Source organism: Gigantopelta aegis, chromosome 8 (genome assembly GCF_016097555.1).
Source record: "Gigantopelta aegis isolate Gae_Host chromosome 8, Gae_host_genome, whole genome shotgun sequence".
NCBI classification, from domain to species: domain Eukaryota; kingdom Metazoa; phylum Mollusca; class Gastropoda; order Neomphalida; family Peltospiridae; genus Gigantopelta; species Gigantopelta aegis.
Genome location: NC_054706.1, coordinates 11,814,176 through 11,958,354, shown reverse-complemented (window position 1 = coordinate 11,958,354; position 144,179 = coordinate 11,814,176). Strand labels below are relative to the sequence as shown.

Sequence of the window (144,179 nt, the reverse complement as noted above, 5' to 3'; positions counted from 1 at the left end):
GGTGCGAGTCCCAGCAACGGCATGGGACAATCTGTGAGGCCAGAAAGGATTTAATTATCCCCTGCGCCAGTGTGTAATTATACATGTATGTACACATACACGCAACTAAACATATGGATGCACGTTCACAGAAAAACACAACCAACAAGAAAGATCGTCAACAATAAAATTATTTTCCTAACCGAATCAATGTTAACCTTTGATATCTTAATTTGCGCATTCTCTCGTCTTGCACTGGTCAATTTAATTATATATTCAGATGGACCCGAAATTCAATTGTTTTAAGCGTCTGGCGACTTTAATGCCTAACCCTCGAATACTCATGTGTGTCAATTGATTCTAGTATTTCCAGTCCGATTATTAGCTATATTATTTTCATATATAAACAATTAACGTTGCGGTCTCGAGAAATATGTCGTAACCCTTTAACCTGGAAGCCAAAACGTACAAGGCAAATTCAAATTTTATTAAGGCAAACAAAATAATAGTGGATGATGTGTCTGTGTGTGTAGGAGGGAAGGAGGCAACATGAATGATCGGAGACAATGCATTACAGCCTGTGGGATTTTTTTACGCGTTTGTTTCGGTGTATCTTTAACGGGTTTAAGCACGGGCAAAAGTTACATTCATGTCAGTCAATAAATGATGTATGTACCTCTGTTGTGGACGCACGTTTTCATAAGCTGGCTTTTGCCCGAATTAATCAAACATGCCCGAATCTGGATAACAACATTTTATTAATATTAGCGTTAATACCAAACAGCTATATACGGTTGCAAACGAATCACTGCGCATTTTTACATGGATTACAACTAATTTTAAGGGTAGAATGATTTAAATACTTGGTAAAAAGGTCTCAGGTTAGCACATTTTGCCCGAATATCTGCATAATTTTTGCCTGAATTTGAAGTTTTGCTTCAGGACTAGGGGGAGGGGGGCTCGAGAAATATGCCCCCTCTTACCCCCCCCTCCCCCCCGTTTCGTACGTTGATGCACGTTTTCTTGCCTTTGTAAAGTAGACAGATGGACATATTCTTTGACTGTCACTACTTTGTACAGATATCCCTTTTTGCTACATACAGACGTACGCTCTGTGGATACGGTAATGCTTTTGCTTACCTTTATTATCGTAGGCTTACATTTTCGTGATTTTGCTGACAAAACACATTACTTTGGTTACTTAAATTCGTGATTTTGCTGACAAAACACATTACTTTGGTTACTTAAATTCGTGATTTTGCTGACAAAACACATTACTTTGGTTACTTAAATTCGTGAATCGAAAATATACTATCATAGATTTGTAGTGTATGTATTATATTTTCGTTGTGTTCTTAAATTCGTTGACTGCACTAGTAGAACATTGTACCATCTCGAATAAAAGTGATTTTACAGTACTTTGAATTACTTTTATTTCTGAATCGGGATTTACGTCAATATCTTTCTTTCTTTCAGTGCTTTGAAATGTGAGCATGCCCTCGTATGGACAAGGGCGGTACGTAGCGCAGAGGTAAAGAGCTCGGCTGATGCGCAGTCGGTCTAGGATCGATCCCCGTCGGTGGGCCCACTAGGCTATATCTCGCTCCACAAATGGTGTAACACAGACTATGGTATGTACTATCTTATCTGTGAGGTGCAGCATATATAAAAGACCCCTTGCTGTTAATCGGAAAACCGGCCTCGGTAGCGCAGTGGTTAAGCCATCAGACTACAGGCTGGTAGGTACAGGGTTCGCAGCCCGGTACCGGCTCCCACCCAGAGCGAGTTCTTAAGGGCTCAATGGGTAGGCGTAAGGCCACTACGCCCTCTTCTCTCTCACTAACCACTAACCAACTAACAACTAACCCACTGTCCCGGACAAACAGCCCAGATAGCTGAGGTGTGTACCCAGGACAGCGTGCTTGAACCTTAATTGGATATAAGCACGAAAATAAGTTGAAATGAAATGAAATGAATAATGAAATAATAGGAAAGAGTAACCCATTGCGTGGAGGCAGCGTGTTGTTTCTCTCATTATCTGCGTGGTTCTTGTCCACCGTAATTAAAATGCATTGAGTGCGCCGTCAAATAAAACATCCCTTCCTTCCTTCCATCTTATGGTCAACTTCTGAAAAGTCTTAAGGGCAAATTCATATTTTTGGGGCGGGATTTAGCTCAATCGGCGGAGTGCTCGCTTGAGGTGCTTGCGTCACAGGATCGAACCACCTCAGTGTATCTATTCAACTAACTGGAGTGTTTAACGTTCCAACCAGTGCACCACAACTGGTCAAAGGCCGTGGTATGTGCTTTCATGTCTGTGGGATATAAAAGATCCCTTGCTGCATTAGAAAAAATGTAGCGGGTTACCTCTGATGACTACGAGTCAGAATTGCCAAATGTTTGATATCTAATAGCCGATAATTAATTAATCAATGTGCTCTAGTGGTGTTGTTGAACAAAACAAATTTTCATATTTTAAGGAGAACACAATAGTAAATTTTTAAAATACACACCACTAATATCAGTTTTGTGTTTGTTTCACGTTTTGACACTTCAAATGGTCCATAACCTCTAGCGATTCTCTTTTGAGCCGACCTAGATTCAACGTCTCCTTTTTTTTTTTTTTTTTTTTTTTTTTTTTTTTACAGATATGCAATAAAACCTTCTGCACGTCATTCATGTTATTAAAGTTACCAAACACTCAGTCATAAATGACCTGGCTATGTGTATTTTGTGGGATTTTGATGTTTGTACTCTTCTAAAATTCCGTTTGCAGTCAGCAGTCGTCTATGGGCGCGATCTGAAACCGGTGATAGGCCTGTCATCTGGAACACGGCAGCTGGTTGTGGGAGGATCGATCTCACCAGCATTCTTTTCGTTTTTGTCTTCCTTCAATCTACATCATAACTGGTCAAAGACCGTGGTATGTGCTTTCCTGTCTATTGGAAGTGCATATAAAATATCCCTTGCTGCATTAGAACACAATTAGCAAGTTTCGTCTGCAGTCTACGTGTCCGAATTACAAAATATTTGACAACTTTTTAAAATCATTTAATCTAGGAGGGGTAGATGTGAAAATGGGCAGAATTTAGAAAATAGCAATTAGTAAAAATGTGAATAGAATTAAAAAAAGTTACAAGCCAAAATAAAAAGAATTGACTGATCGGCCGAATATTTATATCATTTGGAGCATTTTAGGACAGCGGGGCGGTCAATCTTCCAGTGCTGCTAGGACAGCCTCGGACATGTAGCGACTAAACGCAAACAACCGTGGCGTTCTGCAGAATGGCCGTCATACGAGTCACGGACATAGCCGGAGAAATAACGTGGATATTAGTATTAAGGCCTGCCGGGTGCCATGACCTTGACCTTGGCAGTGATCACGTGACCTTGATAGGAGACAATGGCCTTGGTGCAGGTGTGCGACCTTGGTGGGAGACATTGGCCTTGGTGCAGGTGTGCGACCTTGGTAGGAGACGCATTGGTGCAGATGTGTAACCTTGGTGGGAGACAATGACCTTAGTACAGGTGTAAGTCTGACCTTGCTGTTGGGAGGCAGTGACCTTGGTATCATTGGTGTGCAGGTGTGTGACCTTGGTGTAAACGTTTTTGGCTTTACTGTATAAAGGGGCGGTACAGCGCTCGCTTGATGTGCGGTCGGTGTGAGATCGATCCCCGTCGGTGGCCCCATTGCGCTATTTCTCATTCCAGCCAGTGCACCACGACTGGTATATCAATTGCCATGGTATGTACTAACCTGTCTGTGGGATGGTGCATATAAAAGATCCCTTGCTGCTAATCGAAAAGAGTAGCCCATGAAGTGGCGACAGCGGGTTTCTTCTCTCAATATCTGTATGGTCCTTAACCATATGTCTGACGCCATATAACCGTAAATAAAATGTGTTGAGTGGCGTCGTTAAATAAAAAACATTTCTTTCTTTCACTGTATAAAGTCTATTGTGTTGTTGGTTTTGTATGTTCACAGTGAACACACACGCGGGTGGTTTTTCACAGTGCCTTTTGTTTTTTATTCTAGGTTGACTTCACCACCAGAAATAATCAATAACCATAACAGCCATTTCTCGTAAAAAGAAATAGTACCAGAAAACGCTACAGATGTTTACAGACGGCCATATTTTGTGTGTGCGTGCGCGTGCGTGCGTGCGTGTGTGCTTGCGTACGTGCGTGTGTGTGTGTGTATGTTATTTGTTGTATCTGTAAAAATGCCCTTCACAGGTGAATTTGAAAGGATATTCTGGCAACCTCGAGCGGTACCGCTATTTGTTATACTATACCGAGCCTGGTGATCGTATGCAAATTATTTGCATACTCTGGTATGGTTTGGTTTAAAGTGAGACTTTAATGACGCCAGACAAAATGCGTGTGTGGTGATTTTCATCCATTTGTATTTCTTTGACACATAGTCGACATTTTCTTTGTGCTCGCTTTTGAGCCATTCATTCATTCATTCGTTCTGTAATAAAGGAGTTCAAAGGATGAACGATCAATAGCTTTCTATTCAATCTGTAAACCTTTATTGATAACCATATTACAACTGTCGGACCAGATCCAAAAGCATTTTATTAAGACCACATAGTGTTTATGAAAACACTTAGCCACCAGGTGAACAGAGGTAATAAAATTGCAAAAGAAATACCGACGGGTACCCGTCTTAAGCAGCAGAAGAAATCCTTTATGCTATTCACACTGACTGTCAAAGTTTGTTTTGTTTAGCGACATCACTAGAGCACATTGATTTATTAATCATCGCCTATTGGATGTCAAACATAATTGTGACAGTTTTAGAGGCTCTGTGTCCGATAACTATGTAATATCTAATAAAAATAAATAATTTAGACATGTTATCTAACGAATGTTAAACTGCAGTTCTCTTACTAACACATTTCTTTTTGCAAAAACTTGTCTAAAACCATCTTTACACTCTACTATAAATGTCCTTATTTAGGTAAGGTACCATATACTTAGTAAAATAAGGGGCGGAACGTAGCCCAGTGTTCGCTTGATGCGCTGTCGGTCTGGGATCGAGCCCCGTCTGTGGGCTATATCCAGCCGTGGTATGTGTTATTTGTGGGATGGTGCATATAAAATATCACTTGATGCTAATCGAAATGAGTAGCCCATGAAGTGGCGACAGTGGGTTTCCTCTCTCAGTATCTGTGTGGTCCTTAATCAGCCAGACGTCATATAACCGTAAATAAAATGTTTTGAGTGTGCGTTATTAAATAAAACATTTCCTTCCTTGTAAAATAAAGATTAATTGAATATATATATTTATTTTTAGTATGCCTTTAGTATTTTGTTTTAGTCATAGGGAAAGAAAGACATATTTGTTAATGAGAAGAAAGACATATGCGTTAAGGGGAAGACAGGAATGTTTGTTAAGGAAGAAAGGAATGTTTAACGCGTGACTGCAACTGGTAATAACACTTCAAACTAATCTATGCCCAAGGAAAAGAACTACATTTTAAACAACAACATCGTTCGCCTTATGTTTCCAGGGCCATGTAATATAAATTTACCAAATGGATAAATACAGGGGGCGAGATGTAGACCAGTGGTAAAACGGATGCGCGGTCGGTCTAGGATCGGTCCCCATCGGTGGCCCATTAGGCCATATCCAACTAGTGCAGTGTGACTGGTATATCAAATGATGTGGTATGTGATATCCTGTCTGTGGGATGAATTCCCAAATAAAACCCAGCGCACATAAAAGTATTTAAGCAAACTAAAGACAAAGAAACGTATCGCGAATGGACAATTTTAAAATCGTGTACAGCTAATCGTGATTTGTTTAATATGTAGACAAAGTCTTTTAGCATTATTTGAATAGACACATTTATAGTTTAACTTTGGAAGACTCTAATTGGAGGATTCTAAACATGCACTCGAAGCTTCCGAATTTGCTCGAATACAACAACAACAACAACAGAGTGATGCGGGATGGAAAACCACAAAACGAAAGAGTATAGGCCTAAAAGGTCAGATATAATCATCATTACGAAAAAAATTTCAAGCAACCTCCTTTTGCCCTTGAACAAGCAGTCTATATAACCTGCAGGGTGGGTCATATACTACTCAACCTTTATATATACCAAATATATGTCAGCAATTTGTACACTTCTAAAATTTATGCAACTATGAGACTATGTACATCCCCACAATTATGCATGACTGATATACAATCAATACATTTGCTTGACATGTTTTGCCCAATATCCTTTGCGAAATTTAAAACTTCCAAATCATTGGCAGTATATTGCAGTGAAAAAAACCCACAGTGACTAGATCCATCCGTCCATCATTTCGAGTGGGACTTGTGTGGACTAGCGAAATTTTGGTTTGGTTTTTCATTTATTTCTAAATTACAATCACTATAGACAACCACACACACACACACACACACACACACACACACACACACACACACACACACACACACACATATATATATATATATATATATATATATATATAATGGACACACATTGGGTTACATCGAGAGACCTTAAGGGCGAAATGTGAATATCATTAGTGTTCATTTCTCTTCGTCATCTTCGTCATCATCATCGGTATCATCGTCGTCTACTTCATCCAAACATTCGCTGACCCAGGAATGATACTGATTTAATTTAGAACGAATCAGTGGTATCACTGACTGTAGCATTTCCCTCGTGTTGGGGCCTTTGTGGAAGTAATGCATATACGTGAGAAAGCGGGAGTACGTGTCTTTAAATAACTTCCATTGTAAAGTCTTCATGTTTTTTTTCTATGGCATCTTCATAGAGTTTCCTCTTGCTTTCGAAATAGTCATGACTGATGTAGAATTTTCGTTCCACCATGAGACGTATGCCCTCGTATTCCAGATCGGTCGACGGCTCTTCATTTCCCTCCTCACACGTTTTCACGTGTCGCTGCAAGTCGCTCCCGTCTTTAAAGAGCAGTCCACACGGATCGCAAGACTGCATCCTCTTGATTTTCTTTCAGATAGGGTTCTACCTCATCATCTTCTTCGTCGTCACTTTCGTAGGCGGGTATGCCTGGTAGTTTTCTCTTGAATGCGTCCATTTACATGATTTACATGTAGAGCTCTTTCTCCGACGATGGTTACAGCTCTTCTGAGACATTCGCCGTTGCGTTCGTGCTTTTATACTGTTCAGTCACGCCTGTTTCTAAACCATAGGGTCGAAGGCGCCAATGTTCGGGCGTGGTCGGTTTCAAGTCCACCAAGGATGTCCGTAGGGCCTTTGGGTAGCTTCCTCAAACCGTTGCATCAAATGACGAGTGTTTTCCGGATACATCTGCCGTGCCAACGTCAGAACTTGCTTCTTGTCGTTGGGGTTATTGAACAGCATCAAATAATGGCAGTTTCTTCTCTGTGTCGGATCCTTACTGTAATAGAGGTTCTGATTGATGGCAGTCACCGATAGGTTTCTGTGGTGACTTCCTTCTGTGAACAGGTCGGTGATTCGAGAATCTTTATTAGCCATACACATCAAGTCGTCCAACACGATGAGATTTCGGACTCTGGGATCCAAATAACGATCCTTTTCCATTGTCTCCTACCAAGGTCGCAATCCTGCACTAAGGCCATTGTCTCCTATTAAAGTCAAGTGATCACGGCCAAGGTCAAGGTCATGGCACCCGGTAGGCCCTAATACTACTGTGGAGGCAAGGAATCTCGGTAAAAAAGAATCCAACCTATCCAAACGAGAAGCGTTCCAGCGTTCAATCAGTTCCAATGATCGCATACGTCCCAGTAGAAAACTCCATTTTCCCGACCAAAACAAGAACAAAATGGAGGATTTCCAAGGCGAGCACACGAGAGCACGTGCAGTATGCACAAGCAAAACAAACACGTCTTACCGCGTCGAGCTCCAGACTGGGAGTGGACTATCGACAAAGGATATCGCATCTAAAACGTTTGTTTTATTTAACGATACCACTAAACCTCATTGATTAATTTGTAATCGGCTATACAGGGCCGTACCCTGACCAAAATCCAGGGGGGGGGGGGGCCACTAAATTTTATAAATAATTTTTAACATACTAAGTGCATTTTACTACATGTATTTGCATTTGATTTTTTCATGCTTTTTGGATATCTCGTGCCTCATTTGAAAAGTACGAGTGTTCACTGCAAAACGAGATCAGCGCCATTTGCAGTTGTGAAACGAAATTTCAAATATATTATTGTCAATGTATTTCATTGTTATTGGATGTGTATGCATACAGAGGGTTGGGTGGGGTGGGGTGGGGTGGTGTTGGTGGATCTTGCCCATTGCATATGCCATGCGTACAGGGGGAAGGGGGTACACAATACTGAGTGCGGGATTGTTTTATTTGGTACGTAATACAGATGTATATAGACGAAACCATTTCATCGTTGAACCTCTTTTGATTAATATATAATTGAGAAATATTCCAAAACACAACTTGGTAGGCCCTATGACAGAATGACAGAAACAAAGCTTCGTTACGGCTTCGTACAAAATAAATATTGCATATCTTTTAATTTATTGGATATGTTTCATTTAACAAATAATATAACTTTTTTAATATAGTTTGGTCATTTTGCAATACAACTAAGACCATCTTTCTGTAGAATCTGCTACCAAGAACACGGTCTTTTTTCTCAACATTTATTATTGTGATTTTTGTTAAGTAGAAAAACTAAATTTCGGCCACTTTGCTTTCTAGCGCATTCGTCATCTTTATACAACAACTATTTAAGTCATGTTCTTTTACATATTTCTACAAAAATTAATAAACTCGTCCAAGACATTTCTGCTTTTACCAAGCTGGAAAATCTACAATGTGAGGACTTTTTTTAAAGTTGACATTATTATTACTCGTTTTTTTTTTTTTTAGTATTACAAATGTATTTTATTTTAACAGTTTATAGTGTTGTGTGTTTTTTTTTGTGCGTGTTTTTAAATGTTATATTTTCCTAAAATTAATTTAACATCAAGTTATGGTAAGATATGCAATATTTATTGTGTACCAAGCAAATAAGAAAGTTCACAATCATGTGTCGTCGACTTCAATCAAAGCGCTCGTGAACGTTAGGGACCGTCTCAAAATTTCATCACTTCTCTCTAACCGAATAACCCGCGGAAGGGGAGAGAGGGGAGGAGGGGGGGGGGGGAGGGGAGGAGGGGTAAAACGCCCATGCAAATAAAAAGTCGAAAAAGGAAGTGTCTGAACTGAACTGAACATTTATTTCTCTCAGGCCGTAATCCACGGCATATGAGGAACAATATATAATACAACAATTCACACTTTTTAACAAGATGACAGAGTAAAACTATTCACATAAGTATATCTACATAAAACGAACATGGGAATATAATTATAAATAATTGGTTTGGGTTTGCATACACAATAATAATACAATAAAGCTATGAGCCGGAGGGCTTGAAAGTATTCATAATATGTTTACAAAATATTGCAAGTTTTCGGAGGACACCAGTTTTTTTACAATTAAATAATTCGTGAAATTTATATGTGTTTGGTTTGGATCGATAATATTTCGGTATATATTGAAGTCTGAATTGGTTAAAATATGGGCATGTAAAAATATAATGGAATTCATCTCCGATGTCGTTAGTGTTGCATAAAAAACACAATCTATCATGTAATGGTTTACGTATCCATCTACCTGTCTCTATTGGAAGATTGTGGTTTGATACTCTAAAACGTAACAATGGGCACCAATGGTTTTTTTTCTAATAAATTTAAATAATTTTCGAATGCTATACTGCTTTTAAATATTTTGTAACAAGATGCTTTCGATGAAGTGTCAATATGACTGTACCATGTTTGCAAAAATTGATCTATGAGTTTTGTTGAAATTTATTATTTATTTATAAAGTGAAATTCTAAACCTGTTTTTCTATCTTTTAATATATTTTACTAATGTAAAATACAAGTAAAGCTGCTGTTTTAATAAACGCGTGTGCGTTTTCAATCAACGAATAACGTCCACTGTCAACATACATCGCTCACATTTTGACGCCATTTTCCTATATATTAGTTCTGGAAGCGGTCAGCCAAACGGCAGGTTAACAGAGAAATGGCGTCAAAATCTGAGCCTTGCATGTGGACAGAGGACGATATTCGTTGATAGAACAAAAACTGCACGAACTGCAGTCTTGCTTATATTTTGTTTTAGTAAAACATATTAAAATATAGAAAAACAGACAAAGCACCTTTAACAAACATTTTCACGAACTACACGTAAACTAGTCTCGGCAATTATATGTAAATGTCCTGTTTCCGATTTGTTTCAAGATTTGAAGAGTCTGTCATTTAAGATACACCTTGTCAGTTTCGTCCTACAAGTGTTGTGGCACAAAACATTTCAACACCTGCTTTTTTCCTGACTAAATTAGTTTGGATGGGGCAGGGGGTGTTGAAAAGTATTAGAGGGTTATTCCTTTAAGGAGAAGTGATGACATTTTTAGACAGTCCATTAGCGTTCGTGAACACGTGTCGGTGAACGCAGCTTTGACAACGCATGCCTTGCTGCAACTTAGGTGCACGCATTTTGTTTCTGGAAACGATTCTGTAGGAATACAGCTATATTAACTCACCTCATTAGAACAACAAAAAACCACACAAAAAACCCCAACACTTTTATATTATTTTATAATAGTAGGGACAGTAGTAGTAGGGTCTGTTAAGATGATTAGGCAATATACAATCAGCATTAATTTTATTATTCAACTGAACACATCGTGTCCGTGACATCGATTGTGTCAACATTAATGCAAATGGTAATTTTTCAAGACTTGACAGCAACTTACCTTGTTGATTTGTGAAAGAAAGACGATACACTTTGCTGTGTGTATCTCTTTGCCTTCTTAGCGCTAGGCGCATCAGAAATTGGAGAATTGGACATTGCCATTTTAGATTTTGTATTCTCGAAATATCAAACTATTAGGGTTTCCGTTATGCATTTCCTGTTCTATTTTTAGCGCGTTGGTCTCGATATACAGTATTATTATTTAATATGGACGGTCAGAGACCTGTAGCCGTATAACATATTATAACCTCTAGAATATTACCTGAGCGTATGACATACAAAATACAGGGAATTAAACACTATACAAATTAAACCCTGACATTTCTATGCTATTACTGGAGATATATAAAAAAATAAAAAAAGGACAAGATTCGGGGGGGGGGGGGGGGGGGAGCTGGCCCCCCCCCCCGCCCCCCGGAGGGTACGGCCCTGCTATATGATGTCAAACCTAATCAGAAATCACGTCCGCGGGGGTGGCGAGTGGGTGAATGGGTTCAATTATTCGACGCAAACACCTCGGTATTATTATTAATAATAATAATAATAATAATAATAATAATAATAATACTAATAATAATGATACTAATAATAAATAAGTAAATAAATAAATACATTAATTATTTAATTAATTTTTAAAAAGATGTGGTTGATCTATTCTAAATGAGGAAAATTAATAAAAAAAAATATTCATCTCTAACACTACTTGAACAGAGCACGTAGTAACCTATGTGGCGAAAACGTGTTTCTTCTAACCGACGTATACCCAACTGCCATAGTTTTGTTCGATACTTAATAACCGCTGAATAAACACTCACTTGGAGTTTTCTTAGACATTCATTGCTGTTCTTTTCTCGGCCACCGATAATTAATCGAACGCTCAATTTCGGCGTGGCTAGGAACATGCAATGAAGACAATTTGGCTCAGGCCTGTGTTTGTAGTGCATGTTTGAGCAACGAATTTGAGGATGTTGAACTCCACGGGACCCATAAACTGAGTTAGAAAATATGGGATAAAATTGATCTCCATCTCAAGTCGCACGTAGACGCTAAGCACACGGACGAAACTCGTCTTCAAGAGTGGGGTTGTGTTCGATTCCAATTCTGGTGTATCCTTCAAAGTAAAAGGTCCATTATCGCCCGATGATAACTAAAACAAGTTAAAAACACAATTTCCAGATCTGGTTTTTTAGACCATTGTAAAGAAATTCAATCTGATAGAGAATTCCGCGGGACTTGAGTATCTTGTTTCCTGCAGTGTCTTGTTGGGAATATTAATTGCTGAATATGTGATTGAGTTGCGGTCTTCCTGTTTGAAAAATTTCAAAACTGGAGAAAAAAAGGGAAAACAAATATGAGCATTATCTTGAAATGATGGCTGATGTCAAACTACCAGAACATGATTTGATAGGGAGAATACGAGAACAATTAATTTTTTTTCATTTTTTTTATTATTATCACTATTTGTATTGTTTTTACTTTACTTTACTTTGTTATACCCGTCTGTCTGTCTATATATTTATTTTTTTCATTTATTTATTTTGTTTCTTTAATTGTTCTGAATGCACGTTTTATGCATTTTTGTTTCTTTTCGTTTTATACTACATTTAACTCAATAAAGTTACAGCAAAAAACATTCCAACAGTATTTTTTTCATTCCTTTCAAAAAACTAAATAATAAAAAATTAATTGCATCAAAATAAACAAATAATATTTTCTTTTGTATTTGGACACATAATATGTATAATTGTGTATCTGTAACAAGCCATATGTTATAATATTTGTAGTTAGCAGAGGGCCTCGTAAGTTGAATAATGTGTGCCCAATCCTTTTGTACATTATATACAATAAAATATGTTTCAAACAAATAAGCCACTTTCCGATCGTAATTAAAATAACCTTAGCAGCCCGATGAATCCAGTCGATCAACAAAATAGCCATTACACATGCGTTCGTTGCTAATTACGGGAAACGAAGCAAGTAATCGCCCTGGAACCCGGAGCATTTGATCACGCAAGCTTTATTATAGCACAGACGATCAGTATCACTTGCTCCATTTTATAATTACACGTTCTAGCTTAAGACAGAGCACGCAGTGCTTGCCTCAATTCCATTCGGGGTGCACGACAATGCGCAATAAGTCTAAACCAGACAGATCTCTGATTGGAGGTACTGATAGATCTGAATTTCCTTGTACTAGAATTACGCTTCCAATTAATCGTGGGAGTGTTTAACTATATTTATCCCGCAGTCGTCGTTTGTAACGTAAGAATGCTGCCGGGCATATCAATCAAACCAATATCCTCTCAGTGACAAGATAAAGCCTGTCACATGACTTAACCACATATCACGATTCGCATTATGTTACCCAGTATTAAAGGGACATTCCTGAGTTTGCTGCATTGTAAGATTTTTCCGACTAATAAAATATTTCTACGATTAAACTTACATATTAAATATATTTTCTGGTTTAGAATATCAGTGTCTGTATATTCAATGTGTTTCTGGTCGTCTTAATATTTGTAAGAAGCCCAAACTGAATTTTGTCTTCAAATAATTTCGTACGTACGAAAAAGTTAAATTTTTGGAAATAAAGTGAAATTTAACCTAGTATAAATATTAGAACGATTAGAAACACGTTTAATATACAGCCACTAATATTTTATGCAGAAACATATATTTTATATGTAATTACAATCGTTAAAACGTCTTTGTTAGTCGATAACATCTTAAACAGTGCAGCAAACTCAGGAATGTCCCTTTAATATATTTGAAGTTGCACTGTACTATATTAGAGCGTTTCGTATCGTCGGTCAAGGTACGCCATCATTATTTACGAAGTAACTGTAGCTCTGATTGGGGTAATACATTCCTTTGTGCAAAAATTATTAACTATTAAACAAAGAAAATAATAATAATAATAATAATAATAATAATAATAATAATATATGTATGTATGTATGTATGTATGTATGTATGTATGTATGTATGTATGTAAGTAAGTAAGTAAGTAATATACATACATGTTTTATTTAACGACGCACTCAACACATTTTATTTACGGTTATATGGCGTCAGACATATGGTAAAGGACCACACAGATATTGAGAGAGAAACCCGCTGTTGCTACTTCGTGGGCTACTCTTTTCGATTAGCAGCAAGGGTTCTTTTATATGCACCATCCCACAGACAGAGTAGTACATACCACAACCTTTGATATACCAGACGTGGTGCACTGGCTGGAACGAAAAATAGCCCAATGAGCCCACCGACGGGGATCGATCCCAGACCGACCGTGCATCGAGCGAGCGCTTTACCACTGGGCTACGTCCCGCCCCTGATACAAAACAGGGCCGGACATGATGAAAACAGTCGATTCGGTATTTGGTTAGACTGAATTAGAAACGTAATTGTACAGTGTGTATTATATGTATTCGTGTATTCGGTTCAGCTAGTGACGAATACGAATGCAAGTACGATACATATCGCTGTTCGAGTATATCGATACACCCCTAGACTGACAATTCGTTTGGTCTAACGGAACTTTGAAGTTATAGAGAACAATACATGTGAACTGCATGGCTGTCTGTCCCTCAGTTAACGTCCATCAATTCAAAATAAAATGAAAAAAAGTTTGTTTTTTAACGACTCGACCAGAGGACATTGATTTATTAAACATCGGGTATTGGATGTTAAACATTTGGTAAAATTCTGACATAGTCTTAGAGAGGAAACCCACTACATTTTTTTCCATTAGCAGCAAGGGATCTTTTATATGCACTATCTCACAGACAGAATAGCGCATACCACGGCCTTTGATATACCAGTCGTGGTGCACTGACTGGAACGAGAAATAGCCCAATGGGCCCACCGACGGGGATCGATTCTAGACCGACCGCGCACCAAGCGAGCGCTTTACCACAGGGATATATCCTACCCCTCAAATAAAATGATACATACGACCTACATACCTTATACAAAACAACACCTCGCCTTGGGAGCGGCTGCAGGATGTTCTAGGGAGGGGTGCACCATTCAAAAAGGGTTCTTGCAGTATTCCGAAGTACACATGAATTATATTGTTGATTTCCATGGTACCTGGAAGATCTGAGGGGAGGAACCGCACCCCCGATACCCTCCCTAGATCAGCTCCTGTCTCTATCTCCACCGCAGAAACTCACTATTTGCTCATATTCCTGTTATTACCTTGACAAACGATTTGCACATATATTGTTCGTTTTTTTTTAACTTTTTGTTTTTGTTTTTTAGTCCGTCACATGCAAACACACAGCCCATGTAGAGGCGTAAACATGAGTTGTTCAATACATTATCATAAATACAAGCACAGAGAAAGCTAAATCAAAACACATTAATAAATAAATATAGTAAGTATATACATTTATTTTGTATACTAGTAAATGTATACAAAATAACAGGCCATCGGACAAAAATTCAAAATGCCACCGAACTGTAAAGAACGCATTTAATTGTGACATGTCTACCATTGTTGAGATCTATGAATAAATTTTAGTTTTGTTTAACGACACCACTAGAGCACATTGATCATCGGCTATTGGACATCAAACATTTGGTAAATGCTACACAGTAGCAAGTGATCTTCTATATGAACCATCACACAGGCAGAACAGTACACGCCGCGGCCTTTGATGTATAAGTCTTGGTGCACTGGCCGGAACGAGAAATACAGTCCAATGGGCCCATCGACGGGGGTCGATCCTAGACTGACCGAGCATCAGGCGAACGCTTTACCGTGCTCCTCTCGATTTAAATGTCATGATAAATCTGAATTCGACTTCCTCGTCTCGACATTATTTACCCCGTACTCGTGAAATGACTGCACGCTGATCCTAGTTATCTTTACGTTTCACTGCTTCTCACCAAAATGAGAATTGGTTCACGTATCTTACCACCAGTCCGCCAGCAGACCTGACACGATAATAGGGTTGCACCGATAATACACGAGTTTCTAACATATTTATTTATTAGACTGCGCAAGACATTTATCTTCGGATGTCTCGATCTGTATTTTATTGTTCGCATTTTATCAAGCAGTTGTCTTTTTAATCTAAATTAAGACAGAAAGTTGGTAAAGTACAAACCCATTTTCGTGATGAAAATCGTATCTCTCTACAAGAGTAAGTTCAGAAGACATTAATTTAAAGCAGTGACATATATTAATCATGCTTATAACTCAAAGAAAACACTGGCGAAATATACAACCGAATTCCATTCCATCCATCCTTTGAACACTTTTGCACTAATAACACCTACACAAAACCTGTTTGTGTATATATATATATATATATATATATTCAATACTGGTCATAAATATTTAGTTTTGTTCAACTATTTTAATTCACGACCTACAAAAATAATATAATATTTTCAGTAGCACATTATGTAGTTCCTAAGTGTACACTCCTCCAAAGGATTCGCATAAATTGCCGAAATCAATGAAAGAAAAACAAAACGACTTCATTCCGTTAACACGACCCGTATACAAAGCTTTTGAATTTTAGACGATTACTTTCGTAAGAATTGACTTCAAAATGCGGGTGCATCCCCTGGTGACGCCTAGTGATGCGGCATTCTAGCTGACAACGGCAGGGATTCGAGATCCAGCATTGAATGTGTAAACATCATAAATAGAGGAGAGCGAGCGGAAATCATTTCCAAACATATTATAGTCCTTTTTTTGGCCAAATTAAAACCGCAATTTTGATGTAATTACAAGTTGTCATATTAAAACCCAAGTTCCGAATGTATAAAACCTGTTTATGTCTTACAATACGTGCAAAATATATATATATATATATATATATATATATATATATATATATATATATATATATAAATATAAATAAATAAATAAATTTATTTATTTATTTATAATAAAACAGGCTTCGTAAATTCAGCCCCAATTATCTGTAAATGGCCAGAGTTAAGTATACACTTTAAACGTTGTTTTTTTTATCTATGACATAATCATGATTATAAATTATTGTAAACGTGGTCATCTTTTACTTGTAATGTTGGCTGTCTATTAGGTGTATAATAAGTCAAGAAAGGAATGTTTCATTAAAGTTACTGTAGTACATTGTTAAACTATTAGGGCAGAATTTACGAAGTTTGTTTTCTTAAACTCGGGTGTTTAACAATGTAAATGTAAGAAGCTACACGAGTGTAAGACATAAACATGCTTTGTAAATTCGACCCTTACTGTTTTAGGTCTAATATAATCTAGTTATTCCGACACATGTAATAGATAAAACAGAGAGGAAACCCACGTCCATCAGATAGGGTACTTCTAATAAATAGATATTGTATCTACAGTTTCCACTGACTGGTTCACCAATGGCTTTGTTTGATATGTGCTATCCTGTCTGTGGGACACTGTAGATAAAAGATCCATTGTTGCTAGTTGTTAGAAATAGCCTATGTGGTGGACGAATTTAGAAGATCCCTGGCTACTAATGGAAAAACATAGCGGGTTTTCTTCTTTAGACTATATGTTAAAATTACCAAATGTTTGTCATGCAATAGGCGATGGTAATAAACCAATGTGCTCTAGTGGTGTCGTTAAACAAAACAAAATTCTTCTTCTTCATCGTCTAGTGTATTAAAAACTAGTATGGACTGTTCAAACACTGGAAAAGTCCACACAGCGATTGATATATCTTTATACGTGCCTCTATACCACGAAGGTTTCAGGCACGCCCATCACGAACTTAATCTCTGGCATCGCCAATGACTAAGTTCAGGATGGGAGTGGGGGTGTAAGTTTGAGGTGAGCGGAATTTGGAATACCAATTTAGTAGTTAGGTCCAAGACCTAAAGACAAAAAAGTTAAATCCAAAAATAAACTTTGAGTTACTAAGCCGAAAAGGTTGAAGGTAATTTGAGCGTCGGGCTATTTACAACAAAAAAACCCACCTAATTTTTGGAACAGAAGCCACACAAAAAAACGATGATATAATTAGAAACAGGCATACGCTTGCAGTACCTTTATTTTCTATTTAGATGACATTTCCTATGTTTATTAGCAAGATAAATGTCCATGGTTTTGGTAATTGACAGTGTAACACGTGATATTAACAGTGACGCAAGCAGTTGATACAATTTTCAGCCGCCGTTTCGCACTCGGCTTACGTCATTAATAACAATCTAACTTCTTTTTATGATACTGATATTGTAAAAAAAACAAAGAAGCTATTATTGTTTTGTTTTTATCCTTTTCAAGCTTTAACTGTTTCATGATTGGCTAGTGCAAGAAAAATAATTTGTTTGAAATGTCACCTTTTACTTGACATTTTGACTATTCCTAAAGGCATATTACTAACATAAAAATTGTTAAATATATTATTGCTTCACTACATGTTTTGACTATCTCTTGATTGCCAATTACCACAATACGGATGTTATTCTTTTCTTTCTATTATATTAACACAGTGTAATTTTTCCTCTTCTTAATTTCTGAAGAATGTAAATGAAGGAACAGAAGTCACAAGATTGTGATGTAGTTTCTATTTTCCTTTCCAGCATGAAACATTGTTTACAACGTGGTAATACATACAATGATATGGGTCTCAGCTCTTGGGTGAATGACACACAGGTCTCCCGATAAAGTTGATATTGCAACTGAATACCCCCAGGGAACAAACAGCAGAGTTGCCATCATTGTGTATACTCTTGGGTGAATGACACATAGGTCTCCCGATAGAGTTGATATTGCAACTGAACACCTCCAGGGAACAAACAACAGAGCTGCCATCATTGTGTATACCCTTGGGTGAATGACACACTGGTCTCCCGATAGAGTTGATATTGCAACTGAATACCTCCAGGGAACAAACAACAGAGCTGCCATCATTGTGTATACCCTTGGGTGAATGACACACTGGTCTCCCGATACAGTTGCAATTACAACTGAATACCTCCAGGGAACAAACAACAGAGCTGCCATCATTGTGTATACTCTTGGGTGAATGACACATAGGTCTCCCGATAGAGTTGCTATTACAACTGAAAACCTCCAGGGGACAAACAGCAGAGCTGCTATTATTGTGTATACCCTTGGGTGAATGACACACTGGTCTCCCGATAGAGTTGATATTGCAACTGAATACCTCCAGGGAACAAACAACAGAGCTGCCATCATTGTGTATACCCTTGGGTGAATGACACACTGGTCTCCCGATAGAGTTGATATTGCAACTGAATACCTCCAGGGAACAAACAACAGAGCTGCCATCATTGTGTGTACTCTTGGGTGAATGACACACTGGTCTCCCGATAGAGTTGATATCGCAACTGAATACCTACAGGGAACAAACAGCAGAGCTGCCATCATTGTGTATACCCTTGGGTGAATGACACACTGGTCTCCCGATAGAGTTGATATTGCAACTGAATACCTCCAGGGAACAAACAACAGAGCTGCCATCATTGTGTATACTCTTGGGTGAATGACACACTGGTCTCCCGATAGAGTTGATATTGCAATTGAATACCTACAGGGAACAAACAGCAGAGCTGCCATCATTGTGTATACCCTTGGGTGAATGACACACTGGTCTCCCGATAGAGTTGATATTGCAAGTGAATACCTCCAGGGAACAAACAACAGAGCTGCCATCATTGTGTATACCCTTGGGTGAATGACACACTGGTCTCCCGATAGAGTTGATATTGCAACTGAATACCTCCAGGGAACAAACAACAGAGCTGCCATCATTGTGTATACTCTTGGGTGAATGACACACTGGTCTCCCGATAGAGTTGATATTGCAACTGAATACCTACAGGGAACAAACAGCAGAGCTGCCATCATTGTGTATACCCTTGGGTCTCTCTGGATCTGTCTTTCATGTACATAACAATTAATATTTATAAGATATATACTAAACACATATCCATGTATAAATATATAGTAGTCATGGTGTACTCGTTAAGACGACTGCAATACCCGTGACAACAATTAAACTATATGCATTGTGTCCTTGATTGCTCGTGGGTGGGATTAGCTCAGTCGGTTGAGCGCTACCCTGAAGTGCTTGCGTCGCAGGATCGAATCAACACAGTGGATCCTTTCAAATATTTGTTCTTGTTCCAACAAGTGCATCACAACTGGTCAAAGGCTGTGGTATGTGCATTCTTGTATGAGGGAAAGTGCACATAAAATATCCCTTGCTGCATTAGGGAAAATGTAGCGGGTTTCCTCTGATAGCTACGAGTCAGAATTACTAAATGTTTGACATCCAATAGCCAATGATTTATTAATCAATGTGCTCTAGTGGTGTCTTTAAACAAACCAAACTGTTTTTTGTTGCTCGTAAGAATTCTATTGTTTCAATTACATGTTTGGATGTCTATTATTTAGTAACTGCCTAACTAGTACCAGACTATCAATATTCTAAGAATCCTATAACTTCGTTTACATGTTTAACTGCCACCAGGATAACACTAGTCTAAGAATTCTATTGTTTCGTTTACATGTTGGGACTGTCTGTTATTTAGTAAATGCCTAACTAATACCAGAATACCAACATTCTTAAAATTCTATTGAATCGTTTACATGTTTGGACTGTCTATTATTTAGCAACTGCGTAACTGGTACCAGCATACCAATATTCTAAGAATTCTATTGTTTCGTTTACATGTTTACTAGTACCTGCATAACATATTTTCTAAGAATGTTATTGTGCAGTCATACTCATTCGGACATTCGACCGTTTACAAGTAGCCATATCTGAATAATGTCATTGTAACAAAGGATTGTTTCTTTTATATCTTGTTTTCGCTTTCTCCTGATGGCCTAGTGCCAGGCTCCGTCGCGTGCAGTCACTGGATGGTGTGCTTTGGGCGTCTGTCTTGTTGTATCACCCGACGTCAGAAGTTAATTCCGAGACAACAGTATGAGCAACCTTTCCGCCGATGACATGCAAATTTGTAAAATTGATAATAATACGATATTTTAGCACACATTACCGACACCGTCGAGGAAGAGGGCAGAGTCTGCTAGCACTAATCCCCGTCACGTGATTGACAAATTTGACCTTAATGAAATCTCCATTCTTGACGGGTTTTCGCTGGATACCGGATTTCGACACGAATATGACTTCTATATACCGTTGACGGATAGAGCGGCGATTGGTTAACATTTTCTATTAGATCTCGAACCGGTGCGCCCGAAAACAGGCTTAACAGCGTGGGTTTGATCCGCGCCTAACTCGATTCCCTGGTCCCGCTGAAGTGTTATGAATAATTTTACAACAGCCAGTGCATATCTATCTGTCTGTATGCCTGTCTTTCAATCTATCCGTGTTTGGACGTATGTATGTATGTATGTGTTTATGCATGCATGCATGTATGTATGTATGTATTGATGTATGAATATCTGTATATTGTATGTATGTCGAGGTGGACTGTTACATACATAGATATTAACGCACTGGCGCAGGGGATAATTAAATCCTTTCTGGCCTCACAAATTGTCCCATGCCATTGCTCGGACTCGAACCTGTGGCACCAAGTCGCCCGCAAATTGCAAAACTAACCACGATGCGCTCTGAGCTATTGAGGCATCCATGAAAGGATGCTCTTTAACTCAACTACATGTATGTATGTATGTATGTATATATGTGTGTTTATGTGTGTGTATGTACGTATGTGCACGTGTGTGTGTGTGCGCGTGTGTGCATGTATCTTTGTATGTATGCATGTATGCATGAATATATATTGAATGTGTGTATATGTGTGTCTATTTGTGCATTCGTTCTAGTAACACTGTACAGTTATTTTATAAGCGTCACATACTTATATACGCATTAACACAGACATACACAAACGCCCCCCCCCCCCCCCGCCATACACACAGACACATACACACACAGACACGCACACACGCACGCGCACACACACACACACACACAAACATGTACACACACAAACACACACATATAGTCTGAGACTCACACGCACACACAAACACACACATACACACATATACACACACGCATACACACAAACACACACAGTCTGAGACTCACACACACAGACAAACACACACACACGCACACACACAGATACACACACATACACACAAACACACATACACACATTCTGAGACTCACACTCACACAAACACGCACACACGCACACGCACAAACACACACACACACAGAGACACACACATTCATATATATATATATATATATATATATATATATATATATATATATATACATACATGTAGCCACACAAACAGGACAACTACATAATCTTCGTAGCCCTAGTGAAAAGGTCAATGGTTAATTGCTATTGGTTAGTTATGGGAAAATGTCTAGTCGGCTTACACCTCCACACTGATCCATCAAATCTCAATCTGGTGGAAGGAAAAACCAGCACGGGGATACGAACCTCGCACATTCCAGCCTTTAAGGACACAGTTTAAGCTTGGCACACAGCTTTACGTTTATATCCTACGACAAATCGCAGATGTTGGTGCCGGTAAATCGGAATCCTTCAAGGACAGTTCTCGTTTCTGACGATTGTGCTCATATCTCTGTGGACTCTGTTTTCTCGGACGACATTTTGGTGTTAGCCACACATTTGGTGGGCCCATTTGGTTATTTCTCGCTCCAGCCAGTGCACCACGACTGGTATGTGTTATCCTGTCGGTGGGATGGTGCATATAAAAGATCCCTTGCTGCTAATCGAAAATAGTAGCCCTTGGACTGGCGACATCGGGTTTCCACTCTGTCTATATATATGTGTGTGGTCCTAACCATATGTCCGACGACATATAAACGTAATTAAAATGTGTTGAGTGCGTCGTTAAATGAAACATTTCCTTCCTTCGCCACACATTTGTATTCTGTATTACTTTTCGGCGAGACCAATGTCTGTCCCGGTATCGTGATAATCACTTGGACGCTGATTTCATCGTGCGACGCCTGGTAGCTGAAGGAGGAAACTTTTCACACGCCAGACTTTCTCCCGACGCCGATTCCGTAGTACGACAGCCCCTACTCCGACGAAAATCGGATCGTAATGTTAGGCTCAGACTATCAACTGTCAACATGGCGACGTTGGCCAACTGGAGGGTTGCGTTGTAATTTTTATCACTCCCAACTTACGATGGGTGCGTTCAGATTAACAGCTGATCGGTCGTAGGAGTTATATACAAAGATATACAGTCGTAAAACTCGTGAGATTGGCGAGTTGGCCAACTTCGTTCTGACAGTTGGTAGGCTACGATTAGCATAAGGTATATCACACAATTGCGACTTCCGCTGGTTTAATCCTATTTCATCGTATGACGGAATCGCAGAGATATATATGTGCCCGGCTTTAGTTTTCCCATACACTCTTTTTTCTTCTTTTTGTTTAACAACATCACTAGAGCGCATTAATGTATTAATCATCGGCTATTGGACGTCAAATATTTGATACTTTTAAAATATATAGTCTTAGGAATCCAACTATATTTTTCCATTAGTAGCAAGGAAACTTTTATATGCACCATTCCACAGACAGGAGGATAGCACATACCAGGGCCTTTGACATACCAGTTGTGGTTTACTGGCTGGAAGGAGAAGTAGCCCAAATGAACCGACTGACGGGGATCGATCCTAGACTGACCGCGAATCAGGCGAGCGCTTTATCACTTTCTATATAAGGTGTCCTTTAAAGCAAGTTCGACTGTTGCAGGACACCGTGGTCAGCAGATGGTCACGGACAGTGTAGTCCGATATCCGAACACGGACCCCCTAGCTATTGCAATAATTGCAGCATTACCCACATAATTGCAATCGGTGATGTCATTACGTTTTGTGTGTGTACAGCAAGTTCACGCACAGGACACCAGCATTGAAATCAATGGAGGGTTCCAGCTACTGAACAGGCTACGTTTATGTTAGGGTCGTATCTAGTGGAGGATTGGCAGGGGCAAGTCCACCCCTACAAAAATGCAAAAATGCTACCACCTTTATTTCTGTGGTGGGATAATTTTTCGCTTTTACTGTCAGCTAATTATTTGAGGCTAGTTCCGGGCCAATGTATGACTGAAATATCTTACACACCCAGGAGTAAACATCGTGTGCGATTTGTCGTAACATAAATTGAAATCACACATGTGAACATTCCATTTAAAGACATCTGATTGACTGCTTCACGGTGATGGTCCGGATGGCTACGCCATATAATCCAATGAAACGTGCTCTGCGACACATAAGTTAACATGAAAATGCTAAAATGTGCCATTTTTTATACTTACAAAGTTACTGTTTTCGCAACTTGACAGCTGTTTTTCCTCAAATAACATAGTAAACTATTACTGTCTATCTTTTTAACCGACGCCATATAACCGTAAATGAAATGTGTTGAGTGCGTCGTTAAATAAAATATTTCCTTCCTTCTATATTTTAAAAAGAACACCAATAACTATGCTTGTTGAGAAATGGAGGACATTCAAACTGAACATGGCACCCCTCTCCTGCATGGTACATGTCAGCTATACACGGGTTCTGACATACTGTACAATATCTTTCAAAACAAGAAAGATAAACAATCAAACACAAAACAAGAAATGCAACAATGAACGAATGAATGAATGAATGAATGAATGAATGAATGATTAATGGATGAATGAATGATTAAATGAATGAATGGATGAATGTATGTTCAATGACACCCTGGCACGAGTAATACATCGGCCAGTGAGTGTTAAAAATGCAACAAGTGCTACAACAAAACCAAAACCAATAATAAAAATTCCTAACAAAACACCACAAACAAACAACAACAAGAACAACAAAGCAGCAGCAGCAACAAAAACAACAGCAACAACTAACAAAACCAATAACATCAACCCCAAAAGTAAAAACAACAGCAACAACAACAGCACCACCAATAACATCAACAGCAGAAGTGACAACAGAATTCTAGAACAACGGGAGAAAGCTCAACAAAATACAACAAATACAAAACCACCACCACCAACAACAACAACAGCCACAACAACAACAACAACAACACAACAATAAAAGCCACAACAACAACAACAACAGCCACAACAACAACAACAGCCACAACAACAACAACCACCACAACAACAACAGCCACAACAACAATAAAAGCCACAACAACAACAATGAAGCCACAACAACAGCCACAACAACAACAGCCACAACAACAGCCACAACAACAACAGCCACGATAACAACAACAATAGCCACAACAACAACAATAAAAGCCACAACAGCAGATACTAAAATACCAACCAAAAACGAACGCGTTAACGATGATCCAGTCTAATCAGGTAATGGCAAATGAAAGCCATAATGTGAACCTGGAACAACAGTGGAATCCAAGACGCAGGTAATAAAAAAAAGCTGTACGGTTCGTGGATCCATTGTCGCTGAGGTTCATTGGCCAAGACGACATTGGCTTAACAAACCATCGGAGAAAATACAAGCATGCATGCCTGTTGCAATTCCTAAATTAACATTATAGACACGGCTTGCTAAGTAGTCTCAGTTCGTATTGCATTACTGGCTTCAACTCAAGCCCAAGGTCGGGATATAGCTCAATGGTATCTAGCTTTCGCTTGAGGTATGATATGTCGCAGGATCACCCCCTGTCTGTCACCGTCCCAAGTCAGTGCATCATGACTAACGGGCAAATTCCATTACGTATATATAATCCATAATGCTGTAGAATGATCTGATACGCACACGCAAAATGGAATTAACCCAAGTAGTTTAAAGTGACTGTTACGGTTAAAGTTTGTTTTGTTTAACGACACCACTAGATCATGTTGATTTATAAATCATCGGCTATTGGATGTGAAACGTTTGGTAATTTTGACATATAGTTTTAGAGAGAAAACCCGCTACATGTTTTCCATTAGTGGCAAGGGATATTTTATATGCACCATCAGATAGACAGGATAAAACATACAACGGGAAATAGCTCAATGGGCCCACTGATGGGGATCGATCCGAAACCGACCGCGCATCAGGCAGACGCTTTACCACTGGGCTATGTCCCGCCCCGCCCCCCCCCCCCCCCCCGATTGTTACGGATTACATATAGGTATACGCATGCGCATTACGCACAAATGGAATTTGCGCCTAACCCATCGAAGGTCATGATTTGTACAGTTCTGTCTTTAGGAAAGTGAAGATAACTATCCCATGCTGCTTTATCGGTAAAGTGGCGTTAGTGCGGTAAAGTGGCGTTAGTGCGGTAAAGTGGCGTTAGTGGGGTTCGCCTATCTCTTCTTTCGAAAGTGTCGAAATAATGATGTTGGACACCAAAATTCAGACATTCAAAAACTGTTCAGTTGTTGTTAGTCAAATGTTTCAACCCAGGGTATGACGTAAACTCTATTTTCTCGCAGTCTATATACGTAGACGTACTCCACAATGATTAGATTCAATCTATACAATGTTTAGAGTGATCAGGTACGCACATGTGTACGGACGAAAGATAATGAACCGCAGTTAATAATGAATTATCAGTGATTAGTGAGGGAGAAGTCGGTGCAATGACATTACACCTCTCCACTGTTTGTTTAACGACACCAACGGACGCCTGTCTCCAGACGTTGTAACAGCGAAGGTGGTGAATTACTAAGAAAATATATATAATATGGTTCGACGAGCCCCCAGTCTGCAGAAATGGCAGACGATTAAACTAATACTTCAGTTTATAATGAATGATCACTTCTGACTTTCTCTAAACAACAAAACCAACACAAATCAACATGTAATCATTTAATACATAAACAGCTAACTGTCACCAAGGTGACTTACACTGAATACAACAATCTGTTGTACTGACCACTGCTCAAACTACGACACTCACTTTATATGTTCTCTATACAAATGTTCAATGATATCATCATGTAGATTCATTCGGCTGATAGGACGGTTCCCTCAGTTCAGCTCTGCGGCACTTCAAACGACAGGTAGATAACTGGACTTCAATAAGCTTCAGTTCTGCGACTCTTCAATAATATGTTACTCCAACAATATTGTCCTCTGTGGACATCAGGTACGTGGTTGTACACTCCGACCCTTTCTTCAGTCAAACAGCCGTAACGTCGCTTGGCACGGAGCTTCTATGGAACTGCTACACCAAACCTCAGACAAGACTTTTATGCACCAGGCATGGTCCTTGGAGATATGAGGTAATCTCACGTAACATTATATAGTTCACATTGGATTCACAAGCACCAACCGTTTTATGTTGGCAGTAAATACATTATACGCTTGTGAATGACACATGATAGTTTCTTTGACTTCCACAACAAATTAAGCTCTCATCAGTAGCAGATAAATAGATAGGCCGCGTTGTTTCCACAGCTTTGTAATGAGTGTTCGTAGTGAGTGTTCCAACGTTTAATTATTGTTAGTTGCACACATATGGTGGTTAGTGAGTTTAGCGTCGTTGGGATGTTTAAACAGATGGCCTTACACATGATGTCTGTCTGCTATACATCTGACATCATGACACCCTCCCCCATAACGTAATGATATCATATAACGAAGTTATGATATCATTAAAAGTAAATTATACATATTATGTCCATTTGACAATAAAAATACATTTTGATAAATGTCGCAATAAAGTCATACAATATACATGATTGATCACTGAGGTAAAATGTACATACTTACTTATTAATGAACTAAAAGTGAGTTAAGCTTTTATCTAACTGGAGCAGGCAATTACTGACCTCCATCATTCTAGACCTAACTTGTAAACTACTAACTATGCAATAATACCATTACAATGACACTAGCTACACAATTCAAACAATTTAAACTTTTCATCACTAGTCCTTTGTGTATCACTTAACTACGCGTGAGAGCGTTTGGGATAATATTATCCTTTCCTTTTACATACTCAATCTTTAGATTATATTCCTGTAATTGAAGACTCCAACGCATCAACCTCTGGTTTTTGTTTTGCATTCTATTAACAAACACTAAAGGGTTATGATCTGTCAGCACCACAATCTGATAATTAGCTTGACTCAGATAGATTTCAAAGTGTTGTAGAGCTAAAATTAATGCTAAAGCTTCTTTCTCAATGGTAGAATAATTTCGCTGATGGGGATTCAATTTTTTGGAATAATAACAGATAGGATGTTCAATCCCCTGGGTGTCTTCTTGCAACAAAACAGCACCCGTACCAACGTCACTAGCGTCAACGGCTAGTTTGAATGGCTTTTCGAAGTTTGGAGCCATAAGCACAGGGGAATTAGTCAATAAACCCTTTACATTTTTGAAAGCCCGTTCACAATCATTAGTCCAAACATATTTTGTGTTTTTGCGAAGTAGGTTGGTAAGAGGAGATACAACATCCGCGAAATTTCTACAATACTTGCGATAGTACCCGACGGTACCTAAGAACCGCATAAGACTGCGTTTACCATCTGGTCGCGCGAACTCACCAATAGCTTGCACTTTGGCATCAACAGGACGAACTTTACCCTGACCGACAACATGTCCTAAAAATGTGACTGTGGCACGAGCAAATTCTGTTTTAACCAGATTAATGGTGAGATGCGCTTCTCCCACCCGGTTTAGAAATATGCGATTTCGTTCCATGTGTTCCTTCCATGTGTTACTGAAAATCACTACGTCGTCTATATAAGCCCTGCATCCGTCTAAACCTTGGATAACAGTGTTTATCATACGTTGAAATGTAGCGGGTGCATTTCGCATGCCGAATGGAGTTACGGTATACTCGTACAGACCATCGGGTGTGGCAAACGCGGAGATCTCACGAGCTCTAGTTGTTAGAGGGATTTGATAATACCCTTTCAGTAAATCGTAACGGCTCACAAATTTTGCTTCTCCGATTTCATCAATACAATCCTCAATTCGTGGTAATGGATAACAATCACTCTTTGTTACCGCATTTACGCGACGGTAATCGGTACATAAACGAACACCTCCGTCCGGTTTAGGAACTAAAATGCATGGGGAACTCCACGCACTGACACTAGGCACAACAATTCCCATATCCAGCATACTTTGAATTTCGGCTTTCATGACTGCACGTTTAGCAGGGTTTAATCTATAAGGATTCTGTTTTATCGGCACAGTGTCACCTATATCTACATCATGTTCAACAGTATTGGTACATGTGGGTACGTCCCCAAACACGCTGATGTGTTCTTGAATTAATCCGCGAATATCCCGCTGTTGCTCCACAGTAAGGTGGCGTACTTTGTCGGAAAGATTGTTTATGACCTGAGAGTTACGTAACCGCGGTTCGGCTGCATGTAGGTGTGAATCGTTTTCACTGATCGGTCTGTCGACAGGATTTACAGAGCATACGGGCTCTCTCGCAGGATTTATGACCATATCATCATTTTCCCGAGGATAGTACTTCTTTAACAAATTTATGTGACACACCTGGTGCGTCTTTCTCTGGTCGGGAGTTCGGATCAAATAGTTCACATCATTTAATCTCTTTTCAACTGTATATGGACCTTGGTATTTTGCTTGTAAAGAATTTCCTACTAACGGAAACAGAACCAAAACTTCATCACCCGCGTCTAACTGTCTGGCCGAAGCGGGTTTATCATACCAAGTTTTCATCTTGGCTTGAGCTGTCGTAATAGCGGCACTGGCAGCCTTAGTAGCCTCATACAAACGCGTTTTAAAATCCATGACATACGTTAGCAGATCTTTTGGTTGGGATTCTGAGGTCCATGCCTCATAAACCAATTTTAGAGGCCCTCGCACCGCGTGGCCATACACTAACTCAAATGGGGTGTATCCCAATGAGTCCTGCACTGTGTCACGAGCAGCAAACATTACCATGAGCAGTCCGATATCCCAACTAGTTTGATGGCCTAAACAATATGTACGCAGCATCGACTTAAGCGTTTGATGAAAACGTTCAATACAGCCTTGGCTTTGCGCGTGGTATGCAGTCGAGGTATATTGTTTTACACCTAATTCACGTAACACTTGTCGAAACAAATTGGAGGTGAAATTTGATCCCTGATCGCTTTGCAATGTCTGCGGCAGTCCTGTTAATGCGAAGTACTCAGAAAGTGCTTTAACTATTGAGGATGCGTTTATATTGCGTAACGCAATCGCGTGCGGAAATCTGGTATCTCTACACATGACGGTAAGTATATATTCATAGCCTGATTTGGTACGAGGTAATGGCCCCACACAGTCAATCACTACGTGGCTGAACGCTTCATTCAGCACTGGTATAGGTAGCAAGGGTACTTTAATTGGAGTTTGATTAGGCTTTCCTGCTAACTGACAGGTCTTACAGGTGCGACAGAATTCCTTCACATCTGCCCGAATTCCCGGCCAATAAAATAGTTTTGTCACCCTATCACAAGTTTTGGAGACGCCCGAGTGTCCAGCCATAGGTCCGTCATGACTTAGTTTCAGAATACCCATTCTGCAGGTATGCGGGATGACCACACAGGTCCGTTCTTGCCAATCATGGCCAGCAGGCACATCGCTTGGTCGGTGTTTGTGCATCAGCAAACCGTTGTCGTAATAATAACCAACAGGCACTTTACTAATTTCATCTCCTGATAATGCCTTTCCTCTCTCAGCTATCAATGTACAGTCTGCTGTTTGTAGTTCAATCAGCTCTCCTCGGGTGATATTCAGGTGAGCCAATGCATCAGGTATGCGCTCGCCATTCACCTGCGTGACAGGTGCCCTGCGTACAACCTCCCTGGGTCGAACAACTTCGCCGTCAGCAATAAATGTTTCACCCAAGTTGATGGTAGGCATTTCACACATCTCTTTCTGTGCATACTGAGTTTTCAGTTTTGCTTGGGACCGAGTTACCACACAGGACTCAAACATTCTCGGATTTTCTTGATTCAACTTCTCCGTCTGGGAGTTTGCTGTTGGACATTCTGTAACACGTGGCAGAGCTGTACCCGCATCTGTCATTCGCATGACATCATTCCCTAGCAAAACGCTTACTCCGGGGACGGGTAATTCCTCCACTATCCCCACGGTGAGATACCTTTCTACCTTAGCTGTAGAAATAAATACGCGATACAGTGGAACTGTTAAAGCAGACCCGGTCACGCCCTTCACAACCAGGCCTTGATCATTCTCGGCTTCCGCCGCTGCAGGTAATGCACTTCGCACAACCAAAGTTTGAGCTGACCCGGTGTCTCTTAACACGATAATGGGCTCCCTCAATGGGTCATGTTCATGACACTTGACATGTCCTTTCAATAGAAAATGGCCAAAATGTTCGTAGTTTCGCTGAGAAATTTCTGGAAATGGTCGTCCACATTCCACTTCGTTGTCCGTTGGTGCGGCAGTGATGGTGTTTACTAGGCCAGTCGGAACATTGCCATTACTTTGGCCTGACACTCTCCTGGTTTCATTAAACCTTGGGGGGTATCCTATACGTTGATAACAACGGGCAGCAGTGTGACCAAGCTTACCACAAATCGTACATTTTGTTACAGGCCTCCTATCTCTGTTTTCATTAGTCGCACCATTATTCCCAGGGCCATACCTATCGTGACTGTTCCATACTGGTGGCGGAGTATTACGACTACCTGTTTGAGTATTGCGGTTTTGTCTATCCCTATCGCTATCAGTAGTAGTCCTAATACTAGGAGGGTGCTGGTTACGACCTGGATGTTTTTCGCGACCATGCACAAGACAGTATTCGTCAGCCAGTCTAGCAGCGTCATTTAGAGTAGAAACCTGCCTATCTTCTAAATATAATCGCACTGCGGGAGATACCCCTTCCTTAAAACTCTCAAGCAAAATTAACTCTCTTAGCTTGTCAAAATTATCCTTGCATTCGCTAGAATTAATCCATTTTCCAAATAGCATTTCGTGTTCACGCGAAAATTCAATGTATGTTTGTGCTTCACGTTTAAAATGCCGACGGAATTTTTGTCGGTAAGCCTCCGGAATCAAAGCGTAACCAGATAACACTGCAGCTTTCAAAATATCATAATCTGAACTATCTTCTACAGTCAAAGAAGCAAAAATGCGTTGTGCTTTTCCCTTTAACGTGGAATAAAGTAAGACTGTCCACTTATCTCTCGGCCACTCAGCTTTAATAGCTATATTTTCAAACAATGAAAAAAATTCGTCAACCTGGCTTTCATTAAATGGTGGGACCATACGTAGGTAACGACTAGCATCAAATGGGGGATGGTTATAATAACTGTCAGGTGAATCTCGGTCACGCGATCTATTTCTAATATCATTTCTGCCGCGCTCTGAATTCATCTGCTCTCTACGAAATGCTAATTCGCGTTCATCTTTCTCTCTTTCATATTCTCTATCGCGTTCCTCTTTCTGTCTATCGCGTTCCTCTTTCTGTCTATCTTTCTCTCTTTCATAATCTCTATCACGTTCCTCTTTCTGTCTATCGCGTTCCTCCTCTTTCTGTCTATCGCGTTCATCTTTTTCTCTTTGATAGTCTAGTCTAAGTTTTAACATTGCTAGTGTATCTCCCTGGACACTATCCCCAGTTGACCAATCAGATGGTGCCTTTTCACACGCATTCTGATCATCGAAAGAAATTATTCCACGTTCAAGTAAAACTCCAGCTAATTTTTCCCTTATATAACTTACTTTAGCCTTTTCATCAATTTCTACTTCGTAATGGTTGGCTATTTCTAACAAATCTGATTTCCTTAAATCATTTAACATACTGCTATCATTTTCAGTGATCAATCGTGCAATAATATCACTTACATGCGTTTGCTCTTTAGAGGAAGTCATTTTGTGATCATATGTAATTTAAATGGTTCTTATCCCGGACGAGCCCCCAATTCTGTTACGGACGCCTGTCTCCAGACGTTGTAACAGCGAAGGTGGTGAATTACTAAGAAAATATATATAATATGGTTCGACGAGCCCCCAGTCTGCAGAAATGGCAGACGATTAAACTAATACTTCAGTTTATAATGAATGATCACTTCTGACTTTCTCTAAACAACAAAACCAACACAAATCAACATGTAATCATTTAATACATAAACAGCTAACTGTCACCAAGGTGACTTACACTGAATACAACAATCTGTTGTACTGACCACTGCTCAAACTACGACACTCACTTTATATGTTCTCTATACAAATGTTCAATGATATCATCATGTAGATTCATTCGGCTGATAGGACGGTTCCCTCAGTTCAGCTCTGCGGCACTTCAAACGACAGGTAGATAACTGGACTTCAATAAGCTTCAGTTCTGCGACTCTTCAATAATATGTTAATCCAACAATATTGTCCTCTGTGGACATCAGGTACGTGGTTGTACACTCCGACCCTTTCTTCAGTCAAACAGCCGTAACGTCGCTTGGCACGGAGCTTCTATGGAACTGCTACACCAAACCTCAGACAAGACTTTTATGCACCAGGCATGGTCCTTGGAGATATGAGGTAATCTCACGTAACATTATATAGTTCACATTGGATTCACAAGCACCAACCGTTTTATGTTGGCAGTAAATACATTATACGCTTGTGAATGACACATGATAGTTTCTTTGACTTCCACAACAAATTAAGCTCTCATCAGTAGCAGATAAATAGATAGGCCGCGTTGTTTCCACAGCTTTGTAATGAGTGTTCGTAGTGAGTGTTCCAACGTTTAATTATTGTTAGTTGCACACATATGGTGGTTAGTGAGTTTAGTGTCGTTGGGATGTTTAAACAGATGGCCTTACACATGATGTCTGTCTGCTATACATCTGACATCATACGTACGTATTGATAGATCGATCGATGGTTTCAAGTTTGGTTTGTTTACCGACACCACTAGAACACATTAATTTATTTATTAATCACTGGCTATTGCTTTAAGAGGAAACCCGTAATATTTTTCCATTAGTAGCAAGCGATCTTTTATATGCACCACCCCACAGACAGGATAGCACATACCACGGCCTTTGATATACCAGTCGTGGTGCACTGACTGGAACGATAAATAGCCCAATACGGGAATCGATTCTAGACCGACAGCGCATCAGGCGAGCCATTGGACTGTGCAGAAGGCAGATTTATATTTTTATTTACACAGGACAAAAAACCCCCACCCCAAAACAAAGACCAACAAAACAAACAAACATACCCCCCCCCCCCCCCCCCGCAACACACACACACACACTCACACACACAACCACCACAACCACCACCAGAATTGCCAATTCCTACGCGCATGCATGTATTTGTTCATATGAGTAATAGACCGAAACACCACACAAGCTCGACACTTATTACGAGAAATACTATACAGTACGATATTTTATGAAGGAAGGGAAACAACTCTGTATGACCCGTGAAAAGCGAAAATGGCATACAAATCCAAGAAAAAAGAGTTTGTTTTATTTAACGACGCCACTAGAGCACATTGATTTTTTTTATCTTATCATCGGCTATTGGACGTTAAACATATAGTCATTCTGACACTGTTTTTTTTTTAGAGGAAACCCGCTGTCGCCACATAGGCTACTCTTTTACGACAGGCAGCAGGGGATCTTTTATTTGCGCTTCCCACAGGCAGGATAGCACAAACTATGGCCTTTGTTGAACCAGTTATGGATCATTGGTCGGTGCATGTGGTTTACACCTACCCATTGAGCCTTGCGGAGCACTCACTCAGGGTTTGGAGTCGGTATCTGGATTAAAAAATCCCATGCCTCGACTGGGATCCGAACCCAGTACCTACCAGCCTGTAGACCGATGGCCTAACCACGACGCCACCGAAGCCGGTAAACAAAAAAAAATCCAACAAAATGTCTAACCTTTGTTAGGAAATAATATCTATCAAAAATAAGTACAGACTCTTACACATGTGCTGAACCTTGTGAAAACGTATCTAAGGAAATAACAAGTTCAAAGGACGCTTACAGCTGAGCTAATACGAGTATGTTCCAGTAGACTCGGGGGAGGGAGGAGGAGGGAGGTAGGGTAGCCATAACAATGTATCAAAGTGTCCAACATTTGTTTGTGAACTCGTTTTAGTATCTCTAGGCCATGTGTGTCTATATTTTCGCTTTCTTTTTTTATGCGTGGCAAGTTCCTGTCTACTGGACAGTTTCATGGGCGTACATAGGATTTTGAAAAGGGGGGTTCCAAAATAGATTGCAGAGATATTGGGCATATATTTCTATGTTGAGTAAATATAATAATGTCAGATATATTAAATTATATAAAAAAAAAAGCGATTTGGGGGGGGGGGTTCGGTCGAACCCATCGAACCCCCCCCCCCCATGTACGCCCATGAGTTTGGCAAACGTAACACTTATTGAGTTCCAATACTAAAGTATTGCATGGGAGATAATATGTGTAAAACAGAAACCATTAATGATAGTATCAGTTACCTCCCTTAGTTAAAAACGACCTATTGGATTCGAAGATACCTGCCTCGGTGGTGTCTTGGTTAAGCCATTGGACATAGGTCTGGTAGGTACAGGGTTCGCAGCCCGATACCGGCTCCCACCCAGAGCGAATTTTAACGACTCAATGGGTAGGTGTAAGACCACTACACCCTCTTCTCTGTCACTGGCCACTAACAACTACTAGCAGACAGCCCATAAATGATTCAAAGATTTTATATTTTTGTTAAACAAAAACATTTTCCGCCGTTCCAACCAGTGCCCTATAATCGGTATAGAAAAAATCTTGTCTGTGGAAAAGTGCGTTTTAAACGGCCACTGCTGCAAATTGTTTGAAGTAGTTTATTTGACAGCAGTCTCTCATTCGGTATATCAAGTGTTGCGATCACCGTATAATCCCAATAGCCACCGTTTACAACGTACTGGTGGTTTTGTTAAACAAGGGTTTGTTTTCTTTATAAAAGGGACGGGACGTAGCCCAGTGGTAAAGCGCTCGTTTGATGCGCGGTCGGTCTGGGATCGATCCCCATTGATGGGCCCATTGGGCTATCTCTCGTTCCAGCCAGTGCATCACGACTGGTGTATCAAAGGCCGTGGTATGTGGTATCCTGTCCGTGGGTTGGTGCATAAATAATAGCCCTTGCTACACATGGTAAAGACTATATGTTCAACATTACCAAATGTTTGACAGCCAATAGCCGATGGTTAGTATAAAATGAATGAATGAATGAATGAATGAATGATGAATGAATGAATGAATGGATGAATGAATGTTTAACGACACCCCAACACGACAAATACATCGGCTATTGGGTGTCAAACTATGGTAAAGTCAAAACATGAAGTGATGGTCAACATCAATATAAAAATGCAAGAGTCAAAAGAAGAAGAAGGAAATGTTTTATTTAATGACGCACTCAACACATTTTATTTATGGTTATATGGCGTCAGACATATGGTTAAGGACCACACAGATATTGAGAGAGGAAACCCGCTGTCGCCACTTCATGGGCTACTCTTTTCGATTAGCAGCAAGGGATCTTTTATATGCACCATCCCACAGACAGGATAACGCATACCACGGCCTTTTATATACCAGTCGTAGTGCACTGGCTAGAACGAAAAATGGCCCAATGGGCCCACCGACGGGAATCGATCCCAAACCGACCGCACATCAAGCTCAAGAATCAAATAAAAACACCCGATGGTTAGTAAGTCAATGTGCTCTAGTGGTGTCGTTAAGCAAAGTAAACTTTAACCTTTGTAACAAATTACACTTAGAAGGATCATTATTTCCGAACGTATTTGGCTTAAGTAACGAATATCTAGTCTGTCTAATTAATGACTTCCGCTATTTTTAGTACCTGGTAAGTGATTAATGGCCAAACCTTCCGTTACACCGGGATAATCTGTATTTTATATTACTTCACCTGACTTTTGTTCCATCCAACATTATTGTCTTGTTTGGTAGTTGCTAAGGACACGCGAGTGCATATATCTGTCTATATCCTCTGTGTTGGCATTCATAAGTACATGTAGTTCCAGAATGGAAATAATTACATTATAAAAACATGATCAGGATTCTGGCAATTGTATTCGATTGGATAAGATATTAACGTGCCTATATCTAATTAAGGTTCAAGCACAATCTCTGACTTCGCCAGTGACTGGGTACGGGACAAAAGGGGGTGGGGTTGGGGTGGGGTTGGGTTAGGGTTGGGATGGGGTAGAGTTGGATATGCGCAAAATAGTTTAAATAACATTTAGTGAAGAAGTTAATAGAATTTTAAAAATAAAATACAAAGTCAAAAATAAAAAAAAGGAATTAACTGCTCGGCCGAATATTAATATAATTTGGAGCATTTTAGAAGGACAATCCAAAAATAAATAAAGAGAACGAAGATAGGATCGGATTATTTAATAATATTAATTTAAGAAAAAGTAATTTAAATTCCGATCTATATGTCCACGTGTGTGGCCTTGTTAAGGCCGTTAAGGCTTGTAGGAACGAGATGGGTTTCTGGGGCGTATTCAGAAAGGAAAAAACGCCGAGGAAAACCTAGACCTGTAAAATAAATAGCAGTGTCATGGGAAAAATAAAATAAATGTGGGGAAATTCCAGACGAGGCAAGCGCTTCGACTGCCTCATGCTGGCTACGCCATTGGGTTGCATTCCGTCAAGAAAACCCCTAGAGTGACGGTCATTAGATGTGGAATGTGTAGTGATGTGCTGAACTGAGAATAAGGGAGCTAGAGTGACGGCCATTAGATGTGGAATGTGTAGTGATGTGCTGAACTGAGAATAAGGGAGCTAGAGTGACGGCCATTAGATGTCGAATGTGTAGTGATGTGCTGAACTGAGAATAAGGGAGCTAGAGTGACGGCCATTAGATGTGGAATGTGTAGTGATGTGCTGAACTAAGAATAAGGGAGCTAGAGTGACGGCCATTAGATGTGGAATGTGTAGTGATGTGCTGAACTGAGAATAAGGGAGCTAGAGTGACGGCCATTAGATGTGGAATGTGTAGTGATGTGTTTAACTGAAAATAAGGGAGATAGAGTGACGGTCATTAGATGTGGAATGTGTAGTGATGTGTTTAACTGAAAATAAGGGAGATAGAGTGACGGTCATTAGATGTGGAATGTGTAGTGATGTGTTTAACTGAAAATAAGGGAGATAGAAAAGTAAAGTTTGTTTTATTTAACGACGCCGCTAGAGCACATTGATTTTTAATCTTATCATCGGCTATTGGACGTCAAACATATGGTCATTCTGACACTGTTTTTAGAGGAAACCCGCTGTCGCCACATAGGCTACTCTTTTTTACGACAGGCAGCAAGGGATCTTTTATTTGCGCTTCCCACAGGCAGGATAGCACAAACCATGGCCTTTGTTGAACCAGTTATGGATCACTGGTCGGTGCAAGTGGTTTACACCTACCCATTGAGCCTTGCGGAGCACTCACTCAGGGTTTGGAGTCGGTATCTCGATTAAAAATCCCATGCCTCGACTGGGATCCGAACCCAGTACCTACCAGCCTGTAGACCGATGGCCTGCCACGACGCCACCGAGGCCGGTAAGGGAGATAGAGTGACCATTAAATGTGGAATGTGTAGTGATGTGCTGAACTGAGAATAAGGGAGCTAATAACATAACCCCTCAAACTGGCAACTAAAAGATCTAACATGGGACACAGGTCAAACGTTGTTTTGTTTAACACCTAGAGCACGTTGGTTTATCAATCATCGGCTATTGGGTCTCAGACATTTGGTAATTCTGTCATATAGTCCTTAGAGGAAACCCGCTTACTGTTTTCATTAGTAGAAGGAATATTTTGTATGCACCATCCCACAGACAGGACAGCACACACCACGGCCAGTCGTGGTACACTGTCTGGAACGAGTAATAGCCCGTTGGGCCGGCCCACTAACAGGGATTGATTCCAGATCGAGCGAGCCCTTTACCACTAGGCTGCGTCCCGCCGTCGATAAAAAAATTAATACCTGTCTTTTACAACATCCCAAAGCCACTTTTGTCAAAAATTTAGTTAGCACTAGAATAATTTAATATTTTTTTTTTTTTTTTTTTATTATTATTATTTAACGACGCCACTAGAGCACATTGATTTGTTTATCTTGTCATCGGCTATTGGACATCAAACATATGGTCATTCTGACACTGTTTTTCAGAGGAAACCCGCTGTCGCCACATATGCTACCCTTTTACGACAGGCAGCAAGGGATATTTTATTTGCGCTTCCCACAGACCATGGCCTTTGTTGAACCAGTTATGGTTCACTGGTCGTGGCAAATTGTTTACACCTACCCACTGAGCCTTGCGGAGCACTCACCAAGGGTTTGGAGTCGGTATCTGGATTAAAAATCCCATGCTTCGACTGGGATCCGAACCCAATACCTACCAGCCTGTAGACCGACGGCCTAACCACGACACAACCGAGGCTGGTACACTAGAATAACACTTCGTGTGAATTTAACACGTGTGAAAAAACAACGCAACTCGGAAACCAAGCTGATGAATACAGCATGCTTCTAATTCTGTTGACCGACATCGGTGGTGTACTGGTCAAGCCATCGGGCATAAAGCTGGTAGGTACTGGGTTCGCAGCCCGGTACCAGCTCCCACCCATAACGATTTTTAACGACTCAGTGGAAAGGTTGTAAGACCACTACACCGACTTCTCAAACACTAACCACTTACAACAAACCACTAACCCACTGTCCAAGTAGCTGAGGTATGTGCCCAGTATAGCGTGCTTGAACCTTAATTGGATATAACCACGGAAATAAGTTGAAATGAAATGAAATTATGTTGAGTAAAACAGTGACCCAACTCCAGGTGGAATTGGAACGATATTTGAGTCAGATATTCTTCATTGACCTGCTAGCATACTGTTTAATCAACGGTTATTAGTTTCTAGTAAGCGATAGTGATAACATTCAGTAAAAAAAATCAAAACAACCCAAACACTGCGCAGAAACACCTCGTAGTCATCTACATGACTCATATACCACCCTCTGCACTAAGAAGCTTTAAATATCCACATTACCACTGATGCGAAATCAATTTTGGATCAACGATTCGAAAATGAAATAATGCCACCAAAGTCTTTATTGTAATTGCTAAAGTTGCGTTGTTAAACTGAAAAAAAAGCAATAATTTGTTATGGATGATCTAGATAGTTGTAAGATCGATAGCTCTCCAATGACGCGATTTTCGCCCCCGTCCCAAACCAGAAAATGGTAAATCAAATGCAGAAATATGCAATTTCCGTCTATGGTAATATATATATAAATTGCTGGGTTGTGGTAACAATAGCCTATAGAAGACAATGGCCTCCCACCCATATTCATTTACTTTTGTTTGACACCAAATAGCCGATGCTGTGGTGTCGGAAAATATTCATTCATTCATTCATTCATTCATTCATTCATTCATTCTTTCATTATTTCATTCATCTATTGATTCATTCATTCTCTTTCTCTCTCACTCACTCTAAATGAACATAATTCAGATCGCGAGCAACCAAGACACACGACTTTGTGTATAGGAGGACTGCCACACCCGTATTTGTAATGTTCCACTTGCAGGAGGATTGCCACTCAAAGCTAGCTCAACCGCCCATCAAATCACATGCCACAATCAAACCGTTACTTCAAAATCCACTCGTGAAAACGTACCTTTAAGCAGATCATTATTTCAGGACAAACGTGTGTATATTATAGGCGTATACGTAATGGTTTGGGATATTGGATTTGTATTGTGAATTGTTGTGTGGTGTTAAATCGCTGTTTCTTGATGTTTTTTCGCATCTTAGAAACGCGATAGAACAGTGGATTTAAAACTGGCGAGGCGTTATCTACAAGAATGACGACTGGGAACCTGTCCCTGTTAGTCTGATACCCACTATCTATCTTCCGGGTTAGACTTCATGACCAAGGGATTATTTGCGATACCAGTGCTCCACTTACTTTAGATAAATATACAGAACCACATGCGAGTTGTTTCCCCATATATTTTCTTTTGTATGAGTTTATGCTGCGCAAGAATGTTACACCACGAGACCGCGTAGTAATCGAGAGGTATAAATTTTGGGAACTATTTACACGAGTGCAATAAACAACATAACAACTGGTATGTGGTTCTGTATGTATTACACACCACCTTTTTATATTGCGATTAACAAACTTTTAATTAAATAACACAACAGTCTGGATTGTTAGTTGAGCCAGGGACTGAGTAAAAACGTGAACTATGCCTGCCAGATTTTATATTACATTTATGTTCAATAAACGATTTTTTAATAGTACGGTCAGAATGAGTTTTGTTACGGTAGTAAGACTGAATGGATATATATTTAAATAGGGTATTAGAGTATTGATCAGTACATTTGTTTTAGTTCATTAAATGTACTCCAGTATTTTAACCCCAACATCGTCAATAATAATAACAACAACAGCGACAATCCCACCCATTCTCCTTATAGACTTTACACCGGCCTAGTTGGTGTCGTGGTTAAGCCATCTGACATAAGACTGGTAGGTTCAGGGTTCACAGCCCGGTACCGGCTCCCACCCAGAGCGAGTTTTAACGACTCAGTGGGTAGGTGTAAGGCCACTACACCCTCTTCTCTCTCACTAACCACTAACAATTAACAACTAACCCACTGTCCTGGACAGACAGACCAGATAGCTGAGGTATGTGTCCAGGACAGCGTGCTTGAACCTTAATTGGATATACGCACGAAAATAAGTTGAAATGAAATGAAATATAGACTTTACAAATAAACCAGGCCTAAGTTCAGCCAGTCGTTTTGCACTACACGTTTGCATATTATATATTTTGACTGGTTTTCGCTGTGATCATTCGTTTTATTGTGTAGCGAAAAAACCCCCAGTCTAACATACCCCTAGGCCGCTTTCAACCAGACAAGAGTAGAAAACCGTGTACTAGACTGGTTTGTGCGATATTAAACTGAATAAGCGAACCACATTTGGGACAAGTTTAATAATTCGCGGGCGTTAGCGTCGCTCGCTGTTGCTGAACGCAAGCCTGTGCTGGTGCCGGACGGTTTTGTATTGAATTCACACTTGACCGATATTAGTGTTAAATTCTTTAAGTATACTCACTCAGCAGTCGAATAGATCCTCACTACCAGGCACGGTAATAATGATACTATCCAGAATACTGCTAGCATGGCACATCTATGTTAAAATCATAGAAAACCGTACCCATCTCGGTGAATTAGAGAATAAACACTGGGTTCCATAAAATCGACACAGGTCGCCGAGTGACAGATCGAAGCAGACGAATTAAACTATGTATGCAAATACAGGTGACCGACATAGACTGCCTCATCCGCGCGCGCACACACACTCACACGCACACGTACACACACAGGGACACACACACCAACCCCCCACCCAACAGTGAATAAAATTCCATAGACCACAGAATTTCGTAGGCACTATGGGTAGTGTGTTTAAAAGTGCATTTCACTTATTTATAAAAATTTTAAAAATAGGAAAACAATTACATTGAACAATTTTTTTTTTAGTTCCAACCAGTGCACGACAACAGGTTAAAGGCCGTGGTATGTGCTATCCTGTCTGTGGGAAAGTGCATATAAAAGATCCCTTGCTGCACTAGGAATGTTGTAGCGGGTTTCCTCTGATGACTACGAGTCAGAATGACCAAATATTTGACATCCAACACCAGGTGATTAATTAATCAATGTGCTCCAGTGGTGTCGTTGAACAAACCAAATATCGTATACATTTTACTAGGTAGGATAGGATTCCCAGAAACACATTTTAAAAATCTGAACATAGTTGTAAGAGCATTATTTTGCTATTTTGCATATTTATTCTTATAATAAACACGTAGATATCAATCCATCCAACACATACTATTTTGCATAATGCACTAGATACTATTAAAATTGCGCTGCCACTCTGTGTAATTAGTGGTCTCCGGTCTGATTATTTAGTATAAAGTGAAGCGTATAAACCAGTCTAGCGAACGTTTTTTTCTGCTCGGTTTGTCTAAACTCAGCCATTGTGTACAAAACCCGCATGCGATAACAAACATCGCGGTTAATCTATCGGTCAGCGTCGATAGATTTTCCAATAAAATTAATTTGTTTCTGCTAGTAAGTGAAGTTATTTGGTTGTAACATTTAGGCGTCATGTAATTCAAGGTATTACCTTTGGGGGAGCAACTTTGATAGCCCACCTTTAACGGATAATCCTTGGGGTTTTTTGTTTTTTTTTTTAATAGAGATTTCTCAGTGATTTGTCTGTCGAGATAAAAATCGTTGTTAAACCTGACTGGGGGTTTAACAGTGTGTTCTCTTTTTAACACCGCTCAATCAATAAACTGGCCGAGTGCCAGGCATCGAAACGACCAGCCTAGGGACGAAACTTATCTTGTTCAAACACACTATACGCAAACTTATACTCGAATGGCAGGCGTTAAAATTTATCACTAGGTTTTAAAAAAAAAAAGAAATCGTAAAATCTAGATACGAAAGAATCCAGTATGTATTTCTACTCGTTCCCGAAGGCAGGCATCACGATTTTACGCTTATCAATGACGTGAAAAAACCCACAAAAATAGTCTGATGAATATTCATGAGCGCTTGATCCAGCGGTGGGAAAGGTAAAGGACAGGTTGAGCACCTCGATAAGGCTCGAGACGTTTTCGTGCGGTGTCGTGGAGAAAAAGAGAAAGAAGGAGAGAAAGCGAGAAAGAGAGGAAGAACTCTTCAGTGCTGGAAGTTAAGATATGTGTTTTTGATTAAAAGCCACGAAATCCGAGGAAGCAATGGCCGAGAAGTTCATAGAAGCGGCCAAGGATGGGTACGTGGATTTATTGAGAGAGGCTCAGAGGAAAGAACTGAACACCCCAGATGAAGATGGGAGAACGGCAACGCATTGGGCCGCCCACAATGGAAATCTGGAAGCACTGAGACTTATTGTGGGCAGAGGGTAAGATTAATGTATGGTCTTTCTATATGCATGTATGTACCAGACGCGGATTTATGCAACTGTCAAGTTATTAATATTTGATTAAATGTTGTACAAGGCTAGCAGTCTCGTATATCAACGCAGTCGAACTATGTTACATTATAGCTACGCCCCTCCCCCAATTAAAACATCGTACATCCTGTTTTTAATTAAAATATGTGTTAAACTGTTACCTTAAGTAGTATAATAAAATCTTATTTTAAAGCAGGGGTTCGCCTAATACAGGTTACTTTTGACCAGATTAGATGATTTAGAATACTAAGGTGGTAGTTTAACATAGGTGGTTGTTATCGGCGGTTGAGGTCGCTTAAGCGGGTTTTATTGTAGAGTATTCAGGGAGGGCCGTATATATTTGGAAAGGTGTTAAAGGTGGTGGCTTCGAAACAACTGAGTCTGTTTACATAACTTCTGATACACATAAAATGACGAATCGCAGCTAAGCCGGTAACTAATACAGTTGAAGTATTTTGTGAATGTATTGCAATACAATGGACAATGAAGCATATGTATTTAAAAATTGGGGTGGGTAACTTAGTTCCCTTTGCACATCGATGACACCCCCACTTGATCCGCCAGTGTAATTTATTTATTTCAGCTTCGTGCCGTTTGTTTTTAATTTAAATAATATATTATGATATATTGGTATTTTCTTGCCAGTGTTTAAGGGAATGGCTGGTATTTAAAAAAAATCTTATTTAAAAAATGCCAATTCGTCCGTTTTAAGTAAATTAATTTTGCTGCCGCACAAGAGACATGCAGCCCTGACGAATAAAACATTCTTGCGTATGTCTATTTGTATGCAAAACGGGCGTCGCGACCGGGTTTCCTCTCTTTGTTGGGCAAAACAACCGACTGTGCATAACTGCCCTTTGAGTATGTTAAAGTAAAAGTGTAAATTCGTCGTTACGTTCTATGAGGTCTCTGATTAGCCTGCTTTATGTGCTCACTAGCGACACGGGGCAGTGGGGACAAACAAAACAACAGGAACAGGTATTTCCATTAACGTCCTGGGCTAGAGAAATGCACTGTCAATTCACTATATATAAAACACGTTAAAAAAAAGAACCAAAAAAAATCTATAGCTGGCGATACGACAAACGTACAGTGAAATCAGAATATAATATTTTAAAAATACAATATCCCCTCAACCACACCCAACCCTCCAAAAAACACCTTACAAAAACAACAACAACAATTTAACCAAAAACCCAACAAAAACATCCAAAAAACAATAAACAACAACAACAACAAAACAAAACAACAACAAATCAAACAACAAGAACAAACACATCAACCAAAAACCAACCAACCCCCCCCCCCCCCCAAACAAAAACAACAAACAAACAAAGAAAACCAAACAAAAATAACAACAACAAACAAACAAACAAAATAAAACAAAACAAGAAAAACAACTTAGAAACGAAAGTTACTGTTACATATATATATATATATATATATATATATATATATATATATATATAGTAGTCGTTTTCGAGTTGAAAGACGCTATTTTATAGAGTGCTCAACCGTGTGGGAGCCAGATATATCGTTAAAAAGTGTATGTTTTTCTCTACATGACAGGCTTGTTTCGTGAGAGAGTTGAATTATTGCTCTCACTCATCAGATGTAGATTTAATTACACCGTCAACGGAAAGATGATGACGTCATCATCTTTCCGTTGACGGTGTAATTAAATCTACATCTGATGAGTGAGAGCAATAATTCAACTCTCTCACGAAACAAGCCTGTCATGTAGAAAAAAATACACTTTTTAACGATATATATACTTTTATAACGATATATATATATATATATATATATATATATATATATATATTAATTAAAAAAAACCCCAACAACATGGCTTGAATATCATAAACAAAACTAAAAAAGATGAATTACACTTCCAGCACACATTATTCAAATGAGAACCATGTCGGTTTAGTATAGTATATATTTATTGTTTGAGATTGGTATAAAGACACCTCTCAAGATGTTTTTCTTCAAGACATTCTCTTTGAACAACTACATGTTTTTACGTTCTTCGCTGGATTGAACATTACAACGTGCTTGAGGATCACCATATTTGTTTTAGAGATATCCAGGTTTCACAGCCAGGTTTTAATATTCTTGCGTTGGTCTGGGAAAACAACATGTGTGAAAACATATTGTCGAATATTTGGAAATGGGACAGACATTGCGTAGACTAGCGCAGAAATGTAAATATCCTATCTTAGTCCGAATCTTCGTATTATATATACATTAAAAATTATGGATTATTATTTTTTTAAACTCACAAAACTCTTAAATAATACCAGACACATTTAACGACAACCCATTATAATAATAATTAATAAATCACCACGGAGGTCCGTACCTAACCTATGAAGGGATGGGAGAGCAGTTTCACCCCAAATCCCAGGAAATAAATAAAACTGCATTATGAAAGTTCACATTTTGTCGAGTTGGACTACGACCTATAATTCTGTCTTACAGTTCCATTTCTGTTAACCTCCTAGATGTTTTAACGAGGTATAGTTCTGTTATTAGGTACCAAACATATTTTATAATTAGAAAAAACTGTATTCCACTACAAAATGGAACGACCTTTTTATATAAATGTCCACATAGGACATAACATAGAATACTCTTTGGTATAACCCGATGGTCATGGAAAATACAAGAACACATTCTAATTTGACAACAGGTGCCCTATTTGGGGATTGATCTTACAATACCTCACACCTCATGCGAACGCTTAAAGCACTGAATTAAAGCAGAATAAAAGAAGCAACGTGAATCTGACTTTTGACTTTGATCCAGTGCTCATGTTAGCAACTCCAAATGGACCACTTGATCTAAATTGACTTTGGCATGGTGTTGCTGTATCGGATTAAGGCAGCTGACAAAAATCGAAAGGGTTTGCCTGCGTTCGAAGGAAGTGACACAAATTCACCAGTGCTTGCAATAATATTTTCATCCAGGAAAAAAAAGTGGCGATCAATAAAATCCCATGACAGTACAAGGAAACATACAAAATGTTTTAAGCAATAGTCATGCTAATAAGCAGGGGCGAATCCAGAGTGTGAACTTGGTCGTCCTTTTATTTATTCAATTTACTATGTAGGAAATCCTACTTGAAAAATCAGGAATGTCAAACTTCCACTGAACACCTTACTTCTGTAAGGACCAGACAACTTAATAAAGTCGAACCTTCCTCCAAATGATCTACTGTAGCAAACATATATACATCATCCTTCGTCTCTTGGGAACTCTCAGTGTGAAACCCTTCCCTCAGAAACTCTCTGGATCCGTCACTGATGCATGTTCAGACTTCGTGATTCCTTTGATCCTCCATGTTTTGTTTTCCAGCAATAGGAGAAATCTTTTGATCCTCCATCATTTGCATTGCTGGCGTAATCCTCTCCCGGTGGTAAAACTCCAGACAAGGAATGCCTTGGACTCCGGGAGGACAGCGATCGTAATGTTGTCCATCCGTGCTAGGAGGGAGATTCGAGCTCTGCAACAGACGCACTGATTATTTAGTGTTAGCTCAGGGCAAATGTTTTCAAAATTTATCATTTAACATGTGTTTGATGAGTTTAGATATTTTGCGAACTTCAGACATATTTCTCATGGCTCGTGGGGAAAGCATCGCCATTGCTTTAGCAAGGGATACCTGCTTTTGTTTTTAGAAAAACTGGAGTTAAAAATTGTGCTGACATAGTTCTGCCCGTCTGGAAAAGGATTTAACAAATTAATATGTTGACTTAGTCTGGATTTGTTTGATATAATTATCGAAATGTTGAAACATACAATTTGATAATACAAGCGTGATACGTATCAGAAGTGCACTGTATTAATAACGGATACGAAACGAAAGGTAAACTTTATAAACAAACTTGTACAAAAACTGTATTGTATTTATGTCAACCCCGCACTCTCCCCCGATTTTCATTTGCCTATGTGGTTATTGTGGAAAGTTATATATCGTGTATCTTTTGGAAAATCGATTTATTACTTTTTTAACTCCTGCAATTTGTATTAAAAGCCACGTTAAGCTGATATATGTTTTGTGTGTTGTGTGTGATAGTATATCAAAGGCCGTGGTATGTGCTATCTTGTGTGGGATGGCGCATATAAAATATCCCTTGCTACTAATGGAAAAATGTAACGAGTTTTCTCTCTAAGACTATATCGAAATTACCAAATGTTTGACATCCAATAGCCGACGATTAATAAATCAATGTGTTCTACTGGTGTCGTTAAACAAAACAAACGACTTCTTGTGTGTGATACCGGTATTTTACGACAGGTGAATTTCATAAACAGACGTATGAACTATCTATATTTTATTTATGTTTACGTTTTTTCCGCTTTGCAGTCGCTTACTTCTAGTATTTGGTTACTGTCACACTATAAAGTTCATATATGGTGTACCATCTGGTAAATCGATTTATCAAGTTTTTAACTCTTGATATATGTATTATTAACCTAGTTACCGTGCTATATGTTCTGTGTGCTGTGTGCTGTATGTGTTCATTCTGGCACCATGTGACAGTGTTAGCGTTCTGTTGGCGCACTGTTCTGATCCTACTACTCAGTGGTTGTGTATCTCAGTTACTCAGTGGTTGTGTATCTCAGTTACTCAGTGGTTGTGTATCTCAGTTACTCAGTGGTTGTGTATCTGTTACTCAGTGGTTGTGTATCTCAGTCACTCAGTGGTTGTGTATCTCAGTTACTCGATGATTGTGTATCTCAGTCACTCAGTGGCTGTTTATCTCAGTCATTCAGTGGTTGTGTATCCCAGTTACTCAGTGATTGTGTATCTCAGTCACTCAGTGGTTGTGTATCTCAGTCACTTCGTGGTTGTGTATCTATGTCACTCAGTGGTTGTGTATCTCTGTTACTCAGTGGTTGTGTATCTCAGTTACTCAGTGGCTGTATATCTCAGTTACTCAGTGGCTTGTGTATCTCAGTCACTCAGTGGCTTGTGTATCTCAGTCACTCAGTGGTTGTGTATCTATGTCACTCAGTGGTTGTGTATCTCTGTCACTCAGTGGCTGTGTATCTCAGTTACTCAGTGGCTGTGTATCTCAGTTACTCAGTGGCTGTGTATCTCTGTTACTCAGTGGCTGTGTATCTCAGTTACTCGGTGGTTGTGTATCTCAGTTACTCAGTGGTTGTGTATCTTAGTTACTCAGCACGGAAGAAGTTAATAGCTTACACATTTACTAGCGGCAAATGCCTCTATCAACAAGCAATCCAGGAAGTATATATATATATGTGTATCTGGAACCGAATTGCGTAGGATTTAAAGGCCTGACGAGGATTACCGAATGGTACTGTGTATTTAAAATGTTAACCATTAACGTAGTACTACGTTATAATGCTCACTGTATAATATATTAATATAGTATCTTAAGCCTAAGTACATTTTCTTTATTCATTATTTATCATCATTTTAATACTGGGAGCTGTTGGCTAAAGGTTTAATTCCATCAACTATTACCTACGTGTCGATGGTGTAGTGGCATCATTTGCATTAAGGCTGATAGATTCTAGATTCATATTTCAGTGTACTGCAACTAGTTCATGTCTAACATATGGTTATGGACATGAGCCAATTTAATGTAACATGGTCTCTGTGCAAATAAGGGGCGGGACGTAGCCCAGTGGTAAAGCGATCGATCCCCGTCGGTGGACCTATTGGGCTGTTTCTCGCTCCAGCCAATGCTCCACAACTGGTGTAACAAAGGTCGTGGTATGTAGTATCCTGTCTGAGGGATGGTGCATATAACAGATATCTTGCTGCTAATCGAAAAGAGTAGCTTATGAAGTCGCGACATAAAACATTTCCTTCCTTCCTGTGCAAATAAAATATAATACATACATACATACATACATACATACATACATACATAAAGAAAAAAACAAAGCAAAGCAAACAAACGCACAATTTAAGTAAAGCAAAGCAAAGCAAAACAAACCAAATGTTAAGTAAAGTTAAGTAAAGTTAAATAAAGTAAAATCAAGTAAAAATTAAATAAATAAATAAAACAAATTGTTGTTTCAAAATTTGGTCAATAGAGAAAAAGAAAGGAAACCCGCTGACGTCCACCTGGGCTACTCCTACCGATAAAGTAGCAAATAGTCTTTTAGAAGCATTTTCCTATTGGCGGGACAATACATGCCATAGTCGTTGGTGTACCAGTCGTGGGGCACTGGTTGGGACTGGAAAACAAAATTACAAGTCCACTGAGAGGGATCGATCCTGCGCCCCAATGCACCCAGGCATATTTTCCTTGAGACCACGTACAATGGTTGACACTGTAAGTGTTTAGTTCACCCTTAAAAACTATATGTTATACTGTTAAGATAACACTTAAAACACCTTGGTGTAATGACCTATTTACAAAGGAATTTATTTTCGATTGTGTCCGCCGTGCCGTGTTGGGCTAATCGATCGACTTCCAGCGCTGGTCAACGGGACTTTGAGCCTTAATATTTTCTCCAAATAAATATCCCTTTATCGCGTCCACGTAACACGAGGTACCTGCGATAGAACACGCGGGACACTCCATATACACCGGTGAATCAATTCGGAGTAGTGTTCAGGTGATGCAATGCACTGGTACATGTATCTCCACACACCAGCCTCGGTGGTGTCGTGGTTAAGCCATCGGACATAAGGCTGGTATGTACAGGGTTCGCAGCTCGGTACCGGCTCCCACCCAGAGCGTGTTTTAACGATTCGAAGGGTAGGTGTAAGACCACTACACCCTCTTCTCTCTCACTAACCACTAACAACAAACCCACTGTCCTGAACAGAAAACCCAGATAGCTGAGGCGTGTGCCCAGGACAGCGTGCTTGAACCTTAATTGGATATAAGGACGAAAATAATTTTTAAAAAAGAAAAAGGTATCTCCACTGATTTTTTTTCTCGTTCCAACCAGTGCACCACAACTGGTCAAAGGCCATGGTATGTGCTTTCCTGTCTATGAGAAAGTGCATATAAAAGATCCCTTGCTGTATTAGGAAAAATGTAGCGGGTTTCATCTGATGACTACGACTCAGAATTACCAAATGTTTGACATCCAGTAGCCGATGATTAATTAATCAATGTGCTCCAGTGGTGTCGTTAAACAAACATTTTTTTTTGTATCTCCACGACTGGGATATCAAAGGCCGTGGTATGTGCTATCCTGTCTGGGATAGTGCATATAAAAGATTCCTTGCTGCTAATCGAAAAAGGTAGCAGCTTTCCTCTGAGACTATAATCAAAATTATCAAATGTTTGTAATCTAATAGCCGATGATTAATAAATCAATGTGCTCTAGTGGTGTTGTTAAACAAAATAAACAAACAAACTTTGTTGCTTATGGACTAAGAATAATTTTGTACTGAAGTGGATGAAGGTATATTTTAGCATATATAGGGTATTGGTATATAATATCGGACTCTTAATTATGTAAATTATGCTTTCCAATTGCAACCAATGATCCACGAGTGATATGTCATAGTTCGTGGTATGTGCTGTTCTGTCTGAACACAAAATAGCCCTTAATACTAATGGAGAAAAAATAGCGCAATTTCTCTAAAAACTATATACGTGTATCAGAATTTCCAAATGATTGACATTCTATAGTCGATCAGTAATTAATCAATGTGCTCTAGTAGTGCCATTAAACGAAATAAACAGGTCATGTGTACGGCTGCGTGGGGCAGAGGTTGCAATATTTTATAATAATAATAATAATAATAATAATAATAATAATAATTTAATTTAATGATTTGTAATGAGTTTGTGTGATTGTGCGCAGTTTGCTCTATACAAAAGAAGGTATGCGCGTATTGAAATCGTTTCTACATTTCTGTTCGTTTACTAGAAAACAAATGGAAGAACACGATATATTTAGTACTAGTAGCAAGTGAACAGATCTGACTTTGTATAAATATCCCCAAAACTTTGTTATTGTACAACAATACGACAATACAAATTCTTTCGATAGTTTATAATAAACTAAATAAATTTCCTTTATGGAAATCAACTGAGTTCCCTTTTGTCTCAGCGAAAACAGGTGAGTGTTCCATATGACGTAGTAGGGATATTTCCACAACGTTTCTACCATATAGGTTGTTTGAACAGCGACAAAGTCAACCTGTAACATATGTTTAATAGCTTAGACGAGCCCTCTTCACTGAAACGCGAGCAAACATGACCGCAGTAAATTACTCATTTTATGCAGCATACACGTTATTACCCCTCGGTACCCCTTGATAACAATATAATAGTTTATTACAATAGAACTCCTTTCATTTAATCATTCACAAAACACATTAACTATGTATGTATGCATGCATACATGCGTGCATGCGTGCGTGCGTGTATGTATGTATGTATTGATGTGTGAATATCTATATATTGTATGTATATGGATGTTGACTGTTACATACATAGATATTAACGCACTGGCGCAGGGGATAATTAAATCCTTTCTGGCCTCACAGATTGTCCCATGCCGTTGCTGAGACTCGAACCCATGGCACCGACTCGCCTGAAATTTTGTAGACTTGCCACGATACCTTTTGAGCTGTTGAAGCATCCATGTATGTATGTATGTATGTATTTAAAAATGAATGAACGCACTGGCTCAGGATAAGTAAAACATGATATCTCATATGATACTATCATATATGTAATACTACGTAATAATAATAATAGCATGTCCATGCATCTCGTGAAGGAATGGTATTTTCTTATTGCCAACGTATATGTTCTGTGGTGCAGGGGTGTAACATTATCTTTGAGAATGGCCAATGAAGCACAAAATTGAAGTTTTGAGTAAAAGTCATTATCTATCTGTGATATTTGTGTTTTTGCACAGTTCTTTACACTGTGTTTTTGTTTAAATCCTGAATTTTTATATTGATGTTGATCATCACTTTATTTGTTTGCATTACCATAGTTTGACACCCAATAGCCGATGTATTTTTCGTGCTGGGGTGTCGTTAAACATCCATTCATTCATTCATTTTACCAGCTTTAAAACGCAGAGTTAATACATTATAAATACATATAGGAAGTTGGTTTCCGTCTACGAAGTCGTGGCTTGGTCCAAATATGTGTAATGTATGTTTTAATACTCGTAACTGTACTTGTAGTTTGAATGTAAACAAGGTAAAGTTTGGTTTGTTTAACGACACCTCTAGAGCACATTGGGTTATTAATTATCGGCAATTGGATGTCAAGCATTTGGTCATTGTGACATATTTAAAGAGAAACCCCGCTGTATTTTTCCATTAGTAGCAAGGTGTATTTTATATGCATCATCCAACAGACAGGATAGCACACACTACGGCAGTTTGCATGTAATGGCTTCGTAAAGTTATGTTTGATGTAACTTCATCTCGTTAAGTCCTTTGTATAGACCGACTGCTTATTTTCCTATCCATTTCATTTACTGATCATGAAAAAATATTTTGTTTAAAAGATCGCAAAAATGAATACGTTTTATCCTTGTTAAAGGGACATTCCTGAGTTTGCAGCATTGCAAGATGTTTCCGACTAATAAAATATTTCTACGAGTAAACTTACATATTAAATATATGTTCTTGTTTAGAATACCAATATCTATATATTCAATGTGTTTCTGGTCGTCTTAATATTTGTAAGAAGCCGAAACTGGATTTTCTCTTCAAATAATTTCGTACGTACGAAAAAATATATTCTAAGAAATAAAATGAAACTTAACCTAGTACAAATATTAGAACGTTTAATATACAGCCACTAATATTTTATGCAGAAAAATATATTTGATATGTAATTACAATCGTTAAAAAGTCTATGTTAGTCGATAACATCTTAAAAATTGCAGCAAAGTCAGGAATGTCCCTTTAAGGCACATTCTCACGGGAAAACGTCTAGTAACGATGTTTTTGTATTTATGTGAGTGGTTTTGAGAAAACATTTAAATAATAACTATATGTACCCACCCCTGTTTTCGTGTTTTGTTTTGGTCTTAAAGGTCTGTCATATCTTCATATTTTACCAACATTCTTTTGGACAATCAAACTTAAGCTGGCCTACTCCACATCTCACTCTGTCTTTTGAATTATGTAGTACCTATAGCCTACGATCCGTTTTATCACGGACGACCTCTATGTGACTGTTCAAGTGCTGTCACATTCATTTAACTTTGATAAATAATTTAGTTCACACTACAAATTGTGCAGCTGGAAACATGTAGAACGTCATACGACCTATTGTCGTTAACTAATTTCCTTGAGCAGTTTAAATGTATTTCACCCTCAACAGGAAGATCTCTTTTTTGTCAAAAAATCCTGACGACAATCTGCGTGAACCTACTCGTCAGTAAAACGCCAAAAACAATATGAAATTGTAAAATAATGTAAAAGAAACCGTAATATATAGTGATTATTAATATATCATTAGCATATTCAATAACGTATATATGTAGTCTGATTACAAAAAAAGTTAACAGAAAATCATGATGATATGTATTCATGACTCACTGTCAAGTGCTTTGTCTACAGAGTAGAGCTGTTGCTGACCACGATGTATGGTTCCATCTGTAGGAGGACAGCCACGTTTTAGTGCACGTCAGTACAGATGCAAAACACTTTCTACAGCTTCCGTAAACAACGGGGCATCTGAATATGCTCGTGAATGTGCATAGAATACATTTTCAAGCACGTAACTGTAAATGTTTTATAGATACTGTTACTTAAATTATACTGAGGCGGAATCAACCTTACAGGAACCTTTTAAAATAATTACTGCAAGTCGCATGTAAACACATCAGCTACTCTCTTCACTTATGATATTTTTAAGTTTCAGCGAGACGGTAGGACGTGTTTTGTCGGAGCTCCGCCAATCTTAATATCTTCAATATCCTGTTTCTTTTGTTTTAATTTTTAATCAGTTATAATATGTAAATTTCTGTATTAATTCATATATATGTACATGTGAAGAATGCGAGAATACCGTTGCAGTGAAACATCGGTGAAAAAGAAGAGAACTGTTGTTAATGACGAGAATACAGGTGGTTCCAACATGGCGGCAAGCCGTTTCTATAGAAGTACACCACAGAAAACGCCAGTCAGTTCTGATTTACATGGAAGTGGACTGCCGACATCTCCAAAACATTGTACTACTGGAAACAATGTTATTATCAGCGAGCTGCTTTGTTTTGTAATAAACAAAATGGATGTATTACCGCATGATACCATTGTAAAATTGTGTTCTGATGTTTTTACAGATCACGAAGTTGAGGATGCTAAAACAATCTTATTTGACCTTTGCTATAATACGGAAAGTTGTGGACGTATGATAAAACGAAAGGGTGTTGAAAAGAAAAAGAATAACATTCATGATATTTTGAATTTGCTGCATAACACTGAACCAGATGATGTACCATGCTTCGCTGCGAAAGATCTGAATAAACTGCCGCCAATTCTTTACAATCATATGGACATGGCCATTATTTTGAAGGAACTTGAAATAATGAAAGGCAGTATTGCTTCTTTGCAAACAGCCCAGATGGCCACTGCTGAGATATGTCGAAGTACATTCCAGAATAAAAAAGATTGTGCATGTTCAGTGGGGTTGGCTGTCGATGTAAGCCAGGAAAATGATGAAGATACTGATATTGTGAGTTCTTCACCCGTGAACGATTGTGTACACGACAGTGGTTTAGAGGCGGAAACAGTCACACCTAGCGACATTAATATCTTGAAACAAAGCCAAAATGTAATAACTGAAAAGGAAGATGGTGAACTAGATGACAGCATAACACATGCAAAACAGCTGATACGAAATTGCAAAACCCCTAATAGGCAATCGAGCCCAGTACGACCAGATGAGCCTTTATCTCATGTTACTAGGGAGATGTCTCAACACACAGGGACTGCACGCAGTTTTGCTGATATGGCTGCTGGATTGGCATCTAATGGCATGGAGCTGAATAGAGAAAAGAAAACAAGAAAAGCTGTTCCGCACAGAAGTGGTGTTGATTCAGAGGGATTTAAGTTTGTTGGTCCGAAGCGAAAAAAGCCGGTAGTAATAGGAACCGCACAGTCATCGGCACTGCGGGGAGTCAAATCTACACCGGTACCCGTTTTCGTAACCAGATTAGCGCCGGGAACTAAGGAGTCGGACATACTTGATTACGTAAGGTCAGTGCTGGGGATTGATGTCTGGTGTGAAAAACTCAGAACACGATATGACACCTATTCGTCGTTTAAAATCCTTGTTGACTCCAAAAACATCGATAAACTAATGAGTCCTAACGTGTGGCCAGAAGAAGTTTTAGTTCGAAAGTTTTATGTGATACGACATTAGCAAATATCATGAAAGAAGAAATTAAGATATGCTCATACAACTGTCGGTCTCTTAAAACATCGGCGCCAGATATTCATGAATTATGTGATGCTAATGATATATGTTTGTTGCAGGAGCACTGGTTAGCAGACTATGATTTGTCAAAACTCTCTTACATACACGATGATTTTTATGCTCGAGGGGTATCTGCTATGGATACTAGCAGTAATCTACTAGCCGGACGTCCATATGGTGGAGTGGCTATTCTATGGAGGAAGACACTCGGCAGTTTAGTTAATGTGTGTACATATGACGATAGTAGAATAATAGGATTAGAATTAAATTGTGAATCATCGAAAGTACTTATCTTGTGTGTTTACTTACCGACTGATTCGCCTGAAAATTGGGAGGATTACGTCTCGTACCTTGGAAAATTGCATGCCATATCAGAGGAATCCAACACTCCAAATGTGTACATAGTCGGTGATTGGAATGCCAATATTAAGCGGCAGTCAAGGTTTGGTGCTGAATTATATAATATGTGTTCAGAACATGGTTATATATTATCGGATGCTGTTCTTTTAGGTACAGATACGTACACATATATTAGTGAGGCGCATGCGACAACGTCATGGCTAGACCACTGTTTGGCTACTACAGCTGCACACAATGCAATAACTAATATGAATATACTACATGACATTGCGCCATGGGATCATCTGCCATTACAATTCACCATCAGTGTGAACGGTTTGACCAAATGCAATTTAGCCAAAAATCACATACTGCCAAGAACGTCTGTAAACTGGTCAAAAGTTACTGCTAATGATATAAATACGTATAGAGCTGAGTCAGATATTTCCTTGTCTCAAATCGTTTTTCCTAATGATGCAATTTCTTGTAAAACTCCAAACTGCAATATATCTGGTCATCTACATGGTATTGATAGTTTATATAATGAAATTGTTAATGCATTAAAATTGGTATCTCAACATTTGATTAAAGGTAATAGTGACAATGACAAAAATGTGCCTGGGTGGAATAACTACGTAAAAGATCTACATCTCATTGCTCGAGAGGCCTACTTGTTATGGCGAGACAATGGTAAACCTAGAACAGGACTTATATGTGAAAATATGAACAAAACACGTAGGCAGTTTAAATACGCTCTTAGAATGTGTCAAAATGAGAACGATAGAATGAAGGCAGATGCTATAGCACAAAATTTGACCGACATGAACTTTCGTGAATTTTGGAAAAATATTTCTAAAGAAAATAATAAACGAACTCTATTGGCAACAACTGTGGATGGTGTGACCGGGGAAGAGAATATTGCAGGTTTGTTTAAAGAACATTATAAAGAACTTCTAAATTCTGTGACAGGTCAGCATCATCGAGCATATGTTGAAGAGTATATTGCTAATGATTCAAGTTATGTTGCTGAAATGAACGTAAATCCCAATGAGGTAATGGAGTTTGTTTTTAAACTTAGCAGTGGGAAATCAGCAGGGAATGACGGTCTCTCAGCGGAACACCTCCAATATGCGCCCAAGAGATTATTCGTTCTATTAGCAGTTTGTTTCAGTGCCATGCTTGTACACGGGCATGTATCTAGTAGTATGACAGATGTTATTCTTGTTCCTATTGTGAAAAACAAAACCGGAGACATAACAGATAAAGGCAATTACCGTCCAATTGCATTAGCAACTGTGATATCAAAAGTTATGGAACATGTACTGTTATCACGAATAGACCTGAGTACATCAGATTATCAGTTTGGTTTTAAAAGTGGGACATCCACCGATATGTGTTTATTTGCTTTTAAGGAAGTTATTAACTTTTACATTTCACAAGGTAGTCCTGTGTATGTTTGCTTTTTGGATGCGAAAAAAGCCTTTGACCGAGTAAATCACTGGACATTATATATGACACTTTTGAAAAAAGGCGTGCCTACTTTTGTAGTTCGCTTTCTCAAAGCATGGTATTTAACCCAATTGTTTAGTGTAAAATGGGGTGCATATATTTCCTGTAATTTTAATGTAACAAATGGCGTCCGTCAAGGTGGGGTAATGTCACCCTTATTATTTAATATATATATTGATGACCTTAACCTACAGTTGTCAAAATGTGCAGTTGGGTGTAATGTTGGTGGGGTGTTTCTAAATAACTTCAGTTTTGCTGATGATATGTCACTTGTTTGCCCATCTATTTCTGCATTAAGAAAAATGTTAACGATTTGCGAGAAATTTGCAGAAGATTATGATATTATATATAATACAATGAAAACTGTTTGTATGTGTATTGAGCCAGAAACTCTGAAGTTGATCAATGTGCCTTCGATATATTTGTGTGGTGATGTACTGAAATTTGTTGACAACTATAAATATCTAGGTCATATCATATGCAAAAACATGAAAGACGATAAAGACATTAAACGACAGTATAGAGCCCTTTGTGTACGTGCAAACATGTTGTTGCGGCGATTTGCAAAATGTTCAGAATCTGTTAAAACACAATTATTTGTGAGTTATTGTAGTAATTTGTACGCGGGTGCATTATGGGTGAAATTTAAGCAGGATACCATGAAAGATCTTAACATATGTTATAATAATGCATACCGATGGATGATCGGACAACGACGACCATACAGTGCCAGCAAGATGTTTGTCAGTCATCGAGTAAAAAGCTTTGGCGCTTTACTTCGCTCAACAGCATATTCGCTGAAGAGCAGAATCGAAACAACTTCAAACGACCTACTTGCCCACCTGCGGTGTACAACTGTGTACGTCAAATCTGTATGTGTAAATCGCTGGCACAAGCTGCTGTATATTATGTAATCAGTTTTGTATGTGATGTTTATATATGTTCTATGGATCTCTGATCTGAAATAAAAATCTATTATTATTATTATATAGTCAACAGATCTTCGCTTTGCATTTTCCCCACAACCATAGCACATACCATGGCCTTTAATATACCAGTCATGGAACACAATGAACGTTATTACGTTGTACCTTATGATATTGACAGTTTATTGTAGCAATAAATCACTTAACGATTATAGCTTTGTACTGTAACAGGACGATTTATGGCATTGACGGCTGCGATACTGAAGTACTTGTAATTGTTTAATATGAATTGTGTGTTATATGTTCTGTATTCGTTTAAGTGTTATCAAACCATGGTATTAAAAGAGTTGTGTTTGTGTTGTCTCTGTTATAGTTTTGTCTTCTCCGTTTTGCTAGCTCAATGTGCAAGTACTAAAAAACATATTAAATTCTAATCTATATTTGGAAATGACAAGCCACCAAATATCTAAAGCGTACTTAATAATAAATTGCATATTTGTTTGCCATGCGATAAATATTATAAAACCCGGAAAGTAAATTACAAATTTCACGTCACATTCAATCAACTCAATTTAGTTCAAATACAAATCCAATAGAAGGCATAGTTTTATTATTATTATTATTATTATTATTATTATAATTATTATTAGTGTTGTTGCTATTATAGTTGTTGCTATTATAGTTGTTGCAGTTGTTGCTGTTGCTGCTGATGTTGCTGTTGTTGTTGTTGTAGAGTGTATTGCTGTTATTACTAGTACTTTTATTTATTTCTAGCACGTATGATTATACGTCTAAAGTTTATTTCCGCTGATGCAAGTGCATCACTTTGTGGACACATTAAATACAAATATTCAAACCTTACAGCCAAAGCATATTTCATATATTTGTTCCGACTGTTCAATTGTTCAGCTGTTTGAATATGGCATTTTTGGCGATATTTATAGCATGTAACTTATTTGCAAATGTTGAGGTATATCACGCAATCATTACAAGAATTCGCGTGTGACGGGACATTATGTCGCTCAATAAAAATATTTCCAAACTTAATTCTTTAGGCACACTGTAGTATTATGTTGTTTTGTGGAGTTACGGGAGTTGTGGGAGTTAAGGGATGTATATGTTTGTAATCGTGTTACTGGTGTGTACTATTATAGTCTGTATTCTTATATTATACATGAAAATAGATAGATATACAATTGTGTGTTTTTTTACATAAATTTAAAGAGACTGTCCTGAGTTCAGTGCGATTGTTACATTTTACAATTTGCAGAACCTTTTTGATAATTAAGATTACATATTAAAGATATGTTCGTGTTTAAGATGTCAACATTTGTATAAATAAAGGTGTTTGTTGTTGTACTCATGTGTGTAGTAACCCGAACCAGATTTTATCTTCTAATAATTCCGTACGTACGAGAAAATATATGTCGCGAAGAAAATACACATTGACTGCTACAAACATACGCACACGATCGTAGACACGTTGCATATGCACACACTAGTATTCTAAACCAAAACCAACTAGCATGTAATAATTAATTTTAGTCACAAAAAAACGTCTCTGTTAGTCAGAAAAATCTTACAATGGAAACAAACTCTGGACAGTCTATTTAATATTTTTCTATTTTGTTATGAAACTATAAATTTAAAATCACAATGCTGGTATGCCTGAAAACTAAAATCATGATCATATGACACTTGGTCTAGAGGTTTTAAATCAAAACATATCTCATGATATATTATCGAGAGAAATATAATAGTGAATACCATTAAAATTGATATATCATTAACACCGATATATCATTAACACTGATATACCATTAACAGTGATATATCCGTCGTATATCTGGGGTACCAGTGCTTGCATTTATTAAAACTATAAGTCAATAACAAATATTTCACACAAAAATATTACTGCATTTTACATCGAGGTAACTAGTAGTACGTTATTTATAGAAATATTCTATTTTCGTCAAAGGACGCTCTCAACTGACAGGGTTAAAGTTAAAATTCTAAATTTGGTGGACTCAAAACGGATTCTCGTTCACTCTTGTAGAAGACACCCAGTGCACTGCGTAAACTGGTTTTCCTCGGCACAGCATCGTCGCGGTGGCAGGCAGATCCAATAAAAATGAACGCATACGGAAATTTCCGGTGGAATGTTGTAGAATTTGACCGAAAAGTGCGATTTGTAGCTTGACATTAAGATTATCAGGGCCTCGACAATGGACATTCCGCTTGAAGCAACAACAAAAAAAACAAGTTTCGATCTGTAAAAGTAAACACGAGTTGGAAAACATTAATAAGGTAAAGGTGAACTGATTTCAAATTGTGTTTATGGAAATGGAAATTGTGCATATTAACAACAACAAAAACCAAAAATGCAATCACTGATTGGGTGCGGCGTCATTAATTTGAAAATAGAAGTTCTGATTTGACCAGTTTGAAATCAGGAGATGGGTACCTGGTGAATACATTTATACTTCTCAAGCAGGGCCAACGCGAATGCGATTACTTCGACAGCGACGACAATTACTTCAAAACACAAATTATTTAAAAAAAATATTGATTAGATACCTTTGTAGTGTGCTTGAATCTTAGTTGAATATGAAAATCAGAATAATGGTTTAATTATGCTCAAGGCTGGTTTTAGATGTAAGAACAAAATAAGCCATCATCATTATCATCATCATCATCATCATCTCCACCAACACAACCACCATCATCATCATCACTATCGTTATCGTCGTCGTCGTCGTCATCATCATCATTATTATCGTCGTCGTCGTCGTCGTCATCATCATCATGATCATCATCATCACTCCATTCATCAGACTATCACCATGACCACCATCATCAATATTATTATAATCATCACCACCATCAAAATCCCCATTACCATCAGCTCCATCATCATGACGCCGTCAACGCCGTTATCGTCGTCGTCGTCATCGTCGTAGTCTGGCAACAGAGATCTAATCGATGTCTCTGAACACATACACTAGAGCGAATAACAATACGCCATTGTTTGCTCAAAGTGCTTTTTGATGTCACTTTCTGCAATAGCATTCCATTGCCTTTTTTTTTGCCCGATGCCGGCATTGAGCTCAAGTGATATCATTTGCAGTAATGAATTTGATTTGCCAAACAAACATGCAATCGGAGTGAACATTTGGATTTAGTTCCCCAGGCACAGTGTACAAATATTGAACCACCGTAGAACGCATAGCACAACCAATATGAGAGTATGTAGTTCTTCAACTGACGCAATGTTAGTTGAATGACTTGTATTATTTCTGTAACATTTTGTTCTGTTAGTACCTCGTGTTCGTATAGAACAATGCATGTGCATTCTTAAAACATTGGTTATTTAATTATATTTAATCTCATCGGAGTATTTAAAGTGGCGGGTGTATTTTATTTTACACACACACACACACACACACACACACACACACACACACACAGAGAGAGAGAGAGAGAGAGAGAGAGAGAGAGAGAGAGAGAGAGAGAGAGAGAGAGAGAGAGAGAGAGTAGTTTTTAATATGCCCCTATACCACTAAGGCTTCGGTCTCTGGATAGCTTTATTTTACAGAATTGCATAATACTTATTTTTTATAAACTGATCTGTTTAAGCATTTGTTTCCGCAAATATTATGTGTCTGGTGTGTTTACATTAAAAACACGCAGAACGAATTAAATTCAAGTAAAGCAGGGTGTATACTTCAAAATAAAATGTCACAAGCCCTTCAATCAATACATACACCACAAATAAGAATAGTACAACACCTCTGCCTTAGAACTAATCGAAACAAACACACACACACACACACACACACACACACACACACACACACACAAACCCCATCACAAATGGGAGTTTTAAGTTGTCAGTTTCTCAAGTAACAGTTGACAAAAGCATAATTCTATGCTTTTTCTTCTTTTTAAACTTATTTTTGTGCTTATGTCCAATTAAGGTTCAAGCACGCTGTCCTGGGAACACAGCTCAGCAATCTGGGCTGTCTGTCCAGGACACTGTGCTAGTTGTTAGTGGTTAGTGAGAGAGAAGAGGGTGTAGTGGTCTTACACCTACCCACTGAGTCGTTAAAACTCGCTCTGGGCTGCGAAGTCTGTACCAACCAGCCTTATGTCCGATGGCTTAACCACGACATTACCGAGACTGGTAATGAGGAGTAAGGAATCTTTCAAATGCACCATTCCACAGATATTCGTGCTGGGTGACGTTGAACATTCATTCATTCATTCCACAGATAAGATAGAACATTAATTGTCAGATCGCCACTAGGTCCAGCGGGAGTGGCAGAAAGAACATGTAGCTTTGTCGTCTGATTTTTTTTCTGGACAAGACTTCCTCGTCCATCTACAAACACCACAGTTAGAACTGCATCTGCACTATTAGGATAGGTGCACAAGTACCGGACTAAATAGCGACTTGTCTACAACTATGTCGGAAGGAAGGAAGAAATGAAGAAATATTCTGTTTAATGACGCACAAGGCTATTCTATTTTGAGACATATGGTTACGGTTCAAACAAATTATGAAAGAGGAAACCCTCTGCCGCCACTCCATGGATTAGTCTAATGAATTAGAAGCCTTCGTTCAGTTCAACTAATTTTCGTGCTTATATTCAATAAAGATTCAAGCACGCTGTCCTGGGCACACAACTCATCTATCGTAATGCTAATTTATTGCTATCCCACTCGCTTCGCAGTAGTACCTGGTAAGGTACACTCATGCTTGTCAAATCAAATTACATGAATTTAGTGTCTAAATCTTCTTCACCTGCGTTCAGTTTCTTTATGCTTCTTGAATTCAAGTCATTTTTGCCGCCTCCATGAACTCCACAATCAGCAGCAGGTTGTCTCTTTCGCCCCAAAATGTTTCTCCGATTGTTCTGAGTTGTGGCCAGATGTTTTCTCTGATACAGCCATATGTTGGACATCTTTGCAGTACATGCTCTGGAGTTTGGGGTTCAGTGTTACAGTGGCAACGAGGTGTTGTTACCACTTTGAGTTTATAGAGATGTGCACCGAGTCTGCAATGCCCTGTCCTCAGTCTGAATACCATTGTTTGTTCTCGTCGGTTTAGGTGTGTCTAAATAAAACGTTACGGTATATGGACAGCATAACCAGCATCTGAACAATAACACACATGGCAATATTGGGTGCACCGTTTAAACTCGGGCACATTTGGAAATGGTGAGCGGCTGTTTACTATTCGCAGGGACAGTTAAACGTTTGATTTATTAATAATCGGCTATTGGTTGTCAAACATTTGGTAATTTTGACATTTAGTCTTAGAGAGGAAACCCGCTACATTTTCCCATTAATAGAAAGGGATCTGTTATAAATACACGATCCCACAGACAAGATATCACATATTATGGCGCACTGGTGTGGACGAGAAATAGCGCAATGGACCCACCAACGACCGCGAATCAGGCGGGCGGTTCCACACTGGGCTACGTCCACAGGGACAGGTCAGGTCAGGTCAGAGTGTTTAACGTGCACATTCAGAACAAGCTGTTGTAGCGCACGCCTGTCCTGGGCACAGGTGCCGGCCTCAGCAGGGACAGATGGAAGACACTTATATTGGGGAAGGCATCAACTTTAAAAGAGGCTCCACCGTATTCCAGAGAACACCAACATGCATTATTAAAAATGTTATTATATACAGTAGGGGAACCTGAAATATTAAAACATACGTTTTGACCACAGACATCCTAGTAAAGAACGTTCAGGTCTGTTTATCAACACACAGAACTACATTCCATAGTTTGCACATGCATCACGCAGTTGCCCCGTACACGTGCGTGGGGTGTCATTCTCGATTTTGACAATTTCCAGGAAGGTCCATTAATCACTGTGGAATATTATTTCTGTCAATCTTTTTCATTCTGTTGATCATACTGTTGTTATTGTTTTGTTTTTAGTCATTTTTATTGTTTGAATTTGCGATTTACTGAGAAAAAACCCGTCAACTTTCAAATTTCACTTCTGACCCCAATCGTCCTTCAAGATCTTTGGTGGTCATAAAACCTACTGTGGTACTGAACTACCGGTTGTAACATTTGCCCAACTTTTATCATATAATCATTCCCCACAGCTAATATACCTTACAATTTTGGCAATTGTAAATTCTTATTGGAGTTCCCCTACTTTTTTGAAGAGTATATATTATGACAGTTTCCCACAGAAACACACATTTGACCAAAATATTACATCATCCACTACAAATAAAATAGATGCATATATTCATTCATCAAAAAATATTATTTTGGGGACACTTCGAAATTCGTGAATGGAGTACAGTTATCCCTAGCACAAACCACTTTGGAACTATTATTATTGTAAAAAATAATTAACACAAAATCAACGAAACACTTATAATCTCACAATGCCCCTATTAAATAACATAAACTAAAATTTAAAGAGAGAGGGGGGAGGAAGAAACGAAAAATTTATATCCACACCCATCACTACCCAATATCCATCACTACCGCTATCCAATAGTCACAACTACCCCACCCTATATCCACACCCATCACTACCCAATATCCATCACTACCGCTATCCAATAGTCACAACTACCCCACCCTATATCCACACCATCACTACCCAATATCCATCACTACCGCTATCCAATAGTCACAACTACCCCACCCTATATCCACACACCATCACTACCCAATATCCCATCACTACCGCTATCCAATAGTCACAACTACCCCACCCTATATCCACACCCATCACTACCCAATATCCATCACTACCGCTATCCAATAGTCACAACTACCCCACCCTATATCCACACCCATCACTACCCAATATCCATCACTACCGCTATCCAATAGTCACAACTACCCCACCTATATCCACACCCATCACTACCCAATATCCATCACTACCGCTATCCAATAGTCACAACTACCCCACCCTATATCCACACCCATCACTACCCAATATCCATCACTACCGCTATCCAATAGTCACAACTACCCCACCCTATATCCACACCATCACTACCCAATATCCATCACTACCGCTATCCAATAGTCACAACTACCCCACCCTATATCCACACCCATCACTACCCAATATCCATCACTACCGCTATCCAATAGTCACAACTACCCCACCCTATATCCACACCCATCACTACCCAATATCCATCACTACCGCTATCCAATAGTCACAACTACCCCACCCTATATCCACACCATCACTACCGAATATCCATCACTACCGCTATCCAATAGTCACAACTACCCCACCCTATATCCACACCCATCACTACCCAATATCCATCACTACCGCTATCCAATAGTCACAACTACCCCACCCTATATCCACACCATCACTACCCAATATCCATCACTACAGCTATTCATTATGCACAACTACCCCACCCTATGTTCACAACTACTCGTACCTAACATCAACATCCACCCTACCCTTACACAATATCGACAACCACCTCTAGCTCAAAGCAATACGCACATCATTATCCTAACCCGGCTCAAAATGTAAACTCACCTTCAGTGTAGTCTCAACGAACAGGCATAGCGAGTAACAAAAACAAAAATCGATTATTGCTCTCTTTTAACCATTTAAAAAATCTAAACAAAAATCTATTTGTAATGAAAGCCTCGACTCGCTGGCACTTGTAGCATTTGTGGTCCCGAATGTCTCGTCTATTTTCACAGAGATTAGTTTGTCAAATAATTGGTAATCAATATAACGAGGACATTAACTTTCTAAATGTGGTCATAAAACCAGCAACTAAATGGCAAGCATGGTCACTAAAAACGTAAGTGATCAGGACGGGACTCTTTTTATTTATACCGATGCGTAATCCGTACGTAGATTAAAGGGACTTTCCTGAGTTTGCTGCAATTTTTAAGATGTTATCGACTAACGGAGACTGTTTAACGATTGTAATTACATATCAAATATATTTTTCTGCATAAAATATTAGTGGCTGCATATTAAACGTGTTTCTGATCGTTCTAATATTTGAACTAGGTTAAACTTTCATTTTATTTCCTAAAATATTATTTTTTCGTACGTACGAAATTATTTGAAGACAAAATCCAGTTTGGGCTTCTTACAAATATTAAGATGACCAGAAACACATTGAATATACAGACACTGATATTCTAAACAAGAACATATATTTAATATGTTAGTTTAATCGTAGAAATATTTTATTAGTCCGAATCATCTTACAATGCAGCAAACTCAGGAATGTCTGGTGCATGTAAAATATCCCTTGCTACTAATGGACAAATGTAGCGGGTTTCATCTCTATGACCATATGTTTGACATCCAATAGCCGATGATTAATAAATCAATGCGCCCTAATTGTGTCATTAAACAAAACAAACTTCTTTAATATATGATTTTCACGATACCGAAACACATTGGTATTAACATACATACATGTATATACATGTACATGTAGATACATATACATATACATATGGAGTATGGCTACACCAGTGGTGTGTGTGTGTGTGTGTGTGTGTGTGTGTGTGTGTGTGTGTGTCTCTCTCTCTCTCTCTCTCTCTCTCTCTCTCTCTCTCTCTCTATATATATATATATATATATATATATATAGATATATATAGATATATGTATCTTTGTCTCGCGTTCTCTACCTATCTTTTTCTATCTTTATGATCGTGTGTGTGTGTGTGAGAGAGAGAGTCTGTGTGTGTGTTTGTGTGTATTTATCTCTGTGTATTTTTTATCTGTGTGAGTGTGTGCATGTGTGTTTGTGTGTGTGTATTTGTTTGTGTGTCTGTGTGTGCGTGTGCGTGTGTGTGCATGTGCGTGTATGTGTTTTGATTTATTCAAGGGCACATGATGTTATTTTAGTTTGTCTTTGAATAGTGCATATATATAATATAAATGCTTATTACCAACTTTAATCCAGCAGTTTTCCTATATTCCTCAACGATCGTAAACATTACCGTATATCTCGTGTAAACATTACCCACCCGAAAGTGTCACAAGGGAATTTAATTCCGACACACCCTGATTAAAGATCAACTTTACGATATTAAGCACGTGACTGACACGTGGTTTGTTTGTGAATCACCAGATGGCCTAGAATGTATGCAATGTGCCAGCTTATCGTCTATTAAGTTTGTCAAGACAAAGCAAAGACAAACATACACCTTTACTCATGTAGTGTGTCTTAAGTGGTTCAACAGCTGATATAGTGTAAGGTATTAGTTTCCAAGAATATATACATTTGACTGTCCATATATAGAAACTGCTTGAACATTAGCAATCAGTAGATATTACGTCATACGTATGGTACGTTATCGTGGCCGTATACATGAGAAAACAATAGCTTAGTAACCACTAGGGTTTCGAACACGCCTATCCCGAGTCCGGCCTCCGATAGGATCGGGGGTCTCACTCGGGACAGGGATAAGAAAACAATACATAGAAAACAATACTTGAGTGGCCGTTAGATAGCATTTATCTCTCGAGTTGTTTTGAAATGTATCTAATGAGCGAAAACCTCGTTTTAAGCAAATTTTATCGTCTTTTTCGACTAAAAGTTATTTACAGCCGTTGCACTTGTAGCTGACTTACGCGTCACTACTACTATTACTACAACAACAACAAAATGTAACTAGCAGAGGGCCTTGTAAGTTGGATAACTTGTGCCCAATCATTTTGTATATATACATTATATTCCATAAAATCTGTTTTCGATCAAACAACAAAATAGTTCCGCCAGTGGGAAGCGATCCTCTGACCCAACTCACCTGAGCCAACAGCTGTACCAATTACCTACACCCTCTACCATTTAAGACCTTTTTTCATATACGCGATTTTTGACAGCGGCGTTGGCGGAAACGCGGACATACGGATGCATCAAGAAATCATTTATATGGTTATCAATAGCAATGATTTCAAATCATCCTGGTTTACGCGTCCTTTTCCCGTGTTTCGCGCGCGCTCCGTCGTGCAAAAACAATCCTTATAGGGTGTATACTACTAAATCACATCCCATAGACGACAATAGTAACATATGTGGCTGAAACTCCTACCTTTAGCGTATCAATCGACATAAACACCGCGGATATAAATACTACCACCCCTCACCCTTAAAGTGAATCAGAAAAAGATTAGGAGGAAGCTGCTCATTTCAGAGATAATGAGTAGCGTCTGTGACTACCCTAGTTCCGCACAAAATTCGAGTACTTTTTACAGATTATGTTTCAAGCACAAGGCTACTTGACACAGAGGTACTAGATGAAATAAAATTGCATACCTTTTTTTAACATTTATTTTTGTTACAACCAACACACTCACATTTTTCACCAATCACAGGACTTGTAGTGTTCACTTCTCTATCAAAAGTTGTGTGCACCTCGAACTTTGACCCAGCCGGAAGTTATTTGGTTTAGTACTACCTAAAGAGTTGAGTCAGCCTTTGCAATTAGTTGACAGTCGTAATCTTAACCCAACTATGTGGTGACGCCTTTTGAAACCTGTTTGAATTTCTTATCACGTCATGTTGACACTGGGATCAGCATACATTCAGTGTGCTGTTTAAACACAGTGAAAACAGAGAGAAAGACTTGAAGACAAAAGATGAATATCACGCAGTGCCTGCAGTGTCCCAACTCTTCAGGTCACTTGAAGTACACTATTTTTTAACATTCCTCTGTTGGTGTCATTGCAAATCAACGATACTGAACGCAAAATGTAAGAACGTTCTAGAAATGTCTATGGGTGTGTTTGCACTAAATAGACTATCGGTGTGTGTTTTGTGTGATTTTGTTGATTTCTGTTGTTGCTGTTTGTTTGTTTTTGTGTGTTTAATGAAGTACGATTACTCATATGCTCAACTATTCTTGTGTAAAATCGTCCCTAATCATTACTGTACAATAATCAACATTTATTCCAAATTCGGGAGCGGGATGTAACTCAAACGGTATTGTGTCCGCCTGTGTAGCAGTCGGTCATCGGATCGATCCTTCTCAGTAGACCCATATGCAGTTTGGGCTATTTTCCGTTTCAACCAGTGGTCCACAACTGGTTCATCAAAGGCCGTGGTATGTGCTGTCCTGTATGTGGGAAAGTGTATATAAAAGACCCCTTGCTGCTTATCGGAAAGAGTAGCCTATGTGGCGGCAGCGGGTTTCCTCTACAGAAATATGTCAGAATGACCATATGTTTCACGTCCAATAGCCTATAATAAGATAAAAACCAATGTGCTGTTGAGGCGTCGTTAAATGAAACAATCTTTACTTTGTTCCAAATTATATCTTTAAGTCTGTTAGAATCTGTGCATAGCTGAAAAATACAAAGTTATCATTAAGACAGTTTTTGTCTTTGTATGTTATTATTAGTAAAAAATAATAAATATTGAAATGACATCTTAAATTGGGAACTCTTTCAACTCAAGAGTTTTCGGGTGGAGTGGGCTTTACTTAATTTAATTCCCATTTTAGCTACCAACACGTCCTACCACCGAAATAACCAGAAAGGTTCTGTTACCTGTAAGACGAGTTAATCCGATTTGTAGTTGGTAAAATGATCTTAGCATCAAAATAACGGATGTGTACATGAGTGTTCATTTTGTATAACTAATACAGGCGTGGATAACATCAGTTTGTACTAGAAGCCGGATTTGTTCGTATCACTGTATCACTTTGTGCCTATATATAATTACGATACCAGCACATTGTCCTTGGTCTATATATGGGCTTATCTATTTTCAGTGCTTGTTGCGAACAGAACTTGCGATACCTGAAATGCATGGTCGGGGGTGGGGCGTGCCTAAAACATTTGAAAGTAAAAAGGTTGTCTGTGTTTATGAGAACATGGGTTAGTTGGTACCTACGGGTTAAGGATTTGTCGGTTCAGTTTTCGTGCTCCTCCGAAATTAAATGGTTTGCTTATTCTCATCTGCATCTGGCAATAAGATGCGAACCCAGTCTCTCAACGCCTTCAGACAGTGGCCTAAGAACCGAGAATTGCGTCATTCAGGCATCTGAGGTTAGGACACAAAATATATCAAAGTTATCTGATTTCGCTGTCGGATCTCACGAAACAAAAAGGAGAAAAAGACACACAAACCCAGAGCGAGTTTTAACGACTCAATGTTTTTGGTCATTACGCAACTTTGTGACTGCTCTTTCAACAATATTTGTTGGTCGTTATGTAACTTTAAGCGAAAAACATCTGTAATAGCTGAAACTATTGTGTACTGCCTAATACAAATCAAGGTCGACTGCCATATAATATTGTCTGTGATAACACGGTATAGTCATACTGATATCACTTGAACATATCCTGTCTGCAGCTGCCGTCAATAACAATGCATATAATGCTATTAAAAGTGCCATATCGCATATCCAGGATTTAACACATTTCCTAAGTCAACAGATTCGCCCACACTGGTTTGGTTACTAGGCTACTATCATGTTATTATCAAGTCAGTTCCCTCAAAAAGGTGGCACACAATTTAACGATTATTATATTTTATACACTCTTCAAAAAAAGTAACGCAAAAATGAAATTTTCCTAATAAATATGGATGTGTGAAAACATTGTGTTCCGAACGCTAAGTATGTTGTGTAATGGAGCGTACCAAATGCATTTTCACCAGCAAAGTTGTTCGGAATTTGATGACCTTGAAGACAGGTGTGAAAAAGTTAACAATCGCAAAACCGCACCTGCGGTCAATTCAGTGATTTGAACGGTCGGCATGGTGTGCACGTGCAAGAGGCACAAGAAGCCCTATAAAAGTGCAGGGTTCAGGACGTAGCTGTACTCAGTTTAAAACTGTCAGCGTAGCTTTCACAATGCCAAGACTGAATGAAGCACAGAGGAACAACGCCGTCGGACAATTGGAAGCAGGCGAATCCCAATCAGAGGTTGCGAGGCTTTTCAATGTGTACCCTAGCACCATTTCAAGATTATGGATCCGCTACCAGGCGCATGGATCAACACATGACCTTCGCAGATCCGGTAGACCACGTGTCACCACTCCTGCCCAGGATCGCTACATCCGGTTGCGCCACCTACGCCAAAGGACGACCACGGCTACCTCCACTCAATCTGCAATACCGGGACTGCGTAGGATCTCTGACCAGACTGTCCGGAACCGTCTACGAGAGGCAGGATTGCGACCCAGACGTCCTGTTAGAGGCGTGATTTTAACCCAGCAGCATCGACAGCTTCGACTACAATGGTGTCAAGCACACAGGGTATGGCCTCAAAGACGATGGAGACACGTGTGGTTCAGCGACGAATCGCTATTCATGCTCCGCAGACAGGATGCAAGGGCACGTGTCTACAGCCGAAGAGGTGAACGTTTTGCACGCAATTGCATACAGGAAGTGGACAGATTTGGTGGAGGAAGTGTGATGATGTGGGCAGCCATCTCTTACAACGCCAGGACAGACTTGGTGCACATCAGGGGGAACTTGACAGCACAGCGCTATGTGGACGAGATATTGCGCCCGTACGTCGTCCCCAACATGGCCAACGGCAACACTGTTTTCCAGCAGGACAATGCCTGTCCTCATACAGCGCGCATCACCACAGCCTTCCTAGCAAACAACAACATCAATGTTCTTCCATGGCCCTCCAAATCCCCAGATTTAAACCCAATCGAGCATTTGTGGGATGAACTGGATAGACGTTTGCGACGACGACAACCCCAACCTCAGACACTACAACAGCTGGCTGCCGCTTTGGAGGCCGAGTGGGCTACAATTCCGCAGGATGTCATCCGTCATCTGATTGCTTCGATGGGCAGGAGGTGCCAGGCAATACTTGACTCTCATGGGGGTCACACTCGTTACTGACTGTACGTGACGTCAAACGGGACCTTGGGAACTTGGATGGCTGTTACAACAGCCTCTGTCAATGTTGTTTATCTGTGTCAAATTGCAAGTTTCTGCCATGTTTCTTTCATGCATTAAACGATTTAGAAACATACAATGAAAATCTGGCTTTGCGTTACTTTTTTTGAAGAGTATATTTCAGAAAATAAATTGATTATTTGATAGTGCAAAAACATTGAAACATCATATTCTAGAACCCATACCATAAATCAATGTGTGGAAATGTTTTAGTTGCGTACGTATGGTGAGGTTACTTTCATTGTATGAAACATTACGTTGTAGGTATTAAAAATACAAAATCACTATATATAGTATAACAATTTAATAATACAAAATACAAACACAACTCCAATTTTAATAAACTTCATATTATCGTCATCATCAGTTATTGTCAACTGCCTTGGTAAAACATGTCTGCCGCCATACTTATAAAATATATGATAATATATTGTTATGTGACGTAGCTAAAAGGATATCGAAGAATGGTGTGTGATATTATATACAATTAATATGGACGTTCAAGTCTAAATGACTAGATAATAAAAACGTTAACGTTCGTTTTGTTTGACGACACCACTAGAGCACATTGATTTATTAATCATCGGCTATTGGATGTCAAACATTTGATAAATCTGACTTATAGCGTTAGAGAAAACTCGCTACATGTTCTCATTAACTGTTAAGGATCTTTTATATGCATTTTTCCACGGACAGGACGGCACATACCACGATATTTGATGAATCATTCGTAGGGGTTGGAAAAGAGAGAAAAGAAAACAATCAGGAATTGTCCCAACATTGTGGGTTCAAGAATACATCTTTAAATCACATGTATGCATGACCAATGTTTTTGTTTGCTTGTTATTTATTTTTTTCACTCTGTCAACAATGTTTTTGTCGAACATTAAAAGGACATTCCTGAATTTGCTGCATTGTAAGATGCTTCCGACTAATAAAATATTTCTGTATATAAATGTCTGTATATTCAATGTGTTTCTGGTCGTCTTAAAATTTGTAAGAAGCCCAGTCTGGATTTTGTCTTCAAATAATTTCGTACGTACGAAAAAATTATATTTTTGGAAATAAAATGAAATTTAACCTAGTAAAAATATTAGAACGATCAGAAACACGTTTAATATACAGCCACTAATATTTTATACATGAAAATATATTTGATATGTAATTACAATCGTTTAAAAGTCTTTGTTAGTCGATAACATCTTAAATTTAAAAACATCTTAAAAAGTGCAACAAACTCAGGAATGTCCCTTTAACATACAATATACTAACTCGCATGTTAACTTAGTATAACTTTACACACCGTGCAAAGACGCATGCATTAGCTCACGAGTGCTGCACAGAACAAATATATATTTCTCAGAACTGTGTTACCTATACCTTAATCCCCGTATTATATTAGCACCACGTTTATTCACGTGTATGGGGCGGGACGAAGCCCAGTGCTAAAGCGCTCGCCTCGTGTACGTTCGGTCTAGGATCGATCTCTGTCGGTTGGTTCATTAGGCTATTTCTTGCTTCAGCCAGTTCACCACATCTGGTATATCAAAGGCCGTGGTATGTGCTATTCTGTCTGTGGGATGGTGCATATAAACGAACCTTTGGTACTGACAGAAAAATGTAGCGGATTTCATCTTTAAGACTGTACGTAAAACAAATGACCAAATGATTGACATCCAGTAGGCGATTATTAATAAATCAATATGCTTTAGTGGTGTCGTTAAACAAAACAAACTTTTCCCGACCTCAAATGAGGACATTTCGCCGTGTGCTAATAAAAAATCCTCTTGGAAACATTAATGCATTTCAGTTTAACTTATATGTGTGCGCTTGTATCCAATTACGGTGCAAGTACGCTGGTCTAGATACACACCTCAGCTTTATGGTCTGTCTGTCCAGGACAGAGGGTTATAAATTGCTAGTTTCTGGTGTTTAAATATACAAACGTGGCTTGTCCCTGTCAGGTGAGTTGCGACACTTGTAGCGGGATTAGCAGGTGAGCAAGAAGACCTTGACCTAGCTCTATTTGTGTGCAGACGATCGGTATCTCAGAAAGAAACCTGCAGATAAGACGTTTGGAGAAAACTTGATATCTCGTTTTTCTAGGAACAGTGCTGCTGGTGTACAAAGTACAGTGGTTATCATTATTTTGTTGTTTTCACCTCTTGACATTGTGCGGGGTTTTTTATTCAGTGAACACTAATTGCCACATTTACATTTGCTTTGTACTCACGTGACTTGAGTATAATTGGTAACATTTTTAATACACATTATTTTCTACAACCCTTTATGCAATGCAGCCATATATGAATTACAATGTGTTTTGAAATGTTAACGTAAGACAATGCAGTTGTGGTACAGTATGATAGGAATATTGGAAAACAATCATCCTTGTGCTCCCCGCAAGGCTCAATGGGTAGGTGTAAACCACTTGCACCGACCAGTGATCCATAACTGGTTCAACAAAAGCCATGGTTTGTGCTATCCTGCCTGTGGGAAGCGCAAATAAAGGATCCCTTGCTGCTAATCGGAAAGAGTAGCCCATGTAGTGGCGACAGCGGGTTTCCTCTCAAAATCTGTGTGGTCCTTAACCATATGTCTGACGCCATATAACCGTAAATAAAATGTGTTGAGTGCGTCGTTAAATAAAACATTTCTTCCTTTTCCTTGTGCTCCAGGTTTGAGGAAATTAATTTTTAGGCTTTACCACTGGGCGTCCCACACGTCCCACACGTCCCACCCCGATTCGATTAATAACGACAATCCAGTACGAGAGAAAGTTATCCGAAGTTAGCTGTCATACATAGGCCGTGAAAAAAACTCAGTTGTGAAAGAAACTTAAAAGAATATTGTTAACTATATCCCAGCACGTTTGGTGTCTAACAAATGATTATTACGAAGTTTGGTTGATCGAAAGAAAGAAAGAAAGCCCGTTGCCATCATATAGACTTTTCCCATTATAAAGCAGAAAAGGATCTCATACATATGCATCCTGCACGCACTATATGGTCTATTAGATGGTTTATTTAAAAGGTCCTTTACAGATCCCGACAATATCAGTGTCAGTCTCTCTCTCAAGACTGATAGGTACAGGGTTCACGTCCAGTTATCGACTCCAAGCCAGAAGTCAAAATTAGTTTTTTTTTAATATATATAACTGCACATACTCTCTTTGTGTGTGTCTGTCTGTCTGTCTGTCTGTCTGTCTGCCCCTCTCTCTCTCTCTCTCTCTCTCTCTCTCTCTCTCTCTCTCTCTCTCTCTCTCTCTCTCTCTCTCTCTCTCTCTCTCTCTCTCTCTCTCTCAACCAAATGTCGACATAAATCATTTGTTATTAGACACCAAATAGACCTATGTAGCCCAGTGGTAAAGCGCTCGCTTGATGCGCGGTCGGGTTGGGATCGATCCCCGTCAGTGGGCCCATTGGACTATTTCTCGTTTCAGCCAGTGCACCACGACTGGTACATCAAAGGCCGTGGTATGTGCTGTCCTGTCTATGGGATGGTGCATATAAAAGATCCCTTGCTGCTAATCAAAAAGAGTAGCCCATGAAGTGGCGACAGCGGGTTGCCTGTCTCAATATCTGTGTGGTCCTTAACCATATGTCCGACGCCATATAACCGTAAATAAAATGTGTTGAGTGCGTCGTTAAATAAAACATTTCCTTCCTTCCTTCCAAACAGACCTATAGTTACAAATGTTTAACGGTGTCGTTAAACAAATATTCCTTTCTCTTGTTCTGGAATCGACAACAAAAAGGAACAGGTGTTACGAACGAACGACGAACTGTATCGAAAGTCGGCCTAACTCTTCCACTTAAAGCCAATGTGCACGATATAATCCAAACAACAAACTAGCGTACTGGAGAGTATCCCCGCAGCAAGCCACATCTCGACGAGTACGAAACGTCAGGGCGTTGTTTGCCCGGAGGAACTCGGCAGCATTCGGGCAAGCCTCGACTGTTTGGCTAGTCTCATTTGATAAACCTCGTGTTGACTCGGTCAACATCGCGTCTCTTGATTTCGCCACACTGACAACATATCGTTCTTTGTTTCGAAGCAAATTAAGCAGAGTTCTACTGGTTTTGAAAATGGGTTGGAAAAAAGACGCGTGATTAAGTTTATGATTTCATTTAGAAAACAAATATATGATCAACAATGTGTTTTTTTAATATAAAACAACAAGAAAATACAAACGACACATAACTCTCACAGCAATTAGTTACAAATCTGTCGAAATATTAGCTACAAAATAATGACACACTGCTATGACCTACGAATTGGTGGTATTGAAATCTGGACCGTATCTAGCAAGAGATGGGAGTGGTCAAGGGGGTATTGCCCATCCCATAAAAATAAGAATCAATGTCATTTAAACACAATTTAAGTTTTCGACCCATTTAAGAAGGGAACAAGTTTAAGATAATAAAACTTTGCATATACAGGTAATAAGTTCTACATTAGTTACCAGGTATGTCTCAACTAAATCAACTAGATGATAAACTTAGTTTTCAATTAAAGCAGTGGAAGTACTTGTCCTCTACAAATCCAAAGAACGCCTAAATTGCTCCATCAGCGGACAAGGCGATGGCTTCAAACCGGCCTCGGTGGCGTCGTGGTTAGTCATCGAACATAAGGCTGGTAAGTACATGGTTCGCAACTCGGTACCGGCTTGCACCCAGAGCGAGTTTTAAGGACCCAATGGGTAGGTGTAAAGCCACTACACCCTCCTCTCTCTCACTAAACACTAACAATTATCAACTAACCCACTGTCCTGGACAGACCAGATGGCTGAGGTGTGTGCCCATGACAGCGTGCTTGAACCTTAATTGGATATAAGCAAGAAAGTAAGTTGAAATGAATGAAATGATGGCTTCAATCGTCTTTGATTTCAAGGGAGGACTACTGCTGGTGAACTACCTTCTAAAGGGTCCAGCGTGAACTGGGAAGTAATATGCTAACCTGCTGAAGTAGCTGAATAAAATAATCAAAGTCAAACGTGGCGGAAAACCCTTGAAATGTTTGTTGTTCCGTCAGACAGTAGTGGATAGGACAAGTGCTTCCTCTGCGTATGATTAAAACAAAAATAAGTCAGCTGGTGTATTAATTTCAGATACATATGGTAACTCATTGCCTTCCTAGCCAGGCCAAGAACTGCCCCAGGTCTAGTTACTTTAGCGTAAATCTGAACGACAAACTAGTAACACATGACCAAAGCCGTATCTCCACACAATACGGAGTCGAATGGACATTTGGCAAAATAGTGGGGGACTCTATGAATCTCTCTATCCAGTGCCTCGTCTATAGGAGGACAGCCACTCTTGGTTCGATCTCGGATAATGGCTCAATGCAAATAAAATGTCTAAACAAGTGTGGTATCCAAATCGTATTACTGTACACAAAACCATAGGATACTTATATAGAAATATTTCATATGCATTCCACACCAAGGTAACGTACACTTCTCCACTTAGATAAATATAGATAAATTATGGAAAGACGCCATTTTATTACTGTATGTGACATGTTTTGAATAGGTGTAAAATTCGCACTCAGTAATAATGTCAGGTGCGGTGGTTCGTAGAGTTGATCATCCTCGATGGATTGTACTGATTTATCCAGTGTCCTATAGCAAAGGCCGCAATATGTACTGTCCTGCATATGGGAAAGAGTATTTGGAAAATACCTGGCTGCTTCTTCCGGTGGGAGTAACTTTTATGGCGACAGCAAAATCTCTCTCTCTCTCTCTCTCTCTCTCTCTCTCTCTCTCTCTCTCTCTCTCTCTCTCTCTCTCTCTCTCTCTCTCTCTCTCTCTGTGTCTTTCTCTATCTGTGGTTCTCTCTGTCTCTGTCTGTCTCTGTCTCTATGTCTGTCTCTCTCTGTATATATATATATATATATATATATATATATATATATATATATATATATATATATATATATATATCAGCGGCCACCTAATTCGGATCCCAAATCGCTAAAATACCTGTATTAAGCGGCCACAGTAAAGTTTTACTATTATATATTAGGGATATTTTAACAGCGATAAGTCCCGACATCTCTACTGTGTAACAATTAAGAAAGTATGGAATGCATCTAATTACCTCGGGGCAGGCTACGCTTGACATTTGTAGATTCACGTACTATGACAATACACCGCATGAAAGAGGAATTAAATAATTCCATTTGCATTATTTCTGAAGGAGACGTCATGTTAAAAGTTGATTTATAGTCAACTGTGTAGCAAACATCCGTTTATTAGCATTACAGACGGTAAAACAAGAAACAATAACAAATGTTTTAAAGATTATATATGTGGCAACCTGTACTCAGCGGCCATCTGTCTTAAGCGGCCATTTTTATCTACTCCCTTTGGGTGACCGCTTAAGACAGGTTTGACTGTATATATATATATATATATATATATATATATATATATATATATATATATATATATATATATATATATATATACATATATATACATATATATATATATACATATATATACATATATATATATATATCCATTTACATTTATCTCGATCTCTCTCCCTCCCTTCTCTTCACAAGGTTTCGCAATAGCCATTATGTTAGACACCAACAGTATAGTCGCAGTATAAAATATGTTCAGGTGTTGTTAACAAGATATTGTTTTGCTTTCCTGTATTATTGTTCCATAAGCCAAAGTCTTAAAAAGATGCGTGTGTGCGTTTGGTGGAGTCGAGTCCTCTGCCAAGTTCAGATTCGTATGTGCAATGGCTTAGCACTTATGACATCACCGCCATACAGATCGAATGAAGTGATGATCCCGTTCATTTGTGTTGATGAGATAGTCAACACTCAGTTAATACTTCAGTCTCATCGACAGATGCAAAACAGGATTCGCGATAATCAGCCAGGATTTAGAAATAAAATACAGATAGTTCTTTGAGCGTAAGAAGTGTTCGCAAAATGAAAGGAAAGGAATGTTTGCTTAATGATAACCCGGTACGTTGGTAATCATAGTGAGTTGCATGCCAAAATATGATAATTTTGATTCGTGGTCTAAGCTTGTGAAATGGAAAATAATAAACGGTCAGCTCATTATTTAAAGCTGTAATCTTAAATATATTTGTATGTATGTAACCATCTAGAAAAGACCATCTACAATAATTGTATTAACGTCATATGTAATTGTTTAGTTCCATTTGACCCTAATCGCTAATCAGCATCACAACTATAATATTATATGAAAGACCTTCTTAACAGTTTCCCATCGGTCTGATCACTTCTACCCTTTTGATCTGCACTGCCGACGGCCTTCTTTGTACTTACCCAATATGCAAAGATATGTTTGCGGTCAGGTCCAGTCGACTACCGTACACATATCGCGTTAAATATTGCGTACATAGATCAATTCTATAAAAACAACTGCAGTGGACGTCCCATATTTGTTACTTAAAGGGACATTCCTGAGTTTGCTGCATTGTAAGATGTTTCCGACTAACAAAATATTTCTACGATTAAACTTACATATTAAATATTTTTTCTTGTTTAGAATATCAGTGTCTGTATATTCAATGTGTTTCTGGTCGTCTTAATATTTGTAAGAAGCCCAAACTGGATTTTGTCTTCAAATAATTTCGTACGTACAATATTTTTTTTTTTTTAGGAAATAAAATGAAAATTAACCTAATACAAATATTAGAACGATCAGAAACACGTCTAACATACAGCCACTAATATTCTAAACAAGAAAATATATTTAATATGTAAGTTTAATCGTAGAAATATTATTATTAGTCGATAACATCTTTAAAAATTGCAGCAAACTCAAGAATGTCCCTTTGACACAGAAGTGGCTGGCTATATACTTGGTTAAAATATCTCTAGTTACATCACATTAAAAAGTATTGTTCTCCATTTGAACACAGAGAAGCGGGCTGCTCTTCTACGGTTTTGTATTACAAAGTATATAAAATATGGCGACACACGTGTATATAGCTGACGATAAATGATGATGGCGACAATATACACAGGCGTTCGGGCTCCCGTTGTTGTAGGTGGCAGGCTGTTTTTTGCCCGAATTAAAAAACAAAAGAGCCCGAATCTGCATAACAACATTTATTCATATTAGCATTACTACCAGACAGCTATACAGCATTTCAAACGAATCTCTACGCATTTTGCATGGATTACAATCAATTGTGAGGATAGAATGATGGAAATACATTTTAAGTCTCAGGTTAGCATATTTTACCCGAATATCTGTATAATATTTGCTCGAATTTGAGATTTTGACGTCGCAGGATGGAACCACATCGGTGGATCTATTCAGGTGATTGTTTTTTCTCATTCCAACCAGTGCACCACAACTGGACAAAAAGCCGTGACATGTGTTTTCCTGTCTGTGGGAAAGTGCATATAAAAGATTCTTTGCTGTATTAGAAGAATAAAATGCATCGAATCAGAATGACCAAATGTTTGACATCCAGTAGCCGATGATTAATGAATCGATGTGCTCCAGTGGTGTCGTTAAACAAAACAAACTTCTTGAGGTTTTGCTTCAGCACGGTGGGGGGGGGGGGGGGGCTGTTGCCTCCCTTTCCTCTGTCTCGTACGCTTATGACAATACATGAGTATCTCCGGCGGATCAGGATGCGATCGCCCTTTTGCAAACACTTGATATCATCACTGTTTTGAGAGTGAGTCATGTGTGCATGTCACCACAGCTACTGAATATATTCCAATGAGCTCTGTTCTCCTATTTATTAAACGAGTCCAAGGAGTGGCAGTCCTCACGCAAGAAGAATATACCGGACTGCTAAAGATCTCGTAGGGACTGACAGTCCTCGTATAGACGAAGCACCTGATAGATATTCAATGAAGCAATCACGAGTTTGCCAAAATTTCCTTTCACATCTTCCTTGTGCAAAGATACGGTTTTGCTTAGAGAAAACGGTTTCGTCTTTCAGATTTATTAAAACTGTTGTTATGTTCGTATTTTGTATAATTAGTAACTGGTGTTATGGTAATGCACGATTAAAACTGAATTAGGAACACTACACGGATCTATGGCAAGGGTTCTTTAATACAGTATGCAAGTTACCACCACCATGACATTAAATATCGCGGGATTCCACAGACCAATCGTCGACAAATATGTGAAGTATTCATTTCAAGACAGAGAAATAGTTCGAACCTTGGCATATAGGTCGTTCGTGGTAATTTATTACCACAGTTTAAAGTTGAATCAATACCCCATGCTGACTGAGTCTTGCCTAGACTTGCAGTATTCCTTAGGCTTGTGGATATAACGCCATTAGCATGTGAACTCAGGTCCTGACTTCACAGTGATTTGTGGGAGCAGTCATAAACGTAAAGTTTGTTTTATTTAACGACGCCACTAGAGCACATTGATTTTTTATCTTATCATCGGCTATTGGACGTCAAACATATGGTCATTCAGACACTGTTGTTGTTTTTATAGAGGAAACCCGCTGTCGCCACATAGGCTACTCTTTTACGACACGCAGCAAGGGATCTTTTATTTACGCTTCCCACAGGCAGGATAGCACAAACCGTAGCCTTTGTTGAACCAGTTATGGATCACTGGTCGGTGCAAGTGGTTTACACCTACCCATTGAGCCTTGCAGAGCACTCACTCAGGGTTTGGAGTCGGTATCAGGATTAAAAATCTCATGCCTCGACTGGGATCCAAACCCAGTACCTACCAGCCTGTAGACCGATCGCCTAACCACGACGCCACCGAGGCCGGTTAGGGAGCAGTCATTGCCTTGTGACAACTTCTGTTTGACTGTCTTATGCAGAGTAATGTTTTTTGAATGCCATAAGTCTTGTTGATCAGACATGAGGTACCGCAGTTATATGTCTGGTGGAATTTGATATATATTTTTTTGTCTGTCAAAAAGCGGATCGATCCCCTTCGGTGGGACAAGAGGCTGTTTCTCGTTCCAGCCAGTACACCACGACTGATATATCAAAGGCCGTGGTATGTGCTATCCTGTCTGTGGGATGGTGCATATAAACGATCTCTTGCTACTAATGGAAAAATGTAGCGCGTTTCCTCTGTAAGACTATATGTCAAAATTACCAAATGTTTGACATCCAATAACCGTTGATTAAAGGGACATTCCTGAGTTTGCTGCAATGTTTCAGATGTTATCGACTAACAGAGACTTTTTGACGACTGTAATTACATATCAAATATATTATTCTGCATAAAACATTAGCGGCTGTATATTAAACGTGTTTCTGATCGTTCTAATATTTGTACTAGGTTAAATTTAATTTTATTTCCTAAAAAAGATTTTTCCGTACGTACGAAATTATTTGAAGACAAAATCCAGTTTGGTCTTCTTACAAATATTAAGACGACCACAAACACATTGAATATACAGAAACTGATATTCCAAACAAGAAAATATATTTAATATGTAAGTTTAATCGTAGAAGTAGTTTATTAGTCGGAAACATCTTACATTGCAGCAAACTCGGGAATGTCCTTTTAATAAATCAATGTGCTCTAGCAGTGTCGTTAAACAAAGCAAACTTTTTTTCATGGTTTACATAAAATGTTATTGGTTGTGGCAGCCAAATTTCATTTTGATATGCGATATGGCAGCTGATACCGGCATGGTTCTGTTATTCTAGCCAAGTGCCACCATTACTCTATGAAGCCTAATATCCGCTGATTAGAACAATGCCGAGATGTCAACAAACAAACATGCCTGACCGTCCAGATTAGAACACTGTGGACATACCTGTCGCAGGTGTTCTTTGATCTCCTGGTATTATCTGGAACTGTACCGGGTTCAGCAACGAGTATGATTTTAGGTCAGGAGTAGTTATTAACGACACCTCGGCATATTTTAAACTACGACTAGTCGACGTCTAACAAGTAGTTTGACCCTTACTCTCGAATGAGAAAAAACTACATCAAGTGATCTATCAAATGCAGCGGCAGTTTCGCAAAGACATACCAATACACACTACAGTCTTTGATGCACCAGGTGTGTGTCACTGGCTTGGACGGAGGGAAAACAAACCGCAGTCCATCGAAGGTGATTCATTACGACTATCGCCCGTCAGGTGATCAGTGCTCTACAGCTGAGCTAAATTCCGCTCCGAGTATTATTCTTACACCGTCCGATTTACACCGACAGACTGGGGTTATTTCTCGGTCCCAAATGCGGATCCAGTGCTTTATAAAAGTTTGGGGGTGGACTGGAGTGGGATGGAGGCTGTTCAGGCATGGTAAGAGGTGTTTGAACAGCATTTTCTTTTTTTTGCTGACGTCGCGGAAAGGGGGGTGGAGGGCGCACACCCCTCCCCACACACCCGACGCGTGTCTGCTTCCAGCCAGTGCCCTACACTTAATGTTCCATCCTATATATGGAAAACATTAATGAATGAATGAACGGATGAATGTTTAATGACACCCAAGCACGAATATCTGTGGAATGGTGCATTTGAAAGATTCCTTGCTCCTAATTCAAGAGACTAGTCCATGGAGTGGCGGCAGAGGGTTCCCTCTTTCATAATTTGTTTGAACCTTAATCATATGTCTCAAAATAGAATAGCCCTGTGCGTCATTAAACAGAATATTTCTTCCTTTCTTCCTTCCTTCCGACATAGTTGTAGACAAGCCGCTATTTAGTCTGGTGCTTGTGTACTTACCCTAATAGTGCTGATGCAGTTATAACTGTGTTGACTGTTTGTAGATGGACGAGGAAGTCTTGTCCAGAACAAAAAAAGCAGAGGACAACGCTACACGTTCTTTCTGCCACTCCCGCTGGACCTAGTCGCGATCTTGGGCAAACACTGACACATTAGTGTCATCCACGGAGATCAGCTTGCCTTGTACACGCTAGATAACCAGCCTGGGAGAAAAGAAGAATCAATATTTAAATGAGGGAAATTAACTGTGTTGATGCTGTCCTAAACGCTTTGACTTGGTTTGTGTAGTAAAAGTCACAGATATAAGGAATAAAAGGAGAAGTAGAAGAACCCGAAAAAGAAGCCGAAGAAGAAGAAGAAGAAGAAGAAGAGTCGATATTTAAATGAGTCAAATTAGATGTGCTGATGCTCTCCTAAACGCTTTTAGCTTGTAGTAAAAGTCAGAGAAATAAAGAATAGAAGAAGAGTTTTGTTTTCAGACACAACATAAAGTGATGATTGTGACAAGAAGCATGCAAACATTTAATTTAATCTCGTAATCTAAAATAATTAAAAATAAAAAGTAATCACACTAAATTAATTCAGAAAGAGCTGGTTATCCTTTTTTTATCGCATAAACTGTTCGGATAGTGAATAAACTATCTTTAAAGTCCAGTAAATAATGTGTAATTTTTAACACTTAAAAATAGTATATATATATATATATATATATATATATATATATATATATATATATATATATATATATATATGTGTGTGTGTGAACTCTCCCCCCCCCCCCCCCTCTCTCTCTCTCTCTCTCTCTCTCTCTCTCTCTCTCTCTCTCTCTCTCTCTCTCTCTCTCTATCCATCGTGAGATATAAAACCAAGCAGAGGGTATTTTACTATTAAAAAAATTATTTTTACAGAAGTGATTTTTTGCACGCCTCCGAACAGCAAGGACTATTGTTATCATATCTTAGTGTTTACACAGAGGCAACAGATTTATCGCTTAGTACTTGGACTTTGTTTCAGTATTGTGATTAATCTGAAAGCAGCATGTCATCTTGTCTGCCTTCTAAGCGCGCGGTTTATTTGACCTGTAACGCCCGGAATGTAGGTCCAATGTCAAGGGAGTGGCTGCCGGAGTTTTCTTGGGGTGCATATGATAAAAAAAGGCACGTAAATCTCGCCGGAGGCCTTTGCTATTATTTCGTCTTGAATTTTGATCTGTTTTATATCTATTTATCTATCTATATCTATATCTATATATATAGTCTTCAAAACAAAATGAGGAACCTGAAATATTAATTTTAATATCACCTATTAGACCGAACATACGTTTTGACAACAGACATCCTAGTAAAGAACGTTCAGGTTTGTTTATTAACACACCGAAACACATTCCATAGTTTGGACGTGGATCACGCAGTTGCCCCGTACATGTGCTTGGGGTGTCATTCTCGATTTTGATAATTTCCAGGAAATCAAAGTGGCACACTATTTCTGTCAATGTTTTTACTTCTGTGGATTATACAGTTGTTATTGTTTTGTTTTTAGTCATTTTTATTGTTTAAATTTGTGATTTACTGATAAAAAACCGTTAACTTTCAAATTTCACTTCTGACCCTAATCGTCCTTCAAGATCGTTGGTGGTGATAAAACCTACTGTAATGTTGAACTACCGGTTGTAATGTTTGCCCAGTTAATTCACTATTATCATATAACCATTCACTACAGCTAATATACCTTGCACCACCACCACCCCCACCCGCCTGCTACCGATTTGATCGGGCTGCTGGTGCTCCCTTGCACCTGCCAGTGCAGGCGGTCCCTCCTCTCCCCTCCCCCCACCTTTCCTGTTATGGATGGAGGAGCCGGCCAAGGCCGGCTCTTGTGCACACGACAGGCGTGCGCTACAACAGCTTGTTCTGAATGTGCACGTAAACCCCTATGACATGACATGACATAATATACCTTACAATTTTGGCAGTTGTAAATTTGTATTGGAGTTACCCTACTTTTTTTAAAGAGTATATATATATATATATATATATATATATATAAACAAAAAGTGCAAAAACGTACAGCTACGGCTATGGACGTTTACATATGTTTTCCGACGGACAGAACAGACAGCTAAAAGTTACCTACTTACAAAAAAAAAATCATAAATTTATTAAAAACGTCTTTGTGCGCTGATCACTCAATAAATCAACCATTTTACTCGTGCTTACATCCACTGAAGGTCCAAGCACGACTGTCTTGGACATATCCTCCGAGATTCCCCGTTGGATTTGTCCAAAACAGTGGGTGTACGCTTATGTTTTATTAGCATATTGCAACACTCTGGGAAGGGATACACTCTTCTAAGACCCTCACCCCTCGTGAACTGCCACTGGTGGTAGAACTTTATCTTGTGTACTATCACTAGTATAAACGCTGTGGTATGTGCTGTTCTGTCTGTGGGAAAACACATATTTAAACGTCCATAGCTGTTATTTTGTAACGGGTTTCTTCTCTCTTATTAGACTAAAATCGGAACAGCCGTATGCTAGGTAGCAAATAGCCGTAGGTTAAACCGTACAGAGGTGACGTATAAACAAGCATTATTTTATTTTCCTTTTGTGTGGTATACAATTTCATAATCTTATTCTATCACATATATCTAGGTTTTCATCACAGATATGTTAACTTATTGTTTGTCTTCGGTTTGGAATTCACTTCTTTGAATGCGCGGCAGATGCAAGTTAAAAGCGTTTGTGTGTACAATATGGAGAATGAATAGATTTATTGACCGGTTTTTTTTAGAGGGAAAGGAAATCAGAGCATGATGTATGGACCAAATCAAACTGTGCCAGTTTGGATTAGATAATCAATAAGAAAATGGATTGGATGTCACTTTCATGAGCACTTGCCGACAATTATAGATTCCAGCAAATATGAAACAAGTATTAATTTTATGATTAATCTTGTTTGATGGTCGTTTGTGCGAATACATCACCTAACTCGTGATGTGTGAAATTTGACATTCTCTTTTGACATGAAAGTAATAAAATGTAAAGAAGCTGTAGATTACTTTTGAAATGAAATAAAATCCGAACAGAATCTCTTAAGGGTTGGGAAATGTTGCATAATATGTCTTTTATTGGTTGCTTATGAATAGACAATCAATATATTGAATCGCCAATGTCTCGACGTGGCCACGAGAGAGAGAGAGAGAGAGAGAGAGAGAGAGAGAGAGAGAGAGAGAGAGAGAGAGAGAGAGAGAGAGAGAGAGACAGACAGACAGACAGACAGACGGGAGAAATCCCAATGCTATCACAGGAACTACTCCGGGAAAGTAGCGGGAGGCATTTTACTGCGGCAAAATGATAAAGTGTTCGAGTTAGGAGTTACATGAATGAATGCATGAATGAATGAATGGATGGAAAGATGGATGGATGGATGGATAGATGGATGGATAGACGAATGGACGAATGGATGGATGCATGAATGTTTAACGACACCTCTATACAATTCCCCTTAACAAACCTGTACTTTGGCTGTGTCAATGGCTTTGGTATGTTATATCCTGTCTATTGAAATAATAAGAAAAACCTAGCTAAAATGGCACATTTCGTCTACATAACATCCACTAGATAAGGTGTCCTATCTGTCGTATTTTTGAACTTAGATATCCAACGATTAACAAGGTACTGACTTTTCATTAACAAATGTTGGTTTTGGGGGTGTTTTATAGGGGGGGGGGGGGGGGGGGAGGTTAGGAGGGTTTGTTTTAGGTTTTGGGTTTTTGGTTTGTTTGTTTGTTTGGTTTAGTTTTGGTTTGTTTGTTTGTTTGTTTTTTTGTTGTTTTGTTTTTTGTTTTTTGTTTTGTGGGTTGTTTTTTTTTTTTTTTTTTTTTTTTTTTGGGGGGGGGGGGGGGTACTTTTATTGACAGCTACGGGTGTAAAATTATCTACACATAGCTTCTATTTTCTTTCTCTTTTTTTCAGCGGTGATGTCAACAAGAGCGACTTTCTTGGAAACACGTGCCTTCATCTTGCCGCGGCTAAAGGTCACATGGATGTGGTCAGCTACTTGGTCAACTGGGGCTGCAACCTGTACGCACTGGACAACGACGAACACTCGGCCCTGGACATAGCCGGTCTGAACAACCGCGTGGATATCATTAAGTTCCTGGACAACGCCCGGATCCAGCAGCAGCAGAAGAACCCCAAACTCGTCATGAAACTGCGGGAAGACGCGCAGAGAGTTTGTGAACGGAACCGGAAGCGGTACGAGCGTTTGCAGGAAGAAGCCGCTAGGCGCGCTGCTAAGGAGGACAAGAGGATAAGAGCGGCCGATCCAGATTTCAGACCCCCGGGCAAAATGTCTTTCATTAAAACTTTAACATTGAAGATTAAAGGAAACCCAGCCAATAGTAAGCCTAGAGTAAATCATTTCCACACGTCGAGGAAGTATTCAGAGATGGCTGGTTTTGCGACTTCTGGCGCGGGTAGGAAGATTTACCAGAAAAAGATTTTGACGGACGATTCAGCGTTTAATATCGGTAGCGGACTTAGAAGTCTCAATGGCGTGCCGGGTACTTCCGCTGACGTAATATACAACAGAACAGTCAGTGACGCCACTATGTCAGGCGGGAACCCGTCTCGCACTATATTCGACGTGTTTCCTAACGGGACCAGGACGAATTTGGTGAAGGCTAAGAGCGAGTCGGATATTCTCTTTGATTCTGGGGTCGACAGCTACCACAGCGACAACGATGACGACGAGAAGGGTGGGGTGTTCTACAGACCGGGTTTCGGTCAGACCGCATTTCTTCGGAAAAATCCGTTCGTTAATACGCTACATTCGTTTGAACAGGATAACACGGAAACGAACGATCTCACCAACGGTTTCTCCGGAGATGCCAATTCGGATGACGGAATCGATAGATCGTTCGGTTTCGGCGTGAACGGGGTTTCCGACAAGATGAAGGAGTTACCATGGGATCCCGACGAAGTGGAAAACCTTGACGACGACGACGACGATAGCGAATTCACGGCTTTAGAAATGTTCTTGGTGTCGTCGGGACTATCGACGTATATTCCTTATTTTACCAAAGAAAAAGTCAACCTTGAGCTGTTGATGAAACTCACCGACAGTGAGTTCAAAGAAATTGGAATTCCTTTCGGTCCTAGGAAGAAATTGGCTGAGGTGATCGCAAAAAGGAGGGACATTCTAAACACACCCACAGCAATGGCCGACACATTCTTGTGAAGGGAGATAACCCACAGGTTATTCATGATTTACATGACTTCAATGGATTTGATAATAATGAAATGATGTAGAAATGGAATAATGTGATATATTGTGAAAAAAAATATTGAAACATGCATAAGGGTCTTTTTTATTCGTGTGTTGTTTTGTTTGTTTAAAACCATGTTTTTACTTTAAAATGTACAAATGGCGGGTGAATTATCGCAAAGTTCCTGGAGGCTCAGTCAGTGTAGTCTTTTTAGACATGCCAGATGTGTTCCTTGAACTTATAAGATTGATTGTGGTGGATATGTTACGTAGTGGAAAGCACAGATTAAAAAAAAACAAAATTAATAAAATAGCGTGAATATTTACTAACATGCCTTATTACAACAACGTTTGATTTTCTTTATGGAAATTCTAATCGGATTTTATACATCAAATGCTGTTTCTTGTACGACCCGATACCTTCTGCATCAGCATGTCGGATTGTGCATAGTTTTTCAACGTTTTATGGAATGACCAAAAAAATATTTCATCAAGCGTTGTCGGACAAAGACTGCTGGTGCATTTTTTTTCTATTTTCTGATTTAATACTTTAAATACTGCAGGGATGAGGTTACCGTTGTTAACTAAGCCCTGCTCGTGATGGTTGCAGCGGGGATGGTTTCACCAGTTTCCGCCATCTTGTATTCCCAGTGTTTGGCTTACTTGAGTGTGATTCCTGGATAAGTCATCACAAGCAAAATGATTTTTGAACATGTATATGTAACTACAAGAAATGGGAAATTAGACAGTTATTATCAATTAAAGGTGTACATGATGCCAGACAGTGATTTTAGCGAAAGCCTGTAGGAACGATTTTGGACTGGCACAGACCATATTTTTATCTTTATTTATAGAGAGTAGGACAAAACCCCGCATCTTTTCGTCGTCAAGTGGGGGGGGGGGGGGGGGGGGGGGGGGGTGTTGGCGCACGGGTCCTACGCGTCTGGAGCATGAGAGAGACCAAAACAATTAGAGAGCGGTCAGCGAGAGGGGTGGGGGCAGAAAGAGAGAGAGAGAGAGAGAGAGAGAGAGAGAGAGAGAGAGAGAGAGAGAGAGAGAGGTGGGGGAAGAGATTAACGTAGGCTAATTGTACATGTATATCATACATGTAGTTTAACATGTGAGCTCTGAACTTTCATTTTGGCTAACATTATACATATTTAATATATTCCAGATATTACCTAACTCATCAATGTAATAAAATAATTATGCAGATTTCAGTTTTATATTTAAATTTCTGGCAAAATCATAATTAAATGACACTGCTGATTATTATATTTTCTGATGTTTTAAATATGGCTTAGAAAGATATCTTATTTTTAGAATAAGCAATGATTATCATATGAAATATTTTCACATGAATTCCTGTTACAGTTATTGGAAACGGATGTTGGCACTTATTATAGCCACATAAGCACTGGCACATTTCGCACGATTGAATCATTCTGTATAATATAATTTTAAATGGTAATGACAAGAAATTAACAGTACTTTGAAATCAAAATTTCTTGAATGCATTTTTATGTATCTATGTATATGTGTTTGTGCGTATTTTTGTTTGTGTGTGTCTGTATGTGTGTCCGGTGTTCCTGGTTTGTTTGAATGTAATTGCACTGAAGTCTTTCATATCCCTCCTATATATACCCATGCATATATTAACAGTCTTAAAACATTTGATTGCGTTGATTGGGAATGAAATTCATTGTAAACGATCGTTCAGGTTTGTTGCCAGTTACGCAACCCAAAACAATGCGATCAACAAAATCAAAGACTTTACAAGATTATCTTACCGAAAATGGGCATCGGAAATATATACTACTGACATACAAATTATGTTCCTGTCGTGGGTTGGACTCTTTAACGAAGTCAGAAAATTGTACCCACGGCATGCATGCTTTGAAATAGTTTTCCTGTGGTAGCACGTTAAAAATGACCAATCCCATATCTAAATTATGTTTATTTGTCGAGAGTATCTCTTTATTATTATTTTTATTATTATTATTTTTTTATTTTTTATTTTTTTTTATTATTATTATTTATATATATATTTTTTTTAAATATTTATTTTATTTTGTTATTATTTTTTGTGTGTGGGTATTTTGCTTTTTCTTTCGTCGCGATTTCATGCAGGCTCGTTTAATATTAAATGAATGTGATACGATAAGTTACGAATCAGCCAAATTGGGTGATGGCTATATTTTTTTAAAACAATGAACAGTTCTCCAAAAGCCTTAAATGTTATGCATTTAATGCAGTAATATACAGTACTGTTACTTTATATAAAATCTCAAAGGTTACTGGGTTGTCTTTCATTGATCCTTTTTGAAGAAAATTATTCCATCCATCTCTAAATGAAATATATTTTGAGTTATTTAAAAACATTTCAATACAAAAGCTTCCATTTACCACTGCCAAGTCCTTTCGAATGTTAATAATTTTGTGACAGGAGGCTTTGAAATTACTCCGCGAAATTGTTTGATTCCATGTGATATTGGTTATTAAACAAATGCCTTTTAGAGTATGGTTATTTCTAGGTTGATGATACGTATTGTGACACTTTCACATCTTCCATTTGTTGATAGTTAATTGGGTGATAAATTATCAGTACCGTCTGCTATGTTAACATGCATACAATGCAATCACGAGAATTCAATATTTAAAATCGTCCTCATTTACAAAACGGTCATGTCCGTTAAAGAAAAAACATAAACAACACAAGTTTGCGTTATCACGGTCCGACATTTAGGAACGAACTGTATCATGCATGGAGTTGCACTGAATCCGTTAAATAAACAACACAAGACATAACGCCGCGTTCGCACATTCTGACATTTAGGAACGAATTGTATCATGCATGAAGTTGCACTGAATCCGTTAAAATAAACAACAAAAGACATAACGCCGCGTTCGCACAGTCTGACATTTAGAAACGAACTTTATCATGCATGAAGTTGTACAGGAATATTTTGTTGCCACATTGAACGTTTTGATGACGTCGAAACAATCAAAGAATATGCCACTTCACTAAATATTATATTACACAAACAAGCTAAAGAAAAACATTTAATATTTTGTTAACTTGATAGTGGACACAGTAATACATACTCTGACTGAAATGTATGAAAGTTTTAAATACATATTAAAATATATTTTCCAACATTTATACAAACTAGCGAACTGTTCTAGCATCACAGAAAGTTTACTATTGTTGTCCACTATATTTGTAATTAAAATGTTACATATGAACCTGACTACCATCTGTCTTGTTGTGAATAACAGTGTCATGGCAAAAGTAACGAGGATATTACTTTATTTAAAACTATTCAGTTTGAAGCCTGCTAGTTTCTGACAATTAAATTATCAATGTCTTGAGAACATTTTAGGCCAGTTGTGATCGTCTGTTTACCGAATTCATATATATATATATATATATATATATATATATACATACTCTCTCTCTCTCTCTCTCTCTCTCTCTCTCTCTCTCTCTCTCTCTCTCTCTCTCTCTCTCTCTCTCTCTCTCTCTCTCTCCCCCTCTATCTCTCTATAATATATATATATATATATATATATATATATATATATATATATATATATATATATATTAAAATATTCGCGTTTGTTTCACAGCATATATCGTTATTAAAAGTCGCACGGTGTGAACAGCTTAATGTACTTTGAATCGCACTGGTGTAATACAGATACATGTATATCTCAGAATATTATAAACTTAATATATTAACTGAAATTGATGTTTTATTCAAGGTAATTTATTAATTTCATATCATTGTATTTTATATTGCATATTGCATGAATCGGTCCATGAAATCAGTTGTTTAATTAAATGTGAATACTACTATTTATGTCAATAAATGCTATATTTTTATGTTCTGTGTTTCTTGTTCATTTAAAGGATGGGAAGAAATTAACAATTGGACGAGAGTGATTTGATATGACCACCCATACGGGTGCGGATCCAGCGGAGGTCAAGGGGGTCTGAACCCTTTGTTCGTAACGAAACATTAAAGTGGTTTTTTTTCCGCACCAATGTTACAGTCCATTCATCGCTAATATACAATTTCGGAACCTCCATTGAAATATTTGCATGTAGCCCAAAACCCAACAGACATTCTCGATCCGTGCTTTCCGTAGGGGTTTGTGAGATATCTAATGGAGAACACAGATAGCAACTTGTGTAATGAATAGAGGATTCGTCACGAGTGTTTTTAATATGGAAAATATCAATTGAGTCTATGTTAATCTGTATTTGTTGAGCCTCTGCCGCGACAAATACCGATTAACTAGACGAGGTTGATATTTTACATATTAAAACACACGAGAAGCGAATTCTATTTATCCTGTAACACTTCTAAAATAACATTTTAAATTCGATATTTAGTTAGTAAAAATGTTCTGAAGTCCCCTCACCGTCAGCTTGTTGGCTATAAACAAATGACCTATTGACAGCAACACATCATTAACCGAGTTAATAACGGTAAATATCAAATTGGGTTTATGACATGGATATTATGGGTTAGTTACAGAATAACATTTATTAAAAGTTTGGGTTCCTTACTTTACCCGTTTTACCACATTATGATTAAAGGTTGCTCGTCTTCAAATTGACAATAATATGCGTTAATCTACCAAAAAAGATAATATTTCAACAGATTTTAAAGGGACATTCCTGAGTTTGCTGCAATTTTTAAGATGTCATGGACTAACAGAGACTTTTTAACGATTGTAATTACATATCGACTGTATTTGTCTGTATAAAATATTAGTGGCTGTATATTGAACGTATTTCTGGTCGTTCTAATATTTGAACTAGGTTAAATTACATTTTATTTCCTAAAATATGTTTTTTTTCCATACGTACGAAATTATTTGAAGACAAAATCCAGTTTGGGCTTCTTACAGATATTAAGACGACCTGAAACACATTTAATATACAGACACTGATATTCTAATCACGAAAATATATGTAATATGTAAGTTTAATCGTAGAAATATTGTATTAGTCGGAAACATCTTACAATGCAGCAAACTCAGGAATGTCTCTTTAAGAGAAGATATACATGATTATGAATCTTTCAACATATTAAATGTCGTATCTCAGAAGACTGATTCCAAATTTATATTAATAGTAAAGTTTGTTTTGTTTAACGACACCACTAAAGGACATTGATTAATTAATCATCAGCTATTGGATGTAAAACATTTGGTAATTCTGACTCGTAGTCATCAGAGGAAACCCGCTACATTTTCTTAATGCAGCAAGGGATCTTTTATATGCATTTTCGCACAGACAGGAAAAGACATACCACTGCCTTTGACTAGTTGGGTGGAACGATATATATTTTTAATAGAGTCGTGTAGTAATGCAGCCATTACTCACTGGCAATAGCTTTGTCTAAAGAGGAGAGGTGATCTTGAAGACGATATGTGGTTCCAACTTCGTCTGTAGGAGAACAGCCACTTTTAACGAGCGCCAGTTTGGGGCTTTTTTACCAGAAAAAATATAGCTGCTATTTCACTGTCCTGGACATACAACTTAGAGAGCTGAGGTGTGTATCCAGGACAGCGTGTTTGAACCTTAGTAGGATATAAGCACGAACACGATAACCACTACGCTTCTATGAACGATCGTTATGATACACAAAGCTTATTTAGACTGAGTCGGTTATGAAACACTGTCAAGTGACGGAAATGGTTTATTTAACGAATGAACGAAGGAAATGGTTTATTTAACGACACACTCAATACATTTTATTTACGGCTATATGGCATCGGACATATGTTTAAAGACCACATAGATATTGAGGGAGGAAACCCGCTGTCAACACTTCATGGGCTACTCTTTTCGATTAGCAGCAAAGGATTTTTTATATGCATCATGCCATACCGGCCTCGGTGGCGTCGTGGCAGGCCATCGGTCTACAGGCTGGTAGGTACTGGGTTCGGATCCCAGTCGAGGCATGGGATTTTTAATCCAGATACCGACTCCAAACCCTGAGTGAGTGCTCCGCAAGGCTCAGTGGGTAGGTGTGAACCACTTGCACCGACCAGTGATCCATAACTGGTTCAACAAAGGCCATGGTTTGTGCTATCCTGCCTGTGGGAAGCGCAAATAAAAGATCCCTTGCTGCCAATCGGAAGAGTAGCCCATGTAGTGGCGACAGCGGGTTTCCTCTCAAAATATGTGTGGTCCTTAACCATATGTCTGACGCCATATAACCGTAAATAAAATGTGTTGAGTGCGTCGTTAAATAAAACACTTGTTTCTTTGCATCATGCCATAGACAGGATAGCACATACCACTGCCTTTGATGGAGCTAGCGCAACCGCTCATCAAGCGAGCGCATTACCACTGGGCTACGCCCGCCCACTAATAAATGATGCGAGAATTTAACACGTTAACTGTGACAGATAGAGATCTAAATGGTTTAGGAAAGTAAGACAAAAATTCCGCTACCGCCCCATAGGTTGCTCTCACTGATTAGCAGCAAGATACATTTTTGTGGAGTGCTTTGTATATAATGTGAGGGGCAGGATTTAGTTCAGTCGAAAGAGCGCTTGCCTGAAGTGTTTTCGTCGTAGGATCTCTGTAACAAAGTGCATATAAAAACATATTATTGCTAATGGAAACAAATGTAGGGGTTTCTTTTATAACTTCCTGTCACAAATTACAAAATAAAATGTTTCACAACAAATATCCGACGATTAAAGGGACAGACCGTAGTTTTTAAACACTATGACATATTTTTCAACTAGACTCAATCCGTAAAAATGGCCACTAAGTTTGGTTAATTTACAAACCTGTCACAAACTTGGATACAACATAGTGAAACAAGAGTCTGTGACGTTGAAATACACTTACAAATAAACTAAACCGCGACGTGCGTTTTTAAAAATATGAAAACTGCATTTTGTGGTATTAGAGACACTTCTAAACTTCTAATCTAAACAATAAAATATAAGCAATATTTAATTTTAGTGATCATAAATGGCTCTAATAGTGAACCATGTGCCTTAGTGTTTAAAATCGTGGGTCTATCCCTTTAATATATCAATGTTCTCTAGTGGTGTCGCTAAACAAAACACAAATTATAACTTCCATATAATGAGAAATAGTCCTAACCCTAACCCTTGTCGACAAGCATCATTAAGTGCAATGTAGGAGATCTCTCGTGAACAGTCGTTTAAGCATCTACGATAAATGACAGGAAAATTATAATTATTTAACATCACTATTATATGTCAAACATATGGTAACTGTGAGATTTGAGTGTTAGAGAAGAAATTCGCTGTTTCCACAGACGTTACTCTAATCTGTTAGCTTTGAAGGAAGAGATCACTTTTGTACTTCTGCAAAGACACATTCGAACCAGTGCACCACAACTGGTCAAAGGCCGTGGCATATGCGTTCGTGATTATGTGGGGAAAGTGCATATACATTACCCTTGCTACATTACGAAAAATGTAGCGGGTTTCCTCTGATGACTACGTGTAAAAATTACCAAATGCTGCTGATTAATTAATCCATATGCTTTAGTGGTGTCGTTAAACAATAAAACTTCTTTTCGCACAGACAGAAAAACATATGCGACAATCTTTACTACAATACTGAGAAGCAATTCCAACTTGATTTTCGTTTTTATTTCAAACTAAGATTCAAGCGCGTTGTCCTGGGCTCACATCTGGGCTCTCTGAAGAGGTCAGTGGATTAACGGTTAGTTGTTAGCGGTTAGTGAACGAGAAGGCGGTATTATGACTGCAGTACACCTTTCCACTGAGCCGACTTCATTTTTGCATTTACCTCAGTGTGACACCCAATAGCCGATGTATTTTTCATGCTGGGGTGTCGTTAAACATTCATTCATTTATTTATTCATTCATTTCATTTCATTCATTTCATTTTATTTCGTTTCATTCATCCATTCATTCACTCCTCTGAGCCGTTATATTATTCCACTCTTGTGGTAGCCAATACTCAAATGTGAACTTAGCTGCGTTCATTAGATGTCGTCAATATCGTATTTCGTAAATCACAGGTTGTAAAGAGCGTTCGTTTGACGAAATAACCCGTAACAAACAAACAAACAAAAAATGGGGAACAACACAAATCATTCGCTTAATTATGAGTTAGGGTGCGTGAGATTAGAGTGACAGTGCAGATTGTATATATATAAATCCCTCTAAAGCTCGCCACTTGGTGAACTTGTGAATTCACAATTTTCACGAGCACCAAATGAACGTAGCATATACACCGACCAGCCTGAAGGCCGATCCGCTCAAATCCAACGAGAACGTGTTTATTACTTCGCGTTATCAGCAGGTTATATCAAAATAAAATATCACATGTAACCTGGTTGTGACCATAATCTTTTAAATGAACATACATTTGTTTCTAGACTACTATCAGGTTTAACTCTATCTTCTCGGTTTCACATTTCATATTTGTTACGGATTGCATCCTGGATATCTGCGTCTAAATAAATAACGAAAAGGTGCGTGTAGAACTTTTAGTTTGTTATTTTATTTTATTTATTTCCAAATGTTAGCTTCTCTATCTCTTTATTTCGAGTCAGTAAGTAACCAAGGTTATCCTATAACTTACCCATGATGTGCATGTCATAAACCCATGTGATATGGTATGCAAATTTAAAGGTATATGCAAAATTTAAAGGCCTCTTGGTAATAATTTGTTGCTGTGAATGGGTAATTTGTTTACAAGCCATCAAGACCTGTATAACTGTGCGTAACGTTTTATAAGATTTAGTTAAATTGCGTAACGTCAAAGTAATTTGTGCTAATCGTGATGACGTCATATTGCCGATGGGGGCGACTTTAGTAGTGTAGTTTACTAAATATGGAATGAAAATGTTATTTTAGAAGTATTATTCGATAAATACCGATTAACGTAGACTCCATTGATATTTTCCATATTATAAAACACCCATGACGAATCCTCTATGAAACCCTCGAGTCGCTAAATAATTTCCATTTACAACAGTAATATTGACATTTCGAGATCCTAATTTGCAATTGTATGTTATATTTTAATTGTGAACAATTTTTACAGTCACTTCCTCTCAGTACTTTGCAAAGCAATAACACAATGCATTACAACCGGCCTCGGTCGTGTCATGGTTGAGCCATCGGACATAAGGCTGGTAATTACAGGATTCGCAACTCGGTATCGGCTCCCACTCGGAACGAGTTTTAACAACTCAGTGGGTAGGTGTAACACCACTACACCATCTTTTCTCTCACTAACAACTAACCACTAACCAACTGTTGTGGACAGACATACCCGATAGCTGAGATGTGTGCCTAGGACAGTGTGCTTGAACCTTAATTGAATAGAAGCACGAACATAAGTTGAAACGAATGATGCATTACAAACGATAAACTTATGTTTGTTTTATGTTTATTTGCATTGTGTGTGCGTGTTTTTTTATATATATATTAGAAACTTTATCGAGAGTAAGACAATAACGATTTCAGCCATACATTTTTTTCCCGTGTATATCCTATAATGTACCTCATGAAAAAAGATTGCTGATCTGAATTAAATATAATAAAGGACCACGAAAAGCAACTCGGATCACTGCAAATCCCAATTAAACCATACATAATACTACTCGTAATCACTTTTTGTGTATAATATTGTTTGATGGATTTTATTCCAAATCAAAATCAGGTTTTCACAAATAAATTGCCACATATGTCCAGTTTTCACGTTAAGGCTGGGTTCCTTAAAACCTCAAGCCGGTCGTCTACCGATTCAGACTAACATAAACGGCTGCTGACGAGAGATATGTTGTTTTTAATAAGAACAAAGTCGAAGATGGTCTGCGTCGGATCTGTGACGAATCTATCCCAGGCAGGCCATCTGCGACTGTGTTCTATAAAATGTCTATATTTCTTTCTTCCTATTTTTTCGATCTATCTTTCTTCCTTATGTGTTAACCCCAAACACCTTTATGTTCCATGTACGAATGTTCATTATTGCTAGTGTAACGTACTATATATATATATATATATATATATATATATATATATATATATATATATATATATATATATATATATGTGACGGTACATGCTCTTAATTTCTTGTCGCCTGTGGCGATATTAATTGTTTTAGAAGGCCGTCTGCAGTTCCAAATGCACTTAGCCCAGGTGGGCAACTTGTTACGTGATGCCTTTGCGCGACGGTCGTCGAGCTTTTCTAATACACACCTAGCGCAGCTGTGGAGGCCATGTAGCCAGTAGGTACGTAATAACTCCGCTAGTGCTGTTTATGACCAGGCGATTGCTCGCGGAATGGCGACAGCCAGTCTGACGATCAGAGAAAGATATGCCGTCTTGGTCGCTGTGGAAATTCACTTGATAGGTGAGGTACCGCCTTGTACCCCCAGGCGATATTCGCTGTCTCTGAGAGTTTTGAATAAATAGCTAGGATTTTAGATATATTGAGGAGAAACATTTGGAAGTATCCAGGGGCACGGACGTCGTCCACTGAACGATCTATATTAGTTCAGACGGGACTTTGGTAAATATATATTTTCTGCTCTGTGTATAACCTTGATGTGATTGATGTGACTTTAAATATTTTAATACTGTATTATACCAATATTATTTAGACGGTGCTGCCGGTCATCTGACGCAGTAATCTGTAGGCTCACTGTCATAAATAATTATAAAAAGCTTAACCAGTCATCCTAGAGGACCAAGGTAAACTGTAGGTTATTGTCTTTATTGTGATAGGTACCAGTATTAATTCTGTGTTACAAGGTTACTGAATGAGTAGTTAAGGGTTAATTAAAAATTAACCAGTTAGGAATAGAGTTGTAATTCCTTTATTAGTTAAGTTCTCCTGGAAGCGTTTCTCAATTATCACACGTTATTGAAAGAGTAGTAAGGGTTAATTACATTAACCAGTTAGGAATAGAGTTGCAATTCCTTTATTAATTAAGTTCTCCTGGAAGCGTTTCTCAATTATCACACGTGATTGAACGAGTAGTAAGGGTTAATTAAAAATTAACCAGTTAGGAATAGAGTTGTAATTCCTTTATTAATTAAGTTCTCCTGGAAGCGTTTCTCAATTATCACACGTCTGGGTGTTGTGTTACGGTGAAGTGATTAGCACATTGTGTAAACTAGACACCTAGAGATTAACTAATTAAGTGATCAGTTCTGGGTTGTTATTATTTGTTGTTGTTAATTAACTACTGCGGCAGTACATTTGTCAGCGTAGGTTAATACAGATTCCAAAGTGTATTGTGTTTTTGTTGTGTTTTCTAGTGAACTAAACGTGCTATAATAATATATACTTATATAAGATCTTATCTCTGATCATACCTAGAGACGAGCCACAGCGGGTATAACTGCCTGTTACAGAGAGATCTAATAGATATACAGTTAGGAGAGATGTTTGGACAATCGTGTTTCATTCAGTTACGGGTATTATAGGATCCCCGTAACAATATATATATATATATATATATATATATATATATATATATATATATATATATATATATATGTATCTGTCTGTATGTGTGTGTGTGTGTGTGTGTGTGTGTGTGTGTGTGTGTGAGTGTGTGCGTGCGTGTGCATGTGCATGTGTGTGTGTGTGTGTGTGTGTGTGGTTTCAGTTTATATGTTATGCACAATTTCTAACCTATAACATGACTAAGGTAGTGAAATCAGGGCCTCAAAAACTGACACTACCAAATTTGTTTCTGGGGTTAATAAATTTAGCTTCATATATTATTGAAACCAGCTATTAAATTAATTCGCCTTTGAGATGGGCGAGGGGTTAATACATTCTATTTAGAGTTGAGGGTGTGGGGTGTGGGTGGGCAGTGCCCCCCTCTACAGCCCCTCCCCGCTTCCGATGCAGTTGTTCGGCTGTACTGGGAAAATAATTCAATCTTTATCTATACAAGTCCATCACTGCATAGCAACAAACATGCATTCGGCGTTATTTTGTTTGAATTACTTATCAGAGGGTGAGGGCATAGCGTCCTCGTTTGGGGGACACAACAACATTTTCAGATAGCAAATTTCAGATAGCTCATTTCTTGTTCTTACTGGAAGCACAGTAAGTAATAAATCGTAAACGGGTAAGAAAAGATTTTTGTTTTTTTCTAGGTGTAATTTTAAATCTGTATTAGTTTCATGTTGTTTTGCCATGTCTGTGTGCTTATTGTGTATCTGTGTTGTTATGTTCATAATATTCCGTTTACACCCAACACTAATACTACACATTAAACATTATCAAGTTGCTTATATATATATATATATATATATATTTTTTTTTTTTAAAGACGTCACAAATTATTTTACTATTACATGTAGACGATGATAAAAGGATGGATGGGGCTGTGCTGCACGCTTGCTGTGAGTTGAACTATCTTGGTATCACTCGATAGCGATGACTTGGTTGTTTTGATTGTGACAAACCTGCTGTTAGATTATCGAATGCATAGAGAACTTTCATTGCTTCTTTTCGTTCTTTTTGGAGAAGGTCTAGTAAGTTGTATAACTTGTGTAATCCATACTATTGTTGGGGCGGGATATGCTCACCTTACGCGAACACTTGATACTATCACTGTTCTACAGTGATTCATGTGTGCATGTCATCACAGCTGTATAAATTCCATTGAACTCTATCATGTGCAAGTTTGGATTTTCTAAGCTAGTCTAGAGAGTGGTAGTCCTCCCAAGGGTTATGCAAGAAGGATGAAATATCATGTTTCGGATATCCTTGGGAATGACAGTCCTCCAGGAAGGATGAAATATGTTTGTTATATCCTTGAGAGTGGCAGTCCTCTTAGAGACAAGGATATGATAATGGGTCGAGGAAACAATCGCGACTTTGGCTAACGACCTTTCGACTCAACCTTGAGCAAAGATAGAATAATGGGTGGGACGCTGTGTGTGTCCGTACACCTCCCCACTGAGCCTAAAGTTCACGTGGTATGTGCTGTCCTGTTTGAGGGAAAGACCATCTACAAAACACTTTTTTGTTAATCAGTCGGAAGTATGTATATGGCGGCAGCGGGTTTCTTCTTTCACTCTTTGTATCATGCATGTAAATCTAATAACCATATAAATAAAATGTGCTGGGGTGTTGTCAAATGATCAGCTATTCTTATTTCAGACCACCCAATGTTCCACAACATCATGGAGGTGCTTCGTGTTATGTTGACCGTCGTTGTGGTAACAAGAGCAGGTATACAATTTATCATTCCAATCATACATTTTTAACATGCTTTTTCTTCTTCTTCTAAATGTCAGAATATTAATGCAAAATTCCAAAGACACAAACAAAATATACAAATAATGGTCTAACATTTGATCGCTTTACATGGGAAACATATTATGTTTTACCTTTTAAATGTTTAAATGATACCACTTTAATATGGTATCAGTATACTCTGCAACACAGACTTCTTAGTACAAATAAGTACTATGTAGCTTCAGATAAATGTACATTTAGCAATAACTTGCCTATAACTTTGCAACATTTGTTTTTATAAGTGTGCCAAAGTACAACAGCTTTGGATAGCTGTAGAAAATTTCACACTTCACTTAATAAAAATGTAGTTATCTTTGGGATGATAGATACTGATTTGGTTAAAACTGTAAACTGTGTAACAATTAATATTAAATAGTATATTTACACCATGAAAATGCTTAAAAGAAATTTATGTATTAATACTATAAAAGTTATTTTAAAAAGAAAATTTGAAATAGAGAAATACGTTTATTTAAAAAATTGCGAGTGTGAACAATTTATTTAATTACTGCTGGGGCAAGTGGCTTGATCTTTTTATTTGAACAAAAGAAAACAAGATACACAAATTCAGTAAAACGTCTGTTTTCTAACTGTGCTCATTTTGTACCAGAATTTCTAATCCATCAAAAAAAAAGAAAGTAAACAACAAATTCCACTCATTTATTTATTTATTTATTCTTAAATTTTTTTTGGCATTCTTATCTTTCTTCCTCTTCTTTTTCTTTCTTTTCCTTTCCTTTCTTTTCTTTTCTTTCTTTCTTTCTTTCTTTCTTTCTTTCTTTCTTTCTTTCTCTTTGTTTTCTTTCTTTCTTTCTTTCTTTCTTTCTTTTCCCCTCAGATCAAAACTTACTGAGGCACCAGTAACAAACTAATTTGGTACATTTAAATCGCTAAAAATATATGTGTATATCTGTGAAAATATGTTTATGTATGTATTAAAGGGACATTCCTGAGTTGCTGCATTGTAAGATGTTTCCGAGAAATAAAATATTTCTACGATTAAACTTACATATTAAATATCAGTTTCTGTATATTCAATGTGTTTCTGGTCGTCTTAATATTATTAACAAGCCCAAACCGGATTTTGTTGTCAAATAATGTCGTACGTACAATCAGTAGAACGATCAGAAACACGTTTAATATACAGCCATTGATATTTTATGTAGAAAAATATATTTGATATGTAATTACAATCGTTAAAAAGTCTCTGTTAGTCGATAACATCCTAAAAATTGCAGCCAATTTGGGAATGTCCCTTTAATTATGTATGAGTGTGTGGATATGGATATGTATGTACATGAGTATGTTACAAACACTGTGTAACTCAATTATTCAAGGCTCCCCACCCTGGACATTGTCACATTGATTTGGGGCAACAAAAAAGCAAAATTAATATTAAGACTATTCTGTTCGGTGGTTTATAGTGTTTTAAATTCAAATTTTTGAATCATCATTTAACCCATTTGTTCTTTTAAATAGTGTTTTGATATGATAGCATATGTTAGATCTATTGCAAATATCCACGGAATACCCAGACCTCCACTAAAACATTAAAAACACAACAAAAACAACAAACAAACAAATAATAAACGCACATACACGACTGGGAACTGGACATCGTTTGAGGGTAATGTTTGCTATGTATATAATTGCTTTGTCCTTAACTCTTTCCGATCCTTCCCAACCCAAGCAAACTACCATGATATCATACTCTTCTAAGGCTTTTTGAGTCTTTTGTATGATTTCAGTGAGATCAGAAGATCACGTTCCAATGTTTACCTCTATGGGTCATCATCACAAATTTACCGTGGCCGAAAACAGCCCAGTGGGTGAGTGGTCGAGTCTGGCATCCCCATCTAATCATTGTGAACGTGAAAACCGGAATACATGATCGTGGCCGTATCTTAGAGTTTGCTTTGTTTAATGACACCACCAGAAGACATTAATTTATTAAACATCCGTTATTGGATGTCAAACATTGGGTAGTTGCTATTTATTCGCGAGTCTACCGAAATTGAAGCTGAAGTCTCGCACCCCCATTGTACAGCATCACTGACCAATGCAAAGTAAAAACACAAGTACTGTGTTCTACACGACTTTAAATTAAACCTGTCCTCTAGCATTCACATCTGATAACATCAATTCCTGACGCAACATTTAAACACAACTGCTGTGCTTTGATAAACTCACGAATGTGTCTTCAAGCTCCAGTGGAGCAAATCAATTCTTATTGCCATTAATGTTAAAGTTTTCTAATAAAACTAATAACAGCAGCGTATCAACCAACCCAGGCAGTACACCAATAAACATTGTGGTATCGCACATTTAGGGGCGAGACGTAGCCCAGTGGTAAAGAGCTCGCTTGATGCGCGGTCGGTTTGGAATCGATCCCCGTCGGTGGGTCCATTGGGCTATTTCTCGCTCCAGCCAGTGCACCACGACTGGTACATCAACGGCCGTGGTATGTGTTATCCTGTCTATGGGATGGTGCATATAAAAGATCCCTTGCTGGTAATCGAAACGAGTAGCCCATGAAGTGGCGACAGCGGGTTTCCTCCCTCAATATCTGTGTGGTCCTTAATCATATGTCCGACGACATATAACCGTAAATAAAATGTGTTGAGTGCGTTGTTAAATAAAACATTTCTTCCTTCCTGCTTCGCACATTTAATCTACTATCAATCATCATAATGTAGTATTTAACATAAAAGGTGTCTTGTAACACAATTTATTCGATTTTCATGACAAAACCCCACCATTTCCGTCGGCCATTTTAACTTGTTTGACAAAATATCATCTGACAGTATAACAAATCGTTTTAGTGAACGTATTGACTCCATAAATACCAATATTACATTTCTAATAATTGTAGTTCTAAAGATATACAGTTGTATTGATGGACTGGCGGTCATTTTGGAAAATGGCCGCCCTCTTGTTCTTACCAACTTTAGAAAATGTCATCTTATATTTTCATGAACTCTGCACCCCAGAGATTAATGTTCACCATAGTGACAAATGTTATACTTCCGGCCCTGGTACACTTCACTTTTGGGGTCTCTACGGTAGGACTATACCTATAAAATATTGTCGAAAACCATGATATTAAGATAGAGTCACTCACCTTAATTCTAATGGTCTTTTACAACCTTTTAAAAACATAAAGGCGACACAAACATGTTGGATTTGCCAACTGTTATAATTTAAGATGGCGTTTTAAGTAATGTGTAATTTCCAGGTTCAAAATGTATGTTCATGTTTAGTTATCTACGGCGCTTGCAGCTTAAGGCATTGATAATGAACTACTTTTATTACTGTTGCTATCCACTGCAGGGACTGTCATTGGACAAATAATGGCGACCGACCAAGATGGCGCTCGAAACCTTACGTTTGACACTGCAGACAACGACACGGCTACACTGATACGAATAGTGAATGTTCGTAAATCTGGAAAGCAAATCACAGCCGATCTTGCACTAAAGACACTAGTAGACCGAGATTTTGTGAGTATCACTACCGTCATCATCAGCATCGTCATCGTCATCATCATCATCATCAACGACATCAGCATCATCATCAATAACAGCAGAATATTTGTAAACTGACGATCAAAAGAAAGTATACCAATTATTTTATTATAAATAAACACAATACACGTTCATGGAAGGTTAGATAGGTTCCAATATTGTTCGTTATAATGCAATCAGTGACGAATAGTCGTACATTGCTGCATTTGGGCGATGCCGCACGTGCAAAATTAGTTTATTCATCAAATGTATACTGCACGAGAAACATGATACTCGTGCACGTAAGGGTGTAAAAAAGGGTGCCATTACTTAGAACATGCCTCAGTCAACAGTAAAACACCAGAGAACATGGCAAGGCTAACTGCTGTGAGAAAGAGAGAGAGAGAGAGAGAGAGAGAGAGAGAGAGAGAGAGAGAGAGAGAGAGAGAGAGAGAGAGAGAGAGAGAGAGAGAGATTGGTATGGTGCAGTTGGGTGCGAGTTATGCCCATGTAGCAAGAATCCTGAATTGCATAAAATTGACGATCACCAGGTTGATACAGCGTTACAGGGTGACTGGCAGGACTGCAGACAGACCATGAAGTGGAAGACCCCGCGTCACAACAGCCAACGAGGACCGCCATCTCCGCATCTTACACTTACGTAACAGATTCCTCACTATGACGTCATCTGCAGCGACTGGCCTTGTACGTCGTCGACTACGACAGCATGGTATCAGGGCCTATCGACCATTCAGAGGGATGACATTGACGAGGCAACATCGACTTTGACGTTTACGTTGGGCACGTCAGTTTCAACGTTGGCAACATCGTAACTGGCAACGTGTACTCTTTTCTGATGAGAGCAGGTTCCAGTTATTCAGAGCTGATGGCAGGACTCGGATAAACCGACGTGCAGGAGAGAGAACAGCTCCGTGCTGTGTTTAGAAGACTGAACCGTTTGGTGGTGGATCTGTGATGGTTTGGGGCGGTATCTGTGGCCAACAGCGGACAGACCTTATTGTCATTGATGGAAATCTGTCCGACGTCGGGTCCATGCTTGCATACTTGCACATGGTGGACATACACGCTATTGAAACATGTTCTTTGTGGTCAAATTTATTCACCTTCGTTATGAGTGGTCCTTTATGAAATCGCACATTTCACCCCTAGTGCTGTTGTGAACTGTGGTGTTATCATTTTATGGGTTTTATTGAGTATACTCGTGTTTTTTTATCGCCAAATTATTATACTTTCAAAATATAACATTTGCATCAACTTGTGTTTTGTGTTGTTTTTAATACTTTGAAATAATAATTGGTATACTTTCTTTTGATCGTCAGTTTATTTTTGCACACAGTTCTTTACACTCTTTTTTTATTTAACTGTTGAATTTTTATATTGATATTGATCATCACTTTAGTTTTGCATTTATCATAGTTTGACACCCAATAGCCGATGTAGTTTTCGTGCTGGGGTGTCGTTAAACATTCATTCATTCATTCATTCATTCAATAACAGTAGCAGCACCATCATTATCATCAACAGCAGCAGCAGCAGCAGCAGCATCATCATCCGGAATAACAACATCATCACCAACATTATCAACATCAACTTCGTCATCACTATCGCCATCATCATCATCATCGCTGTCATCATCATCAACATCATCATGACCATCATCCGCAACTGTTATTGTTGAGTCGTATGATGATCTTCATGTCTTAATTGATGGCGAAATCAAAATTAAAAGACAGAAGTACACTTTTTGTTATTTTTGGTATCCCTTGGCTCAGATGCCCCCGATTCCGAGTTAGTTACGGCCCCACTAGGTATTTGAAAATCAATATTTAATATATATATATATATATATATATATATATATATATATATATATATATATGTATGTATATGTATGTATGTATGTATGTATGTATGTATATGTATTTTTATATTTTGAATATCTCTAATGTATACATGTCGGGTTTTGACTTAAACATACATATATTCAATGACGCACTGGCACAGGGGATATTAAAATCCTTTATTGCCTTCACAAATTTCCTCATGCCGTTACCGAGACCAGAACCTGTGGCACCCAATCGCCCGCAATTGTTGGGCCGGAACGCTACCAATCAGATTTGATACCCAACAGCCGATGATTAATTAATTAATATGTTTTAGTGGCGTCGTTATACAAAAGAAATAATTAAATGTTATTTTGTATAGTTTGATTTCAATAACGAGCAACGTGTGTTAAAGGTGCAATCTCGCTTCCCAATCTTACTAGTGTGACATCCATTCGGCAAGGGTGGACCCAGGAATTACTTTATGGAGAGGACCACGGGAAAAAGCGAATTCGTTTGATACTGAATTTATTTGAGAACACAGATCGCCAGTAATTATAGCCTTAATCAAGTGTGTGTGTGCGTGTGTGGGGGGGGGGGGGGGGGGGGGGGGGTAGGTGTGTGTGTTTGTAGGATAAACACATTGTCTTTGAGTCATGCAAATATAAACGATGGGGGTGGGAAGAGTTGTGAGTTGGGGCCATAGTACCAAAGAATGATGTGACGTGAAGAAAAATAGTGTAATGGTCTGTTCTAAATGATTAACAAATACACACATTCTCCGGACTGAAACTTTAGGGCACTGTCTGTTTTATTGTGTGTGCATTTATGTATTTCAGGCTCCAAGTAACCGACATATTCACATTTCAGTCACCGATGGGCAGTACAAAGCAAGTATCCAATACCACGTTTTTTTATGTCTTAATTATTGATATATGTGCGCTGTTTTCATGCAATTACATACAAACACACGTACATACATACATGTACACACACGCATACACAAACACACATACAATGATATACATATATACACTCATGCATACATATGTATGTGTGTGTGCGTGCGCATGCGTTTTAGCCACAAATGAATTATAATTAAACTGAAAGTATTTGTTTTCCACTTAATATTGATCAGGATTTAATGAAGTCTAAAGTCGTGACTACTCCAGTGATACAGAATCAGGTGTTTTATCTGTAAGAGGACAGCCACTGTTTTTTTTATTTCTTCTGTCAAAATTACTCTTCAACATTGCTGATTACGTTTATCGACAAGCCACTTTCAAATTGTAGACTATTTACATAGTTTTCAATATAACACTAATGTTTACACACTCCAGACGAATTTGTAATGGCAGCGAATACCAATACGTAATCTTTGACTCTTGTGTTTAGTTACTTCCTAGAACACAGACAAGAGGACTGTCCAAAATAAACTACAGTAAAGTACTCTTATAACAAACCTGAAGGGACCATGGTAGTTAGTTCCCTTATAGCTGTAGTTCGTTGTACACATTTGCATAAGTCGGTTATTAATGTATACTAAAATAAAACGGGATTTTACGATCAGTTCGTTCTATACAGTATTCGTTCTAAGCATGTTCGTTATAAGTGTACTTTATCATAACATCTCTGATATCTGCGTTTTGTTTCCAGGCAATTTCAAGATATGTACTTGTTATTACCGACATGAATGACAACGCCCCGATGTTCACTCAACACGAATACAAAGTTACAGTATTACATGTACGTTGTTTTTACATATTACATGTTAATTTAATTATTTACTCAGAGCTATATTCATCATGACTGACTAAATGGTTGGGTAGTGGCTGACGACCTGTCTGAATTAATGACTAACTAGCTGACTGAGTAATTGACTGGGGCTGAGTGACTGACTGACTGACTGACTGACTGACTGTCTGGCTGTCTGACTGACTAACTAACTAGCTGTCTGAGTAATTGACTGGGGCTGACTGACCGACTAACAAAAAAAAAAAAAAAAAAAAAAAAAAAAAAAAAAAAAAAAAAAAAAAACTGACTATCTTGCTGACTGAGTAATTGACTGGGGCTGACTGACCGACTGACTGATTATCTTGCTGACTGAGTAATTGACTGGGGCTGACTGACTGACTGACTGACTGATTGATTGACTTGCTGGCTGACTAACTGGCTGACTAACTGACTGACTGATTGGGTGAGTGAGTGACTAACTGACTGACTGACATGTTGACTGACTGATTGACTTGTTGACTAACTGATTGGCTGGCTAACTGACTGACAGACTAACTGACTGACTGGTTGAGTGAGTGAGTGAGTGAGTGAGTGAGTGAGTGAGTGAGTGAGTGACTGGCTGGCTGGCTGGCTGGTTGGTTGGTTGGTTGAGTGAGTGAGTGACTAACTGACTGACTGACATGTTGGCTGACTGATTGACTTGTTGACTAACTGATTGGATGGCTAACTGACTGACAGACTAACTAACTAACTGGTTGAGTGAGTGAGTGAGTGATTGAGTGAGTGACTGGCTGGCTGGCTGGCTGGCTGGCTGGCTGGCTGGCTGGCTGGCTGGTTGGTTGGTTGGTTGGTTGGTTGGTTGAGTGAGTGACTGACTAACTGACTGACTGACATGTTGACTGACTTGTTAACTGACTGATTGGCTGGCTAACTGACTGACTGACTGGTTGAGTCAGTGAGTGAGTGACTGACTGGCTGGTTGAGTGAGTGAGTGAGTGAGTGAGTGACTGACTGACGGGTTGAGTGAGTGAGTGAGTGAGTGAGTGACTGACTGGTTGAGTGACTGATTGACTGAATGAATGGTTAGCTGGCGGACTGACTGACCACCTGACTAAAGCTGTATCCTAACCGGCCGCGAGTGACGCGAGCGACACGAGCGATTATTTTAGAAATTATTGATTTCAATTACAGTATCCTAACCGGACGCGTGCGACGCGACATATCTATCTGTTAGTATGATGCAATTGAAATCAATGATTTCTAAAATAATCGCCCGCATCGCTCGCGTCGCTCGCCTGTAGACCGATGGCCTAACCACGACGCCACCGAGACCGGTATATTTCCTTCCAATTCACCCCAACTGGTATGTCATAGGCCTTGGTATGTACTGTCCTCTCTCTCTCTCTCTCTCTCTCTCTCTCTCTCTCTCTCTCTCTCTCTCTCTCTCTCTCTCTCTCTCTCTCTCTCTCTCTCTCTCTCTCTCTCTCTCTCTCTCTCTCTCTCTCTCTCTCTCTGACTGAAATGTTGAAACAGCCATGTGCTTATAACCAAATTGCCGAAGTACAAAACTTGGTGAGGTGTCGTTAAACAAATTTGATTTTTTTTTAATCCAGTCGTTGCCCATGCATTCCGTGGTTCTTATTGTGATTGCAACAGACCCTGATGCGACTTTCGGTGGGAGAGTATCGTATAGCATACAGGTGAAGTTAATTCTTAAATAACTACCATCCTCCTCCTCTTCATCATCATCATTATCAGCATCAGCATCATCACCATCATCAGCAGCATCATCAGCATCATCAAGAACATGTCATCAACATCGTCATCAACATTAGCATCATTATCAACATTATCATCAACAACATCATCATCAACATCATCATCAACACTATCATCACCACCATCAGCAGCAACATCAACAACATCATCATCATCGTCATCAACAACATCACCAACACCATCATCAACGACAGCATCATCATCATGAACAACATCATCAACATCATCAACGTCATCATTATCATCAACTACTTCATCAACAACATCAAATCCATCCTCATCGTCATCATCACCATCATCGGCATCATCAAGAACATGTCATCAACATCGTCATCAACATTATGATTATCATCAACATCATCATCATCAACGACGTCATCATTATCATCAACTTCATCATCGTCGTCATCGTCATCATTATCAACAACATCATTATCGTCATCATCAACAACATCATCATCAAGTACATCATCATCATCAACAACAACAACACCATTATTACTTAGTGCTGTTAATAAAATAGACTGTTAAAAATAAGTAGGGGTATTCCATTTCAAATATCAATAATTTTAGAATAGGGAGATATAATTGCACAATGTGCGTTAATGTTCCCACTCAAAAAGCATGGAAAAAAACGGTGCACGTGCGAAGGGTGCGATTTGAAATTCAATTCTTTATTCACCGTAAGCATAACGGCTTATTGGTATGAACAAACAACAATACTAGTAAACATACAATATCACATGTACATACAATTAGGATAATAAATAGAACACACACACACACACACACACACACACACACACACACACACACACACATGTACATATATATTCTCAATAAGGAGAATGTAAATTATAGTTTTATAGGTAGAGTATTATATACAAATTGACATTCAAATGCAACATATTATATATCTTGATAATTCCAGTATATTTAGACTAAGGAAGTTCGAATTTTAAATGCTTTAAATATATATTTTCCCAATTTACACAATATATTTTTGTTTTTACTGGTCAGCAACTGTATAAACTTTAGCATAGATGGCCTATTCCAGTAGTATTTCTTTATATAATTTTCTCTTAAATCTCTGTACAATGTACATATTAATACAAAATGATATTCATCTTCTACATCTCCGCTATTACAATAAATGCATACTCTATTGGGACGACTTATTTTCTTATATCTACCAGTTTTCTATTGCCAAAATATGTGAAGATAGCCTTAATTTCGTAATACATGTTTTATAAATATCAGGTATAGGTTTGACCAAGTATTGTTGAGTTTTTAAGTCTTCGACCAAGTATCTATACAAATTGCCGCATTTCACAGATGTATTTAGCTGATGGTAAAGATTCTGCAATGCTTGGTCAAAAATCCTTTGTTTAATTAGTGATAAATAATACATCGTACTTTCTACCAGATGATCCTGATTGTCCCAAATATAACCAAGCCCCAACTCTTGAAATGTTTTCTTAATAAAAAATACCCAGTTATTTTTATAGACGCAGCTAGATTTCAACTCACTATACATTGTACTCATTATACAATTATAAGTTTTGATCAGTTTGAACCAATATTTCATCATACGATAGGTACGTTCATGCACCAATGGATATCTACCTAATTCAAAATAAATCATAATATTGCTTGTACATCCTTTAACTTTTAGAACATTTTTACAAAAATCAAGGTGAATTTTTTCAATTTATCTGCTTTTTGAAAACCCCAAATTTCACAACCATAGAACAGTACGCTAGCTACATACGTATCAAATAACGCCAAAAATGAACTTTGGTTTAAAAACAAGGGCTTGGAACTTTTCTTCATTGCAAAACATGCTTTTCTTCCTTGTTCAGATATACATTTTATAGCATGTGAAAATTTGCAGGTAAAATGTAGGACAATACCAAGCTAGTTAAATTGGTCTACTACTTCGACCGAGTCACCATCATAGGACCATTTTTCATCATCTAGTAATTTACCACGTTTTCTGAAAATCATAATTTTGGTTTTTGTTTTATTTACAGTTAAACCCCATTTGTTATTATAAAGGAACAATGTGTCAAGCATATGCTGTAATCCATATATACTTTCAGAGAAAATAACCGTATCATCTGCAAAGAGTGACAGAAAAACACTGAGATCTCTAAACATAGCATCAGGGCAACCCTTAACAATAAATTCATTTTCTAGGTCATTTAGAAAGAGTGAAAAAAGTATCGGTGATAAAACTTCACCTTGCATTAGGCCAATGGTATTTTTAAAGAAATCAGATCTAAAACCATTTACATTTATGCAGGATCTAACACAGTTATACATAGATTTTAATACTTTTAACAGTTTGCCATTAATTCCGTACTTAAATAGTTTGGTCCACAGATTATATCGATTCACAGAGTCAAACGCTTTCTTATAATCCACAAAACAGCAATATAATTTACCATTATGTTCCAGAGATTTCATTATTATAGAATATAGCGAAAATATAGCATCAACAGTGCTAACTCCTTTTCGAAAACCAAATTGCGCATCTGTTATAATGTTGTATTCTTCTGACCACTGATATAACCTCTTGTTAAGCACACCGGTAAACAACTTAGCTAAACAGCTTACCAAAACTTATACCTCTGTAATTGTTCGGATCATTTATATTACCTTTTTATGGACTGGTACAATGACAGCAATTGACCATACAGTCGGGTAAAATCCAGTGTTCAGTATTACATTAAATAACTTACAAATCACTGGCAATAATATATTTTCAAATTCGATAAAGAACTCATTCATAATACCATCTAGCCCGTGGCTTTTGTTGCGTTTTAATTCTCTAATTACTGCTAAGACCTCGCTTTCATTAATTGGCTTGTCTAATTCATCAAACACAGTATCACTATTTTCATTGGTTTCATAACCACAAGTCGTATCTAAATTAATATCAACGGAACTACTGTCCTTAAAATAATTGAAAAATTCAGTTAGTGTTATATCAGCTCGATTCTGTTTACTTTTTGAAAAATATTTATAGAATTGTCTAGGGTTATATTTACGTAAGTAATCTAGTTGGTTTTCCTCTGGTAACTTGTATTGTCTTTTCAGTTTTAATTCCATTTTCTTATACTCATGTTTACATTCATGCAGTGATTTATGATTTTTATCAAACTTATGCTTGTTGAATGCACGCAAAGAATCCATATATCGGTTATACAACGCCCTGCAATCATGAGTGAACCATGGTTTGTCGATTTTAGTATGCGAGAATACATTTTGTTCGTCTTGGCCACTATTATTGTTACCGACTAAAGATTTCCCTCTACTTTTGTGTTTCACAACAACGAATTGCTCTGTTATATCTTTTAGAGTATGAGTAAAACTATCAATAATGTTATCCACACCCTGTTGTGAATTTTCTATATCTATAGGTAAACAAGCATTCAATAAATCGATGTTAACACGTAAAGCCTCTGAACACAGAGGTTTGTAGTCAGCTGACCACCGACACCTATCGTATCTGTGACCTATTTCACCTGGTTCTTCCTCCCTCCCATCAGCCAATCGGAGCTGTAGCGATACGAGCAAAAGGGCGTGATCTGAATATTGATTAAAACATCCCACATTAAACGATTCAATACATTTAAATAAACTTGGCTTTGTAATTAAATAGTCCACAACACTTACACCTTGCGAACCATTGAAGGTAAAATCACCGGAGAAGCCATTATTACATCGTCCGTTAACAATACGGAAGCCTGATGCTTTACAAAAATTAAGTAACTGCCGCCCAAATCCGTTGATTCCATTATCTGGGTTAGAACGGTTGTCCTCAATCAGATCGTCTGTGTACGAACATACATTTTCTATATGGCCAAGGACAGTATTGTCCAAATTATCAAATTTTATATAGTCAGCATTTTCTGCTGTTCTACTGTTAAAATCGCCAATTAAAAATACATCACCCAAGCCCGAATACAATTCGACACTGTTATGTAATTCCTGGTAAATATCGATTTCGTATAATTTATAGTAGGACAAATTTTGTGGGGGTAAGTAAACACAGGCGATAAATGTATCATTATTGCGTTTACTGAGAAGCTTATCAATTTTCAACCAAATAATACTATCATAGCTATTTTCTACAACCGTTATAAATGGCTTAAACTTGTTTTTGATCATTACGATCAATCCACCGCCTTGAAAACACTTTCGGCGTTTCATAGCAAACACAAAACATTCGTAACCATCAATTGCTAACTCGTAATCGTTTTCCAACCAACATTCTGATAGAATAACTAAGTCGTATAGTAAAATATGATTTTTGAAATTATCGTCACATAGTTTTTCACGGAAGCCCCCGTGCACGTTCCAAGCTATGCAGTGTAATAGGTCATTCACATTCTCCGACTTGTCCTATGCAGTCACTTCTATGGGTTCATCTACCGCACGTGGTATCGGATGGTTGTGCGTGTCGACAGTAACTGTTGGTGACGAGGAAACACGCGAACGTTTCGTTGGCGGTCTCGTATCACGCGCTTGGGTCTGACTGGGTCGTAGTTGACTCTGTGTGTTCTGTACCACATCACGATACGTACGCTGATCGGCGTGTATTTTTTCATCATAGGGTCTCCCATTAACAAACAATTTGTCCCGGACCAGTTTTGTCTTGTGCCCAGCTTGTCTTAGTCTCTTAGCCACAGGATAGAGTTTTTCCGGCGTTCTTCGATCACGTACGGAAACTGTTCACTGATACCGTACGGCTTTCCCTTTAACTGGTATGCATGATCTTTGATTAAAGTTATGTCACGTTGGAATAAAAATCTGGCCACGATTGGTCGATATGCCCCAACACGTTTCCTTCCGAACCGATGAACATTCCCAAACTGAAAATCCACGTCCAATCCAAGTTCATGTTCCAGGAATTCTCTTATCTTGTACTCGGTAATTTCATTAGGACTCTCAGCAAGGCCAGTAAATATCAGATTATATTTCATTGAGCGGCATTGCAGGTCAGTTAGCAAATCTTTCATTTCATCATTCTCTCTTTTCAGTGCATCCATTTCCTTTTTGTAATCTTCATTACTACTGCATTACACTTAGTTTGTGTATACGTTGTGTGCACACTGCGGCAATATTACGAACGTTACGAACGTCTCATGGCTGTAGGCATGCTCCAAGTTGGCACCACCCAGCGAATTGTGCCATTAGCCGATTGTGGGCCCGATATCGACAAACCAGAAATGTGGATGATCGTCCCTGTTCAGGACGGCCAAGGGCCACAACTCCGGTTCAGGACCGCTTCATTAGGACTTATTCGTTGGGGAATCGAGAGCAATCAGCCTATCAAATCGCAAGAGAACTCCGTGTTACAACTGGCGTAACAGTGTCTGGTCAGACTATTCGTAACAGACCGCAAAGAAGTAACATCCACGCACGTCGACCTTACGTTACCCCACATTTGACACATTGCTGCCAGATGTCAATGGTGTACACACCGTAGACACTGGGCTAACTGGCGTTGGGCTCGGGTAATGTTTTCACACGAGTCCACTTCACACTAGAATTCCATGATCGACGGCAACGTCAACGTCAACGTTCGTTCTCATGACCGATTTGGAGGAGGGTCCGTCATGGTGTGGGGTGGCATCACCATGACTGCCAGGACCCAGCTGCCTATTGTTGATGGGAGGGTCACTAGGCAGTACTACCGTGACAACATCCTTTGCACCGATCGTTGTGCCCTTCGCACGTCAGGCTGGACGCCATTTTGTTTTTCAAGGCCCCCTTCCACGAAAGAATTGTAGCTACGGTTAATTGTAGTGACTTAAAGTGAGTTTTACAACTAGCACCGCAAACTTTACAGCCGTCCCACAAAGCAACCTTACGGTAGTCGTAAGTGCCCCTTAAATGATTAAAATCTTCTTTGCGAAGAAGTGCAAATTGGTTACCGACATTTACGTTAGTGGCTTACAGTTGCCTCGTACCTATTGTAAATGTTCACAGTAATTTACGATAATAAGCTACGCTACGTCGTTGAACGGGCTGGCGATTATAGAAGGAAAAAAAAGGTCTCGATGGTAGGTATTTACGGCGATAGTAGTGCTAAGATCGCTTCGTAGAACGGTGCTCAGGACGACAACGCCCGTGCTCACCGGAGTCTACTGGTCACTGCATATCTGCAGCAACAGAACATCACCACACTACCGTGACCAGCCCTAAACCCGGACCTTTCACCCACTGATGTCTCCGAGAACGTCAGCATCAGTCTTGGCTGAATTAGGCGCCGCTCTCCAAGAGGAATGGGACAGGACCCCCCCCCCCCCCCCCCCCCGCCCCCCAATGTTATTGGACATTTAATCAGGAGCATGCCACGTCAGATTCGTGCGTGCTTGGCGAAACGCGGAGGTTTTACCCGTTACTAATGCAAATATTGAAAACGTCAAATTGACAAGCACCACCCCTGTTGCCTATCTGGGTCTCTTTCGGACCTACATCACTATCCTGGCTATAATCTTTCATGCCAATCCGTTGTCACATAAGTGCTTGTGTTTTACCATTAAACATCATTGCAATAAAATTAATACATCTCTGTTATATTGTGTTATAATTGAATATTCCCTACTTACTTTGAACATTATAGTTCACAGGTTTCTTACCCAGTCGTTGCCCGTGCATTCCGTGATTCTTATTGTGATTGCTTTCGGTGGGCAGTGTCATATAGCATACATGTGAAGATAATCTTTAAATAATTACCATCCTCCTCCTCCTACTCATCATCGTCATCATCATCAACATTGTCATCAACACCATCATCAACGACAGCATCATCTTCATCATCAACATCATCATCATCATAATCGTCGTCATCATCATCATCATCATCATAATCGTCATCATCATAAACAACATCATCATCATCACCATCACATCGTCAAAATCATCACCATCGTCGTCGTCATCCTCATCATCATCATCAACAACATCAGCACCACCTCCTCGTCGTCATCATCATCATTATCATCAACAACAAGAACATCAAGAACAACAAGACCATTATTACTTAGTACTATTTATTTATTATTATTATTATTATTTTGTTTTTGTTTGATGGCTTCAGTTTAGTCAAATGCTATTTCCTAGCACATGGGTAAGAAACTAAGTGTTCGGCTTATGTTAAACACCAAACAGCTGTAGTTCAAAATATGCCGAGGTTCGTTACTAACACATTCCTTTCCTTTTTTCCAATGTTCAGACAGACGACTTGTTCGCTTACCAGGCGTTCAGGGTCAACCAGTACACAGGGATGATAACTCTGCACAGCCCGCTGTTAACTCACAGACATACCCTGTTACACTTCAACGTTATCGCCACGGTAAGCTTGGCTAAAGTTTGTTTTGTTTAACATCACCACTAGAGCACATTGTTTTATTAACATCGGCTATTGGTCCTATGAATGTCAAACATTTTGACAGTCTTAGAGAGGAAACCCGTTATGTTTCCGTTAGTTGCAAGAGATATTTTATGAGCACTATCCCACGCACAGGACAGCACGTACCTCAACCATTGATATACCTGTCGTGATGCACTGGTTAGAACGAGAAATAGCCCAATGGGCTCACCAATGGGGATTAATGCTAGACCGACTGCGTATCAGACGAGCGCTTTACCACTGGGCTACGTCCCGACCACGGTACGCTTGGCTTATTTCTATATATTGTTTATATTTTATATTTCATTACAAGTTAAGTATAATTATTTTAATGTTATTTTAATTTGATTCCATTTGATTTTTGATTTGATGTTAATTTAATTTTGATTTATTTAATTTAATTTAATTTATATATATATGGAATGGAAATGGAATGGGAAATGGTTTAACGTGCACATTCAGAGCAAGCTGTTGTAGCGCATGCCTGTCCTGGGCACAAGTACCGCCCAGGACAGGAAAGGGTTGGGGTGGATGAAGGAGGGACCGCCTGCACTGGCAGGTGCAAGGTAGCACCAGCAGTTCAACTGTAGTTGGTAACAGGCGGGGGATATACATATATTTACTTTACTTTACTTTACTTTCATTTCATTTAGGACGGAGGTGGACTGTCCAGTTCTGCGAAAGTGATCATACACGTGCAGTGAACATCAGAATACAATATCTACGTAACGAAAGGAAAAACAAAACAGCAAAAACATGTCAGTGTTGGACACATAGCCATACATCAATCATACACGTGTTAATGTATATTTAAACAGAAATGAATAAAAAAAAAAAAAAAATCATCTCATGTCAGTTTCTGGTAGCTTAACAAAAATCGTGTGGATTATATAGGTTCCTATCTTGCAGGTGATGGGGTGGCCATGGGTTCTTATACAAATAATTTGGGCGGGACGTAGCCCAGTGGTAGAGCGCTCGCCTAGTGCGCGATCGATCTAGTATCGATTCCCGTCGGAGGGCCCATTGGGCTTTTTCTCATTCCAACCAGTGCTCCACAACTGGTGTAACAAAGGCCGTGGTATACACTATTCTGTATGTAGGATGGTACATAAAAAGATCCCTTGCTGCTAATCGAAAAGAGTAGCCCATGAAATGGCGACAGCGGGTTTCCTCTGTGTAGTCCATAACCATATGTCCGACGCCATATAACCGTATATAAAATGTGTTGAGTGGGTCGTTAAATAAAACATTTCCTTCTTTCCCTTATACAAGTAATTTCAAAATTACCTTCTTTATGTGGCACAAGACACCCTATTAATATGCTCTGAATCTTTTTTTTTTATCTCCCCTCTCCCACTAGTTAATACTAGGTACGGCCCTGGGCCCTGTTCCACGAAGCGATCTTAGCCCTAAGATCACCTTAAGTGTATAACGACTATATACACTTAAGGTGATCTTAGCGCTAAGATCGCTTCGTGAAACGAGGCCCTGGACTAGGATATCTAGCATATTTAAAAAAATGCGTAAGTCTATGTAGCATACTATAAATCATTTAGCACAATTTAGGCACAAGAATATGTAACGCAATTATTGTCATGTATTCGAAAGTACATTATATTGCAATACTTAAAACATACGCTCAAGAATAGCACACAACTTAACACTTATGCGCAAGTACATACAACATTTATAACTTAAAGCAATCAGTTACATTTTAATAATTTTGGAGCAATGTAATTTGTACACACGCAAACTTGATATAATACAAACTGATGTTTTGGGGGATTGTTTTTTTAGTTTGTTTTGTTTTGTTTTGGGGGTTTTGTTTTGGGGGTTTTGTTGAATTTTTGACATGTGTGTCTATCTTCTTTTTCTTTTCTTTTTCTTTAATTTTTTTTTTTTGCAACAACATCTTAATATGAATAATATATAACGGCTATGTCTTCTCTATTTTTGTAGTGATAAAACCACGAGATTATACATAATATGTTTGTAGCGAGAAGAAGTTTGTTTTGTTTTGTTTAATGACACCACTAGAGCACATTGATTAATCAATGATCGGCTATTGGATGTCAAACATTTGGTAATTCTAACTCGTAGTCATTAGAGGAAACCCGCTACATCTTTCCAAATGTAGAAAGGGATCTTTTATATGCACTTTCCCACAGACAGGATAGCACATACCACGGCCTTTAATATACCAGTCGTGGTGCACTGGCTGGAATGAGAAATAGTCCATTGTAGCGAGAAAGACACGCAGCTGTACACAATATGAAGCAAATGTTTATTATTAATGAATAAATTAAAATTATTAGATTCGTTCTGCAAATTAGATTTCTTAAAATGTTTTATTTAGCCAAAGTATTTCTATTTGACATGCCGACATTTCTTTGAAAACATCACTCAAGAAATAAATGAATAATATATGAACGAACGCATGTATGTCATGTCGGTGAATGAATAAATGAAGAACGAATGTATGAATGAAAGAAAGAATGAATGAATGAATGAAAAAATTAATCAATGAATCAATGAATGAACGATGGAAGGTCAGGTCGGACGGAGAGAGGGATATTCAGTGATTTGAATGAAGGAGCAAACACACGAAATAATACGCTGGAAGTGGCCCAACGGACTGCCGAACAAACGAATGTATGTACGAACGAATAGTTCAGTAGGCCTGTTAACAGCGTAACTCACAGCAGGTATGGGGAAGGAAAATAGAACAAGTGTTTCCTCACAGGCAGAATATATCCGTAGCTAAAGGCAAAAAGAAAAAACAGACTGAATCATTTTAACTAAATGACACCTTCATAATTAGTTCATCACAGCATAGGCGTACGGGCTTCCATTTTTGTAGAATGACAGGCTGGCTTTTGCCCGATATTAAACGAAAATGCCAAAAATCTGTATAACAACATTTATTCATATTAGCATTATTACCAAACAACCGGCCTCGGTGGCGTCGTGGCAGGCCATCGGTCTACAGACTGGTAGGTACTGGGTTCGGATCCCAGTCGAGACATGGGATTTTTAATCGAGATACCGACTCCAAACCCTGAGTGAGTGCTCCGCAAGGCTCAATGGGTAGGTGTAAACCACTTGCACCGACCAGTGATCCATAACTGGTTCAACAAAGGCCATGGTTTGTGCTATCCTGCCTGTGGGAAGCGCAAATAAAAGATCCCTTGCTGCCTGTCGTAAAAAGAGTAGCCTATGTGGCGACAGCGGGTTTCCTCTAAAAACAGTGTCAGAATGACCATATGTTTGACGTCCAATAGCCGATGATAAGATAAAAAATCAATGTGCTCTAGCGGCGTCGTTAAATAAAACAAACTTTACTTTATTACCAAACAGCTATAGGGTTGCAAACAAATCACTACATATTTTGCCCAAATATCTCCATCATATTTGCCCGAATTTGATGTTTTGCTGATGGAAACAAAAGAAATGGTTTCTTTAACTACGCACTCAACACATGTTATTTACGGTTATATGGCGTCGGACATATGGTTAAGGACCAAACAAATATTGATGGAGGAAACCCGCTGTCGCCACTACATGGGCTACTCTTTTCGATTAGCAGCAAGGGATCTTTTGTATGCCCCATCCCATAGACAGGATACCACGGCCTTTGATGTATCAGTCGTGGTGCACTGAGAGAGAGAGAGAGAGAGAGAGAGAGAGAGAGAGAGAGAGAGAGAGAGAGAGAGAGAGAGAGAGAGAGAGAGAGAGAGAGAGAGAGAGAGAGAGAGAGAGAGAGAGAGAGAGAGAGTGTGTATGTGTGTGCGTGCGTATGTGTATGTGTGCTGTTATGCTATCCTGGCATAGTGTATTTATATAATTAATATTGGACTACATGGCGGACGCCGATGTGTGAAATTACGATCCCTGCGTTGGATATTCGTGAACTGTGTATTATGACACGTAAATGTGTAATGGACTGTAATAAGAATAATTACGACATTGTTATAGGAATATAGACATGCATGATACATGCCAATTAATTGATAAATAATCCCACAGGGGAAATCTATTGTTAAATTGATAATTTTTTTAATTAAAATATATATCTATTGACCACTTGTTGCTTGTTTGTGTGAATATTTATTAGAATGTGAGAAAGAGAGAGAGAGAGCGCGCGCGTGAGATGGAGAAAAAGATAGAGAGATAGATGGAGAGAGATAGAGAGAGATAGAGAGAGAGAGAGAGAGAGAGAGAGAGAGAGAGAGAGAGAGAGAGAGAGAGAGAGAGAGAGAGAGAAAGAGACACAGAGAGAGAGAGAGAGAGAGAGAGAGAGAGAGAGAGTGTGTGTGTGTGTGTGTGTGTGTGTCGTTTAAAAACTCATTCTCGACTTGAAGTTGATATCGGGACGCGAACCCTGTACCTATCAATATTGAGGCCATATAGCTTAACCCTTTACACTACTGATCCAAAACAGGGGTCCGTTAAATAGCCACCCCCAAAAGTGTTTGCGTTTCTGGTGTTTTCGTTTTTAACAAAACTGCCAAAACTGCACAATGAGCGGAACTATTTCTCCACGTAGCCAAACGCATATCATGTGGCTATGCTCCTGTAGAAAGGAACACAATTAAGTTTTGCTCTAGATTCTTAATAGTGTAAACAGAACAACGAATTTGAAGTAATTATTTATATAGACTGTAAAAAAAACTATATAAACTTCTAATTAAGCTTCAACACTGCCCTAGGCACACATTTCACCGGTGTGTACTGTCTGAACCGGTCAGAGGTTAATCGTGGTTATAGGTGTTTCTTGCCATGGGGCACTTTGTCCTCTCAAAACACAAACATGTCACACGCCAGATGACCAGAAGCTATTATTAGTTGTGAGTTAGAAGCCCTGACCTCTTTCCTTATTCACCTGAATAATAATAATAATGTAATGATCGGTGGTGTAGTGGCCGTTTTTCATTGGCATGGACATGTGGCAGTATTTCCATACAAAATCAGTTCTACCGCTATACCGTCTTTGTCTCTCTCCCTCACCCTCTCTCCCCCCTCTCTCTCTCTCTATTTCTCTCTCTGCCCCCCCCCCTCTCTCTTTCTCTATCTCCCCTCTCTCCCCCTCCCTCCCTATTTCTTCCTCCCTCTCCCTCTCTCCCTCCTCTCCCTCTCTCGCCTCGTCTCTCTCTCCTCTCTCTCTCTCCTCTCTCTCTCTCTCTCTCTCTCTCTCTCTCTCTCTCCTCTCCCCTCTCTCTCTCTCTCTCTCTCTCTCTCTCTCTCTCTCTCTCTCTCTCTCTCTCTCTCTCTCTCTCTCTCTCTTTATATATCTATATATCTGAGTAGATGCTCTAGTATGTCATCTCGCGAGATCACAGAAAGCGAGATGTCACTGGGTTGTGAACGAAGTGGCGTGTTTTTTGTCGCCTAGGTTACGATTCTGTTGAAATATCACATTGAATCTATCACCGTTGGGTGTGATAATGCAATTCCAAGCCAACGTTGTCTTTGGCGTCTGCGGTTTATTGTGCGACCGTTATTCATATACTCATTTCAAATATAATAAGTTAAACCCTACACATTGTTTAGTAATGTCTGCATGATAATTCGATCTCCTTTGACACTGCAGTAAAAGTGAGTACTATCGAATATACCACACGATGTATTTATCGCTGTTAACTGGAGCACGGACATGAATGATTATTAAAATCGATCGATAAGAAATAGCACGCGTTACGCCACACAGTGCTATACCAAGCGAAGAACGGCAGTGCAGGTAAGTTTAAAATAGTAAATAGCTAAATAAATAGCTAAATAGCTAAATAGCTAAATAACTAACTAATTAACTAACTAACTAAATAAATACATAGAAAAGGTAAATAAATAAAATCAAACGATCAATAAATAAATCAAGATATGCTCTTCCAGTCAATCAATCAATCAATCAATCAATCAATCAATCAATCAACCATATGACACGTGCTTACATCCACTGAAGGTTCAAAGCACAACCGTCTTGGGCACATCCTCCGAGATTTCCCGGTGGATGTGTTTTAATTAAGTCTTGTCTAGCCGGATAAATCCATTACAACGCTGGGCTTCCGGATTCTTTAGTATGCTTAATTGAGCTTTTGGTTTGTTTGGAGGGGGGGGGGGGGGGGGGGGGGGGGGCGATTAAAAAAAATTTCGTTTATTAATTAAACTGGATGTTACCCAGTCTGGAGAAATGGATGGATAGAGGGCGGCAGTATTCCCCCCCCCCACCCCCCAACACACACACACATACCCCAATGACGATTCGATATATGTTTATGGTCTTAGCCATTATTTCTATAAAACTGAGGTCAAATATTAGAGGTTAATCCTACTTACCCGTCAGTGTATTAGGGATTAAGAGAGATGCATCAATGGTTTGGGATTATTGTTCGTATCCGTAATGTGAACAGCGGTAGATTCGGTATATCTAGGTATGCCTTGTGGGGTGCGGGGGTGGATAGAACAATGTCTCGACAAATAAAACTCTGACTACTTGTCAAGGTGGAGAAGACATTATATTAATTTTCCTGTTCCATTATTTATTTATTTATTTATTATTTTAAAATTATTTTAGGTTGTTTTTTCTTTGTGTGTGTATGTGTTTGTGTGTGTGTGTGTGGGGGGGTGCGTGTCTAGTGTGTGCGTGTGTGTGTGTGTGTATGTGTGTGTGTGTGTGTATATGCGCGCGTGTGTGTGTGTATATGCGTCTGTGTGTGTATGCGTCTCTGTGTGTGTGTGTATGTGTGTCTGTGTGTGTGTAGGTGTCTGTGTGTATGTGTCTCTGTGTGTATATGTGTGTGTACGTGTGTATATGTGTGTGTATATTTGTGTGTGTCTCTGTGTGTATGTGTGTGTGTCTGTCTGTCTGTTTGTGTGTGTGTGTGTGTGTGTGTGTGTGTGTGTGTTGTGTGTGTGTGTGTTGAAACGAGGTTCTATTTATTTCAATGAAGATGCCGTCCTCATGTCTTGTGTTGTTTTCATATAATTTGGAATGTTCCTGGTATCTTCAAACAGGAACATCTCAAAGTTGCGCAATAACGTTTGCATTCAGCCGTGCATATTGCGTCCCAGTCAGTGCTTCACGACTGGTAAATCAAAAGTTGTGGCGTGTGCTATCTTGTCTTTGAGAAATATGCACATAAAATACCTCTTGTTGGTGACAGCAAAATCTAGTATGTTTTAGGGCCTCCGCGTATGTGTCATAATTCTAGCGCTGAATATAGATGTCAAATGAAAGAAGGAAATGCTTTATTTAACGACGCACTCAACACATTTTATTTACGGTTATATGGCGTCAGACATATGGTTAAGGACCACACAGATTTTGAGAGGAAACCCGCTGTCGACACTACATGGGTTACACTCTCCGATTGGCAGCAAGGGATCTTTTATTTGCGCTTCCCACAGGCAGGATAGCACAAACCATGGCCTTTGTTGAACCAGTTATGGATCACTGGTCGGTGCAAGTGGTTTACACCTACCCATTGAGCCTTGCGGAGCACTCACTCAGGGTTTGGAGTCGGTATCTCGATTAAAAATCCCATGCCTCGACTGGGATCAGAACCCAGTACCTACCAACCTGTAGACCGATGGCCTAACCACTACGCCACCGAGGCCGGTGTAATAGGGTTCAAATTACCCCCCGGTTCAGGTTACCCCCCGGATAATTTGAATCTAGGTTCAAATTACCCCCCGTAGTTTCAAATTACCCCCCCCCCCCCAACAATCAGTAAATTTTCACAAATAGGGTATATTTTTTACATCGAAACGTTGATATATATATATATATATATATATATATATATATATATATATATATATATATATATATATATATATATATATATATTAATTATTCCTATAAAATATGAAAATTCACAATTCACAGTCTAATTCACAACACGTTCATGAATCGCCGTCTAGTTTGAGATATTAAATGGGTTAATCCGAAACTTGGGGTAATTTGAAACTACCATATATGTGCAAGTTACCCCCCAGTTTCAGGCTAACCCCCGGGGGGTCGTTAGAAACTAAGGGGGGTAGCTTGAAACTAGGTTCAGACTACCCCGGGGTAAATCTGAACCTAGGTTCAAACAACCCCCGGTAATCTGAAACTAGATTCAAACAACCCCCGGTAATCTGAAACTAGGTTCAAATTACCGGGGAGTAACTTGAATACGGGAGGAATTTGAAACTGGGACACCTGTCTGATGTCAAATGCTGTCGTTGTATTGCATTCCACACATTCTACTTGTGTTTTCCCGCCATGTCTCATAGCACTAACCGGCGGCAAGCATATAGCAAAGTGATGCTTAATTCTGTAAAATTATAAAACCTCTTTTCTTAAATTAAACTAAATTTAAAGGGACAGACCCTAGTTTTAACCCGTGAAAATCAACACCAATTTTAATTAATCTACAAACATGTAACACATTTGGATAAAGTTACGACTGAGTGAAACATGAGTCTGTGACTTTTGAAATGGCGAAATAACCTCTAAAAATAGATTAAAATTCGACTCCATAACTGTTATTTCTCAGACGCACGAACATTTTAAAAAATATGAGAAATGCATTTCGTGATATTAAAAACACCAGGATGACCAAAAACACTTCGAATGTACGGAAATGGATAATCTAACCCATAAAATCTTAGTAAAGTATGATTTCAGTCATCACAAAACTGCTATAACAGTAAAACATATGCCGTGGTGTTTAAAAACTAGGGTACGTCTCTTTAATGTTTCAACTAAAACTATAATATTCGTGGCGTCATTATAATTTTGTATGGACATTATGGTCTCGTTAAGCGGACATTCCTTTCCTTCTCTCCCAAGGCTTTACCTAACCTAAAACAAGAGGGGCGGTAGAACAAGAACGAGGACATTCCTTTCCTTTTTCCCCAAGGCTTTACCTAACCTAAAACAAGAGGGGCGGTAGAACAAGAACGAGGACATCTCACTAGAGACACTTCCCCATGCAGACAAAAAAAAGAACACTTTTAAACCACAAAGAACGCTCGTTCATATTTGTTAGTATAAAAAGTCCACACCCTTCCTAGTTACGTACTAACCTGCCTCTCCCACCCCTGAAATCAAATCTGGAACAGCTCCTAATAATGGCGACATACTAATGATCCGTACAATGTTTGCGTTTTTATTAGCCATAACGGTACTGGCGCATTCATACATAGCGTGTTGTTTGTATTGGCGGCATTCAAGCTCGACCAGCAAGTGGCCGGCAATAAACGGTGTTTAAAGTGCACACATTAATATGGGTATATACTTGACTAAAAGGGCCTGTCAGTCACCGGTCGTTTGACACAGCTTAAAGGCAAATGTCAGGATAATTGATAGTCACAGCAACACGGCTGTTCTGATAGACATTTTCATTCTTTACAAATCGGTCGGTAGTTGTACACTACGTAGGTTATGTACAGACTAAAGTAACTAAGGGAAGGGACAGCGATTTCAGTACCCCCCCCCCCCCCCCCCCACACACACACACCTAACAGTTTCAGTGTACAAATGATAAAGTAATGAAAAACCTTCTGCAGCTCGCCATATCAGGTCAAACAAGAACTAAATTATAGCGCCCCTACCGGATCTGGAGATTAGACTAAAGGGAAAAAACTGTAAACTAAAATTAATCAGCACACGGCAATATTGTGGGGGTTTTCTCATCTACATAAAAAGGGAATTTAAAAACTGAAAAAAGAAATGTAATCGTATTTTTGGTGTGATAGGTTACTCTCCCCCCAGCAACCCCTCCCCCCCCCCCCTCCGCTAGGTAAGGACCTGATTAAAAGGTCTTTATCTAGCTTGGTGTGGGTGTGGGTGTGGGGGTGTGGGGGTGTGGGTGTGGGGGTGTGTGTGGGGGGTATGGGTGTGGGTGGGGGCTGCAAGAGGTTGAGAGGTGGTGCAGATGAACCTTCATAAAAATAATAAAATGGTGTTTTGTTTGTCACCTTGGAGAAACTCCACTATTACTGTTGCCTTAACTCTTTTTTTTTGTCTTGACACCCCACTTGTTTTATTCTAGGTACGGCCCTGGAGTAGCGGCTAACACTGTAACAGCAACGTGTTCAATCCGAAGTTTGGTTCAAGCGTGGTCCAAGAAGGGCTGTGGCTAGAATGTCCACTGTTAAACACGTTTTATACGCTTTTAACTGTGTTGACCGTTTCATATTTATATGTGTGTAGCAGCCTGTTTCCCCAGGATACGATTCACAGCAGCCGATATCGCAATGCGCTGGATTGCGCATGTACGCCTATTGCTGTTCACGAGTATACACGAGTTCAAAGTTTTACGCGACAACAGCTGAGAAAAAAAAGAACAAAAGCAAAAGATCAACAGTAAGTATTTTGTTTCTTGGTATTTGTGTGTATGTTGTGTGTGTATGTGTGATGAGTGTAGTGCGTGTGGTGTGGTGGTGATAGTGGGTGTGTGTGTGTGTATATGTGTGTATGTGTGTGTGGCGTGTGGGTGTGTAGTGTGCGCGCGTGTGTGCAAGTTTGTATGCGGTGTGTGGTGTGTGTGGATATGTGTAGTGTATGTTTGCATATATGTGTGGTGTATGCATGCATGTGTGTATGTGTGGTGTGCATGTGTGGTGTGTGTGTGGTGTGCGCATGTGTATGTGTGGTGTGTGCATGTATGCATGTGTGGTGTGTGTGTGGAGTGCATGGGTATGCTATGTGTACGTAAGCTTCCTTGTATATGTGTGTGTGTGGTGTGTATGCTGTGCGTACATGTGTTTAGTTGTGTATGTCTGTGTGCGCACCGTGTATGCATGTTGTGTTTAGTTGTGGGCGTGTCTCTGTGTCTGTGTGTCTCTCTCTCTCTGTGTGTGTGTGCTTGTATGCGTGCGTGCGTGTGTGCGTTTTATTATGTTGTCATATATTGTTTAGGGCCTACTGTCGAAACACTTTATAGATGTGACAATGATATACAATGCGTGTTACAATAAGCCTGTTTTGTGATTTTCAACCGGAACGCCACAACAACCTGGAATGCTACATGTAATCTCACAGCATGCTAGTATACAGCTTAAAATTCCACTGTCTACTAAAGGTTATTAAAACCTCCATCATATACGGCCATCTGGGATAGAACAAATCTGTGTAATGTCTTTGCACTACCCACCTTCCCAGTGAATAAATAAAACTCCTCAACTGGGAGTCGGGATGCGAACCTAGTACCTATCGCTCTTTATGATCGAGAGCTTATCAAATGTCAACTCCGCCACAGAGATAGAAGTAATATGATTAGCGTATCACGCGTATTTCAGAAAAACAACAACATGACCAGCTCTCTCTCTCTCTCTCTCTCTCTCTCTCTCTCTCTCTCTCCTCTCTCTCTCTCTCTCTCTCTATCTCTCTCTATATCTCTCCATCTATATCTGTGTCTCTGTCTCTGTGTCTCTCTGTGTCTGTCTGTCTCTGTCTCTCCCTCCCTCTCGCTCTCTGTCTCTCTCTCTCTTTGTATCTGTGTCTCCGTCTCTCTCTGTGTGTCTCTCTGTGTCTGTCTCTCTCTGTCTTTCCCTCCATCTCTCTGTGTCTGTCTGTCTGTCTGTCTGTCTCTCTCTCTCTCTCTCTCTCTCTCTCTCTCTCTCTCTCTCTCTCTCTCTCTGTATCTGTGTCTCCGTCTCTCTGTCTCTCTCTTTGTCTGTCTCTGTCTCTGTGTCTCCCTCCGTCTCTCTGTGTCTCTGTCTCTCTGTGTGTCTCTCTCTGTCTCTGTGTCTCCGTCTCTCTCTCTCTGTGTCTCTGTCTCTCTGTGTGTTTCTCTCTCTATGTGTCTGTCTGTCTGTCTGTCTCTCTCTCTCTCTCTCTCTCTCTCTCTCTCTCTCTCTCTCTCTCTCTCTCTCTCTCTCTCTCTGTCTCTGTGTGTGTGTGTGTGTGTCTGTCTGTCCGTCTCTCTCTCTCTCTCTCTCTCTCTCTCTCTCTCTCTCTCTCTCTCTCTCTCTCTCTCCGTATATTTTAAACAGAACAGCCGTAGTTTAAATTGTGATGATGTGTCATTAAAGAAGCATTCCTTTTAAGTGGGATATGTTGAACAGTTGTCAGTTGTACTTGTATTGCCTCGGGAATTTAAATGTGAATCTCTGTGATCCAGACCTATTCAACTAGTGTATAGGGATCGACTGAAACTATATCTGTGACATAATGTTGAATGTCAGGTCAATATGTTCGAGGTAGGTCTACAGTAAAGCTTTTTTATTTAACGACACCACAAGAACACATTTAAAAATTAATTTTCAGCTACAAATTGTCAACAATTTGATAATTCGACACTTAGTATTTTAGAAACATCTCTGTATTTCATCATTAGGATCAAGGGATATTTTATATGCATTTTCCCTACAGAGAAGACTGAATATCACGGAGTTTGATATACCAGTTGTGGGGCACTATTTGAGACAAGAGAAGAACCCCCCTCCAAAAAAAAAAAAAAAAAAAAATAAACAAACAAAAAACCCAACAAAAACCAAAACAACAAAGTAACAAAGACAACAAAAAACAAAACAACAAAAAACAAACAAAAAAACAACCTACACACAAAAACAATAAATAAATAAATATTTAAAAAACCCACAAAACAAACTAAATAAATAAATAAATAAATAAATAAATAACTTAATAAATAAATAAATAAATAAATAAATAAATAAATAAAATCATTTATAAATAAATAAATAAATAATGCTCTGTCACATCCCCATGTACCGCTTAGTATACTAATTAATCCAAAACAGAAACACAGACAGACAGACAGATAGACAGACAGATATTTTAGTGTCACCTTATGTACACAAGTTTTTGCATTTGCAATCAGCTGACGTGATATGACAAGCAGGGGCCAATCTCACAAAACATCGTAAGTTTACGTCTGAGACTAGCGGTTTTATCGAGCATACATTTACACGTGTTGGGCATCTATTTCATGCAGCACATTACATCATTACGGAAGATGGAGCATTTTAAGGACGTAAAGAAATGAATTATGTGTATTTCTAACTATATTTGTTGTACATGTACTGTAAAAGTAATAAGAATTGTGGTTTTGTCGCAGATTTACGTTTACGTGTAAAACTAGGCTTACAGGTACCAGAGTGTACCAGACTAGATTGACGCATAGAATGTGAAGAAAAATAATTTAAACGATGCATTCTAAATTAAATTAAATTCAATAAAATTAATTAACTACAAAAATAACAAAGTAAACCAAACTAAAGTAAAATAAATTGAATACTAGTAAATAAATAAAATAGAACGAATAAGCAAGCCTATTGCAACGCACTTAATTCCGAATATTCTAGGGCGGTATGTAGCCCAGTGGTAAAGCGTTCGCTTGTTGCGCAGTCGATCTAGGTTCGATCCCCGTCGGCGGCCCCATATCGCCATTTCTCGTTCCAGCCAGTGCACCACGACTGTTATATCAAAGGCCGTGGTATGTGATTTCCTGTCTGTGGGATGGTGCATATAAAAGATCCCTTGCTACTAATGGAAAAATGTAACGGGTTTACTCTCTAAAACTATATGTCAAAATTACCAAATGTTTGCCATCCAATAGCCGATTAGTAATAAATCAATGTGCTCTAGTGGTGTCGTTAAACAAAACAAACAAACAAATAATTCCGAATACAGGGGCGGCAACTATATGTTGTGAAAATAGCATTGTCTCGAGTCCATAGATGCCACACAAGTTATAAATCATGTATCATAATAGAATAATTATATTGAACGAAATAGTTTTTCATAATGTTTCTATAAGTATGGTTTTGAAGGGAAAAAAAACTTCTTTATTTTAAGGTTTCCACGTTGTGGCATGCTCTTAAACTTAATGATTTAAACCAAAGGTTAGAGGGAACAAAATTACATATCTCGTTACGAACCAACGTGTATCGAATCCTTACCGAATGTGCAGTTTGGTACTTTTCATAAATGAAACACCCCCCCCCCAAAAAAAAAAAAAAAAAAAAAAAAACCCCCACCCCCCCCCCCCCAAAACCAACAAAAAAACCCCCACCCAACCGTGTGTAAGACTTGTATTATCATAGGTCAAGATTTACCGAAACAATGTTTTGAAGTCACATGGTATTAAAACTGACTAAAATAACACTAGTAAAGAATTACCATTTCTTTTCATTTCATTTCGACTTATTTTCGTGCTTATATCCAATTAAGATTCAAGCACGCTGCCCTGGGCACACACCTCAGCTATCTGGGCTGTCTGTCCAGGAGAAGTGAGTTAGTTGATAATTGTTAGTGAGAGAGAAGTGGGTGTAGTGGTCTTACACCTATCCATTGAGTTGTTAAAACTTGTTCTGGGCGGGAGCCGGTACCAGGTTGCGAGCCTTGTACCTACCAGCCTTGTGTTCGATGGCCTAACCGAAGTGCGCTAACCCTTAAATAATTTTGCTAAGTATATTAACTTGTGTTTTTTTTTTTTTCTGGACGAAAAACACCTGCCAATTATAATAGTGAATCTATCAGCGTTTGTAAAAATCTGACCCTGTCTATGGCAACAACGCAAGGCGCCTAGAATAACAATAGCTATAAATAAAGCTTATAGGGTATTATTGCCTGCACATAATAGCTATTATACGCCCGGACTTCGTCTGTCGAACTGTACCTGTACGTTTCAACTCAATTCATCCGTGACCACTACAATCTGTAATACAATATGCCAAGCCGTTTTAACATTTCCTGTTTCCAATCGTTCTGACCGCACCCCCTCACACATATAGATGGAAGGAAATGTTTTATTTAACGACGCACTTAACACATTTTATTTACGGTTATATGGCGTCGGACATATGGTTAAGGACCACACATCTATTGAGAGAGGAAACCCGCTGTCGCCACTTCATGGGCTACTCTTTTCGATTACCAGCAAGGGATCTTTTATATGTACCATCCCATAGACAGGATAACACATACGACGGCCTTTGATGTACCAGTCGTGGTGCACTGGCTAGAGCGAGCCTCACACATATAGATGCATACACTCATACATACATAGATATTCATACATCAATACATACATACATAGGCTTACATACATACATACATATATTATACGTGTTTTTTGCGACAATGTTTCAACTGTTTTTATTTTTATTTCATAATTATATAGAACTAACAAAAAAAAAAAAGAAGAAAGAAAAGTGTTCCTCAATTATTATTATTATTATTATTCTCTCTCTCTCTCTCTCTCTCTCTCTCTCTCTCTCTCTCTCTCTCTCTCTCTCTCTCTCTCTCTCTCTCTCTCTCTCTCTCTCTCTGTGTGTCTCTGTCTCTGTTTCTGTATGTAGGTAGGTATGTATATAAAAATGCATGTGTGGTATGAGTGTACTTTGACGTTTGGTATAAACTGATGAAGTGACATTGTAGATTATTATTATTACTAGATGTAACCCTTGCTTAACACGGGAACGTCTATATAGGATGTGGTGACTGGATACACTGGGTACACTGGGTACACTGGACCACCAACTCTTATTAGCCGGGACCACATTGTGTGTTAAAAAAAGAAATGTTTGTTCATTGATTATCGGAGTCCGTTATATTTTAGCATGCTCCTATACCACTACGGTTTCAGCATGTCTGTCCCAGGTCTCGTCTCTGGATAGCCAGAAGCCTGATCCGGGACAGATTAATACACATGTAACGTACCGGCGAGTACAGTTACGATTATGATAATCTACTGGTTATCACAAGGTCAGGTCAGATCAGGTCAGGTCATAGGACGTAACGTGCACACTCAAAACAAGCTGTTGTAGGACAGGAAAGAGTTTGAAGTGGGTGGGTAGGGGGAGGGACAAGTGCCAGAGAGCACCAGCACTCCGGCCAGGAACAATAGCGGGCGGGGGAACTAAATATAAAAAACTGCGCAGGTTTCATAAGGTAATTTGGCTCATCGTTTGGAACGGTTCATCGAAAAGAAAATTCCCTTGCTGCATTAGGACAAATGTAACGGGTTTCCTCTAATGACTACGATTCAGAATTACAATGTACCAAATGTGTGACATCCAATAGCCGATGATTAATTCATTAATGTGCTCTAGTGTTGTCGTTAAACAAAACAAACTTTCGAAAAGAAATGAATCTATTTCAGTAATTTTGACTTAGTTTGCCGAATTGTAGCTCTGAGTTTTCACAAAGTACAGACACTTTTTGTGTGGATGAAAACTGCAGGGGCGAACTAAACTTGGCGCTAACTGGCATAGGGATACATTTCGGACTGGTATGTTTGAAGTAATGTGAAATTATTTTCTCTGTGAGGAATACAAAAGCAAAGGCATAACGAAATGCAGGCCCACAACTCACGATCGGACTATCCAGTGTTAATCCGCATGTTTTGATTGATGTCATTTATATAAATGTAAAGTAGGCTGGCTCCCACAGCGAATATCAGTTTTAAGCACAGGCGCAGATTTAAGAGGAGGGTGCTGGGATGCAACTCCACATCGAAATTCGAATTATCCCTAACACTACAGTGTTTTTTATTGGGAAGAATGTAATAACTTGGCCATAGATAAAAGCGTTAGTGTACTTTTGAACACTGTAGGGTCCCTTCTTAAACATTGCATTTCCTCTAGTCAAAGGTACTTTAACTGTAGAGGGCTACCGAGACATTTGGACAGATATTCAGCCGTATCAGATCTGTCCAAATGTCCGTCTAGCCCTCTACAGTCAGCGTACTCGAACTACATTCCCTCTACAGTCAGAGTACTCGGGCTACATTCGTTCTACAGTCAGGGTACTCGGGCTACATTCCCTCTACAGTCAAAGTACTCGGGCTACATTCCCTCTACAGTCAGAGTACTCGGGCTACATTTGCTCTACAGTCAGGGTACTCGAACTACATTCCCTCTACAGTCAGAGTACTCGGGCTACATTTGCTCTACAGTCAGCGTACTCGAACTACGTTCCCTCTACAGTCAGAGTACTCGGGCTACATTCGTTCTACAGTCAGGGTACTCGGGCTACATTCCCTCTACAGTCAAAGTACTCGGGCTACATTCCCTCTACAGTCAGAGTACTCGGGCTACATTCCCTCTACAGTCAGGGTACTCGAACTACATTCCCTCTACAGTCAGAGTACTCGGGCTACATTTGCTCTACAGTCAGGGTACTCGGGCTACATTCCCTCTACAGCCAGAGTACTGAGACTACATTCCCTCTACAGTCAGGATACTCGGGCTCTCTCTCTCTCTCTCTCTCTCTCTCTCTCTCTCTCTCTCTCTCTGTCTCTCTCTGTGTGTGTGTGTGTCTCTCTCTCTCTCTCTCTCTCTCTCTCTCTCTCTCTCTCTCTCTCTCTCTCTCTCTCTCTCTCTCTCTCTCTCTCTCTGTCTCTCTCTGTCTCTGTCTCTGTCTCTCTCTGTAAAACCCACAAACACCAGAATGTCGCTAGTAACTGAAACAACACGTGTCACACACAACTTGAAAGAATTCAGCTCAGGCCTGAAACCAAAATTAAATTGCATGTGTAGCAAGTTAATTATGTTTCATTATCTTTGGTTAACAGCTAACAGTGCATTATATTTTATGTACTAGGGGTGGGGGGTGGGGGGGGGGGGGGGGGGGGTGTGTGACTGAGATCGAAGACACGAAGCAAAGTTCTTAGGGCTTGCTCCCCCGAAAACTGAAAACTAGATGTTCTGAAATGCAATTTCCTTTATTCTGGAAGTAAAATTGATATTTGCCTTAACATTTACTAACAATAAGTTTTTTGATCAGAATTATTAGGGGGGGGGGGGGGGGGGGGGGGAAGGAGCTACAACTTGATATGCAGTTTGCAGTTTGATATGCGGTTACTGTTCGCATACACAGTGGTTCTACATTATATATATAGCTGAACTATTTATACCTTCTGATGAAACAGACTACTGCAGAAGTGCCATCAAATCAAAATTATATATGTACATGTATATATGTACATATAAAATGTAATTTTACCATATGTACTATACAGAGACTTATCTACATGCTGTTATAGTTTATAATGATATACACCTGGACATGAGCGTTGCTGTCGCTCACACCACCTAGTTTTGACTGTGTAGCGTATACTTTGCAAGTATCTGTGGACATTTCTTGGAGACAAAAACACTGCAGTTAATGTTCTGTCTATATTAAGGATATTCATAAATAATGACAGCAAGTGACACATCAATATTGAATGTAGACTAAACAGAAAAACAGAAAGCGTAGATTTGCATGAAAATGGTAAGGTACTTAACCAAGGAGCTGACATCTCACTAAAGTGCTTTTCATAAGTGTCACGGGGATTCTATAATTCCCGTAACTGAATAAAACACGATTATCAAAATATCTCTCCTAACCGTATATCTATTAGATCTCTCTGTAACAGGCTGTTAAACCCTAGTATGGCTCGTCTAGGTATAATCAGAGATACGATCTTATATAAGTATATATTATTATAGCACGTTAGTTCTCTAGAAACACAACAAAAACACAATACACTTTGGAATCTGTATTAATCTACGCTGACAAATGTACAGCCGTAGTAGTTAATTAATAACAACAATAATAACAACCCAGAACTGATCACTTAATTAGTTAATCTCTAGGTGTCTAGTTACACAATATGCGAATCACTTCACCGTTACACCACACCCACACGTGTGATAATTGAGAAACGCTTCCAGGAGAAGTTAATTAATAAAGGAATTACAACACCATTCCTAACTGGTTAATTTTTAATTACCCCTAACTACTCATTCAGTAACCTTGTAACACAGAATTAATACTGGTACCGATCACAATAAAGACAATAACCTACAGTGTACCTAGGTCCGCTAGGATGACTGGCTAAGCTTTATATTACCAAATACTCATATAATGTTAGAACAAAAAGTCTACGATTTACTTCGTCAGATGACCGAAGACACTGTCTAAAGAATATTGGTATAATACAGTATCAAAATATTTAAAGTCACATCAATCACATCAAGGTTATACACAGAGCAGAAATAATATATTTACCAGTCCAAGCGGACAACGTTCCCCCTGGACGCCTTCCAAATGTTTCTCTTCGATATCTCTAAAACACTAGCTATTTATTATAAATCAGAATATGCCTGGGGGTACAAGGCGGTACCTCACGTATCATCTCATATTCTACCTCTACTAGAGTCGGTATATTTCTCTCTGATCGTCAGTCTGGCTGTCGCCAACCGCGAGCAATCTCCTGGCCATAAACAGCACTACCGGAGATATTACGTAACTACTAGCCACATGGCCTCCGCACCTGACTGGGCATGTATTAGGCGTACCGATCGAGGACCGTCGCGCAGAAGTATTACGTAACAAGTTGCCCATCTGGGCTTAAGTGCAATTAAACTGCACACGGCCCTCTAACACAATTAAAATCGCCACAGGCGAAACAAATTTAAGAGCATGTACCGTCACAATAAGTAATTTATTGATGCCATCTCGGTAAATACCAAGTAGATATCGCATATGAAAAAGCTTTCAATACCAGGTTTATTCATTAATTCATTTCAAATTATTTTCGTGCTTATATCCAATTAAGGTTCAAACACGCTGTCCTGGGCACACACCTCAGCTGTCTGTCCAGGACTGTGGGTTGGTTGTTAATTGGTTACTGGTCAGTGAGAAAGAAGAGGGTGTAGTGGCCTTACATCTACCCATTAAGCGCTTAAGAACTCGCTCTGGGTTGGAGCCGGTACCGGGCTGCGAACCCTGTACCTACTAGCCTATAGTCCGACGGCTTAACCATATTAGATTTAAACCACGTCGGCACGGGCAGACTATTTCTAGGCGCCTTTATGGCAACAATACAGTTCAGGCGGTACTTAAATAATCTCCAGGTGTATATACACGCATACACTCGGCAAAAATAAACACATCCCCACTTTTCTACAATAATTGTGACGTATTTTTTAATTCAAATACAACTTTCATATAAGCCTTTTTTCCATTGGTTAATTTTCGTGACAAATCGGACGATAGATGTACGCTGTCATGGGCAACTAGAATTTGTCACAAAAATCCGAGAACTCGTCTGATATGCTGAAAGAAGCGCGTAGCGGTCTCGTGGTATATATCCATGAGCAAAATAAACTCGTACAATAAATACGAAGTGAAAACAACGTATGTGAAGTTTTATATATTTATTGCACAATTTTACCGTTTTATTGCACATTTTTAACGGTTTTAAGAATTCTAGGTACATACGCGTTGAATGTCTCGTCGCCTACAATATCTATACACCAACACAAATTAGTTCTTAAATAATAACAATTTATTTATTTCTAAAACAAAAATTGCCTTCCTAACTGTTCTTTTTTAAATTATTATTATTTTTGTTTTTTAAACCATCATCTAGAAGTAATATAAGTGACTTTAAACAAAAGAACATTCCTTTGCTGATCATAACTAGTGTAAAAGTAATCCCGTCCCAAAAAGCTATATTTTTGGTCAGTGACCTAAACTATAGAAATTTATCTAGTCATCATATCTTGGTAATATATTATATATATAGTGATTGCAGCACATATCTGCATCCGGTTTCACGGCTATCGATCCAAAATTCAAGAAAGCAAGTGCTCTACCACTGAACTACATACATTTGTAGCAATGGCGAATCTAAGTGGTGGGCGTAGGGGCCTGCCACTTCATTTTTTATGTTAGAAAATCCGAAGAATCCCTTCGGAACATCTCATAGACCCCCTCCCCCCCCCCCCCCAACCCCCACCCCCACCCACCCACCCTCTGATTCTAATGTATTTTCTGGATCCGCCGCTGTATACTATAGGCGATCTAGTGTTTAAAAGAAGAACATGTGTTACCTTGTTTGGGTGGCTTTGTATTTGCCTTAACAGCATGCTGTTTAGATTAACAGCCGATACTTTGAGTTAGAACAGCAGGCCAGATTAATTCAGTTCTTTTTATTTCGATCAGACCATTCCCATAGTGGAGGAGGTAAAATAAACATAACATGTTTACTATACTATAGTATGCAATGTAAACAAGTTTAAACATTTAGAGAAGAAAGTAATGAAGGACGAAGGACATGTTTTATTTAACGACGCACTCAACATATTTTATTTACAGTTATATGGGGGTCAGACATATGGTTAAGGACCGCGCAAATATATAGAGTGAAAACCCGCTGTCGCCACTTTATGGACTACTCTTTTCGTTTAGCAGCAAGGGTTCGTTTATAGGCTACTAACAATGATGTATTAATATATTTTTAATGTTTGTTAAACAATATCTTCATTTTATTAAGACTAGGAGTTTTACTGTCTAAAAATGTTCTAAGGTCATTTAATGTACTGCATTCAGACAATACAGTTATGAAAATCGTCGCCACAACAGTTTCTGTTACAAATACAACGGATTCGTTCGTATCTTGGGGTATTCGGCCATCTTCCTGTTTCAGCTGGTAGGTTAATATAATTACATAGTCTAATCTAGTGGAGATATTTCTGCATTTCAAACGAAGAATATTCAAGTATGTCTCATAAGACATATACATGTGTCCAATTTTAAATAATATATAACTAATTGCCTTAACAGCATTTACAGAACAACAACACAAACCCTCGTGCCATCACTAATGCAGTAGATTAACCCGTCAAAAAGTTATTGATTCACTTTATTTTTATATTCAAATTAAGATTCAAGCACGCTGTCATGGGCACACACATCAGAAGCGAATTAAATTATCTGGAACGGGGTGGGGGTGGGTAAGGGAGGGGTCAACCCCTACCCCCGTCCCACCTGCTAACGGGTCTGAGTTAAAGGTCTGGTTCCACAGAGCTCTGTTAACGAACATGTCACATTTCCATAGGCTGTTTATTTGCTTGACACGTTCGCAACAGCTGTCTACAAATTAACGAAATATCTCCTGAACGAAACATGAAACAAATCGGACAATTCCTTCCGACATAACTCAAATGAATCTTCTCGTGAGAATACACTGATCTTAGATTAATTAGGGATGATGTCATTCTTATCAAACTGATACCATTTAAAAAAAATAAAATAATAATAATAAACAAATAAAAATGATAATAATAATATTAAAAAAAACAACAAAAAAATCTGTTTGAAACGCTAAGCACAAATAACTTCTTTATTATATATGATTTAGCACTCGTCTACTAAACATTGTCAATGTGTGATTGTAACAAAATCCATAAATGGCAGTTATGACAGTTTAGCGAACTAATACGGGATGAGATATCTTTTTACTGACATGCGTTTTATGAGTTTCATATTAAAGAATTATATCAAGGAATAAATAATTTTAGTCCGTCTGTTATAAACAGGAACGTAGGTTGGGGGTATTGGTGCGGGGAGGGGGAAGGGGGTTGGTTCGAACGAACTGTCCCGCTCAGGCAAACACATTGTTTTACAGAGCAATATTCGTATGGGTGTCCAGGAATAGGGGACACAATAGTAGGGCCTCCACGAGTATTGGACTCGAGTACTCGAGGGTCAAACTCGACTCGGACCCGAGTACACGACATTTACACTGGATGATATTGAGACTAAGGAATAAGGTAAAATATAATTATACTCTTAATGCCAGCGCTGAACATGGATCCCAAACCACGCTGTTGTATTGCATTCAACTGTTGCTTTCCCTTCATGTCTTATAACCCTATAATGTAAACGGCGAAAAACATATGGCAAAAAGACGTAAACAAATTATTATTAAATGAGAGTGTTTTTTTTTTTTTTGCATGGGTACTCCAGTGCTATGAATGGACTCGAGTCTTGCTAGACTCGGCCCGTGCCGGAGTATTGCAGTACTCGTGGCGAACCGAAACACAGGGGTCACAAAAGGTCATAAAATACACAAAACTAACACCAACGCTTCATTTGTGTTTTTGGATCCATCCTCTTTGTAAACATCACCAGTCACTTCACAATGTATAATATCATTTACAAATAAAGGGGCAGGAACGAAAGATGCTTGTAAACATCACCAGTCACTTCACAATGTATAATATCATTTACAAATAAAGGGGCAGGAACGAAAGATGCTTGTAAACATCACCAGTCACTTCACAATGTATAATATCATTTACAAATAAAGGGGCAGGAACGAAAGATGCTTGTAAACATCACCAGTCACTTCACAATGTATAATATCATTTACAAATAAAGGGGCAGGAACGAAAGATGCTTGTAAACATCACCAGTCACTTCACAATGTATAATATCATTTACAAATAAAGGGGCAGGAACGAAAGATGCTTGTAAACATCACCAGTCACTTCACAATGTATAATATCATTTACAAATAAAGGGGCAGGAATTAAAATAAGGCAGGAACGAAAGATGCTTGTAAAATGGCACCCCAGCACATCGTAAACTGCGGCGATTTATTGACAGTAGGATTATTTCGACACTTGGTCTAGAGAATGGGAGCAAACAAATCAATGCTATTCTTACCGAATAAGAACTGACGTAGCCAAGGATTTTATATTGTGTGTGTGTGTGTGGTGGGGGGGGGGGGGGGGCGCACTATGTATGTATATATGATTTTATAAAATTTAATACAGTTTTAAAAAATAGTTTGATGGGGGCCCCTGTACCCTCTCCCTACGCCACTGTGAATAAGCAGCAAAGATATTTGATTATCACTTTAGTAGACATCACAGCACATAATAACAAACACACAACATCGCTTCAGCAGGGGGTGGTGATGGCGAGGATGAGAGAGAGAGAGAGAGAGAGAAAGAGAGAGAGAGAGAGAGAGGGGGGGAGAGAGAGAGAGAGACACACACACACACACACACATTTTCATAGACACGCACGCACACACACACATGCACACACGGGCGGACACACACATACACGGACGGACGCACACACACACACACACACACACAGACAAACACGCGCGCACGCGCGTAGACCGAATATGTCTGCCTCTGTAAAGCTTTATTTCATGTTATTTATATATATTTAATGATTTGTCTAGTTTATATTTATAGCATAATATTATGCTCAGTGGCTCCATAAAGCTTTATAGAGACAACAATATTTCATCTAACACACACGGTGTCACCTCTCAGTGAGATCGTGGACCTGATGGCACGCTTGAATGTTAACCCTTCCCCCTTTTTCAAAGTGCTAGATCCGCCCCTGGAAGTCAGCACTTGTATATTTTAATTAACAGTTTTAACAGAGATGCCGCCATCCCTCTGTGTTGGTAATGCGTGATGTTCCTGACACACAGACTATAGATTGAAGTAATATTGAACATTTATTGTATGCTAGTATCTTCGCAAATCTAAACAGCCAGCACCCGGTCTTCTGGAATTGTACACACAGCGGTCAACAATAACCCCCATCACTCACTCACCCCATGCCGGCCCTGGAAGAAACTATTGTCGCGAGTTAGGCAACATTGTGGAATCTGTCCGCTCTCAGAGTGATTGGTTGCACGGATTCTGACGCGTATACCCACACATATGGACTACGCTTTGGTGTAATATTAGCTTTATAATACGCACTGACTTAACACTGTCGATCCCAACTAAAGTTTTGCCGGTAAGTGAAATGTTTTGTTTATAAACAGGTTGTGTAAAATAACATAGACAATAATTATTGTTTGTACAGTAAGTTATTCATGTGCTGTGATGCTAGTTTGAAGTTGGTATCTAGCAATAGTCACAAGTAACAATAAAATACCCTGTACAGTATTTAGTTATGATAATTAACTTAAAGCTACAATATCGCGTCGTCAC

The 144,179-nt window shown here is 38.8% G+C and overlaps 3 protein-coding genes across 4 annotated transcripts in view; all 3 read left to right on the top strand.

The window, feature by feature from the left end:
* The first annotated feature begins 43,186 nt into the window (after positions 1-43,186).
* Positions 43,187-90,710, top strand: LOC121379378 (Usher syndrome type-1G protein homolog). The gene is made up of 2 exons (XM_041507968.1): positions 43,187-43,718; positions 88,526-90,710. Exons 1-2 carry the CDS (start codon positions 43,555-43,557, stop codon positions 89,790-89,792), a joined length of 1,431 nt encoding a protein of 476 aa, XP_041363902.1. The 5' UTR covers positions 43,187-43,554; the 3' UTR covers positions 89,793-90,710.
* A 12,291-nt stretch (positions 90,711-103,001) lies between these two features.
* Positions 103,002-120,262, top strand: LOC121380192 (protocadherin gamma-A1-like). Of its 2 annotated transcripts, XM_041508999.1 has the most exons (8): positions 103,003-103,068; positions 104,883-104,963; positions 106,465-106,634; positions 109,321-109,371; positions 110,138-110,227; positions 111,829-111,915; positions 119,244-119,363; positions 120,074-120,262. In XM_041508999.1, exons 1-8 carry the CDS (start codon positions 103,005-103,007, stop codon positions 120,122-120,124), a joined length of 714 nt encoding a protein of 237 aa, XP_041364933.1. In that variant the 5' UTR covers positions 103,003-103,004; the 3' UTR covers positions 120,125-120,262. The 2 variants fall into 2 exon arrangements, with proteins under 2 accessions (XP_041364934.1, XP_041364933.1); XM_041509000.1 differs by lacking the exon at positions 104,883-104,963 and having other exon boundaries at positions 103,002-103,068.
* Positions 120,263-129,504: 9,242 nt separating this feature from the next.
* The window catches only part of LOC121379995 (lysosomal alpha-mannosidase-like), an 82,616-nt gene continuing 67,941 nt past the window's right edge, over positions 129,505-144,179 (top strand). Inside the window, exon 1 of the mRNA XM_041508702.1 lies at positions 129,505-129,771. The gene's annotated coding sequence lies outside the window, so the exon portion shown is untranslated. The remainder of the gene's footprint in view (positions 129,772-144,179) is intronic.

What these genes read in the sequence shown, in the direction of transcription:
- LOC121380192 (XM_041508999.1), top strand. Translation starts at nt 103,005, where the DNA reads ATGTTCCACAACATCATGGAGGTGCTTCGTGTTATGTTGACCGTCGTT. An exon ending in GGCCGAAAACAGCCCAGTGG is followed by an intron (nt 104,964 to 106,464) that starts GTGAGTGGTCGA and finishes TATCCACTGCAG; the next exon opens with GGACTGTCATTGGACAAATA. An exon ending in ACAAAGTTACAGTATTACAT is followed by an intron (nt 110,228 to 111,828) that starts GTACGTTGTTTT and finishes TTTTTAATCCAG; the next exon opens with TCGTTGCCCATGCATTCCGT.
- LOC121379378 (XM_041507968.1), top strand. Translation starts at nt 43,555, where the DNA reads ATGGCCGAGAAGTTCATAGAAGCGGCCAAGGATGGGTACGTGGATTTA. An exon ending in AGACTTATTGTGGGCAGAGG is followed by an intron (nt 43,719 to 88,525) that starts GTAAGATTAATG and finishes TCTTTTTTTCAG; the next exon opens with CGGTGATGTCAACAAGAGCG.